The 115,357-nt window shown below is 46.8% G+C and overlaps 4 protein-coding genes and 1 long non-coding RNA gene across 15 annotated transcripts; 3 read left to right on the top strand and 2 right to left on the bottom strand.

Moving 5' to 3' along the window:
* The first annotated feature begins 4,688 nt into the window (after positions 1 to 4,688).
* Positions 4,689 to 12,496, top strand: ANKRD40CL (ANKRD40 C-terminal like). Of its 2 annotated transcripts, none has more exons than XM_055331542.1 (5): positions 4,689 to 4,768; positions 5,993 to 6,130; positions 9,363 to 9,437; positions 10,034 to 10,209; positions 11,055 to 12,496. In XM_055331542.1, the coding sequence occupies exons 2-5, from the start codon at positions 6,091 to 6,093 to the stop codon at positions 11,196 to 11,198; spliced, it is 435 nt and encodes a 144-aa protein (XP_055187517.1). In that variant the 5' UTR covers positions 4,689 to 4,768; positions 5,993 to 6,090; the 3' UTR covers positions 11,199 to 12,496. The 2 variants fall into 2 exon arrangements, with proteins under 2 accessions (XP_055187517.1, XP_055187526.1); XM_055331551.1 differs by lacking the exon at positions 4,689 to 4,768 and adding an exon at positions 5,625 to 5,720.
* A 6,055-nt stretch (positions 12,497 to 18,551) lies between these two features.
* Positions 18,552 to 45,760, bottom strand: LUC7L3 (LUC7 like 3 pre-mRNA splicing factor). Of its 9 annotated transcripts, XM_055322599.1 has the most exons (12): positions 45,491 to 45,740; positions 33,338 to 33,404; positions 30,255 to 30,294; positions 28,924 to 29,068; positions 28,421 to 28,495; positions 27,315 to 27,419; positions 25,800 to 25,961; positions 25,127 to 25,410; positions 24,130 to 24,290; positions 20,585 to 20,725; positions 20,374 to 20,479; positions 18,552 to 19,029 (listed from the first exon to the last, which is right to left on the bottom strand). In XM_055322599.1, the coding sequence occupies exons 1-12, from the start codon at positions 45,587 to 45,589 to the stop codon at positions 18,996 to 18,998; spliced, it is 1,419 nt and encodes a 472-aa protein (XP_055178574.1). In that variant the 5' UTR covers positions 45,590 to 45,740; the 3' UTR covers positions 18,552 to 18,995. The 9 variants fall into 9 exon arrangements, with proteins under 9 accessions (XP_055178574.1, XP_055178593.1, XP_055178566.1 ...); XM_055322618.1 differs by lacking the exon at positions 20,585 to 20,725 and having other exon boundaries at positions 45,491 to 45,742; XM_055322591.1 differs by having other exon boundaries at positions 18,552 to 20,479.
* Positions 45,761 to 45,885: 125 nt separating this feature from the next.
* LOC129516651 (uncharacterized) lies at positions 45,886 to 46,904 on the top strand. The gene is made up of 3 exons (XR_008665820.1): positions 45,886 to 46,017; positions 46,273 to 46,463; positions 46,675 to 46,904. It is a non-coding gene; the product is annotated as an uncharacterized LOC129516651 (long non-coding RNA).
* A 9,538-nt stretch (positions 46,905 to 56,442) lies between these two features.
* Positions 56,443 to 69,335, top strand: ANKRD40 (ankyrin repeat domain 40). Of its 2 annotated transcripts, none has more exons than XM_055332908.1 (5): positions 56,443 to 56,598; positions 61,526 to 61,674; positions 62,311 to 62,793; positions 65,542 to 65,714; positions 66,822 to 69,335. In XM_055332908.1, the coding sequence occupies exons 1-5, from the start codon at positions 56,465 to 56,467 to the stop codon at positions 66,966 to 66,968; spliced, it is 1,086 nt and encodes a 361-aa protein (XP_055188883.1). In that variant the 5' UTR covers positions 56,443 to 56,464; the 3' UTR covers positions 66,969 to 69,335. The 2 variants fall into 2 exon arrangements, with proteins under 2 accessions (XP_055188883.1, XP_055188873.1); XM_055332898.1 differs by having other exon boundaries at positions 65,542 to 65,723.
* A 1,025-nt stretch (positions 69,336 to 70,360) lies between these two features.
* On the bottom strand, positions 70,361 to 114,905 carry ABCC3 (ATP binding cassette subfamily C member 3). Its single transcript, XM_055336967.1, has 31 exons — positions 114,671 to 114,905; positions 102,615 to 102,791; positions 102,112 to 102,237; positions 101,756 to 101,893; positions 100,982 to 101,107; positions 100,712 to 100,773; positions 99,883 to 100,014; positions 98,475 to 98,666; positions 95,241 to 95,418; positions 94,948 to 95,109; positions 94,307 to 94,399; positions 92,655 to 92,858; positions 92,404 to 92,550; positions 91,946 to 92,033; positions 91,525 to 91,591; positions 91,144 to 91,270; positions 90,890 to 91,066; positions 87,570 to 87,737; positions 87,054 to 87,243; positions 85,907 to 86,021; positions 85,583 to 85,730; positions 85,287 to 85,494; positions 84,673 to 84,983; positions 82,706 to 82,905; positions 82,443 to 82,569; positions 81,148 to 81,249; positions 77,910 to 78,056; positions 77,589 to 77,747; positions 76,813 to 76,979; positions 73,931 to 74,125; positions 70,361 to 71,379 (listed from the first exon to the last, which is right to left on the bottom strand). The coding sequence occupies exons 1-31, from the start codon at positions 114,698 to 114,700 to the stop codon at positions 71,271 to 71,273; spliced, it is 4,572 nt and encodes a 1,523-aa protein (XP_055192942.1). The 5' UTR covers positions 114,701 to 114,905; the 3' UTR covers positions 70,361 to 71,270.
* Between the last annotated feature and the right edge of the window lie 452 nt (positions 114,906 to 115,357).

Below are 115,357 nucleotides of genomic sequence, written 5' to 3'. Positions count from 1 at the left end.
ACTCTTTGGCCTTCCAATCCTGCTTCTAGGAATCTACCCAGACAATATGCCTTCAACAGTAAAAAATACATAGGCAGATTACTAATTAAGGCATTGTCTGTAATTACAAAATATTGGAAATACACTCAACACCTGTATGTAGGCAATTCATTGAATAGACTACAAAATACCCACACAGGGAAAGGAGATCTTTATGAACTGATATAAAATGATTTCCAGGGGCATCCGGCCAGCTCAGTCAAAAGAGCATGCAACTCTTGATCTCGGGGTCATGAATCCAAGCCCCATGTTGGGTGTAGAGATTACTTAAGAATAAAATCTTTAAAAATAAGGGTGTGTGAGTGGCTCAGTGGTTGAGCATCTGCCTTTGGCTCGGGGCGTGATCCAGGGTCCTGGGATCGAGTCCTGCAACAGGTTCCCTGCAGGGAGCCTGCTTCTCCCTCTGCCTATATCTCTGTTGCTGTGTGTCTCATGAATAAATAAATAAAATTTTTTTAATCTTTAAAAATAAATAATTTCCAGATGGATTGTGAACAAAAAGCAAGGTAGAAAAGCATATATGTACTACCTTTTCTGTAAGAAAAAGAAATAGTAAGAAAATAGACATTCCTCTGGTTAATTCTGCCAAAAGAAACCTAGAAAGGATAGCTCAGAAACTAAGGAGATTAGTTTCCTACAGGAAATAGATGAGAGCAAAATGGAAGGGTTGGAAATGTGGGATGTCACTTCTATGAATATAAATATCTGAATAGTTTTAACTTTTTTTTAAGATGTGGGGTTGATCTCACGACACTGAGAGTCGTGAGATCAACCAAGAGTCGGTTATTTAACCGACTGCGCATCCTAGGTGCCCTGAACCATATTCATATTTTATATACTCAAAAAGTATCAGCGGGGATTGGGATGAACTCTAAAACACACACACGAACAATGAACCTAATTCAAATAAGTGGCACTGGGACTATTTCCCGTGTACTGTAGGATTAGCAGAGGAGTAAATATATTTAAGGAGTCAGGAGCCAGATTTCCCACTGTTGGGAAAAAGAGTTGTAATATGGAACTGAAGAAAGTAGGGGGAGGGAGCCCTGTGGGTGGGATGGAGTTGGAAATATCAGTCCTAAAACTTGTATTTTCAATTTATAAACACAGAAATGGATACAGATGTCTGTGTATATGTGTGCGTGAGTGGTTCCTGTTCTGTGCCCTCAAAGGCCCCCGAAGTATTCTTCTTGGCCTCCCTGCAGGAATGAGCACGTCTCTTCCTCCAACTAGAAGGAACCTGGCTCCTCGGAGAAGTGGTAGATTCCAGGCCTGGGGTGGGAACAGTACAAGTTGAACCCAGAATATCTTGGTGTGCCAGAAACAAAATAATGGAGTTATGTCACAGGATGTGGGAAACAGCTGGAGGCGCATACTGTATAAAGGTGGGATCATTTAAATATCAAAATAAATGACGAGAGGGACACCTGACCAGTTCAGTCAGCGGAGCGTGCAACTCTTGATCTCGGGGTTGTGAGTTTGAGCCCCATGTTCAGTCTAGAGATAACTTAAAAAAATAAAATCTTTTGGGGCACCTGGGTGGCTCAGTCAGTTAAGTGCCTGACTCTAGGTTTCAGCTCAGGTCATGATCTCAAGGTCGTGATATCAGCCCTGAGTCAGGCTCCACACCCAGCACTTAAGATTCTCTCTCTCTCCCTCTGTCCATCCTCCCTAAAAACAAACAAACAAACAAATAAAATCCTTTAAAACAAAAGCCATTAAAAAAATCACAGAAAAATTTAAAAATGATAGCAATGGATCATAACCCAATGAATAAAATAAGAATCCATGAGTCCATGCTGATGATGGGTGAATGAATGAGAATGAAAGCCCTTCCTTACAGTAAGAATACCAAATATATATGTAGAAAGAATAATGGGATTAGGGGCATCTGGGTAGCTCAGTTGGTTAAGTGTCCGACTCTTGATATCAGCTGGGGTTGTGATCTCAGGGTCCTGAGAAGGCTCCACGTTCAGTGGGGAGTCTGCCAGAGATTCTCTCCCCCTGTCCGTCTGTACCTCCTCCTGCTCACACGCACACATGCTCGTTCTCTCTCTCTCTCTCTCTCAAGATATATGAGTAAAATTAAAAAAAAAGAATAATGGAATTAGAGAATCACCATTGTGCAATCATTACAAGTCACTACTGATTCAAGCCAAAATCTTCAATGAATTTTAAATACTAAGGGGTGAAGATTTGAAAAATTTGGTTTCACAATATCTTCCCATAACATACATATGAATTGCAAAGAGAAAAAAACAAACCCTGCAATGGGAAAGCCTGGCAGATATCTCCTCTCACAAGTAGTTGAAGTCACCATCCCCTCAAATGGGACAAACGAACATGTGCCCCCATGTCATGCACTAAGAAAGACCTGCCGGCGTTTCTACAGTATTCCCACCAAAGGGCTTGATTTGAATCTATCATGAGGAGGCATCAGACAAAACCAGCTGAGGGACAAGTGACAAAATTACTGGCTTGGACTTTCAAAAACAAAGGCTGCAGAACTTTTCTGGATTAAAGAAATGTGTGAGATGTAAATGCAGGGCATGATCCTGAATTGAATCCTGGACCAGGACACATACACACAAATGCTAGAAAGGATGTTGTGAGTTAATTGATAAAATTTGAGTATGGGCTGCAGTCTAGGTAATGACATTATATCCATGCTAGATTTCCTGATTTTGATCCTTGTATTTTTCTAAAGATTTTATTTATTTATTTGAGAGAGAGAGCTTGAGAGCATGAGCAGGGGGAGGAGCAGAGAGAGAGGGAGAAGCAGACTCCCCACAGGGAGCCTGACTCGGGGCTTGAACCCAGGACCCTGAGATCATGACCTAAGCTGAAGGCAGATGCTTAACCAGCTAAGCCACCCAGGTACCCCTCATCCTTGTACCTTGATATGGAAGAGAATATCCTTGATATTAGGAAATATAGCCTCAAGTCTTTAGGGATAAAGGAGCATGATATCTGCAACTTACTCTCAAATGATTGGGGGGGAAGGTGTGTGTGTGTGTGTGTGTGTGTGTGTGTATTACATATACACATATACATGTCTTCACATACTTAGAGAATATTAAAGCAAATGTGGCAAAATGTGAACCATTGATAAAAAGAGTATAGATTCTCACAACTTTTTTTTTTAAAGATTTTATTTATTTATTCATGAGAGACACAGAGAGGCAGAGACATAGGCAGAGGGAGAAGCAGGCTCCCCATGGGGAACTCAGTGAGGGACTTGACCTCAGGACCTGGGGATCATGACCTGAGCCAAAGGCAGACACTCAACCACTGAGCCACCCAGGCGTCCCAATTCTTGCAATTCTTATGTCAGTTTGAAACTATGTAAAAATTACAAGTCACCCTCATACACAAAAAACCTAATACATAAATAAAAGGGCCCACTAAGTGCCTATCATGAGTGCTTTTTCATGAATGAAAAAGATCCACCCCAAGGCCTGTGTGGTTGCCTCCCCATCAAGCAGTTTGTCTTCTTAGCTAACTGACCCTGATGTTGAGTGCCATTAGACTGGATTTTGTTTTTTGGTTTTTTAAATTTAATTTAGGGCAGCCTGGGTGGCTCAGCGGTTTAGTGCCGCCTTCAGTCCAGAGCATGATCCTGAAGACCCAGGATTAAGTCCCGCGTCGGGTTCCCTGCATGGAGCCTGCTTCTCCCTCTGCCTGTGTCTCTGCCTCTCTATCTCTCTCTGTCTGTATTTCATGAATAAATAAATAAAATGTTTTAAAAATAAATAATTTAATTTAATTAATTTATTTGAAAGAGAGAGAGAGTAGGAAAAGGAGCAGAGGAAGAGGGACAAGCAGACTCCCCAATGAGAACGAACCCAACGTGGGGCTCGATCCAAAGATCCTGAGATCACGACCTGAGCCAAAACCGAGAGTCAGCTGCCCAACCGAATGAGCCACCCAGGTGCCCCACCATTAAACTGTTTAAACTAGAGCATGTAATATTTTGCTTGAAAACAGTTTTTTAAAAATTAATTGAAAGGGGAGTGCTTGGTTGCCTCAGTCAGTAGAGCATATGTAACTCTCAACACTAGGGTTGTAGATTCGAGTCCCATATTGAATGTAGAGATAACTTAAAAAATTAAAATCTTGGGACGCCTGGGTGGCTCAGTGGTTGAGCGTCTGCCTTCTGCTCAGGGCGTGATCCTGGAGTCCTGGGATCGAGTCCCGCATCCGGCTCCCTGCATGGAGCCTGCTTCTCCCTCTGCCTGTGTCTCTTGCCTCTCTGTGTCTCTCATGAATAAATAAATCTTTAAAAAAATTAAAATCTTTAAAAATGAATTAATTAGTTAAAATAATTTAGAAAGGGGAAAAAAAAAACCTCAAATGAGAAGAAAGTCAGTATCATTGAGTGATTCCATGAATGAATGAATCCATGAATGGGGAGTGAGTGAACGAGGGCAGAGCAGTAAGTGGGAACGGACGGAGCCTGCTGTCCAAGCCTGTTCATCTCCGGCCCCTCTGCCCCTCTAGGCCCTTTTTATGGCTGACCACACCCCGGCAGCCAGGCTGGCCAAAGTGCATGTTCCTCCCCTTCTCGGGAGGTGAGGCCGGGCAGGTCCCTACGGCTTCCTCCTCTGCTAGAGCCCCACCTTCCTCCATTCCCCACAGGAAGGGTGCACTGGGGAGGCAGCGTCAGGCTGGTGACCAGGTCGCCCAGAGCCAGCCCCGGGCCTGTGGCTGGGAGCCCGGGTGCCTGTCGGTGAGCATTTCCCTTTCTTGTATCTCTGCTCCCCCTCTATCCCCTTGAGCAGTTGGACCAGATCGGTGGTTCTCGACTTGGGCCACACATTAAAATCAGCTGGGGATCTTTTAAGAATTTCAGAGCCCAGAAGGCTCCCCAGACCCACGCTATGTTGGACTCTTCAGAGGGTGGAACCCAGGCCCCCCTGGTTTTTAGGGCTTCCCGGGTGACTCCAAGGCTCCTGTCACTGGAGGGTTAAATGAAATGCGAGAGTCATCACCAGACCCATGGGTTCCTCTCCTCAACACCCCCTGGAGGCAGCAGCTCTTTCTCGGACTTTGCCCAGCTCCACACACCCTTCACCAAACCTTCTGCTCTGGCCCCCAGCCTTCTCCACTTTTTTTTTTCTATGATTTTATTTATTCATGAGAGACACACAGAGAGGCAGAGACATAGGCAAAGAGAGAAGCAGACTCACGGGGGGGGGGGGGAGATCACGCCCTGAACCAAAGACAGACGCTGAGCCACCAGGTGCCCCCAAATTCACCATTTTTTTTTTAAATTTTTTTTAACTTTTATTTATTTATGATAGTCACAGAGAGAGAGAGAGAGAGAGAGAGAGAGAGAGAGAGAGAGGCAGAGACACAGGCAGAGGGAGAAGCAGGCTCCATGCACCGGGAGCCCGACGTGGGATTCGATCCCGGGTCTCCAGGATCGTGCCCTGGGCCAAAGGCAGGCGCCAAACCGCTGCGCCACCCAGGGATCCCAAATTCACCATTTTTATGTTTAAAATAAAAGGACCTGGGATCATGGCCAAGGCAGAGTCTCCCAGGTATGGGCTGGGGTCTTCCTGCTTTCTTGTCACTCACAGCTGCTGAGGACGGGGTTGAGAGAAAAGGGAGAGAATTGGGGAGGATGGAGAGCGTGTTGGAGCCAAGAACCTAAGCGTTTGGCTTTTCTTCTCCCTGAGGTAGGATCTTGCTAACCTTTTCCAAGGAGGGTGAACCCTGCCCGGGTCTAGCTGGGGGCCAGTGGCTGAGCTTCCTGGGGGGCACGTTCCCTTGGGTGAGCCCTATTAGCCTCCAGTGTCACCGGGTGGACACAGACCAAGGAGGGAGGAGGGAGCCATGAACTTCCCTTGCACCATCCCGTGCCCCTGAGTCTTACTTGGCCCATCTATGAAGTAGGCCCCCCCTGCCCCATCTCACCAGGCCAGTTACAGACCACATTGTTTCACTGCAGACTGATGCACTGAGTTTCTGAAGGTGCTTCCTACGTGGTTGGGAACTAGTGCATATATGTGAGAGGGGATACTGATCTGAGGGACAACAGAGCTGACCATGGCTGAACCCCAACAGGATGTGAGCGAGAAGCCAGCGGGTGAGTCTGGAAGTCCTGTCTCCCATGTGGTCCTCAAAGATTTGGGAGGGGCCTGAGGGAGGTACAGGGGGGATGCTGCAGCCTCTATGGCCAGTGGCCCTCCCCAGCTCTGCTACCGGTGAAGCCAGGAGCAGAGCAAGTGGACGGAGCATCCTTTAGGGGGAAGCACATATCAGTAGCTGTGATGAAGAGCGGTAGCAGCCCGTGGTTTCTGGCGCTCACTTCTCTGCTTCTTACAACCTCGCAAGGCAGAGGTTTATGAATCCCATTTTCCAGATCAGAGAACTGAAGCTCAGAGAGGTTAAGTAACCTAACGAGTCACTGCCACTGTGGCAGAGGAAAACTTCAAACCCCGCTCCGCCTGACTTCAAAGGGGGGGCGTGCTTTCTGACCTCCACGAGACCCTGGCCACACACAGAGGATCTAATCTGACAGGTTCATCAGAGAGGAACATGCTTTTACAGCAGGCCAGGCTGGGGGAGGTTCTGGTACTCTGTGTGGGGTGAGCGGTGGAGGGGCAGGAAACGCATCATTTCAGATCGGGTACCAGAGGGTCGCTCTTCCTTTCTTTTTTTGTGAGAGACACAGACAGAGAGGCAGAAACACAGGCAGAGGGAGAAGCAGGCTCCTCGAGGGGAGCCTGATGCAGGATTCAAACCCAGGACCCCAGGATCAAGACCTGAACGGAAGGCAGATGGTCAACCACTGAGCCTCTTAGAGCCCTGGGTGCCAGAGACTCTGAAAGGCTTCCCAGGAGAGGGGCTCACTCCGTGGCCCAGAGTGCAGAGCACAGAGGAGACTGCAGATCCTGCTGCCCTGGGAGAGGCTGGGGAGAGACTGGGCAGTGGAGAGAGTACTTTCTGAGCCTGGAGCAAGGCTGGCTTCTTGGGTCTGCAATCACAGTAGCTGTGCAGGGCCCCACATTTAGAAAAGGTCCCACATTTGGGATTAAAAGCTCTGTGGTCGCTGGCTTGACATTTTATTTATTTAAAAATATATTTTATTTAAATTCAATTTGCCAACATAGAGTATAACACTCACTGCTCAACCCTTCAAGTGCCCTCTGGCTTGACATTTTACATAATTTTATCTTGTCTATTTTGTAAGTGAAGCCAGCCAGGACGATGGAGCATGTGCTGGGGGAGTGGGAGCTGGGAGCCTTGACCCCTGCATGTGCACGCGCTCCCACTCCCCATCCCTACCAGAGTCCTCGTTCTGTTGTCCCCTTCAGCCCCTGGCAGGCACTCAAGTAAGGGTCCCAGCTGAGGCTGGAAAGGCAGGGCATGCTCCAAGGGTGACAGGCAGGATAAGAGGCAGGAACCTCTCCCCAACCCCCAGCCAGATACAGATGGGTGCAGGTGGGGAGGTGGTGATTCCTGGGGGAGTCGCCCATCTGCCATCGGTTAGGGATGTGGCTTTGGGGAAGCTGTTTTGCACACCTTCCTTTTGCTCTGGGCCCCACTGGTGTAGCGGGCCTTGGTCACATCCATGTCCTGCCATCTACTCATGGGATAGGCTCAAGCAAGTTACTTTACCTCCTTTCAGCCTTAATTTTCTTATCTGAAATGGGAATGTCAACACCCCAAAGGATTTTTTTTTTTTTTGAGGATAGTGAGGTTTCTATTTTTGCTTTTTTCCAAAATGCAAATATGATTATGACAGCCTCGGGCTGAGAACTATCTAAGGCTTGGTTGGTGTTTTAGTATAAAAACAGAAACCTCTCACCTGGTCTAGTGCTTTGCAATAACAGTATCACGTAAACCACGTAGATATTTAAAAATTTCCTCGTGACCACATTTTAAAAAGTCAAGACAGGTGAAAATAATTTTAATATAGCTACTTCCCTTAATACATCAAAATCATCATTTTCACATACAACCAGTATTAAAAAGTACACATTTGACTTCTTTTCCTGTCTTTAAAATTTTATTTAGGGACACCTGGGTGGCTCAGAGGTTAAGCATCTATCTGCCTTTAGCTCAGGGAGTGATTTGGAGTCCCAGAATGGAGTCCCACTTTGGGCTCCCTGCATGGAGCCTGCCTTCTCCCTCTGCCTGTGTCTCTGCCTCTCTCTCATGAATAAATAAATAAAATCTTAAAAAAAATAAAATTGTATTTAAAATTGTATTTTATGTATTTATCTCATTTCTTGTGGCTCGTGGCTACTCAGTTGGACCACCCAGGCCGCCCGGCCACAATCCCACAACCCTGCGGCCGCCTGCCCCACCTCACACCGGCCCTCCATGGTCTCTGCCCCACAGCCTTTCCTTCCTCAAAAGCTCCACTCCACCCACCCACAGGTTCCTGTTGCTGTTCTAGCCCCAGGAATCTCATCTCTTCTTCTCCCCCTGGATCTAGTGAAGCCCAGCCCTCAGGGTGCTCTTCCTTGACCCCTTTCCATGCCTTCATGCTATATTGTGTCTCTGGCCGCATCGTCCCCCGCAGTTGTAATGTCACGTTTACTTGAGGTCACTTGACCAGAATCTACCTCTCCTCTAGTTTTGCCAACTCTAGGATAGAGACCACTATGGGCTGTTGTAGTGGCAGCTTTAATCCTGTCCCCAGGACTTAGCACAGGGCCTGGTGCAGAGAGGGCTCCCTCATAGAGCAGGGCGGATGCAGTGAGAAGGGGAAAGGCCTGCCCCCCTGGAAAGCACTCTTCCCTTCCCTCTGGTTGAGAAGATGCCTTAGAAAGGGACTGCACCCGCTGGAGAATTGGGGACGCGAGGCACTCAGTGCCCAAAATATTTAAGTAGAAACTTGAGTTAAGCACACAGATTATAAATATTTCTTCCCCAGATTACATACCACTTAAAAATAGCATCTCAGCTCCTTTGCATGATTTGGGCCGTGATGAACGAAAATTACTCTTCAAGTCTGAACATAATTACTGCCCTTTTTGTGACTTGGCTTTTCCCTTGAGGAGGAGGGGAGCAGGAAGTGGAGAAGGGGCATCATCCCAGCTTAACTGGCAGAGCTGGAGGAGAGCCAAACGCTGAGGGGCTGAGGTTTCTCAACGCTTGCTTTTTTTTTTTTTTTTTTTTTAATTTTATTTACTTGAGAAAGCACAAGAGGCAGGAGGGGCAGAGAAAGAAGCAGACCCCCCCACTAAGCAGGGAACCCAGCGAGGAGCTTGATCCCAGGATGAGATCATGATTTGAGCTGAAAGCAGCAGGTGCTTAACCGACTGAACCACACAGGTGCCCCCAATGCTTTCTTTTTCTCTTTCCAGGTGAATATAAACAAGGTTTGGATCCACAGCTGCCTACCAACCCAGGGGATGGCAGACCTGAGAACACCTGCGTAGGTGAGGACTCAGCCCCAAGACTATGTGGCAAAGCCAAACACATTCCTTGGGTTCTTCTGCCTTCAAACAATGCTTCTCCTTCTTGGGACAGTGAGTGTGAAGATTCACTCAACACCACTGTCCCCCTCCCAACAAAAGATGGTGCAATTATCCTGTTTCTCAGGCCCTATCTGTCACCTTGAAGTCCCAGGAATGTGCGTGTGTGGGGGGTGCAATAGGAATCACACAGAATCATCTGCACCTCAACACAACTGCTTCTCTAGGATACAGAGCCCAAGGTCTCAACATTTCCTTGAAGCTTTCCAAATAACCGAGTTCAAACACCTACCATGTACATTATTGAATATTTTCAATACTATCCCGCCTTCAAACTGCAAGCTTTTTGGTGAGCATTAATGGACATCCACCCCAGAGCTTGCCCAACACCCCAAGAAAAGCCTCAGATAATTTGAAGTTTATATATACCAATCAAAGCTGCAGGTCTACTCATTATTCAGTTCTTGGGATGACTGATGCAGTAAGAATGGATGAGGTCAACTCAAAGGCTTTAAATTGGTATTTTGTTTCTTTTGCAAATGGATTTGCGGGTGATCTAGAGCTGGTGCTGAAAGTCAGAATTCAGAGTCCCAGAGAAAATGACTTCATTGAAGTTGAACTGAACAGAGAAGAGCTGAGTTACCAGAATCTACTAAAAGTCAGTTGCTGTGAACTGGGGATTGAACCAGAGCAAGTGAAGACCATCAGAAAGCTACCAAACACACTGCTCAGGAAGGTAGGGTTTGCAAGTCTCTCAATGCAGACTGGGTTCTAAATGGGCAAAATTAATGTTTTGTGAAGCTAATCATTTAGCCTTTGCATTTCTAATGCAAAAACAAATTCAAGACACTGGGAAACTCTGGCTGCAAGAGAGCCAAACACGGTAGCTAGGAAATTCTCAATCCGGTGCTTTTACCGATTTGCACACCTGAATTATAAGCCCTTTAAAAGGGTCTGAATTATAACCAATGCCCAAATTGAGGACTCAATTCAATGCATATGGCCCCTTCCACCTCTGCAAACCTGGCTGGTTGACAGTAAATGGCATGGTCCCCGGGAAGGAGAAAAGACTAACTTACTACCTTTATTTGCTTACAACAGTTCAGCCTTTGTAATCTCATGAAACAAAATTGTTTTGCATTTTTATCGATATTTCAGATTCAAAATATAGATCTCTATTTTCAATTTCAGAAGGAAAAAAAATCTCATTTCTCTGGACACTTTATTTAAAAAGCTTTCAGAATGCTTTTAACAATTCTCATTGATGCCATGGCTAATAGTATATTCATTGTAAAGGAACAGCAGGATGATTGTATTTTCCAGATTTTTTTTAATGCCCTTTTTCTTCAGCAGTATCAATCTGCTATATAGTCCCCTTAGAAACCTACAATACAGACCAAAAAAAGAAGAAACAAAAACAAAAACCTCTCAACTGCTACCTCAGTTTACCACAAATAGAGAAACCGATACAGTAATATCCCGAGTTTAGGCAAGAATCCCAAAATGCTGGCCATTATTTTTAACCTTAATAATTTCACATGCTACTTATAAACCACCATATAATTTCTTTTACATGTTAAGGACAAAGACATTCTAAGACTACGGGACTTTCAGGAAATAGAACTCATTTTAATGAAAAATGGAAGCTCTGAATTAGAAGAATACACACCATCCCTGATAGAGAAGCCCTGCTACAACAGCAATGCCGCAAAACTAACCTATTAGAAAAATTCTGGAAATGAAACACTGGAATCCGTATTTTGTAAATAACCAAGTGGGAATGCACGTACCGGTTTGCTAACTTCATCTGTATACTTTGGAAAATTGTTCCCTTGATTCAGACTTCTCTGGGCAGGGAGAAATTTCAAAGTGCTTTGACAGAGCTTTTTTTTTTTTTTTTAACTGTATAGTATGATACTTATCCCAAGTTTATTTTGTAGAGTTGTACCTCAATCCTGATCAGGCATAGGTATTTACTACTAAGGTTCAGTCAGGATGAATAGCTGAGGTCTGTTCGTGTGAACTGCCCCAGGGCAGGGTAAGCTGATAGAGCTGGGAAAGCCAAGACCCCCTCGTTCAATCGGTGCTCCACTTTAAAAAAGATTTTTAGTAATCTCTATACCCAATGTGGGGCTCAAACTCACAACCTTGAGATCGATTCACAGGATCCTCCCACCTTGAGCCAGCCAGGCAACACCCCTCCCAGCCCCCACTGGTGCTCCATTTTTAAAAGCATGTCACACCACCGGGGCACCTGGGTGCTACAGTCAGTTAAGTGTCCAACTCTTGGTTTTAGTTGAGGTCAGGTCAGGGTCCTGGGATTGAGCCCCATATTGGGCTCTAGGCTGTGTGGAGTCTTAAGATTCTCCTCTACGTCTGTCCCTCCCAAGCTCACTCTAAAATAAAAAATATCTTAAGGAAAAAATTTAAAAAGCATGTCCCACATACCACGTAATTTCCTTACACTTTTAAACTGGCCTATAAAATAGCAGGACTTAATATGACTTGAGTTACCACTGAGGCCATTTTTAACATACAACTTGTAGAACAGCCAAGATACAGCTCACAGCACTAAACTCTGCTAATCAGATAAAAGAAAACAAAGTTGGCACCCTTACCAACAACTACCTCAAAGCTAGACTCCTCCTACCATAATACCCAGAATCCTTCTGGGTCCACTAGCCCAAACTTCTAGTTAAGAACTGCTGGAATTGGGGCAGCCCAGGTGGCTCAGCGGTTTAGCGCCGCCTTCAGCCCAGGGTGTGATCCTAGAGACCTGGGATCGAGTCCTACATCGGCTCCCTGCATGGAGCTTGCTTCTTCCTCTGCCTCTCTCTCATGAATAAATACAAATCTTAAAAAAAAAAAAAAAAAAAAAAAACCTCTGGAATAGGGGGCACCTGGGTGGCTCAGTTGGTTAAGCATCTGATTTTAGCTCAGGTCATGATCTTGGTGCCCAGCGGTGGGCTCCCTGCTCAGCGGGGGTTCTGCTTGTCCCTCTCCCTGTGCCCCTTGCTGCTCATTCTCTCTCAAATAAAATATTAAAAGAAAAAAAAAACTGCTGGTACTTTGGAGGCACTCAGCTAGCTGCTTGACCCCATTTACCTACTTAACACAGACCATACAGTCACTTGTCTTATTATTCCTGGACTCTTAATTCTCATGGAACTGAGCAATAAAATACCAGCGCCCCTTCTGGGGAAGCAATGTCGTCTCCCTCAGCAAGCACATTAATAGGTCACCATGGCCTCCTCTCCAAATTCTCAATACCTCAGAGCTTTGATGAAGTGTGGGGGACACATCAACACTACACTAACACCCAACTAAGTAAGGCTTTAAAAAGCATGGGTACAGGGACGCTTGGGTGACTCAGCAATTGAGCATCTGTCTTTGGCCCAGGGCGTGATCCTGGAGTTCCAGGATTGAGTCCCACAATGGGCTCCCTGCATGGATCCTGCTTCTCCTTCTGCCTCTCATGAATAAACAGACTCTTTTTTTTTTTAATTTTATTTATTTATGATAGTCACACACAGAGAGAGGCAGAGACAGAGACATAGGCAGAGGGAGAAGCAGGCCCCATGCACCGGGAGCCCGACGTGGGATTCGATCCCGCGTCTCCAGGATCACGCCCTGGGCCAAAGGCAGGCGCTAAACCGCTGCGCCACCCAGGGATCCCCAGACTCATTAATATATATATATATACACACACACACACACAGAGAGAGAGAGAGAGAGAGACCTGAATGTGCAATTTGCTTAATACCCGTGGACCTCTTTGGGTGGGAGCACCTCAGCTTGAAATATAAGCTCATCACCAAAGGCACAGGTTTTCAAAAGACAATATATCCCCTAATGCAAGCCCATTTCACATAAGTGCCTTTCCACTGCCACAGGATGATGGACGGGATCAACCCCCAAGTGCCACTTTCCTAAGGTATCTCAACTTTGAGTAAGGAAAATTTGGGCAGGAGCTCAGGATTGACTGTTAGTGGCCCCAAATCACCCTTTGTGGGGAAGTGAGATGTTAGGTGGCGTTTTTAGGTGAACACGGTAGAATAAATTTGAAAAAAAAAAAAAAAAAAAGACTGTTGGGGGGAAGCCTACACTATGTGGATAGCAGAACCTAATGTTGCCTCATGGTTAATTACAGCAATTCAACAGGGGCAGCAATTTATCACCAGGCTGTTGAGCAAATTCAATATCCACTCAAACATAGTTTGCACAACAAAAATTATAAAAACTTATATCCTGTAACAAACATGAATGGTCTTAAGGCTGAAGATTAAAATTTGAGACTTCAAGAGTAACTTTCATTGTAATTTATACTTCATGCAGAGATTATGGAAACTAATTTCTGAAGGTACAATTCCACTGGACTTTCACAACAATGTCATTTTAAGATTTTTAAGTCATTGAAATCAGGTACTATAATGCTTATCCTAAAAGGTTCCAGAACACATGCAGGTTAAAACATGGAATGATCTAGAATTCTTCTGTCATTCACAACCTACATTCATTTACAATGAGGTGTCTGGTAGTGCCCCCTTCCATCCCTCAGAGCAGAAGTCTTTCCTGTACAGCTCACAGGCCTGACAGATGCCACCAGGAGAAGGTGGCAGTGTTCCTCTTTTGCTCACCAATCTAAGGTATCAGAATAGTACCTGGCACATCAGCACTTGGGGATACACAGAATGAACCAAGGGCTAGGCCCTAAACTCCCACCAGGGGATTAAAGGCTGGCTGGGAGGCCACAGTTGGGGGTAAGAGGTTCAATGCTGATGCAGGTGAATTTTATGCACCTGCAGATACATTTCTACTTTCAATGACTTCCCTTTTAAAGTGTGAACATCTAACACTTCACAGTACCCCTCATTAAGAGAACAAGGCCCAAATGGAACTGCCCCTATGATCTGACAATCTAATTTGAACAGGAGAAGGCTGTGATGACCATGGGCCAGGAGTACTGTTCTTCTCACTCAGTAGTTCCCTTTCTGGAAGGGTGTGAATTTGCAAGAAACGTACAGAACAAAAGCAGTAGCTCCCCCGCAGACACCCAAATGAAAATTATGTAAAGACAAAAATAACTGATGACAAAGAAAATACACTTAGGTTCAGCTTCTAGCTTTTAAAGAACTACAATTAAGGTCCTAAATCTGGTGCTCAAGAAGCCGAACCTTTTACACACCTGCCAGTCATTAAAAGAGGATAAATTTCATTAAATATGCTTACATATTTTATTAGTCACTACCTACTCCAAGACCTTTTCCCATTTTAATTTAAATTTTATTAAGAAATATCATACATATACAAAAGCACATAAACATACAGTTTAAAAAAGAAACCGCCCACCCAGCTTTAGCAACAAAGCATCATTAGCAGTTCCTCTGAAGGCTGTTGTTCCTTGCTCTCCACGGTCTCCTCTCCCTCCGATAGAACAGGTTAACACTGAATTTCATGTTAATCGTTTCCTTGCTTTGTTCTTATTTACCATAGATTTAACTTAACAGCTTGGTGTTGACTTTCTCAGAAACGGAACCATAGTGGATGTACTCTTCTGCACCTTGCTTTCCCGACCACGGAGATTCATCCGTGTTCACACGTGTAGCCATAGCTCAGTTCAACTTCTGTGCAATTCCACTGTAGGAACAAGCCACGGAATCTATCCAGTGGACTGAAGGACAGGTGGGGTCTTCCCAGTTTGTTTTTGTTTTCCTTTTCTTCCTATCACAAACAATGTTGTTATGACATTTTCACATCCATGTCCTGACACATATGTCTCAGAGTTTCTCTAGGGTATATATCTAGGAGTGGAATAGCCACAAGAGAAGTTAGGGCATAGCACTTATGCCAAACTACTTCCCAAAGCTGTTGTTCCTAAACATTCTTAACCTGTTGACAACTGGGCTACTTGGGAGGTCTAAAGGGAAGAAACAGATCAATTATGACTCTCAAACTGCATTTTTAAAGTAGGAAGTTTAAAAATCTGATACAACAATGAAAAACATTTATTTCTTTGCTTTGGTTTACTTGAAATGTACTTTAAAAAACTACATGTTAAAACTTAAAAGGGCAGTCTCAGAGATCTCAAATATCTTTAAATATACGGAGTGAAATATACAGCAAGATTTAAAACAGAAGGTGTACTTCATATATTAAAAAAAGGTCTATACATATATGTTTACATCCCCCACCACCCACCTCCCTCCAGAAAGAATAATTGTTAACAGCAGTAGCTCTTGGAGGAAGAACAGGGACAAGAAGACGGAGAGATCACTTAACACTTCTACTGTTTTTCTGAACCATGTGCAACCATGTACAAGCATTACAATACAAAATTCTTTAAAAGTAGTCACCTGGGGTTCTTTCATAACAACTAAAAATCAGTCTGAACTCACACTTGAAAACCAGCCCTGAACGAAGTCTCATCCCACAGAAAATATACACAATTCTGAAGTGTTTTCCTTTTGTTTCATGCACTTTAGAATGTTTAAAAATATTCACATAGCCCATCTAAAATGCATTTTTAAAAGCACAGAAAGGATGCAAATTCAAAACACTCCCACCCTAAATTGTTCCGTTGTAACAGCTCTAAAAACTTAAATCAGAAGGTGCCTAACAATCTGTATGTAGTAAAACAGTTTTCTCAGACCTTGAAAATAGCGTGGTTTGTCCTCTGTGACACTAACTATATACTGAAGAAACCAGACAGATAGCCTGCAGGTGTAATGCTATAAGGAGAGGAGATAAATATCTAAGTTGAAACATGACTAGTTTATTCTAACCTCAAGAAGGCAAGAAATGGGTTTTAACCCAGTATGAAAACTACAGCTGACCCTTGAACAACATGATTTTGAACTGCATGGGTCCACTCCTATGGGTCTCCCCCCACACACACACAGCCCAATACTGTAAATGTATTCTCTCTTCCTTATGATTTTCTTAACACTTTTTCTCTAGCTTACTTTACTGTAATCATACAATATGTAAACACCCCTAACCTCCCTGGACACTGTTCCAGGGTCAACTATAAATATACTGCCATCTGTTTCAAGAGAAAAGGTCTTAACAAAAAGGGAGTTGATGCGTAGAGTCTTCCTATATTGCAGAGGGGAGGATGCCAGAGCAGTAGACTCATTAATTGGTCCCCTTGAGATACACAATGGAAAAGAAGTACCAGTCCAGCACTACAGTTGAGGACTCTGGCCAATTAAAGTTCATCCCATTTATTTTCATTAATGAACTTGTTTAATTTCTTAACTTTTAGAAATACATGCTGAAATATTTACAAGTTAAATGATACATCTGAGGACTTGCTTGAAAATGATAGGAGGCAGGGGATACATATACACATGCATGTACATATATAAAATAAGACTAGCCACTGAGTCTAACTAGTGGTGAGTTTTAATAGAGGCTAATTATACTGTTCTACTTTTATGTAGGTCTTAAAACTTTCCAAAATAAAAAGTTAAAAAAATCTGATTGCTCTGATTCCATTCCAATCTTATCGAGTAATCTTCTGAGTAATAAAATCTGGCTCTCCTCACAGGCTTTTCACAGAGAAAATACACATGACAAACTGACAACTGTTTGGCCTTAAAGACACAAATGTGTATTTCTCTTTCAAATGGCACACAGCCTCTACATTGGGTTCTTATGAATTTGGTAAGAATCATTTCCTCTTGAGGCTGATTAAACTTTGGATATTGAGGGCAACCCGACGTCTGGATCTCCAACTAAAACCAGATCTTAGTTATGGCCACCCTAAGGGGACAGGCCTCTCCCTCAAATCCTAACCAGACTTCAATCATGATCAACACGTCTAAGGGTCCCAAGAATCATGAAGATGACGACTTTCTATGAACTCATTTACTGTACCTCTCTGAAGTAAGTTAGCTACTGATTCTAGATAAGGCAGAAAAAAATCTGGCATTTTAATTCCTTAATAACAATTTAGTACCTTAATACTATAATAAATTGTTTTGAATAATAGAATATGGCAAACTAGCACTTTAAGTCCTTTACTTTATAACCACAATCTTGTCAAACTACACAAAGCCATCCTTGGCTGACTTTATGTTAGATTGTTTCGTATCTCATCTTAATCCTGATGAAGAGAGAAGCCATTCACCACCTGCTACATCTCCCAGATCAGCCAGTAAGCCAGGAGTGCTTTGTGTTCCTAGCATGATCTCACACAAGCACCTCTGATGTGGTAGTTTCATTACTTTCCAAAGCTTGGCAGAGGGTATTTTAGTAAATTCTGTGATCGTTCACCATGTCTGTGAGAATGAATACAGTGCCCTAATAGGCACTGGACCAAGAGGAGCAGACACAGGTCCCATGTGCTAGCTCTCTCAACATGACCTTGCATGACCATATGACCTTGCATTAAGTCATTTAACCCAATTACTTGGTTTCACTACCTATAAAGGGACAGCAAGATTTGAAAATTATAAATCACAAAGAATTGCTATGATATATGTAGCTGAAGATAACACAGTTGACAAAGCTAGCTATAGAAAGATACATGCTGCCAAATTAGCTGTATGTGAAAAAAAATCACCTGCTTAAGCATCAGTTTTTAAAATAAATCCCTATTATGTGTACACACACAGAAACGAATACATTTGTAATCTGACAAGACCAAGTTAAAAGAAATCTTGATACAGGATTTGAAACAAAGACCAAAAGCTAATCAAAAGCTCCTGAATGCTCTTCTACATTATTTCATAGCTAGAGGACACTGTTCATCAGAAGGATATTTTGAATTTTCTACTACTAAAGGAATCTCTTAGGGATGTAAAAATATATTCTAGTTCACTGTACATCTTTGCTATTAAAAGCAGAATTCAAATTTATTCATAACCACCCAAAATTGAAGCACCATTATTTAAAACATTTAAACTGCGAAAATTCTATAAAATAGTCTTAAACAGAACAATCAGATAAAACTGTACACCAACACACCTCTAGTAACAGTGCACTTCATATTTAAAACAAGGGACTAGTTCAGAGTCAATAGCTTTATTAGAAAAAGATTAATACTAAAACTTTTCAATGACAGAGACAATCAAATTTGTAACAGAAAGTCAGAGATACTTTATTTTCACTTCTAAATCCAAAGGCTAGGTATAGCAGAGTTGTAAAAATGGAATCCCACTTAGTCTGATTTACACAAATACTAACGTTTAATCCTGTTTTCAAAGTCCAAGAATGAAAACTTGCAATTAAACACTGAGCAAGCCACATGTTTAGGTAATATTTCTTAAAAAGTCTTAAAGAAAAAAATATGATACAGGACCTAAGTTTTCAGTGGCATATATATGCTATCAACACATGTTCTGAAATCTGGTAAGGTCACATCAGTCCTGAATTAATTTTTAATTAAAAAACAAAACAAAACAAAACAAACAAAAAAAAAACAAAACAAAAAACAACTAACTGAGCTTTATACTTTTTCTATGCCACTATAGTTTTCTTTCACCTCATTTTAATGTCGATCTTCACTTTAAGCCGTTTTCAGTTTTCTTCCAAAAATCTTCGAACAGTAGTCCTACAATGCAAAATTTGGGGAAAAATGATAATTAGACGACATGTAAAAGGCAAATTTTTATGACTAAGTGTTGGCCCAGTCACTAACTGCTAATTAACATATGTATATGGAATGTTTGTATTCTTTTTAATTCTCAAGGCATCAGTGTGGACTTAAAGCCTTGTGCCTGTGTATGCTTGCCTATGTGTGAATGGCTCACACACGAACATTATAATATTGCTGTCCTAGAAGAAGAAAGCCATTGACAAACCAATTTGGTACTTCCTTTCATTTATTTTATCCCAAGCCACTAGCCCAAAGAATGAATAATTTATAGGTTTTAAGAACTCTTATAAAACCTAACTTTTCATAGTTCTTTAAAAATCCAAATTCATTCTATATGATCCATCAGATCTTTGTGTTTCACAGATTGGAGGTATCTGTCCTTGCTACTCACTGCCGCTTTAAACGTATCAGCCAGTTGACTACTTCCTATGTACCTATGGCTGACTGCAAATGCTCCTACACCGTAGGAAATATTAAACACATACCTCTTTAAAGACTTGAGAATTGCATTGAATGTAACAAGGCGAATAATATGAAGTGTTTATTGTATTTAAAATTCTTTAAAGATATCTAATTCTGGGCACCACTGCATCCCTACATATAGTTGAAAAAAAATTCCATTCTGTTAACATTTGATTTAAGTTTTCACGCAATACACAAAAAACCCCTCTGTGCTTCTTGTAAAGAACAAAAAAGATACACAACAGTTAAGCGTAAAGATCACAGGCAATAGCATTCAAACATGGATGTGGGTAGAGAAAGGAGTACCTGGCATGAGTACCTGCTTAGTTTGACTGAATCCTTGATTTTTAATTTGGCTTTTCATGGGCCGCTCACAACACCAACGCTGTGTGAGGTATGGTAGTCAGCTGCAATAATTCATAAACCCTACACTTCCATCAATCCAATGCTACTGGCTCTCGAGTTACAGAACAAACTGCATTAGAATGCAAGGCAATAAAGCAAAAAACTAGAAACATCCTTGACAAAGAAATACTAGCAGTTTAATTAAAACAAAGTAGTCCAACATGTGCCTCAGAAATATTTAAGTTTTTAAAGCATATGTCTCTGCCAATGTACCAACACAAGATGGACTTAATACCAAAAAGAAAAAAAAAAAACAGTTCAACCTTTTTATTAAAAAAAAGAAAAAAAAAGAAATGACAGCAAAATCCCTAAAAAAAAGGATAATTAACTTTTCAATGGCGACTATATTACAAACGTGGGCAATAATTTCCAAAGAGGCACACTAATGGGGGCACGAGTCTGCTACAAAATAGCTGAGACAAAACAATGTACCTCAAAATGTTTTGCAGGACTACACTGTCTTTTCCTTCAGAAGATGCTTTTGTATGTCTTCTTACTCGGCTTAGCTCCATCTTCATCTGTGCATACTTACGCTGCACTGTCAAACAGTAACAAAAAGCCCTAATCAAAGTGAGAAACAATACACTTACCTCTGTCTGATCTGAGGTCTTATCAGATCAGTTTTAATTGGACTGAGTGTCACCTTCAGATTTAATGTCTTCACTGGTCCCATTGACCTCATTCTTAGTATCACTTTCCTTTGATTCAGTGTTTGTGTCTTCACTCTGTTTTTCTCGACTACTGGACTTCACACTACTTTTTTTATCATCAGATCCCCTCTTTTCTGCCATAAAAGAAGACATTGATCGTGGATTTTAAAGTAAAATACAATACATACATGACATTTTGAAAAGTGAAACAATTGAGAGAGAAAAGACAATTATTTCCCACAGACTGCAAGTAACACAGTTTGGTCAATCTATTAAAGGGATAAAATTTGTAATTTATGAAAAGGGATAAAATTTGTAATTTATGAAACAGGGAGAGGGCTGAACTGGGAATTAAGAGAAAGCAAAAGGTAAACTGGAGTCAAATTCTGTCCAACTGGTGAAAAGCTATTAAGTACGGGCAACTCCAATGACTGCAGGATCTAAGATTTAAGTAAGTTTCAAATTGCGTAAGGAACATCAAAACGCAATGGGAAAGGTATGGAAGATAGTACACAAAAACTGTTCACATGAAATAAATTATGAAGGTAAAAAAGTAAAAACAGTAACTGCAAAAGGTGAAAAGCCGAACACTTAATGGGCATGTTTCTCCAACTATAAATTTTTTAATACAAAAGATTACTTACATATGTACATATTTGAATACCTAAAAGGAAAAAGCCCAATGAAAGAAAGTGGATCTCAGATCTCAATCCAAGTACTGAACTTTGGTGCTTTGCTAAGAAAAGTAATATATATGCCATCTCAGAGTTGTTTTTCCAAAAGAAGAAAAATAAAATTCAACTCAGCTGTGAATAAAGAATGGAAAAAGTAAATCTCAACTTTTTCTCCCACTGTTTTCCTTGGAATGGTAAACCTCAGACTAGGGGCAAAAAGTGGTACACAGAGCAAGTATATTCCAGCCTTTTCAGTTCCAAGTATTGCCTAACAAATGATTTCTACAGAAAATGTTAATGCAAACTACAAACTTTGTGGAAAAATTATTTTTCCCCTTAAAATTACGTTAAGAATAGCTGGTCTAGCAGAGTAGTTCATAGACAGAAAGACGTTTTAAGAGAAGCACAACCCTCTACAGATTCTAGACAAAGTTGTTAAGACACAACAGCATGTAACTGGGAGAGGGATGGTAATGAAAACAAAATATGGTGGTGGCAGGGGGCACTCATTCAAAGAATGGAAGAACTGAAGAACTTATGTGAAGGAGCATATTCAGTCCATAAGACTTGCAAAATGCACACGAAGCAAAGTCCAAGTGGCTGACTGCAGGACTTGCTCCATGTCTGTCCGTCGACTTATGAGAACTGTGCCAGTACAGTGTGCTCTAACTGACCTTGCGGGAAAGTCCTCCCTTTGTGCCTTATGGGCTTCTCCGGTGCACAGGTAGCTTCAATGAAGAAGAGTCGTCTTGTTGCCCCGTAGAGGACTAGTAGTCAGTCCAATAATCTTATCTTCTGCCCTATGTAGATATGGTAGATCTTAATAGTCCTAAGGACATCCACAAAGTACGGTGGATTTCAGGGCTATAGATTAAAAAAGGAAACTCTCTTGACAGAGAGAGAACTCTAAATTGGTTGGTGTTAAGAAATATAGGTCTGTGGAAGAAACCACTTTTCACTGTGGAGTTGAAGTGCTTCCATCACAGCACCTGGAATAGTGAACTCTGCCTCTTGTGCCATTATCAAATGCTGTTCCTGCAGAGTTCAGGCCTTCCGTCATTTATATACCTAGGAGAGCCTGAATGCCTACATGCATTTTCAAAAGTCAATAAATTGTATCATTTCTAAAAGAGATCCCCAAGTTTAAGACAAATCTATAATGCATTCCCAATCTTTCAAGGTGGACCTGATGCAGAGCTTTTCTCCAAATTAAATCTCTCCCTTCCTCTGTACCTCACCAGGAATAATCCTTGTTTCTCCATAAACCAAACACAGTGCAGCTTATTTACTTAAGCAAATGTTTTAGTAATTCTATGATGTCATTATTACCATTAGGATTTTATTATAGCTCAACAATTCAGGACATCTTTGTGCTCTATCCAGAAATGACACAAACATGTCTGTTTTTAGTCAGGCCAGAGCCATTTACTGCTCATCGGATCACAGACAGTTATGAAGGCTAGCTAGCTTTTGTTCCCGAGAACAAATCCAACTATTTTAAGTGACATGAAGTATGGTATAGCAAAGAGCTTTAGTTCTTCTCAAAGACAAATGATTAATTTGATCTCTGACATTCATTGTCTGGATCTTGAGATTAGACCCTTCACCCAAAAGATACATTATATTAAAAAAGTCTTTAAAAAAGGCTGGGTGAAACTTTCTTAGGACTAATGTCAAATCAGTTAATCGTTTGTAGCAATTGTGTGTTGAATCACAGAATTAAGTTCTAATCTTAAAGCTCATGACAGTAAGTTTAATTTGCTCCATGTTGCAGAAAAATCCAAATATATGTAAATATTTTTAAAAGAAAAGGTATACCTATTTGAGGAAGAATGAAAGTGTAAGACCAAAAGTGTCCAGTGTTTGTGCTGCTAGTTCTCTAAGTCTAACAAAAACCTATGTCTGCCCCCCAAAAAAAACCCACAAAAAAACAAAAACCATAGAATAGTTCCATAAAAGAAATTAAGAAATGGGTGTCACATAAAAGTCCAGTTTAATAAACTCAAAACACAGCAGCACATATGTTGGGTGATTGAACATGGACACAGAGAGCAGAACAGGATGGAACAAGGAGAGCCAAGAAAATTAGAAATAGGCCCTTGCTCTCATTCCTAAAAACCATGCAAAGCAGAACGGCCCAGTCAATACAAAATGAAAGATGCTCAAAGAATCTAAAGAAAATACAGAAAGGAGATCCTGATGACTAAAATAATTATCTTTCAGTAAAGACTAAGCTAAAAGATGAGAATATCCATGTGAAAACATGCCGAAGACAAAATGAAAAAGTCCATTAACAGTGCAGTGAATAGTGCATTCCAGCCATTGGAATGCCACAGAAAACCAAAGGGAAAAGTAGAAGGGAAAGAGCATGTTGTTTCAATAGAAAACACGGTTAAGACACAGGTAAGGTATTCAACTTCTGCAAACTCAGAAGTTAATTACAGAGTTAAATGAAGGCTGCACATGAGGACCAATGCAACACAGCACACTTACTCTGCAAGACATACTATGGAACACACAGCAGATAAAAAAAAGGTTGCCAATAAACAAGCTAATAATTTCTATAGCCTAATAACCCTGAAAGGTAATGCAATACTTGGAAAAGTAGGGATAATAAACCTTCAGGTTAACAAATGAAGGATGTGGTTTTAACGTGTTCTAAGGAAACACCAGGTCAACAATCATTCACACAAATCAGAGCAGAAAAGGGGAAAATAATGCCTGTTTCCTACTGAATGGTGTTTGTGGTAAGTATAAAGAATATAGTTTGAAATGGAACTCTGCCTGTGCCCAAAGAAATGTGAGTGGGGACAAGAGTGTGAAATAGTCTCTTATTAATGAATTAAATTTTTACATAAACTAACCTTTCTCCTTGGATTTTCTATCTTGTTCTCTGTCCCGACTTTTGCTCCTATGCTTATAGGACTTTCGATCCCGGCTTTTTGATCTTCTTCGATCCCGACTACGAGATCTATGCTTTCTTTCTGATCTATCATGGCTTCTGCTTCTTCGTCGATCTCTACTTCTTCACAATTGAAAACAAAAGAAAAACAACTTCAGCTGATGTTACAATGAGAAAAAAAAAATCTTTCGACAATTATACACCGTTCATTAACAAGATCAAGTATCCTTAAAAGGCAAACAGAGTCCACTAATACATATTTACAGTAGAAATCTTAAGAATTGAAAATTACTGAAAATCTAAGTTTAATTTCTCAAATAGTACTTAGTAATCATCTTTTTTTTTTTTTTTTTTTTTTTGAGAAAGAGAGGGCAAGCACACACACAGGTGGGGAGGAGAGAGGGAAAGAATCTTTAGCAGGCTCCATGCTGAACATGGAGGCCGATGTGGTGCTTTATCTCATGACCTGAGCTGAAATCAAGTCAGACGCTTAACTGACAGAGCCACCCAGGCACCCCTATCATTGTGCTTTTTAAAACTCTTCAATCCCAACTCTTAAACAGTAAAATGGATTTCATTTTCCATATTTTTAAAGAATTACAAAATATTTTAGTTAGGTTCTGCATGATGTCATCCAAAGCAAAAGTAGGTAACTTTACCAAAGTGACTTATAATAATTTAAATGTCTTCTTAGAATCAGTGAGAATAGAATCACTTAAAGAGTCCATCTGGTAACATGCACATCCTAGGAAGAGTGCATCAAACCTCTTCAGACTGGTGGGAAATAAAAAGAAGTTGCCTTGAAGATAGACTGGCTTACTGATTCTACTCTCATACTCCATCCTAATGCCTGACAATACTTAAGAACTTCCCAAGTACCACAAAGATAACACTGGTAATTGCTACTGTTCAGGGCATAGTCGTTACACACTAGGCACCGTCCTGCATGCTCTATATACCTGCTTCGCCTTCTTTCTCTACTTCGCGATCTCTTGTGGTCCCGAGACCTGCTGCACCTTCGGTCTGAAGTTCGGCTTGAATGCCGACTTCGTGAACGACTTCTCTTTCTTCTTTCTCTGTCTCTTGCCCTTTCTTTCTCTCTTTCCTCCTCTTCTCTCCGTCTTTTCCTTTCTCTCTCTTCTCTTTCTCTCTCCCGCTCTTTTTCTCTTTCTTCTCGTTCTTGTTTCTCCTTTTTTAAACGCTCATCACGATCAGGTTCTTCAGTTCTTTTTCTTAACTTTTCCTGAAAGAAATCAAGTTTGATTTTTATAGAATACCCTTAAAGACACTATCAAATAATGGTTACCTAATGTAAAGCATGTGTAGATCAACTTACGGAATTTCACACCCTAAAAGAAAAATGTAGAAATTCCAACACCATGTTTGTATGCAAGATGTTATTACTTGAAAGTCCTTAGGGATAGTCTCCCAAATTCCTGACACAAGAGAATGAAGAAAATAAAGTGCTCTGATAATTTGATGGACAGTAAAATTTTATAGGGATCATCAGTTTCAAATAAGACACAGAAGCAAAATATCAACAAGAGACCTATGTCTCTATGTGATCAATTTTTAGCCCTCCTAAAACAGAGAATTAGCTGTGGCTAAAGTGCATGCTTGAAAGAAACTTACTTTTAATTCTTCTACAGTAGCTTTAATTTTGGCATAGCCCATGTGCTGTTTTCCCATCAAATGGTCATCTACCCGGGACTGGGCATCTCCTACTATCAAAAAGGCTCCACATACTTCACAAACTTCCATTTGTTTTTCTTGGGCAGCAAAACTTTCAATCGTCTAAAATGATAAATCAGTTTATTAGAAGAGCATCTGAGGAAGAGAGAACAAAATCCAAAATAGTACTTAAAATCTAGAATAGATTTCTAATTCCATGTATTTCCCCAAAACACTAATATTGAGCAGCAACTAATCAACTTTTAGAGTAAGGAAGCAAGGCAACAGCAACCAACTTTCTATATTAAGAAGAAGTGTTGAGACCCCATCACTCAACTGTAATGAATGAATTGCTTACACCACCTTGAAAAAGGTTAACTGTCTTTCAGAAAGGTACCTATTCTAGTCCAAATTCATTTCTTAGGTTCAAAAAGGCTAAAGATGTGCTCTAAGTCAGTAGAGCATGTGGCTCTTGATCTCAGGGTTGTGAGTTCAAGCCTACAATGGGCATAGAGCTTACTTAAAAAAAAAAAAAATTGGGGCAGCCCAGGGGGCTCAGCGGTTTAGCACTGCCTTCAGCCCAGGGCCTGATCCTGGAGACCCGGGATCGAGTCCCATGTCAGGCTCCCTGCATGGAGCCTGCTTCTCCCTCTGCCTGTGTCTCTGCCTTTTTGCCTCATCTCTCTATATATACATATCTCTCTCATGAATAAATAAATAAAATCTTTAAAAAAAATTGTTTTCCCCTAAAATGCTTAGGAAACTGAATTCACTAAGCATAATCTGTACATATCCTATTCAATATCTAGGAACCAATGGCCAATTATATCCTACCATCAATATCCAAAACATACATATTACATTCTCTAATTAATACAAAAAAAGTAGAAAATACTTTGAGTATACCAATTTTGAGCTAAGGTAAATATGTACGGGGTAATTTATTTTAACAAGAAAATTAAGGGGCGCCTGGGTGGCTCAGTCTAGCAACCGACTCGATTTCAGCTTGGGTCATAATCTCAGGGTCATAGTGGGCTCCCCACTCAGTGAGGAGTCTGCTTCTTTTCCTTTCCTTCTTTCCCCACTTGCACGCTTACGCTCTAAAAATAAATATATCTTTAAAAAAAGAGAGAGAGAGAAAGACCAACCCAGGCCCCAATGAATAGTCATGATCTAAGCCATGGGTTGGCACGTAGCAGCTAGAAGCTTGCTTTTGTAAATAAAGTTTTATTGGAACACAGCCACATTCAAATGTTTATGCATTATTCAAAGCTACTTTCATAATATAAAGCCAGAGCTTGGTAGCTGGCAGGGACCCTGTGGACTGCAAACTTAAAAGTTATTTACTGTGTGGCCCTTCTCAAGATACAATTTGCAGCTCTTGATTTAGAACATTAGAAAACTGTTAAATAGGAAGAGGTCCTAGTAATTCACAGCTAAACAGCCGGGATAAATCAAAATGAGGTTGCTACTCACCGAGGTTGTGGACCTAAGCAATTCTCTCTCTTCTTTTAACTGTTCAACTAATTTCATCATTCCCTGGGCTTCTTCTACTTTTCCTTCAGATCCTAATTCTTCAATCTAAGGGAATTAAAAAAAAAAAAAAAAAAAGGCAAAGCAGTCAAGACTCCTTTCTAACCAACTATTCAAGTATTTTTCTGTTCTTCCCCAAACTTCGTTAGCCTTTCGAGTTGTTTTGGGTCTCTCGTTTGGTTTTGTTTATTGAAGTATCTTTGGGTTAAATCAACCCTTTTTATTACAGCATTAATAAAGTATATTTGACATGCAATAACTACATATTTTTAAGGTGCACAATCTGATAACTTTTGACAACCATGAAACTAACCCCTTCATCTAGATAATGAACAAATGCATCACCCCAAATCTTTGTAGTACACCTCTTCCTTGAGCAACTACTGATCTGCTGTCACTATAGATGTTTCCATTTTCTAGAATTTTATATAAATGGAATTATGGGGAAAAAATGGAATTATGTACTTATTCCTTTTTTTTTTTTAGTCTGGTTTCTTTTGCTCAGCCTAATTATCTTAAAATTTACCCTCAGTATTACATGTAGTTGATTCATTTTTATTAATGAGCACTATTCTACTATACATCATAGCATTTATCCATTCACCTACTGACAAACATTTGAGCTGGTTCCAGTTTAGGGATTTTGCCAATTATGAACAAAGATGCTATGAACATAGATATACAAGTCTGTAAACATATGCTTTTGTTTCTTTTGGATCAATATCTAGGACTGGAATGATTCATGGTGGATCTTTTTTAACTTTTTAAGAAACCTACTCTTTTTCCAAAGTGGTTATGCCATCTTACATCCCACCAGCAGTGTAGGACTGTTCCGGTTTGCCCACATCTTCATTAACACTTGGAATGGTCTTTTTAATTTTAGCCATTCTGACAGAGATACAATAAATATCTCATTGTGGCTTTAATTTATATTTTCCTAAAGACTAATGACTTTGAGCAACTTTACATATATGTATTTGACAGCCCTGTATCTTATTTGGTTAAGTGTCTATTCCAAATATTTTGTTGTTCATGTACACAATTCTTACCTGTTGCAGGAGTACATCAATTTTATCTGTTAGAACCTGAATTTTTTCTTCATTTTTGCCTGTTGGGCCAGCTGCCTATTGAAGAGATAATAAAACGTATTATCATAAATAAAAAACAAATACTGGGCTCCCTGCATGAAGTCTACTTCTCCCTCTGCTTATGTCTCTGCCTCTCTCTTTCTCTGTGTCTCTCAGGAATAAATAAATCTTTAAAAAAAAAAAAAGTTAAAATGTTGTGTCACAAGGATAGTAACCCAGTAACCTTCATTTTCTGGTACTCAATTACATATTTTATTAGTTGCTAATAATTAGGAGAAAAATCTAAATGAGTAGCAAAATGAGTATTACTAATAAAGACTGGAAAAAATGAGTTACTTTTAAGTTTATGTCATTCTAGAGCACAAATTATTGAACCTGACCACAAGTTTCAATACTAGGGAGGTCTCTGGGTCTCCAGAGAACAAAGACACTTTACAAAGACTACAAATTAATTTCATACTCACCCCAGAGGACTGCTGGTTTTGAGATAATGCCAAACGAGCATGGCCCCGTCTAATTCTACGTTCTACTTCTGCAAGTAAGCTTTGTAGGTATCGCAGAAAATCTCTCTCATAGCCAACCTTCATAAAACGAGAACTCTTCTCATACCTGGTTAAGAACAAACAAGAATTTCTTTCTTTCCAAATCTTTATCCATTATAACTCACATATTCTATCTTAACTAGTCTTATAATATAGACTGTTGCATTTACTCTGAAGAGTAAACCGGGTGCATAAGTCCATTTTTTTTTTAAGATTTTATTTATTCATGAGAGACAGAGAGAGAGAGGCAGAGACACAGGCAGAGGGGAGAAGCAGGGTCCATGCAGGAAGCTCTCTGTGGCACTTGATCCCAGGACTCTGGGATCACACCCTGAGCCAAAGGCAGATGCTCAACTGCTGAGCCACCCAGGCATCCCTAGAAATGGACTTCTTGGGCAGCCTGGGTGGCTTAGTGGTTTAGTGCTGCATTCAGCCCAGCGCGGAATCCTGGAGACCCAGGATCGAGTCCCGCGTTGGGCTCCCTGTGTCTCTCATGAATAAATAAATAAAATCTTAAAAAAAAAGTTCCATTTCTAGTCCCTTATCCAACCTCATAAAGGGAAGGCAGTACTTAGTATTATGTGTGGTTAAGAGCATGGATTTTATAATATGGAAAATCTAGGTGCTTGAACACCAGCTCTATCACAATACTGGATCTGTGACCCTAGCCCCAGGACAAGTTTTATTTCTAAAATCAGGACTGATAAAAAACAAATATAATACAGGAAAAAAGCTTAGCATTCAGCAGAACTTACACATATAATATGTACTCGTATGGTACATATTATTATGGTGCTCATATTCAAAAATGATTGTATCACTTTTGTAACTATGACTTTCTACCACCCCACCTAATGAATAATAACCTCAGCAAGACATTCATTTTATTTTTTTTATTTATTTTATTTTTTTTAAGACATTCATTTTATACTAATTCTAGTTATTTCTTCAATCCTTGTCCCCTTTAAACTAAAGAACAGGGGCACCTAGGTGGCTCAGTGGTTGAGAGTCTGCCTTTGGGGATGCCTGGGTGGCTCAGTGGTTTAGTGCCTCCCTTCGGCCCGGGGCATGATCCTGGAATCCCGGGATCAAGTCCTGCATCGGGCTCCCTGCATGGAGCCTGTTTCTCCCTCTGCCTGTGTTTCTGCCTCTCTCTGTGTCTCTCATGAATAAATAAATAAAACCTTTAAAAAACAAAACAAAAAAACAAAGAACTACTAAGTAAGGGGAAATGACCAAAAAAGATAACTTACTGTTTTCGAAGGTTTTCATCATGAATTTTTTCACATGGACCTGGGGGGGGGGGGGGGAAGAATGAGAAATATGGTTGTAGAAGTTATTGGTGATGTTAGCCTTTTCTCGCACCAAAACAAGAAGTTCTGAGAGAGAGAGAGAGAGAGAGAGAGAGAGAGAGACCCATTTTATCACAGAATGATCTGTATTACCTAAATTGAGCCACAAAATAATGTGCCCTAGTAAACACATGAAAATCGTTCTCCTCAATCTTTAAGATCAGTATAATGGAGAACAACTATATGGTAAGAAAAGAGAAGAAAAAGGAGGTAATGGGAGGAAAGAAATTGTACCCAATGTCACCTGAAAAAACCGTGATGAGGGTGAACCAATGGTCTACCACTCATCTTTTACTAATTTGGGGCATCCACAAATGAAGCCAAATAAGTACAAGGATGTTTGAGCCCTACTCCTTCCTATTTCCAGAAGGCAATTTCATTCATGTCACTTATGCCTTCTGGAATATACTTCCACATTTCTAAACTATTCAGTTTTTTTCTTGGTTTATCTTAGACATCGAAATTTTATGTCAAAAAAGTTTTTAGATTAAATAAACACTTTATATTTTGACTGTGCAAGAACTGTTATCCGCTGAGCCAAACAAAAGGGGCATTATGACGACTTAGGATATACTTCATTTTTCTGTTGGAATTTTCGTTTATTAGTTTTTTGTAATTCTGAACTCTTCTCAAACACTTTAAAGTCAGCTACAGAGATTCTCTCAAGATTCCAAATCTATCAGATAACCAGCTTCAGTTTTGCCCCTGAGCTTTCTATTCTGCTTTGATCTGGTCTCTGTATTTTCTAAACTCACTACTAGTAAGAGTTGTCATCTTGAGAGGTTCCTTTTCTGGTCTGTATTGGATGAAGTTTACTGGATCTCGTTTTTCTCCTTGGTTTTATACCCATGTGTTGGTGGAGTTTCCGGAGAAAAGAATCATGGGAGATTAATTTGTTGAGATCTTGCATGTCTGAAAATGTCTTTTTTCATTCTCATACTTTGAATGTTTGGCTATATAGCTAACCTAGGAATATTTTTTTGCTCAAAATCCTGAAGGTGATTCTCCAAAGTCTTCAAGCTTCCAGTGTTGTTACTGACAAATCTGAGGCCATGCTGATTTATAATCCTATGTGTCCCTGTCCCACCCCCACCACCCTGAAATTTCAGTGGTATGTCTTGGGATGGATCATTTTTCATCCTTTGCGCTGAGCATTTGAAGGACACATTCAATCTAATGTCCTTCAGTATTGCAAAATTTTTAATGTCCTTCCTTCTGCTTTCTCTAGAACTCCTAATTAGTGTTGTACTGATAGAATTTCTTCAAATTTTAGTTTTTTCTGTCGGATCACCCAATATTCCAGAAAATTTCTTTGATTTTATTCTCAAACTTTTACACTGACTTTATTTCAGACTCTTCAGTCCTATTTTCCAAGAGCTCTTTCTGGTTTTTCAAAAGTTCTCTTTTTATAATAACACCCTATTCCTGATATCCTCTCATATTTCTCCAAAGATACTAAATTTAGTTAAGACTTTTAGTATCTTAGGGCACCTGGCTGACTCAGTAGATAGAACATGCAACTCCTGATCTCAGGGTCAGGTGTTCCCATGTTGGGTATAGAGATTACTTTAAAAACAAAAAATTTCAGTATCTTTTCTTCTACTTTCCCTATCATCTCTAATTCCACTAACCCCCCCCTCCCCCTGTTGATTTTGGCTAATCTATTGTTTGAAGGTTTCCTTCAAATGTCTAAATGGTATTCCTTGGCTGGCAAATCACTTCCAAAATCTAACTGGAAGTTGGTATGCACAGGCAGGGTTTGTCAACTATAATGGGCTTTACCACAGGAAAATCAGCAGCAAAATTCTTTTAGATTCCCCAAGGGTCAGTACCTGTAGATCACTTCTCTGGAACTGTTCACTTTCTCTAAAGAATCCTCTTCTCTTCTGCCTGGGGAAAAACATCTGGCTGTATCCTTCTAGGAACAGGGCAGAGGAAGGGAATGGGAAAACCCCACTATTAAGAATATAGACTTAACTCTCTTAAGAAGTCTCATTTTACTCATTACTGCCCTGTGCTGTGTCTGGAATCCCAATATCTAAATTCGTCCAGCCCCAATGGGTTTCTGATGCTCTAGAGCAAGCATCATGCTTAATGAATTAACTTCTCTTTTATATTTCTAGAATGATACTAATTATATACCATCCTTGGGAAAAGAAAATTCACTCAATTTTTTTATCTTTCTGTGGTTCAGATGAACTACAGTCTCGGTCCAATTTCTATAGAAAAACACCCCCTAGTGTCTCCTCAGGGGCAAGGGTAGGAGAGGTAGAATCACGAGATGCACAGATATTAAGAGTCCCTTCAAGGACATCTGGCACTGCCTTTTTAGTTGGGAGAGGTTTTTGGTTCTCACAGTTGAGAGGTATTATTGGCATCTAGTGGGGCCAGAAATGCTACTAAACGTCCTACAATGCACAGGACAGCCCCCCTAAAACAAAATTATCCAGTTCAAAATATCAAATGTCAAGGTTGAGAGATCCTAAACTAGACTAATTTTTCATTTTCAGCCCCATGATTCAACTCTGACTGCTATGGTACCTGGTGCCTCCAAATGCTGAGCCTGTCCAGGGTTCTGCTGATCAAACACTCACTTCCTTTTATTATCCCCTTCTGCAGGCTTTTAGAGTACAGGTTTCTCTGCTCTGTTGAATCTGCTGCTACTCTTCCATCCGCTTGTCATCTTCCAAAAAATGTGTTGATATCTCTACTGTTATCTCCTCTTCTGATTATACCTTTTTCGTTTTTAAATTTTCATTTTAGTGGAGGGTTTTGGGAAGGAATGGAAATAGACACGTATGTTCACTTAAGCCACCATGTTTAACTAGACTGGCATTTATTAATACGTTCAAAAATCTAAGCCAGGAAGAAAATCATTTTATCAACAAACCTTATATATAAGAGAAAACTTTTCAAAATTTATAAAGTACTAGTTTTTATTTTACATCATACTTTGATAAAGGCTACACAGAAAATTCACTTACCAAGATCAGAACGAGTGTTTGTGAACAATTCCGCAGGACAAAAACCACAGAGATAATATTTACAAACCTAGTGAAGAAAAACAAAGGTACTTAACTTTTAAGAATTGTTCAGCTTTAGAAGTATATTGGAAAAGGGTGCCAAATTACTACTGTCTCATTTCTTAAGCTTTTATCTTTTAACCAAGTAAGAACGATTTCATTTGTTAAAAGACGTTAATTTAGGGACTTTCAAACTCCCAGATTTTAGTAAAAAATGTGCAGGATGGACAAAGAGTTACTAATATTTTCCACTATCTACTTTTAATCACTGCTCTCCCCACATAGCAACAACAAATATGGAAAAGATACCCAGAGACCAAATTTTATTAAAATAAAAACAAAAAACCTACACTGTTATTATTGTTCTAAATTTATTAAAGACCAGAACCAATTTACAGATTAGGATTTGGAAATCACTATCTAAATTACAAATAACAGGGCGATCCCTGGGTGGCTCAGCGGTTTAGTGCCTGCCTTTGGCCCGGGGTGTGATCCTGGAGTCCTGGGATCGAGTCCCACATCGGGCTCCCTGCATGGAGCCTGCTTCTCCCTCTGTGTCTCTGCATCTCTCTCTCTCTGTGTCTCAAATAAATAAATAAATAATAAATAAATAAATAGATTTATTTATTATTTATTTATTTATTTATTTATTAAAAACATTTATTTAGACCAATCTGGATCAATATAAGATCCAGACTTTTTTTTAAGTATTTTATTTATTTATTCATGAGACATACACACACACAGAGAGAGAGAGAGAGAGAGAGAGAGAGAGAGAGAGAGAGAGAGAGAGAGAGAGAGAAAGAGATACAGGCAGAGGGAGAAGCATGCTCCATGCAGGGAGGCTGACAGGGGACTCGATCCCTGGTCTCCAGGATCACGCCCTTGGCTGAAGGTGGCGCTAAACCACTGAGCCACCCAGGCTGCCCAAGATCCAGACTTCAACTAACTAACTACAATGTACTGGATATTGTCACATACACCAGCACTTTACTGAGCAACTCCTGATGGGCTCAGGCTCCTACAGTAGGAGCAGACTATAATCAGGAAACCAACTTCTAATTCTCTCCACTTTCGAAACTTCTTCAGATCCATCTCAAGACTGCTCTAGTTGATATTTAATTCTAAACTTTTATTTTTTTAATTTTTATTTATTTATGATAGGCACACAGTGAGAGAGAGAGAGGCAGAGACACAGGCAGAGGGAGAAGCAGGCTCCATGCCGAGAGCCCGACGTGGGACTCGATCCCGGGTCTCCAGGATCGCGCCCTGGGCCAAAGGCAGGCGCCAAACCACTGCGCCACCCAGGGATCCCCGATATTTAATTCTATATACTGGAAACCAAAAACTGTTAAGCACAATTCTAAAGTGTCTCTTTCGTATAATACTTCATTGTTGAGGATTGGATGTTAGGACTGGATGTTAAATTTGAAATTATATTCTTCCTTAAAGATCAACTCTTTTTTTTTTTCTTTTTTAAAGCAATCTCCATGGGGAACCTGGCTGACTCAGTAGAACATGCAACCCTTGATCTCAGGGTTCTGAGTCTGAGCCTCATGTTGGGCATAGAAATTACTTTTAAATCACTTGGAGCAGAGATTACAAATCATCTCTACGCCTATTGTGGAGATCAAACCCCACAACCTCAAGATCAAGAGTCGCATGCTCTACTGACTGAGCCAATCAAGCACCCCAAAGGTCAACTGTTTCACACTTGAATATGGTTCCATAAACTGTGTCAAGAATTAAGGTAAAGAGCAAAGATTCAAAAATCAGGGGTGCCCGGGTGGCTTATCGGCTCAGGTCATGATTTCAGGGTCTTAAAAAAAAAATTCAAAAATCATATCTAAACAACAGATTTAGTTTTATATTAATATTATCCTGTTATACATAGCCATGTCAAGAGTATCTTTGTATCATTTTCTTTTCTTTAGCAGTTCTTCTAAATACTGTTTTTTTAAAATTATTCTTTGCAACGTAAACAGTATTCTTATAAATTATTAAAAAGATTCCTAAATGTCTAAATAGTTAATGTTCTTTCAAATTATGTCCAAACTTTCAGTGCCCATGTAACATTTAAAAATGCTATATACTGGGATGCCTGGGTGGCTCAGTGGTCAAGCGTCTGCCTTCGGCCCAGGGCAGGATCCTAGAGTCCTGGGATCGAGTCCCACATTGGGCTCCCTGCATGGAGCCTGCTTCTTTCTCTGCCTATGTCTCTGCCCCCCCTCCCCCGTCTCTCATGAATAAATAAAATCTTTAAAAATAAATTAGTTAAAAAAATAAAAAAAAATAAAAATGCTATATACTTTCCCAATTATCAAAAAGTCTGATTTGTTACACTGGGCACCCACATTAAGTGTATCACAATAAAATACCAATGCCAATATTCAATTTAAAAAATATTTAGGCATCTCTTTTATTTGAGGGAGGAGGAAAGAGACAAGGTATGCCATTTATCTTTCAGACTATTAACCCTGGTTTCAAGGGCTCAAAAATTAACAAATTTCCAATAACTGTAATAATTACATATAAGAGCTTAGTAATAGCTACTGCCAGCATTTACCATTATTTACATCTAAAAATTGTATGGTAATATAATTTAAAATTAAATTTAGTATACAGCACTCATAGGTATGAAACTTTACTATTGTGCATCTTATTTTGATTTTATTGTTTTTTAATAGCGTTCCTATTTATCATAACTAATATAAGACTACTATTCCTTTGTTTAAACTGTGTCAATCTTGGGATCCCTGGGTGGCGCAGCGGTTTAGCGCCTGCCTTTGGCCCAGGGCGCGATCCTGGAGACTCGGGATCGAATCCCACGTCGGGCTCCCGGTGCATGGGCCTGCTTCTCCCTTTGCCTGTGTCTCTGCCTCTCTCTCTCTGTGACTATCATAAATAAATAAAAATTTAAAAAAAAAAAGTTAAACTGTGTCAATCTCTAGGATCCTCAAAAACGGCTCATCACGAAAACAAGAGGGGCACCCAGCTGACTCAGTCAGTGGAGCATGCAACTCTTGATCCTGGGGTTGTGAATTTGAGCCCCATGCTGGGTATAGAGATTACTTAAATAAATTTAAAAAATAATAATAAAGTGGCCTTTAAGTGACAGTTTAATTTTAACAAGTAAAAAATGGCACTTCAACAATCACTTAATACTATGTGCTAAAAACAATTCAGGAAATCCAAGAATGAGTAAGCCCCACTCCTCAAGATCAGTCTAATGAAGACAATCAAAAACAAAAAATACAATATACTAGAATATATATGCAACACCAGGTACAGAAGTGATTTTAGTCAGGAATGTCTGGTCATCAGGTGGTAAAGCCTGAACTGGTACTTAGATTCAGAAGTAAAAAGACTGCAAGACATTCCAGTCATAAGGAAAACAAAAACAATATGTGAAAAAAGTAACAGTATGAAATGGGCATGGGTAAACATATACATAGACAACAAAGTGCAGAGTTTCAATTGGGGCTGACACCCACTGTGAACTACAGACTTTAACTCTGCTTCGGTTTCCTAATATTTAAAAAAGGAGACTATTTCACAGGAGATTATAACACTTTAAATTATATGCTTGTTACACTGGGAGAGCCGGGCAATTTGTCTGATTTTTACAATACTACTTCAGTTACTTTTTAAAAAATGGTTTTAGGCACTATATACACCAGGTAAGACATGCCTGCCAGTGGGCTAACCAGGTGCTACTTACAACTTAGTCCGATCACCCCATGTGAGACCAGGGAGATCAACCATTTGACCTGCCCTAAAGCCATCTAGCTATTTACAGAATCCAGATTAGAACCCACTTTTCTAATCAGGTTCTATATGTTCTTTCCATTCTTCAACACTCCTTAAGATACTACTGTAAGCACATCAAAATGTTACTCTACTCATTAAACTCTAGTTAATTAGATTGCTTTTTTTATTTAAGATTTTATTTATTTATCTGACAGCACAACCAGGGGGAGCTGCAGAGGAAAAGGGAGAAGCAGGCTCTCAGCTGAGCAGGGAGCCCGATGTGGGGCTTGATCCCATGACCCTGGGATCATGATGACTTGAGCCAAAGGCAGACACTTAACCAACTGAACCACCCAGGCACCCCTAGACTGCCTCTTTTAACCCACCCCAGGGACTAAGGATCTCTCTCTCTCTCTCTCTTTTTTTTAAGATTTTTATTTATTTATTCATGAGAGACCGAGAGAGAGAGAGAGAGAGAGAGAGAGAGAGAGAGAGAGAGGCAGAGACATAAGCAGGTCTCCCTCCCATGCAGGGAGCCCGATATGCGACTGGATCCCGGGACCTCAGGACCACACCCTGGGCCAAAGGCAGGCATTTAACCACTGAGCCACCCAGACATCCCACTAAGATCTTTTTTTTTTAAGATTTTATTTATATACTAAATAAACTTATTTATTTTTTTATTAAATATATATTTATTTATTCATGAGACACACACACACACAGAGGCAGACACAGGCAGAGAGAGAAGCAGGCTCCATGCAGGGAGCCCCATGTGGGACTCAATCCCGGGTCCCCAGGATCACGCCCTGGGCCGAAGGTGGTGCTAAACCACTGAGCCACCCAGGGATCCCCCACTAAGATCTTTAACTAAAAATACTAACAATCTTTTAGTCAGCAAGCCTTCACTAAATATCCATCATGGAGCTAACAATCGGATAACCAAGGTGGAAGGGGTAATAGGTACCAAGGGAGTGGGATAGCCAAGATTCTTGTCATTCATCTCCTGATAAATCTAAGGTAGCATCACTGATGAGAAGAGTTCAATCTCAAAATCATCCTTTAGTGAATTTACTACCAGTGAAGAAAAAAAAAATTAAGGAAAGTTTTTTTTTTAAGTTTTTTTTTTTTTTAACGTAATCTCTACACCCGATGTGGGGCTCAAACTCACAACCCCGAGATCCCAAGATCAAGAGTCACACATTCTACAAACTAAACAAGTCAGGTACCCCAATTAAGGTAGATTTCTATGTACCAACAAGGAAAGATGCCACAATAAAAATGAAAATTGTTAAACGTTTATGTTTATGTATTACATAATATTATATTGAGCTACCTATAGCTTTCGCATATATATACATACATATATACCCCCACACACATATATACATGGGTATATGTCTGTTAAGTTATTAGGACAGGCTCAGACACATAACATTTTTTTAAGTTTTCCAAGGGAATTTGTCATTGGGAGGGGATTCTACTTTTTAAAATGTCACTTAAAAAAAAAGTCACTTAAAATAAATTCCACTTTATTTTTTTTAAGATTCTTTTTTAAAAAATTCATTTAAGTAATCTCTACACCCAGCATGGGGCAGTTTATTTCTAAGTTAAATTTTAATTTTTCACAGTAAGCATGTCTCCTCTGGTGAAAAATAATTTTAGCGGTGCCTGCTTCTCCCGCTCCTGCTGCCCCCCCCCCACTTGTGCTCTCTGGCTCTCACTATCAAACAAAATCTTTAAAAGTAATAATTTTAATGATGCTAAACTCAAAGGAAAACATAATAAAATCAATTCCCTCCCAATATATTAATGGAATCAATCTTTAACTATTATTTAATGTAAAGAGGACTTAACACACACTGGAAAACAAGCAAGCATAAGTAACTCAGAAAACTCAGAATATTGCTGAGACCTCCACCGTTAACAAACTTTTTTTTTTTTTTTTTTTTAAAGCATTTACTCTTCAATTCTTCAAGGCACAATCCATTCTGGTCATCGATTTAGACCACTTCTGATCACAAAAGTACCTTAAGAATACCTTATTGATCTTTTATATACATTTGTAACAGATGAAAAACAAATCAGACTGCAAATTCTTTTAAAGCCTAAGCCATGTACCAATTTTTGGTCCAAATTGTGTAGGATAAGTTAAACTTATATTGCATTCTATTAACCAATATAAGTATATTTCTGTAAGCACAGTTACGCTGAAATGTTTTAAAAATAAGAAAAACATTGATTTTTGTCTTTCTACACCCACCTGAATCAAACAGTTCTCCCTTGAGCTAATCAAATATTTTCAATGCCGCCTGCATTATTTTTGTTAAAGTGCTTTCCCAAGTCAGTTGAATTCCTAGTTGTTTCTCACCCAACAGTCAGGCCAGATAGTTATTTACAGATCGTAAAGCCTTCAAATCATTAAAGGACATATAAATGTCTTTACAACTGTAATACGCTCTAACAGAACTGTAATACAGGCCCCTAGCTAAAATACTGTCTGTGGATGTCTTTGAGAGTTTCTCTGGTATTCTAAGTTACTAACAACCGTGGATACATTTTTGGTTCCATGAGATAACAAGTTCCATTTTATAAACACATCATCAACAGAATATATCTATTCAATTTCTACTTCAGGTAATCTAAAAATTCATCATGTTGACAACAGTCAATCTGATATTCAACCTCCTGCTTAGAAGTCTTCAATTGTTTCCCAATGTAATTCAATCCCAACTTTGAACAAGGCTTATAAAAAGCACTCAAACACAGATTCCCGACCATCTATCCACACGTCCTCTGCCCCAACAAAAACAATGACTCTGTTGTAACACTATTCAATTTTTCAGGCCTAAGATTTTCTCCAGCCTCTAGTAACATCTGTCTTCTCTCCCATTCCCTGGGGTCATTCCTACCATCCTTCAGGTCCCAGTACTTAAGGGTCACTGTAAGAGGCCTTTCCCAAGTACATACGCCAGTCTAGATTATTAGATGCCCCTCTAATGTGTGCTTTTCTAGACCCTATACATGTTGTTTTACAAAAGCACGTTTACTCCTTTATAATATCTGCCACCAGATTGATGATGCTCTTAAGCCAAATGCCTATGTTGTTATAGTGCTACATTTTCGTTGAATAAATGAATACAATAAATTTCCCCAAGTTACAACTAAGAAATGATGAGAAAACTGGGGGGCACCTGGATGCTACAGTCAGTTAAGCAGCCGACTCTTGGTTTCTGCTCAGGTGGTGATCTCAGTGTCATGAGATGGAGCCCCGTGACCCCTGGTCACAGAGTCTACTTAAGAGTCTCCCTCCATCCCTCCCCTCCAAACAAAATTTTCTCTTTAAAAAAAGAGAAATGATGAAAAAATTAAACATATTTCATAAAACAATGAAGCACTATTATTACTAACTTAAGCTACTCTCTCTCTTTGTGAAGAAATCAACTCTAATGACACACATTTTTCTTAAAGGAATCAAATATTAAAGAAATACCTTAATATTTTCAATGTGATGATAGTATTGTGGTTACGCCTTCTTGAAATCCTTGTATTTTAGAGATGTATGATGATGTCTTTAAAGCTTAAATGATAGATTTGCTTCAAAAAAGGAAAGGATAAGGAATATAGAGACAATACTGGCAATGTGTTGATAATGTTGCATTGGGTATGGTTACATAGAGAATTCATTATAATATTCACTCTACTTTTGTATATGTTTTGGGAAGAAAAAGCAAACAATAGTTACATACATATACAACACATAGACTGCTGCCAATTTGAAGAAGCCCAACACTTAACATGTACTACAGAATACGACCAGAAATGCCTACATTTCTGACAGAATATTTTGGTGACTCTGAATTAAATCTAGTGAAATACTTAGATGTGATGCACTATAATTACCAATTTTTGTTTTCAAAGTTTACAAGTAAAAATGTGGACAGAGCTTTAGCTTTTCCTTTCCAAATAGTTTTCAGTGTCAATGAAAATATTTGTTAACATCCTGAAGATTTTAGAAAAGAACATTTAGTTCAATTACCTTCCTAAATTATTAAATCTTCACCAAACAGGGGGCATACTTGAATTTGATAAATTATAAAAGAAATCTCATTTTGGATATTATCAGAATCAGAGGTAAGTCAACAGTTAAATAATTTCATTTCTGGGTTGAGATTTACAATGTAAAAACCTCTTTTTGAAGTACAAAGTTCCTGTTATATTATACAAAAGATAATGAAGATTCTATACCAAACTTTAAAGTCCCCTGCAGGGCAGCCCTGCTGGCGGTTTAGCACCGCCTGCAGCCCGGGGTGTGATCCTGGAGACCCGGGATCGAGTCCCACATCGGGCTTCCTGCATAGAGCCTGCTTCTCCCTCTGCCTATGTCTCTGCCCCTCTCTCGCTCTCTCTGAATGAATAAATAAATAAATCTTTCAAATAAATAAATAAAGTCATAAACAAACAAACAAACAAAGTCCCATGCAAAGAATAAAAAATAGGGATCCCTGGGTGGTGCAGCGGTTTAGCGCCTGCTTTTAGCCCAGGGCGCAATCCTGGAGACCTGGGATCAAATCCCAGGTCAGGCTCCCGGTGCATGGAGCCTGCTTCTCCCTCTGCCTATGTCTCTGCCTCTCTCTCTGTGTGTGACTATCATAAGTAAATAAAAATAAAAATAAAAAAAATCTTTAAATAAAAAAAAAAGAATAAAAAATAGGGGGCACCTGGGTGGCTCAGTGGGTTAAGTGTCCAATTCTTGATTTTAGCTCAGGTCAAGATCTTAGGGTCGTGAGACAGAGTTCTGTGCTGCGCTCAGTGCTGGGCATGGAACCTGCTTAAGATTCTCTCTCCCCTCCTCTGCCTCTCCCTCCTCTCATAAATAATTTTTTGAGGGAGAAATTCCCTACAATCTATTCAGCTAATGTGAAAGCTATTTATTCATGCCTTCTCTGGCAAACACAGAAATATCCCCAAGTGGACACTAACTGAAAGGTACTCACAAGAAGTAGTTAAAAATCACATGCTTTCTTCTTTGCTGTGGACAGAGCAAATAAACTGCTTTATGCAAAAATATTAATCTCAAGGAAATGTAAAATATTAATAAACAAGGCAGTAAGATATATGAATGAATCCTTGCAATAGTATTAAAAGTAATTTGACTTTAAGGGCAGCCCGGGTGGCCCAGAGCGTGATCCTGGAGACCGGGGATCAAGTCCCACGTCGGGCTCCCTGCATGGAGCCTGCTTCTCCCTCTGCCTGTGTCTCTGCCTCTCTCCCTCCCTGTGTCTCATGAACAGATAAACAAAACCTTAAAAAATAAAATAAAAGTGATTTGACTTTAGCTGAAAACTTCCTCTCAAATCTGGCTGGAAAGGCCTGTAAAACCCCAGTAAAGCACTTTCCAAGATTCAACCAGGATAGTGGTTCCGTATATACACCATTACAAACAAAGGAAAAACCAATAATTAGCATCACCGAAGCATCCTTCACTTAAAATGAAGCCTCAAGTGCTACTAGCTCACAACTAAAAACCCAGGTGTGTCAGGAAACTGTAGTGCACAAGCTTTAGAATGCATAAGAGGCCATTTAAAGAAAATCCTGATTTCCGGAGCTTTCCCTCAGACCTACAGATCATAATCTCTTATGGATGAGGTACAGAAATCTGCATTTAAAACAAATTCCACAGGGATCCCTGGGTGGCGCAGCGGTTTGGCGCCTGCCTTTGGCCCAGGGCGCGATCCTGGAGACCCGGGATCAAATCCCACGTCAGGCTCCCGGTGCATGGAGCCTGCTTCTCCCTCTGCCTGTGTCTCTGCCTCTCTCTCTCTCTCTGTGACTATCATAAATAAATAAAAATTAAAAAAAAGGGATCCCTGGGTGGCGCAGTGGTTTAGCGCCTGCCTTTGGCCCAGGGCGTGATCCTGGAGATCCAGGATCGAGTCCCACGTCAGGCTCCCGGTGCACGGAGCCTGCTTCTCCCTCTGCCTATGTCTCTGCCTCTCTCCCTCTCTCTCTCTCTGTGACTATCATAAATAAATAAAAATTAAAAAAAAAATTAAAAAAAAAAAAATTAAAAAAAAAATAAAAAATAAAACAAATTCCACAAGTCAGTCACAGACTTCCAAGAAGTACCTTTACCACTAAGGTAAAGTTTCCGTTTCAATTGTTAAACAAAAGAACTTCACCCAGCCGAAATAGCTTTTCCCATCTAGTGCAAATGTAGCAAGGAAATTTTTCAAGATTAGAATAGGAATGTAAAAATATTTGGTAATATCAGGTTGCAGTGATCCTGAAACCTTTACGGTATATGCTAGGGTTGTCCATTCCTCCAAGATTTTACCACTAACAACCAACAGCATAAGACTATGCAAATAACCCGGAAATGATGCCCTGAGCTTCCACAGCTTTATTATACCCTGGAGTCATTCAGTCATAGTTAGACTAGGCCATGTGCTTTGTTCCAGGTCAATACCAACCTCCTCCTGCCACCCCACCCCCACCCCGAGACAGATGTGAATATGAAATCGGTAATTGACTTTTTCAAATACTTGAATAGAGAATGAAGTGCAACCTACCATTAAAGGCATAAGAGAAGGATTGTAGCTGAAATGATATAAGACCAAGTTGCTATTCCACAGCTCCACTGCTAACTGTAAACCCAGGTATAGAAAGCAATGTGGCAGTAAAATACAATCAGGAACACAAAGTTTCAAAACCAAGGAGGCATAGATGTTAGACTACTCCAATTGATGACCAGGCAATCAAAAGCAATTTTCTCTTTAATCCAAATGTCCTAAATTATAATGTTCTTTTTTTTGCAAGGCAAGATGGAAAGATTCCTAAGTAGTAAAAAAAAAAAAAAAAAAAAAAAAAAACAAAGCACCTGACTTCATTCTGACAAATGCCTAGAAAGAGGGTCAAAACAAGCAACAAAGTTACTCATCTTCCTATTTTAACAAGCAGGGAGAAAAACCCAATGTCAAAATACAAAAACAAACAAACAAAACCAACAGGAAAAGAAAGGCAGGCAGGCTTTCCAAAAGCTTCCCCTCTCTTGAGGTCAGTGACAGATGTGTGAATTTGACCGCACACAATAAATTCTACCATAATCCTTCACGCTATTTTGGAATCAAGCAACACTCCAATACAGCTTTAGCCACTATTTGTTAAGACATGGAAAGGACTCATGTAGCACCTGCTTATTTTCCTGCGTTGCAAAAGAGAAATTTTACTCTGACCAAAACCTACATCAAAAAAAAAAAAAAAAAAAAAAAAGAGTAAGCAACTAGCCTCTTAAAAAAGCCTATCTGTAGTATATACATTTTGATTAGTAACTGCCTTTAAATTACCATGTTGTTTGATTATAACCGCAAGCTAAACAAAATAAAAAATCTACGCCTGTTCTTCAAGTTGAGACTTAACATAACCATAACGCTCCGTATTCAAAACACTTGAAATGCACTGGCTTCCGCAGAGAGTCAGTTCGACAGAATTGTGGAAGGTGAACAAGACTACCAATATTGGGTTTAGTTCTGCCACTTAACTTGCCAAGAGACCTCGGGCAGCCTCTCAAGTCTCACCTGTGAAACCGGGTTTCTATTTACCCCTATTCAAAAGGTAAAGAAGGACCAAGTGAGTTTTGCTCTATCCAAGTATAACGAACACTTTTGTTAGTTTCAGGTGTACAATACAGTGATTCAACAATTCTTACGTTTCTCAGAGCTCATCAAGATACGTGTACTCTTATCGAAGGAGTGTTTTACGTGAAAGAAAAAGCCCTTGACAACCGCCTACATGAAGGGCTTCCTAAAACGTCCTGCACCCCCCCCCCCCCCGCCGACAGTATCTGTAAAATCATCACGGGAAACCTTACCTTCACGTTCCATGACCTCTTAAAAATCTAAATTTCCTCACGGAAGCGTCGAAATCGAACCATTACTGAAGGGATAAACAGGGTGCCGCGATTTTTACCAGCAACCCTGGCCAGGAATTTCGCTCTCAATACGACGCTCCACCCAAATAACGGAAGAATTTATCTTTTTTCCCCCCCGTTTCATAACGAGGCGAAAACTCCAGAGCCTCTGAAATGTAATAAATTCCTTTCCCGCGTTTCCCTGCCTCGTTAAGGTGCTCTTCGAGCGTGCCAAGGGCCCTCCTGGACTTCCCCAACACTAAAGCAACAACAACAACAACAAATCATCCTCATCCCCGGACCCGGGCGGGCTCCTCCCTCGCCGCCACAGGATCAGACAGTCGACCCCGCGCGGCCCGCGCCCCACACCGCGCCGCCGGCCGGCCGGGCCCCAGCCCGCGCCGCTCCCCTCCCCCACGGCGCCCGGGCACAGACCCAAGGCCCGCGGGACTTACACTCTCGTGGTCCCACCGCACGTTGCTGCGCTTCTCGTCCGGGGCGAGGTTTCGGTCCCGGCCCATTAACTCATCCAACAGTTGCGCGGCCGAAATCATGGTGCTTTCCTCGGGCGGCTGCTCCCACCAGCCCTGGCACCCGCCAAAGGAAACGCCGGCGACACGGTCGCCAACCCTTTCAGCCCGCTCGCAGGCCCAAAAGCCTCCTCTAAAGAGGAGCCGACAAGACAAAATGGCCGCCGCGCGGGCGCCTTCCCAGCATGCCGTGCGCGCGCGTGCGCCCGCGGGGACACGCCCAGGTCTGGGAGGTGAGCTCGAGCCCCGCTTCCGCCGGCCCGGGGGCGGGGCCTGTCGCCGCCGGGCTGGGATCCCGCCCCTGCCGGGTGGCACCGCCCTCCTCCGCGCTGGGCTGCGCCGAGGGCCGCGCGGTTCCGTGACGCTGCGCGCCTGCCTCGCCCGGCGCGCGCCGTCTCCGCGTTCTTTCACGCGGGGCGATGCGGGAGTCCGTGTAGAGATGAAGAAAGGGGGTAGGGTAGCCTTTGGTACCCCGCGGTGCGGTCGGTACCGTGGCCCGGGGGAGGAAGCTGAAGCTCGTGTGCACGCTCCTCCTGTGTCTGATCACGCCTCCTCTCCTGCCGGGCGCTCCTCCCCTCCCAGGTCCCCTGATTCACTGGGTGGGAGATGGAGCGGGAAGAGAGAGATCCTCTTTTTTTTCTTTTTTTTTTTTGTACTTATTCGAATTAATCGAGTTTTTTGTCTAACACTTTATTCATTAATGACAGACCCCGAGAGAGAGGCGGAGACACAGGCAGAGAGGGAGAAGCAGGCTCCCTCTGGGGAGCCCGATGCGGGACTCGATCCCAGGACCCCGGGACCACGACCTGCGCCAAACGCAGACGCTCAACCGCTGAGCCACCCAGTTTGTGTTTCAGCTGTTCATCTGTTGAACAATTGAGTATTTACCGTGTGCCAGGTAAGCCCTTGAAGGTTGAAGCTAAGTCCTTGCGCCCCAGACCTTGAGGATTCTTGACGGAGACAGTCGGTAAAGAAAATGAAATCTATCCATATAAATTGTGGTTAAGTTCTCCATCGCAGTGAAGGGTATGGACTCTAAAGCCAGATCAGCCTGCTTTGGTGATGATAATCCTGGCTCTGCCTCTCTGTGCCTTCTTTTTCCCATCTAGGAAATGGAACTTAGAATAGTGGCCCCGATAAAAAGAAATAACAGGGCCCAGATTGAAGTCACTGTTGAAAAAACCCCACTACAGGGACGCCTGGTGGCTCAGCGGTTGAGCGCCTGCCTTCAGCCCAGGGCGTGATCGTGGAGACCCGGGATCCAGTCCCACGTCGGGCTCCCTGCATGGAGCCTGCTTCTCCCCCTGCCTGTGTCTCTGCCTCTCTGTGTCTCTCATGAATAAATAAAATCTTAGAAGAAAAAAAAAGAACCCCCCCCCAATTACGACTTAATATGTAACCTAATTGCAGTTTTAGCCTCTCCCAGGAGAAGAATTTAAACCAGTAAATCGGGGATCCCTGGGTGGCGCAGCGGTTTGGCGCCTGCCTTTGGCCCAGGGCGAATCCCACGTCGGGCTCCCGGTGCATGGAGCCTGCTTCTCCCTCCGCCTGTGTCTCTGCCTCTCTCTCTCTCTCTCTCTCTCTCTCTCTGTGACTATCATAAATAAATAAAAATTAAATAAATAAAAAAAATAAATAAACCAGTAAATTTGGGAACACCTGGGTGGTTCATAGTTTAGCATCTGCCTTTGGCTCAGGTGGTGATCCTGAGTCCTGGGATCAGTCCCGCATCAGAGTCCCCACGGGGAGCCTGCTTCTCCCTCTATGTCTCTGCCTCTCTCTGTGTCTTTCATGAATAAATAAAATATTTTTTTTAATTTTTTTTATTTATTTATGATAGTCACACAGAGAGAGAGAGAGAGGCAGAGACACAGGCAGATGGAGAAGCAGGCTCCATGCACCGGGAGCCCGATGTGGGATTCGATCCCGGGCCTCCAGGATCGTGCCCCGGGCCAAAGGCAGGCGCTAAACCGCTGCGCCACCCAGGAATCCCTAAATAAAATATTTTTAAAAATAAACCAATAAATCTGGAATTTCCTGATTGGCACTAGTGAGGCAACCTTGCCTGAAACAGTCCAGTCTTTACTTCTTTGTCCCATTATTCTTCTACCTACAAAATCCTTTCATTTTGTATAGCACCTCAGAGTTGTCTACTTGCTGGATGGGAGTTTACTAGTTGAATTTTTTTTTTAACAGTCCCCTGCACAGGGTGGTATTGTGAAGATTAAATTAATTGATACAATGTATGGCATGTAGAACAGGCCCAACATATTTTAAGTTCATTTAATCATTTGTTATAATAAGGGGGGGAAAACAGGGTTCTGTTGAAGTGTAACAGAGAGGACTCTGGAAATTACTTTAGACCTAAAAGAAGGATTCAACCAAGCAAAGTGAAGAGAAAAGAATTCAAGGCAGGGAGAAGTAGCAAATATGAAGGCCATGTCATATGAAACAGTGTTCATCATTATTTCATATATACATAAGACTACAGGTCCTGGGTATGCAGGATGCCTGTTAGATGGCCTGAGGATGCCAAACATTCAAGAGACTCTGCTTTTGACTTAGGTAGAGAAGGAACCAGCAAAAGATACTGTGAAAGAGAAGCTGAAGAGGTAAAAGGAAAATCTGAAGACCATAGAGTCAGGGATGGCAAAACAAATAAACAACAAAAATAGAAATTGTTTTGGGGATCCCTGGGTGGCTCAGTGGTTTTGCACTGCCTTCAGCTCAGGGTGTGACCCTGGAGTCCCAGGATCGAGTCCCACATCAGGCTCTCTGCATGGAGCCTGCTTCTCCTTCTGCCTGTGTCTCTGACTCTCTCTGTCTTTCATGAATAAATAAATAAATAAAATCTTAAAAAAAAAAAAACTGTTTCAAGAAGATTGCAGAAAACTGTAGAAGGTCTAGTATGAAAAGACCCAAAGTATCCATTGGCTCTTAGAGTCAGAAGCCAGATTGGAGGGGCGCCTGGGTGACTAGTTCAGCTCAAGTCATGATCCCGGGGTCCTGGGATTGAGCCCTCCTTTTGGGCTCCCTGCACAGTGGGGAGTCTGTTTCTCCCTCTCCCTTTGCCCCTCCACCTCATTCATGCTCTATCACTCTCTCTCTCTCTCTCAAATAAAATCTAGAAAAAAAAGAAGCTAGATTGGAATGGATTGGAGAATGAAAGGGGAATTGGGAAATTAAATGGTGATTGGACAACTCATCTTAAGAAGGGAAGGAGTGTGGGGATCCCTGGGTGGCTCAGCGGTTTGGCACCTGCCTTCAGCCCAGGGTGTGGTCCTGGAGTCCCACACCAGGCTCCCTGCATGGAGCCTGCTTCTCCCTCTGCCTGTGTCTTTGTGTGTGTGTGTGTGTCTCTCTCTCTCTCTTTCTCTGTGTGTGTGTGTGTGTCTCTCATGAATAAATGAATAAAATCTTAAAAAAAAAAAAAAAAAGGAAAGGACTGAGGGGCACCTAGGTGGCTCCATCAGTTAAGTGCCTGACTATTTCAGCTCAGGTCATGATTTCAGGGCTTACCTGAGATTACGGTCATAAAATTGGAGCCCTGAGTTGCGCTCTGAGCTGAGCGGGGAGTTTGCTTGAGATTTCTCCTTTTTGATGTGCTCGTTCTCTCTCTCTCTCTCTCTAAAATAAATCATTAAAAAATATAAAAGAAGGGAAGGAATGAAATGGGATGAAAACTAAAATGAGGTATGGGCCAAAGGAAGCTTTTTCTTTTTAAGATATTATTTGTTTATTTGACACACAGACAGAGAGGGCACAAATAGGCAGACTGGCAGGCAGAGGGAGAGGGAGAAGCAGGCTCCTCACTAAGAAGAGAGCCTGATGCAGGTTAAAATCCCAGGAGCCTGGGATCATGACCTTAGGCAAAGGTAGACACTTAACCAACCGACAGAGCCACCCAGGTGCCTCAAGGGAGGCTTTTGTTTAATGGGAAATTAGGATATGTTTAATGTCAGAGGAAGAGGTGGAAGATGAAAGGTGTAAGGTGGTTATTTTTCAAGTTTTATTTTTATTTAAGTAATCTCTACATCCAGTGTGGGGCTTGAACTCTCAACCCTGAGTCAGCTGGGTGCCCCAAAAGTTGTAAGTTTTTAAGAAGGTGGTAGTAGAGCTCCTCTCTCTGCCTGATGGGATGCTGCCCGATTCATGAATCATTTAATAAAGCCGATTAGATCTTCAAATTTATTTTTTTTAAGATTTTATTTATTTATTAGAGCACGAACAAGGGGAGGAGCAAAGGGAAAGGGAGAAGCAGCCTTCTCTCTGAGCAGGATCCCAGAACCCTGAGATCACACACAACCTGAGCTGAAGGCAGATACTCAACTGACTGAGCCACCCAGGCGCCCCAGATCTTCAAACATAAAAAAAGAAGGATGGAAGGGTGATCTGGCTGCAACATCTGTCACCGCATTGATTGCCAGGGTTGATTGCCAGCTGATCTGGCCGGCTAGGTGGGTGTTACCTATCTGCCTCACCCTCACCACTCCTTGTGCATCTCCCCACCCTCAAAAGTTAAAAGCTTGGTCAAAGAGGACAGCCTTCCCCAATAGAGGAGGACCATGTTTCTGTCAAAGTTATATGAGTAGAGGGATGCCTGAGTGGCTCAGAGTTTGAGCATCTGCCTTTGGCTCAGGGCGTGATCCTGGGATCCAGAATCAAGTCCTACATCAGGGTCCCTGCATGGAGCCTGCTTCTCCCTCTGCCTGTGTCTCTGCCTCTCTCTCTCTCTGTGTCTCTCATGAATAAATAAATCTTTAAAAAAAAGATAAAGGTTATGTGAGTAGCTGTGCTCCCCTGTTGGAACCTCCCAAGCAAGTTCTCAAGGTCCATTTGTAGGAGAACATAGGGTAGTCAAGCTTTATTATTATTATTTTTTTATTATTATTTAAGATTTTAATTATTTGAGAGAGAGAGGGAAGGAGAGAGTACAAGCAGGAGGGGCAGAGGGAGAGGGAGAAGCAGAGCAGGGAGCCCGATGCAGGGCTTGATACCCAGACATCGAGATAATGACCTGAGCTGAAGGCAGACGCTTAACCGACTGAGCTACCCAGGTGCCCCAAGCTTTATTATTTTTTAAAAAGGAAAAATAAAAAAGAAGAGGAGGAAGAAGAAGATAATGGTTGTATAAGCTTCAGAGCATATTTGTAGCTATTGGCGTTTGCTACAAGAAAGGACCTTTCTCTTCTGAAACAAGAAAGACAAAAAGACACATCAGTTTGTAGATATAACAGTGAGATAAAAGTTTTCTCAGCTGATGGCTACTCTTTGCTCAATGAAGCACTTATTTTTCTTACAGATTTTATTTATTCATGAGACACACACACAGAGAGAGAGAGAGAGAGGCAGACACACGGGCAGAGGGAGAAGCAGAACCCTGGGATCACACTCTGAGTCGAAGGCAGACAGATGCTCAACCGCTGAGCCACCCAGGTGTCCCCTCAATGAAGCATTTTTTGAAGATTCACCAGTGCCACAACCACCAAAAAGGGGGAGAAAGTATACATCTCGAACCAGAGTTCTTATAAAACCTGAATGCAATGTTACAGCTTCTACTCACTAAAACTTTAAATCTAATTCCCTCATTCATTCCACAAACTTTACTGGTACATGTGCTCCATGCCAGGAACTGTACTCTGTGCCAGGAATTGGATTAGTGGCTGGGAATGCTAAGACAGTTGTATAAGACCCTTCTCCCAGGGAGCTCCTGATCAATGGAAGAAAAAAAGGAGCAATAACTTGAAATGAAGTGAAAATACTAAATGCTTTTGAATCTTATCCAGTCACACCCTCTACAAGTCTTACACTACAAGTCTCCTTTCCCTAGACTCAAGGGCAGACACAATTCCATGTGTATTACAACTACAGATAATGGATTCATTCATCTATCCTACATTAATTCAACCAGCACCAGTGTCATCTGTTTTCAGACTCTGCTGGGCATCAGGGACTGAGAAATGAAAATAGTCTTTATTAACATCACAATGCCTAGTTTACCATTAACTTCTACAGATTATATGAGTTGGTTGTTTCCTAATGATGAGAAGACAAGCAACTTAATCTTTTATCAGCCAGTGGTCTCCAGACCCCATTCCATACATGTTACTGATGGAAAGTACTAACTGACTGAATTGTGTCCCCTCCCCCCTCAAATTCATATGTTGAAATTCTAATCCTCAGTATCTCAGAATGTGACTATATTTGGAGATAGGCCCTTCATTTTTTTTTTTTAAGATTTTATTTATTTATGAAACACAGAGAGAGAGGCAAAGATACAGGCAGAGGAACAGGCAGGCTCCATGCAGGGAGCCCGATGTGGGACTCCCTCCGGAGACTCCAGGATCACACCCTGAGCCAAAGGCAGACGCTCAACCACTGAGCCACCCAGGCATCCCTGAGATAGGGCCTTTACAGTGGTGATGAATCAACTGGGTGGCTCAAATGGTTAAGCATCCAACTCTTGATCTCAGCTAGGGTCTTGATCTCATCTTAAGCTGGACGAGGAGCCTACTTAAAAAAAAAAGATGATTAAGTTAAAATGAGGCTACTGGGGAACAGAAGCATGGGCAAACTGATACAACTGGTGTCCTTATAAGAAAAGATTTGGACACACAAAGAGACACCAGGGAGGTATGCACACAGAGGGAGGACCATGCCAGGACATGGAGGGAAGAGGGCTACCTGCAAGCCAAGGATGGAGGCCTCAGGAGAAACCAAACCCATTGACACCTTGATCTGGGACTTTTCACTTCCAGAACTATAAGAAAATACATTTCTGTTGTTTAAACCACCCAGTCTGTGGTATTTCATTATGGCAGCTCTAGCAAGCTAACATAGAAAAAGAAATCATAGGGACACCTGGGTGGCTCAGTGGTTGAGCGTCTGCCTTTGGCTCAGGTCCTGATCCTGGGGTCCTGGGATGAAGTCTTACATGAGGTTCCCAAGAGGGAGCCTGCTTCTCCCTCTGCCTCTCTCTGTGTGTCTCGCATGAATAAATAAAAATCTTAAAAAAGAAAAAGAAAGAAAGAAAGAAATCACAATTACTATAGGTCTCCTAACTGCTTCCGGTTTCCATGACTCCATCCTCCATCTGCTTTGCTGCCTCAGTCATTTTGATAAATGTAAATCTGGTCATATCTCTTTCCTGCTCAAAACCCTTCAGTGGCTCCCCATTACCCCCAGTCTAAAATTCAAAAACCACAAGGTCACCCATGATCTGACCTGCCTCTAACTTCATCTGCTACTGGTTCCCCACACTGTGTAAGCCCCTGTTTCATACCACTGTACACTACGTCCTGCTGCTCCAGGCATGGGATGCTCTTCCCTCACTCCACCAACTACCACCCATATTTCTCAGCTCTATGAAGCCAACCTGGACCCTCCTTGTCCACCTGCCACACACAACCAAACACCCTCTTTTTGTGCCATGATTTTACCTTATACAGATTTGCACATTCTGGGGTCGACCACACTACATTGCAAATATGAGTCTTTCCCTTTATTTTTTTTAAAGATTTTATTTATTTTTTCATGACAGACACACACACACACACAGAGAGAGAGAGAGAGAGAGAGAGAGAGAGAGAGAGAGAGAGAAGCAGAGACACAGGCAGAGGGAGAAGCAGGCTCCATTTCATTCAGGGAGCCTGATGTGGGACCCGATCCCGGGTCCCCAGGATCACACCCAGGGCTGAAAGTGGTGCTAAACCGCTGGGCCACCAGGGCTGTCCGAGTCTTTCCCTTTAAAATGAGAGTTTTTTCGGTCATATGCCATGTCTTATTCATCCCTGTATTCCCAGATTCCTGCAGACTATATATGTAGGGAATAGCTCCTATTCACTCCTAACCACAGGAAAGACAGTCTGGCCGCCACCCCTACTGCTCCACGGCAGCTTCCTTCTCCAAGGTCACCAGCAGCACCACCTTGTGGCTAAATCCATTCTATACTTGTCAATCCTTTCTTGCTCTTTCTGCAGGATTTGACACTGTGGGTCATTCTCTTTGCTCCAAATGTTCCCCATTTCTTTCTTTTTCCTCCTATTTCAGCTGCTCCTTTTCAAGCTCATTTGTGGATTTTTTCTGTCCATCATTAAAACGTTGGTTGTTCTTTGGGGTTCTGTACTTGGCTGTCTTCTCTTGGTACTCAACACACTCTGGTGGCGCTGTCCCCTCTGTTCCCATGACTTCAGCTAGCACCTTTTACTGATGACTACCAAATTCAAATCACCCGTCCAGAACTACTTTCTAAATGCCATACCCATATACACAGCTCTTTATGGGCATCTCTACTTAACAGGAAAATCAGAAAAGAAGCATGGGCTATGGAATCAAACTGCTTGAGTTCAAAGCCTTGCTCTATTACTAACTAAGCTGTATGGTGTTGGGCAAGTTACCTCCCTGTGCCTCAGATAATAATGATGGTTCTAACTCATGGGGTCATTGGGAGAATTAAATGAGATAATCCAGGCACAACACTTAGCGTAGTACCTGGCAATGAGCCAATTAATTAATTAAAGGTCTTCAGAAGGCTCAGCTCAGCAGAATCAAAAGTGAATTCATCACCATACTTGAAACCTGTTCTTCCTTCTTTGACTCAAATCTCAGTAAATGGCACCATTATCTCCCCAGCCAGAGACCTGGGTGTTATCCTTCATGATCACACTGCCTTCCCAGTCTATCGGGGGCTCTTCCTTGACTGGACTTTGCCATCACATACCTACGATCTATTGAGCCTTTCCCATGTCCGGACCTTACACATTCGTTCAATCCGTAGAACAACCCAGCAAAGTAGGTGCTAATATTATCACCTCTATTTTGCAGATGCAGAATTTGAGGCACAGAAAGGTTAAGTAACTTACCTAAGAAGATATGAGTGCCAAAAGCTGGGATGCAAATCCATGCAGTCTGGTTTTAATCTTCATGCTCACAAATACTGTGCCATATGTCTGTACTACTTCTATTGTAATACTTATCACCTTCTATTGTTTGCCTCTCTCCCCTGCCAGACTGCATTCTTTGAAATTAGGGACTTCTGTTTGCAACAACACCTTCAGTGACTAGAATAGTGCCTAGAATAATATCCAGTGAGTTAGAGACCAAAGGAAGTATAAACAAATGAGGTAAAAGAATAGCCATCAGGTTGCATTCAGTTATGGCCAGGGTTAGAGGTTTTGTTTGCAGAGAAAACTTTTGTTGTTGTTGTTGTTTGTGTGTGTTTTAACGTGAGGATAACAAAAAGACTGGAGTCAAAGATAAGCAGAGGTCCAGTTTAAGAAGATATTAACATCCACTGATTTAACAGTTATTTTAGGGCACACGCTGTAATCCTTTTAAGGAAGGCTTCACAGACTTTGTCGTGCAGTCACTACCAATTTTTTAAAACTGCTTTTTTAAAAAAAGAGGCCACTACCTACTCCCGTGTCACTCAAATTATGTTAAAGGACCCAATTCCAGTGCGCAGCACGTCAGCCTCAGATGCAGTATCACGCTGGATCTGAGAATTAAAATTTAAATTGGGGGACATATAAAAATGTAAGCTCAAGCTGAGTTCCCATTTGCTTGGGGGTCAATGGAAGTGCGCAGTCGGTTTATAGTCGGCACCACCTGGTGTGCACTGAGTACTGTGCGAATGACTGTGTCAGAATAAACAGACATGGGTTTTTCTTAAACAGTAGCAAGAAAAATGCTTGTCATGCAGATCCTGGGCAGCCCCAAGAGAGGGAAATGAAAACTCCATGCCTACATTCGTCCCTTCCTAGTTCATCTCCTCCCTTTGTTCAGGCCTTTCTCCTATCCACCCCAGGGTGGTTTCCTTAGTCCTCCCGACTCCATCCGCAAGGTTCCATCCTGTGCAACACTGGAAGACCTCTCCGAGGCACCTGGGCTCAGCAAAACAATATTCTGTTTTCCTCCCACGGTGTGTGTGGGGGGGTGGGGGTGGGGGGCGCAAACCAGTGCCAACCCAGGCTCTGAGGTCGATCATGCAGGAGTCGGGCAAAATGCTGTGTATGTACAGCCTCCGTGGTGCTTTTCTTCACGCTCTTCTATCCTTACATGGCCTTCACGAAGAGTCCTTAATCATCACGTACAAGCAGTAGGAAATCACAGCCTATAGACTCCCAGGCACAATATACATATTCCCCTGAAAGCCAAAATCAGAAGACCTCTCTAAAATGAGCCGTAAAACAACAGCGATATTCGAACCGGACGGTCCCAGCACCGTCAAGAGAAGAAAGAGCAGTGTGATGTCTCCGCAACTGCGGGCGGAGACTAGGAGGATCGTTTTCAGCCCGTTTCCCCATCCTGCTGGGCAGGAGTCGGCTCAGATAAGGAAAAAGAGCCCAGCAGACGTGGGTGGTGAAAAACACCAGTTATCATTATTATTATTATTATTATTATTATTATCTTTGAGGCCTCGGCCCGCAGCCTGCGCTGGGATGAGGCTTCCCCGCGCGCGCCGCCCTCCTCCCCCGAGCCGCGGGGCGGGGAGCGCTAAGAATAGCGCATGAATCCCGGCGGGGCCGGTCGGTGCGGCGCTTACATAAGCAGCCGGCCGGGCGCCGCGGCCCAGGGTAGGAACGGAAACCATCCGGGTCGGGGTTGTCACTGCGAATAGGGTCCCCCGGAGGCGGCCGGCAGGAGGCGCGGCCGGGGCGGAGGCTGGGGCCCGCGGCCGGGAGCAGCCGGGGGGCGGCGGCGGCGGCGGCGGCGGCGGCGGCGGCGGCGGCGGCGGCGGCGGGCGGGAGCAGCAGCCCCGGGCCGGGCGCCAGCAGGGCGGGCGAGCCCCGCGCTCTCCGCATGGCGGGGAGCGGGCCGCGGCGGCGGCGGCGCTGACGGGCCCGGGGCGGGGCGGGGCGGGGCGGGGCGGCCGGGCGGGGGCCTGGGCCCGAGGGGAAGATGAGCGCGCTCCTAGAGCAGAAGGAGCAGCAGGAGAGGCTGCGGGAGGCCGCGGCCTTGGGGGACATTCGGGAGGTGCAGAAACTGGTGGAGAGCGGGGTGGATGTGAACTCCCAAAACGAGGTCAACGGCTGGTAAGTGGGGAGCGGGGGAGGCCCAGGTCAGAGCAGCGGGCCGGGGGGAGGGGCGCCCCTGCCGCCGAGGCCCGGCGCTGCCCGCGGACGCCCGCGGAGGCGTGGCCGGGCGCCGGGGCCTCGGAGGCCTGCGCTCGCGAGGCCAGCCCGGGCTCCCCCTCCCCGCCGCCCCCCTGCGCGGTGCCGCCGCCCGCGCGGCCCTCCCCAGCCCCCGCCCACGTGGTCCTCCCGGGCAGCGCCCCCCGCCGGGCCTGCCCCCCCCTCCCCTCCGCACCCCGCTGGCTCGCCGGGCCGGAGGGAGCCCTGCCGGCTGCGATTCGATTGATCCCGCACGCTCGTTCGTATGGCGCGCACCCCAGTTCCGGGGGTTGAATTATTTTGCCGCAGGAGCTTCTGGAGAACACACCTGTGCACAGCAGAAAAAAAAAAAAAAAAAAAAAAAGCATTTAAGCAACCGAGCAACTATGAATCCTATAAATTAGCACGGTTTCTTTTCCCAAGACCGGAGGAAAAAAAAAATCACTCGCATCACTCTTGTGTCTCTCTCTCTGTGGTCTCACTGCACCAGTGATTTGCAGCTGCCTGTGGAAGGCTGACTTACTCGGTCCCCCGGAGTGTTTTTGCTTTATTTCCTTATTACATTTTACGTATAGAATTTGAATCCAGACTCTCGATGTTTGCCTGCAGACTGAGTCCTTCCCGACTAAAGGAGTCCCCATCTTAGGATGTGCTGGTCAAATTTTTAGTGTTAAGTTACCGAATGTGGTGTTATTCTGTCCTCTTCACACTTCATTTTTGGAGTTCTATTTGAGCCAAGCCGTGCTTAACCTGAGGCCTCTTTTTGCTAGCTTAAAGTGAGTTTGGAAAGGTTTTATTTTTTAGAAGTGGAATCCTACATTTTGGAATGGAGAGGGACATTGGAGATGGCTCCAACTGCAGAGAATAATAACCAGCGCTAACTAAGGTCACACAGCTATTGACAGGCTAACCAGAACCACAACCGTGGTTTCCTGGCTCGCTTGTAGACTTACCTACCTCCTAAGGAAAACAGCCTAGATAGCTATCCAGAAGGCCAGGAAACAGTGGCCTGCTGCCTTTTGGTTTTGTTTTCCTTAAAAGTGTTTGCAAACAAGCTTGCTGCTCTGTGTGTACCTTTTCTGAGCATTGCTCTGTGGTTTACAAGCTGTGACTCACTGTTTTGGCAGTGGGAGGCAGTGTTGTGTAGAAGGAGTCCAGTCTTTCCAGCAGGTTCTTCACCCTTCCCTGCTTTAGCTAATACAAGCTTGCCTGGGTAACTTCATTTCCCAGTCATTTCCCAGTCACCCTTCCCTGCTTTAGCTAATACAAGCTTGCCTGGGTAACTTCATTTCCCAGTCACAAGAGTGTTGTGAGCAAGTTAGGAGAAGAAGCATAGTATGAATCGCTAACATGTATTGAGTTTGCTCTTGACGTAAACAAGGCTCTGAGAGCTGAGCCTTATTATCTCATTCACAACTACTCGAGAACAGAGATGTTACTCTCTCTGTTGTATGGATGGGGAAACCGAGGCCCGGCAAGATTAAGTAATTTCCCCAAGGTCATAGGATTTACTGAAAAGGAAGCCAGCATCTGACTCCAGACCCTACTTTCCTAACCACAGTGCCAGCCACGTTGCAATAGGTGTTTGGTATTTGTAAGTTGAATCTGAAGCAACCTGAAGAGGCTTCTCCTCAATCGGAGAAGATGTCTGTTAGGCACCTCATGTTGGAGGTTCAAGCTTGCATTCGTGATCTCCCCTCATCCCCCTAATTGCCCCAGGCCTGCTCCTCTGAGGCCTACTCAACTCGGGGTCTGGGGTGCTCAGACCAGAGACGATGGTGCCCTGATGGTGTCCTTGCCTCCTGTCTCCCTCATATTCCACATCCAGCCAGTCAGCTAATTCTGTCAGCCTCATTTACAACTGTAGTTAGAATCTTAACACTTCTCATTAGCTCTACCTCTACACCTATGGTACACAGCCACCATCGTCCTGTTGCTTGGATTCTCGCTGCAGCCCCCCGACTAGTCTCCTTGCTTCTACCCTTCCACCCTGCAATCTTCTCAGCACAGCAACCAGAGGGATCCCAACATAAAACATAAATCGTCAGTCGGATCCTTTCACTCTGCTCAGAACCCTCTAGTGGTCACCATCCCACTCTGAGGAAAAGCCTGCAGTACTGGAGTTTCTACTTCCTGTCCCTACTGCTCTCCCTCCTTACCTCTATGTCTCATCTCTGTGTTTGCCTCCTTGCTCCCCTGGCCTCCTGGCTTTTCCTGGAACACCAGGCTCCATCCTGATTCAAGGCCTCTGTGGTTTTTCTTCCCTCTTAAGTCTAAAATGCTTTTACTCCCTCACCTCCTTTAGGTCTTAGTGTAGATAGGTTGGTGAGCCTTTCCTGGACCCTTGATTTAAGATGGCACCATGCCCCTGCCCTGCCTCTAGCATTCCCAAGTCCCTTCCCTTTATTGTCTGTGTAATGCTTAATCACCACCTGGCATATTATTGGTTTGGCTTATTTATTTGCTGACTGTCTCTGTTTCCTCTTCCATAAAATGGGAGGAATATTGAAAATAACATTAACTCATGGGCTTTTCAGAGATTGAATGAGTTAATGTATGTGAAGCCTTTAGAACAGTGTCCCCCATGTAAAAAAGCATTATATCTGTGTTAATTATTATTTTCTTCTTATTAAGCAGTGCGCTAGCTAATGGGATACAAAGGTTACCCTCAAATTTAATCTCTAGCATAGATAAGCGGAATGGTTACTGCTTTCAATCTGTAGTTGCTCAATAACCACAATTTCAGCACTGATGAATGATACCCAGTGCCTCTGGTCTGAAATACTTCCCAGGGCTAACTGGATATACTGACTGCAAATTTAAAGCCTGAAGAGTTGAAGTTCAGAGATAGAATTCCCACATCAGTTGTAACTCAAGTGTGTGCAAACCCCTTGGCTTTAAGAAACAAGTAAAATGGCTGGTGAAGAAGTTGAAAATGCTTCCTGGCTGAGTTATGGCTGCCCAGAGCCACACAGGTCTGGGCTGTAAATGATGATCACTCAGGGCGTGGGGTTGTGGAGATCGTTCCGTGTTGACTTAACCCCACTTTACATGGTGATGCTTTAGCTAGTTGGTTTTCCCAGAGTGTCTCAGACCCGCTGGCAGTAAATTACCTTCTTCAGTCTCAAGCTTGTCATGAACAAGTGATTTACTATCAGCGAGTGAGTACTTTATTTCCAAAAGGGAACATACTTTTCTCATCATGATCCATTCATTTTTGAATGCTAGCTTATCATTATAATTACTCACTTTTCAAGCCTGTGCCACAGATACACACACGTACTCTTTCGCTCTGTCTCTCTCTCAGCTGCAGTTTGCCCACAATCAAGGATGTTTGGATCCTTCCACTCTGAGCAATGTCCACCTTGTTCTTGGTTCATTTGTTCAGCGATTAAGTACCTATATGTCCAAGCAGACACTTCCTTATCTTCATGAGCTTGTATTTCAGAAGTTGAGATCAAGCCTCTTCCCTTATTTCTCCCAAATTGGCAATCTTTTCTTCATACGGTTTACCTTAAAGGTACCCGGGTAACCTAATTCTAATGAATAATAGTGTGGAATATCACTCTGAAGTATCAGTGGAGTGGTTCCCAGCCAGCCAGACAGGCTCGCTTTCTGCAGTCAAATGCTCTGCCACTGAGCTATACCCCCTAGGCTCGCTTTCTGTAAGTCAGAAATGTTTAGGAGGCCAGGGCAAATCAACGTCTCCTTGGAACCAAATGAACTTTCTGGATAGTTAATACTTCCAGGTTGGTGACCTATCCCTCAGTACTGAACACATCATTCTGTTCTTTACTATATTGTATTTGGCCATAAACTGAAGATACTTACCTCCGTTAGAGAATTGATGAGTGAGGACATTTCAGAACAGAGGGGAAAAATATTTTCCTTCTACAATAATCGTTCAGCTTTGGCAACTGGGGATGAATTTAGTAACTTTGAATCCTTTCATTTCTGTTAAGATGGAGTTTTTAACCAGCATGCTAATTACATTGCTATGCAGTGTTAAAATAATAGCCCTTCAGAGTGTGCAGAATTCCTTCCTATGTATACAATAGTAAATAATTAGTTTTACTTAAATGAGTCTAATATGTTAGAACAGCTTCTTCTTGAAAATTTTGGTCATTGATGTACATTTTTCAAGTGCCTTAGGAATTAAAGTCTGTGTGCCGTGCCTTACACTTAAGCAGATGAGCCTTCTGGAGGGGACTAGAGGAGCCAACTTTTTCAAAAATGGAAATTTCAAAACCTTGTGTGTGTGTGTGTGTGTGTGTGTGTGTGAAGGAAAGAAAAGGCAAAGAGTGAGCAACTGAGATTCATCTGAGAATATCTACTATAGCAATAATAATTTCAGCAGCAGAGCAAGCTGTAGATGATTATTAGCCTGATGATATTTAATCTTCGTGTGTCATTTGATGCATATGGAGCAAGTTACTATTTTTCCTGAAAAGGAATGTGGCACTCTAAAAATAAAAACATTTTAAGGAGACTGGGACAATCTAATGAACATTACTGATGGAAAACCACTCAGCAGTACCAGTAGAGGTAGCTGGCCGGTGGAATCCCCTGGAAGCCATTGAAACGAAAGCACCTTGAATAAATTGGTTTTTCCCAAGGGCCTGGAATGAAATTTAGAAATAAATTTCAAGCATACTAAATATTTTGATCATCTGCTTTATGAAAAGAAAAGCTGAGGTTGCCAGCCTGGCTTCCTGGTTCTGGCTGAACTCTTAATGGGCTTGCATATATTTCTTGACTAGCATATGGAATTTGAAATCCCAAACCACCTCTCCTTGGTTAACTCTGTTTTTTTTTTTTTTTTTTTTTTTTTTTCCTTTTCTGCGGACAGGACCTGTTTACACTGGGCATGTAAACGCAATCATGGTCAGGTGGTCTCTTACTTATTACAATCAGGAGCTGACAAAGAGATTCTTACAACAAAAGGAGAAATGCCAGTCCAACTGACATCAAGGAGGGAAATTAGGAAGATCATGGGAGGTGAGTCTGTGTTTGGGGGCAACTTTTGATTTTGTCAAACTAATTTCAGACTTGCAGTATTATCGGCTGTGTTCTTTTTTTTTTTTTTAAGATTTTATTTATTTATTTGAGAGAGTGAGAGAGCATGATTAAGGGGAGGGCATAGGAAGGAGTAGACTCCCCACTGAGCAGGGAGCCCCATGTGGGACTCATTCTAGGACTCCGGGATTATGACCTCAGCCCAAGGCAGACGCTGAACCGACTGAGCCACCCAGGCCCCCTACTGGCTACACTCTTGATGGCAGTCAAACCACAAATAAATTTTTTAAAATTTATTTTTCTTTATTTTTTTCTTTATTTCTTTATGATATAAATACATTTTTAAAAGCAAAAGTAATATTACTGTGCCAAGACAGTAATTCCATGTGATTTCCAGGCAGGTAGGCATTTTCAGGTTTTATATTTTTTATCTGTGAAACTTAAGGTGGCAAAAATGGTAATCACAAACTTTGATGAAACAGTCCTTTCTCTTCTGATTCGAAGAGGCATATGAACAAAATATGTCATATACCAAAGAACACTAGCTTTCACAAGACACTCTTTTCTGGGTGATCTTTAAAGGGCCGTGTAAATGCTCTGTGTTCTCTTCTTTGTAAGTGGAAGAAGACGATGGTGCCGACAGCCTCCCCCAGCTAAAGAAGGAGTCAGAAATGCCCTTTGTTCCCAACTACTTGGCCAACCCAGCCTTCCCTTTTATCTACACCCCTGCGGCAGAGGATCCAGGCCAGCTACAGAATGGGGGCCCCTCCACACCACCGGCATCACCCCCTGCAGATGGCTCTCCTCCATTGCTCCCCACAGGGGAGGCTCCCCCGGCGGGGGCCTTTCCACGGGACCACACCTCTTTGGCTCTGGTTCAGAACCGGGATGTGTCTGCCCCCTCTGCCATACTCAGAACACCAGAAAGCACCAAACCGGGTCCTGTCTGTCAGCCACCAGTGAGTCAGAGCCGCTCGCTGTTCTCTTCTGTCCCGTCCAAGCCGCCAGTGTCTCTGGAGCCTCAAAATGGGACCTATACAGGCCCGACGCCAGCATTCCAGCCATTCTTCTTCACAGGGGCATTTCCATTTAACATGCAAGGTAAGCCTGCTGCAGTCTGCGGCTGTCCAGAGGTTTCCTGCTGTACCTCCTGGGTGGTGGAGGGGAGGAGGGTGTTGGGTAGTGTCAGTAGGGTGGGATTTATTTATGTACAGAAATCTATTCACAATCTTACAGAAATTTTGCAAGACTTGTATGAGGAGCTCTCTTTACTCTGATTCACAAATTGTTTACCTTTTGCCCTTTTGCCTTGAAATAGTTAAGTGTATATTTCCTAAGAACAAGGATGGTCTCTCTTACATAACCACAGTCCGATGATCAAATTTAGGAAATTTGCTATAATACCATTCTCCAATCCAGGCCATTTTTAGATATTGTCAGTTGTCTCCATGGTGCTCTCTGCACTGCCTCTACCCCTCCCTCCTGCCCCCAGCCCCCAGCCCCCAGCCCCTCCTGGGATTACCCGTTGCATTTAGCTATCCTGTTGTTCCCTTCTCCTTTCACCTGGAAGGTTTCTCAGCCTTTCTCTATCATTTTGGACCTCTAGTTTTGAAGAGTCCAGTCCAGGTATTGTGTAGAATATGATCCTCTATCACTTTTCTCTATGTACTAGTTGGTATTCTACTGTAAACAGGGGCCTCCCCTTCTCCTCCATGTATATCAGTATGAACTTGTAGATTCTTTTTTTTTTTTTTAAGATTTTATTTATTCATGAGAGACACACAGAGAGGTGCAGAGGTGCAGAGGGAGAAACAAGCTCCCTCTGAGGAGCCCAATGCGGGACTTGATCCCAGCCAACCACTGAGCCACTCAGGTGCCCCTCATAGATTCTTTACATTAGGTTATAATGCGTTATTATCATTATCTTTTTTTTTTAAGATTTTATTTATTTATCTGAAAGAGAGCATGAGTGAGAGAACACAGCAGGGGGAGAGGGAGAGGGAGAAGCAGACTCCCCTGCTGAGCAGAAAGCCTAATGCAAGGCTCGATTCCAAGACCCTGGGATCTTGACCTGAGCCGAAGACTTAACCAACTGAGCCCCCCAGGCACCCGCATTACTGTCATTATCTTGATGTTCAAATTATGCCAGATCTGTCCAGAGGGAACCCCTTCAAGCCAGTTCCCATGTCGCTTGGATGTGTCCCATCATTCTTGGAGCATTTCCTTACTTTCTAGTCCAGGAAGAGGGTCCAGGCTCCTACTGTTACCTCCCTCGCCCCAGCCCTGGAGTCAGCCATTTCTCTAAGAAGTCCTGTTCTTTCAGATGAGAGTGGTGTTCAGGTACTAGGATCTGGACACTGGGTACACGTATACTCCAGGTGTGTCATGTCTTCTAGGTCTACATGGAGGACAGAGCCAGGAAAGAAAGGAAGAAAAAAGCAAACAGACAAATATATGCACATTCATATATACACTTTTTCCTACATTTCTGTATCTATTTATCTTTTTTTTAAGATTTTATTTATTTATGTATTTATTCACGAGAGACACAGAAAGAGAGAGAGAGAGAGGCAGAGACATAGGCAGAGGGAGAAGCGGGCTCCATGCAGGGAGACCCATGTGAGACTCGATTCCAGCTCCCGGGCTCACTGAGCCAAAGGCAGATGCTCAACTGTTGAGTCATTCAAGCGTCCTGTATCTATCTTTCTTTTTTTTTTTTATTTTTTATTTTTTTACTTTTTTTTGTCCTGTATCTATCTTTATAAAAATATTAAAAAACATAAGTTCATCCAGATACCTCCAATTCTATCAGACACCACAAGGTACAGGCCAGTCTTACCTTCACTTTTTCCACATAAGTCACCCCGTCCTTTTCTGGTTTGGAGGACCTGCTACTCTAGGCGCTGGTGACAGTGGCCTAGGCATGCTATGAGGGACTCGTACATAAGGAGCAAAGCAGAACCACCAAACCCACCTAGGCACTTAACTTGGGCCATTTTGGCAGCCAGGCTCAGAATTTGGGGGCAGACTGCTTAGATCCCAGACCCTGAATGAAGTGCACAGATTGCTTCCGTGTGGAGGTATCCTGCATTCAGATCATAGATAGACTGTCTTTTTCTTTTTCTTTCTTTTTTTTTTTTTTTTTTAGATTTTATTTATTCATGAGAGACACACACACAGAGAGAGAGGCAGAGACACAGGCAGAGGGAGGAGAAGCAGGTTCCACACAGGGAGCCTGACATGGGACTCGATCCCGGGTCTCCAGGATCAGGCCCTGGGCTGAAGCAGCACTAAACCGCTGAGCCACCAGGGCTGCCCTAGACTGTCTTTTTCATACTAGTAAGTTACCTTTCTGCTCTCTCACTGTATTGACTGCCAGGAGGTTCATCTTTCATAAATACACTTAGAGTCACAGTCATTATGTTCTCATAGAGTCACTCCTCTCCCATATCTTATGTGTGCCTTTTCTTCAGCTCTCTTCCCATTCCCTGCTCATGTGTGGTTTGATTCTCAAATCCATTCGTGTGCCTTTATGTCACCTCCAGTAGCAGAAGCAAATTGTCCTTCTACACGCTGGATGATTGTCTCTCCCAGCCCCTGCCCTTACACAACCCCCTTTTATTCTGTGAACCCTGTCTTTGACATAGTGAAGACAGTGCAGGAAACCGCTGGCAGAGTCAGAAATGGGGTTGAGCTCACCCCACTGAAGGAGCTGGGTTTTCTCATTGAGAGGTACAGCCTTCGGCACAGGGCATGATTATGTATGATCATCTTCTGGAAAAGATATTAAATTACATTGGCTGACTGTGTAGGAACCATCCATTAGCATTTCTCTCTCCTTTTTTCTAGAGCTGGTACTCAAGGTGAGGATTCAGAACCCATCTCTTCGAGAAAATGATTTCATTGAAATTGAACTGGACCGGCAGGAGCTCACCTATCAAGAATTGCTCAGAGTGAGCTGCTGTGAGCTGGGGGTTAATCCAGACCAAGTGGAGAAGATCAGAAAGTTACCCAATACCCTGGTAAGAAAGGTAAGAACGGTCTGTTAAGCATGTGTGGTTGGTAGCTTTTTTGCATTTTGGAAAATAGCCAGTTTCCTCCTTGGCTGTATGAATCATAGTTGAGAACTGAAAAGAGACCAGAAAAGGAGCAAAGGGTGGTTTTCCAGACACTATCACTGAGCTTTTCTTTCCCTCTACTAGGTCTACTCGGACATGACATTTTTGAAAGTTGTAGGTGCCCGAGAGAATTTCCTGAGCTGCCACTCACATGTACCTATTTTTGGTTGTTTGTGTAGTGACATGTAAGGATTACTTAGTGTACCAGCAGATAAGCCCCATGTTAAGAACCAGGTTAAATTACAGGGCAAACCCACATGGATACATGTGTGGGCCTGCCAACATCTGTGGTTTTCAGGGCACCTGGGAAAACTGATCTAAATGGCCTCTCGCTTCGGGGGGTGCTTATCCTAGGGCAGCTGCTGTTAAGGGTTCCTGCGCCCTGCCGACCAACTCACACCCCTGGGGAACTTCCTGCACTGTCTACTCTCAGTGACATTGTGCCATAGGGGTCTTCTTCTCCTTCCTCTTCTTCCTCCTCTTCCCCCCACCCTCGTCCCCTACTTCCTTGCCTTCTTCCCCTCCTCCTTCCCCCATCTCCCTCTCCTCCCCTCTCCTCCCTCCTCCTTCCCCCATTTCTCCCCCTTCTCTTCCTCCTCCCCCACTTCTTCTTCCTTCCTCTCTGTCCTCCTACCTCCCCCTTTCCCCCTCCTCTTCCTACTCTTGCTCCTTTTTTTTTTTTAAATATTTTTTTTCTTTATTTATGATAGTCAGAGAGAGAGAGAGAGAGAGAGAGAGAGAGGGAGGCAGAGACACAGGCAGAGGGAGAAGCAGGCTCCATGCACCGGGAGCCCGACGTGGGATTCGATCCAGGGTCTCCAGGATCGCGCCCTGGGCCAAAGGCAGGCGCCAAACCACTGCGCCACCCAGGGATCCCCCTACTCTTGCTCCTTATACTAGTAAGCTGCCTTTGGGGCTTTAAAATGAGCTGAGATACTGGTATGGACACAACACACCAAACACATAGAAACAAGTGATGACTCCTAATCTGTTTAATCTATTTTGTTTTAGGACAAAGATGTCGCTCGACTCCAAGACTTTCAGGAGTTGGAATTGGTTCTAATGATAAGTGAAAACAATTTTCTGTTCAGAAATGCTGCATCCACACTGACTGAAAGACCTTGCTACAACAGGAGGGCTTCCAAACTGACTTATTGACACAGTGGGGACTTTTATCGCTGAGAGTACTGTGACAGTGTGCAGCACCTCTGGGCCAAGGCCAAGCCATGGATCTGAATGCCTTGGGCTCCCGGGAGGGCCCCGGTGCCACTGTGTAGTGTACACTAACATGGTTCTGCCAAGGTAGGAAGCCCCTGACACCCACCCCACCCCCCAGCAGCGGTGCCACTCCTCCAAGCCTCTTGGTGCACAATAAACCGATTGCTTGAAGCTGCAAAGAGCTGAGAAGTGGTCTGGAGAGGCAGAAGCTGGCAGTTCTGAATCCCCTGTCTCATGTGCCCCGAGTATGTGAGTGGCCCCAGCAGATGAGAGAGAGCAGAGCAGGCCTCTTACAGCCACGCCTGTAAGGTGCACCTGCAGGGCGGGCCTGGGCCTGCTCTATGGGTGGTGCACCCTTGTGCCTCTGCACCCTGGGCCAGCTGCAGAGGAAACTGGGGAAAGCACAGGTACCGGGCAGAGACTTTTCGTGTGACTAGTGGCTGTGAAGTTTCACATAACATATTTATACACGTTACTCAGGTTCAAAGTATTTAAGAATACAGTTACCTAGTTGTAAGTCCGCTGTTAACCAAAAGAGCTGCCCCTACCCCCGCTACCCCTTTAATCCTTTTTGAGTGCTCACCCGCTTCTCTGGTCCACTATTGCCTGGACAGTCATCGCTGCATTAACTATGTGGCCACTAGAGGGCTCTCTGATGCTTTCCAGAAGAACAACAGCTATTTTTTTTTTTTCCCCTTTTTTTTCTTTTTTTTCCTTTCAATCTCTGAAGCGGTTCCTGTCCTCTCCATGTTTTCATCGCACTGTCTGAGAAGAGCACAAACATCACCAGGTCCGTATTCTCCACTTTCATTTCCCACCAGAAATGAAGAGCATTTTTTGAAACCGAGCCTGTTGCTGTTTTTAAGGTTATTGTGGGAAACCTGACCTAAGGGAGTTAGCCTCTTTATTTTTGTATCAAAGATAAAGGTTATTTTGAAATTATCAGGATTTTTACACAACCCTGAAATCTGTTGCTTTTGTAAACAAAGTATTTCCCCCACCACCACCACGACAGGTCCACTTCACAAAGTCAGTTGTGAGCTTACCAGGCTTTGTTCAGGAAGACACCTGATGAAGACTCTTGAGCCTGGCCTACGAGTTTTGTTTTGTTTTGTTTTTTGTTTTTTTAAAGAGTGCATTCAAGAATTCTTCTCCTTTTCCTCGGTGTCATTAATGTTAGAGGAGCCACTGTCTTGTTGAAACAAACAGCTCAACTTTAGAAATAAGATCGAGCACACTTAGACGAACAGGAGGGCAGGGGTTCGAAGCCAGCTGTTGAAGAGCATCCCTGCTGTCTTAAGAAGCGTTTTCCCCATAGTGCCTATAGTTTCCAAAGAGACTTAACTTCCTAACTGTGTTAATTTTATTGGAACACTGCAACCGATGGAGCGAGAACACACAGAAGGCGTCAACGGAAGAGAATGTTGTGCTAAGCTAATGGCCTCCTGCGGTTGCCTCAGTGCTGAGCTGACGTGGAGGTGTTTTCAAGGCCAGCTTCCTGGAGTCACTCTGTTCTGTGACTTCACCGTCCTCCACCAATTACCCGATGGTGACTTACCCTTGCATGGTGTTGGCATCACCGAGGAAAGGTTACTTATCATCCCTTCTCTGAAAGGCTTTGAAGAGGAAACCTCCCTTGTGTTTCAAGCAACCAGAAGCTAGTTTACCTAAATACACTAACCTTTTTTCCTTCCCTTTGGAAAAAGTTAACAACGTACTGATAACATGAAGGCTAGTTCCATCCTGAAGGAAATAAGTCCAGTATTAATTTATGTGTAAATCACTGGGGTTAAACTCTTCTAGCCATCTAGATCAATTAGAGACTCAGAAGCAGTGGAGGTCCCTGCCCGGAGGTGGCCCTACGGGAGGAGTAGCTCCAGGGCATTTGCCGGGCTTAGAAACAGAGGTTAGCAAGGGAGACAGGGAGACCGTGGTGAAGGTGAGGGCAAGGGTGGGGCTTGGTGGCTCCGGTGGGGGCTGAGCCCTCTGCTGGCCTCTCTTCTCCTTTAAAAAGTCTTCTGTGGTCAACTGACTCCTGTGTCTGGCGGTGGGATGAGACTGCACAGTTGATGGTAGGTGAGTTTAAAGTCTTAATCTATGCATTCAGAGAAATATTTTTATATGCTTTGTGTAATTTATAACAAGGACTTTTTTTTTAGCTTTGTTAACTGTGAATTCACCCCTCCTCCACTGCATATTTAAAGCATGTGTTCACACTATGTGTAAACATTCACTGAAGACTTTATTCCTTGTGCATTGCCGACTGTTCATAACAAGTATCATTAAAATAAAATATTAACAGACTGAGCCCATATCCTTTAATTTTGGCTCCTAAGCAGTACTGCCCTTCTAACCTTGGTGGGGGGTACAGTTTTCAGATTCCTGGATAGCCCAAGGGACACAGTGCTCTGGAGGAACAAATAGAAGGGACCGTTGCCCCCACCTGAGGCACCTCTGTCCTGTGGCTGCTGGGTTCTCAGGCCCTGTCACTTGGCACCTGGAGACAGATATGTTGTGCAGTGCCTTTTCTCCTGGCTCACAGCAGTCAGCTTCATTTCCCCAGAGGAGCTGAGCCAGCTAGATGGAGGTCATCCTCTATTAACCACAGTTTTTGATTATCCTATTTACTTTATGCAACTGAGCCTTTCCTTTGGGCTGTCAGCACCTGTCAGGGCCTCCATGAGCTCAGAAGCAAACTCCCGAGGCAGAAGAGGAAATACATACAGCCTTGCACCTTCAGATCTTCAGCCGAGCACGATGCCGAATGAATCTGTGTTTCTGTTGGTTTAGGGCGGCCGGAGCCTCACAAAGCAGACGTCATGCCAAATTGGCCTAATAAATCAGGGAGCACAGCAGAGACCTTTTCTTAGCACCAAGGAGAAGCAGAATAATTTGGGCATTTGTGCTTTCATACTCGCTTTATCACAAGGATGGAAGTCTTCTTCCATACACTCATAAACATCCTGGGCAGAAACAGGCTGCCAAAAAAAAAAATGTGCTTAACCTTTAACAAATGGTCCTGCAGCACAGGCTGACCCAATACGTGGAGGAAAACCAGATCAAAGGAGCCATCTCTGCACCTACCACAAACCATTTAGGGAAGAAAGACAAATCATCCTCTCCCACTAGTCACATCACATGGAGCAGAAAGGTCAAGGAAGTGAGAGAGTCAGAGATCAGAAAACTTCTAAGGTAACAAAGAGGAGAGATCCATCCCAAATATAAGGCCTTGTGCCAGATGGACTCTGACCTGCAGAAAATGAGCATTGTTTTGGCTTGCTCAACAAGAAATTTAATTAACCCCCTCAAGATGTGTTTAACAGCCTGGACTTTCAGGGTGGGGGGTGGCCCCTGGGCCCCTCTTTGTTCCCACATAGAGCTTTGGCCAGACTGAGAAAGATGAATGGCTCAGAGGCCTCACTGGTGGTGGGGACCTGTCTGGAATAGACTTCTAAAGAAGCAAGGAAAGGAAGCTCATCTCAGCCACTGGAGAAGCAGGCGTGGAGGTCTGAGGGACGACATAAACTGTGAAGGTGCTCACAGCAGCCTTCCCAGGAGGCCTCGAATCAGATTTCAAGGGCTTTATTTCTCGCCTTTTTACAGTATCTGCACAGCAGAGCAGGAAGTACTGGCAATTACCCAGTGAATTTTGGCTGTGAAGACAATTTTTCTAGCCAAAAGCTCTCGAGTCTGAAGTTTTCAGATAATTCCAGCCATGTGGATGTGTATAAAGTCCCCTTCCACCCCTGCCTCCCCCAAAGGTCCTAACCCCAAACCTTGTGAACAGGCAGAGAGAGGCTACGTCGGGCTATATGTATTGTTGACCACATAGCTTGATTTCATCAGTGCCCCGTTTTTAAAGGATTCAGGCCAGCACCCCAGAGTACAGGACTCTGTTCCTGAGGACGGCCTGACCTGGCAGTCTGCTGTTCCAGGAGGAAAAAGCTTTATTTAAAAAAAAACAAAACCCCAACGACTTCAGAGTAGAAAATATGAAAAATCATACAGAGTAGAAAGGTCACTCCATGAAATGATTGAAAACAGCACAGTGTGGAAATAACACTAACTTGGGAATCAGGAGACCCAGGCAGCAGTCTGGGCTCTGCCTTAAACTAGCTGTGCCTGAAGGCAAAAATCCAACAAATGTCCCGGCATCTGTCATCAGGTCCATCCTGCAGATGTGCTTGGTGTCGTCCTCTTTCCTGAGGATGGGTGGCTAGGAGGAAGTCCCAAGAATGTATTTTAGGCAAGTCCAGCGTCTCTGGCCATCCCGTAGAAGATGCCTCTGGCTGCAATGAGGTTGGCTGGAGAATCAAATTCAGCTATCATCCCTTTGTCCAGGACAAGGACCCTAGCCAAAGAAAAGAAGTGGTCAGATTTCCATCAACCTAGACCTGGCCTTCTAGTCCACCCCTCCCTTCTGGGTACTGACTGCTCAGACCCAGCGGTGACATGCCAACCCTCCTACTTCAGGCGACCCACCCAATACAGCCGCTTTGCCACATGTGCACGCTTACAAGGCTGGTTATTTTAGCTGTTCCGTTTGCTCTCCTGGCAGATGAGGCGGTTTCTGGGATCAAACACAAGGTTCCTATTCATCTCTGCTAGTCGGGGCTCTGAAAACCTTTCCTAATGAGCCCTTCCCTCACCGGGGTCACAGGACTGTGCCCAGGGAGCCACGGTCCTGTGCGCTGGGCCCTGTGCGCTTCCATCTGCTTTGTGCCAACTCACAAAGGCACACGGCAGGAAAGCAGGCTGCTGGGAGGCCTGACACTGGAATCTGGGACTTTGGCTGCAAATCTGGTTGCTGCTGATGGGTGGATCTACACACACACACACACACACACACACACACACACACACACACACACACGGTCAGGCCCGGGCCTGGGATTCGAATCCCCTGCCAATTAAGCACAGAGTGCCCCTGGGGCAGAGTCACTAGCCTGGCTCCCAGGGTAAGGCAGGAGCGGAAAGGGCTCTCCCGTGCCAGGGGAGATGCCCTTTTGATGGGAGGAGGTGGCCGTACTCTGTTTCCTTACCTCCAGGGCTCCTGGGAACATGTCCTGGGGAGGTGTGTGTCTCTGCACATCTCTGCCTGGCCACTGCCCAAACTGGAGCCCAGAAGATGGCCTCTCCTCCCTTCAGTGGCTTCTCACTGTTCTTAGGGTAAGGACTGGCTGCTTTACCACAGTCCTCAAAGTGCAGCATAGTAGGGCCTGTCCCTCTCTCTCTCCTCATTTTGGTTCTACTGCCCCCTTCATCCTTTGCACTCCAGTCTCAAGTGCCCTCCTACCTCAGGGCCTTTGCATGTGTTGCATCCTTTGCCTGAAATTTGCATCTGTATCCCATTTCCTCACCCACTCGCCAGCTCTTATTCGTCCTTTAGGGCCTGGCTGGTACTTCCTTTTCTTAGGAGAGATAGTGTCCCGCTGCCCAGTGTGGACTGGCTTCCTCTGGTCTACACACATGGACCCCTGCTTCCTTCCTGCAGGCTCTACTAATACGTCCAATAGCATGATGATCTGATTAATTTCCACTGGTCCCACTAGAATGAACGAACTCCCAACCCCCAAGGTTGGTTTGAGCCTTCTACCCTCGGGGCTGCTGGTGGACATCATGTTCAGTCAGCCTGGGAAATGATCCTCTCAGCCCATCCTTGTCCCTTTTCTGGACACAGGGCCTAGCACCTCCTGTCCACCCTCTCTTGTCTAGTGGGGTGCTAGGGTAGAGCTGGAACAGACAGATGGCAGCATCGGGCATTCTCAGCGTGGTTCCCAAGTCCCTGGGGGCTGCATGGGGACACTTCTAAGACAGGGGCAAGGTCTCCCCCATTGCCCTGTCCATGGCATCCTCCCCATGTCCCCAGGCCTGTAGGTGTTTATTTTGTGAATGATGGCCTGATGAGATGTGCTCCTGCCACACTCCTTCAACAGATTGGCTGCAACTTCCTCCTCATCACTCCTTTGAGCTCCCACGTCCCTGAAGGGGCCAGTCTGCCAGGCCAGCACCAGGTCACTTCCTTGACGCTTTGGAGCCACCCAGGCCCTCACCTGTCCTCCGGCACCACACCTTAACATTGGACACAATGAGGGAATCGGTCCCAGATTTTCCTTTGGGCTGAGTGGCCGCCTCCCTAGGGAAGGCATAAGATCTCAAGGGCAAGGCCCCTTCCCTAATCCTTAGATGAAGAACTGGTGCCAGAGAGCATTACAGAAAGGGGCTGGGGAGCAAACAAACACTTCCCAGGATCACCTGCACTCGAAACACTTCATTTCATTGACTCTTTACAACCACCCCAAGAGAGGTTCGGCACATTGGCCGAGGTCACATGGCAGCCAGCGGCTGCGGGGCCTGGGACTCAGCCCTCTGCTCTCTCACCTCAGAGCACTGCTCCACATGGTGCGATCAGGGTCCAGCCCACCAAGGCAGGGACCTGAGCATCACACACTTCTTTCAGTGGCTTCCTCATCTATACACCCAGCCCAGACTGTGAGAGCGAGGTACAAACGAAGGGATGGCCGTGTGGGTGCTCTAAGCATCAGTGCTCAGGGAGTGAGTGTTTTGTCACAAAGGACCCAGTTCCACGTCTCAGCATTCACAGAAGGCTGGAGGGAGGTGGCCAGGGCACAATTCACAAGCCCCAGTGTGCCCCTTCCCTACATGCTGGTGACCTGCAAGTGTCACCTTGTGTCTCAGAAAATGTCACTGTGCCCCCCGTGTGCAAATGACTCCACTCTCTCCTACCCGTTAGCCATAACTTGGGAAGTCCTGCTCTGCCCCCCATGCCCTAGACAATCCCACGAGCTCTCCTGTGTCCGGATCACCTTAACCTGCCTGCCCCTTCCTGGTGGCCTAGATAGCCCCACCAGACCCCCCGCTGGTGGGGTCTGGTGCCCCACCTGGTGTAGTCCATGATGGTGTTGAGCCGGTGTGCGATGGTCAGCACCGTGCAGCTCTCGAACTGGGTGCGGATGGTGGCCTGGATGAAGTCGTCAGTCTCCAGGTCGATGGCTGCCGTGGCCTCGTCTAAAACCAGGATTCGGCTCTTGCGGAGCAGGGCTCGGGCCAGGCATACGAGCTGGCGCTGGCCCACGCTGGAAGGGGGAAGGCAGGCATCTCGAGCTGGGTACCCCCACTTGCCCCCACCCCCACCCCAGGCCTCGCTCCCTGGACTGCTTCTGTCTCCATGCCTTCCCAATGGCCCCAGACTGGCTCTCTAACTGCTCCCATTTCTGCCTCAACTCAGTCCTCCCAGAACATGGAGTCATCGATGTCTGGACCCCACCGGATGATGAGGGTCTTGGGTGGAGCCAGTGCTCAACAACACTGTGAAATCCAGTCTGTCTCTGGCACCCTAGGCCTCCTCTTTCTCCATTTTCCCTGTCCTCACTCCTCAACTAGTTCTGTGATGCTTCTCTGCTTTACCCTATCAGTCATGTACACTCTAGAAAGAACACACCTAAATGGCACTTGCTGGATATTTGCACTCATTAGGCCGTCTTGCTGAGTTTAATATGCTTAATATCACTACTTCAGACAGTCATTTCCCAGCCCCCATGGGGGAATGCAGGACAGGGCTCTGTGGTGGGAACAGGAAGGGCCAGGGCAGGGAGGACATGGGGATTCCAAGTCTGGTCAGTGGGGAAGTGGAGGGGAGGTGGGGTGCATATTGTCAACCCCTTGCCTTGGAAGCCAGAGCTAGTGAACCAAGCAAGGCTGTGTTCCCAACCACAGAGCTGTACCCCCACACCCAAGGACAAATACCTCAGCCTTTCCCAAAGGGGTGAGTCACCATAGCCCAAGTGAAGGCTCTCTCCCTGGCCCATTCCCGCAGCTAATGAAGGTTTTGGCAGCGAAGTGAGCCTCCAGCTAGAACTCGAGGCTGATTTATGGTAGGACTGGCACAGGATGCAGGTTATGCTTATTAAAGTGGCTACGAGCTTTGTGAGGGAGGAGGAGAGCTGCCCCACTTCAGACCCTGGCAGATGTGGGGATGGAGGGAATGTTTTAGGAGAGGTGCTGATAGCAAACGGGTAGGAAGATGGAGCAAAATCAGCTACGGGGTACAGGGTCAGGAACCACCCCAACATGGCTCTGTAAGTGAAATCCAGTTGATGGGCATACTCAGTCTCCCAGGACTGCCTTGGGGCCAGAGTAGGGGCAGGGGCGTCCACCCACCAGGCTGTGATGCAGTGAGGAAGGGTTGTAGGCAAAAGCCCCCACTCTCTGAACCCCTGCCCCTCCTCTTGCTAGTTGAGCAGCTTTGGGCAATAATTTTATACTTCAGAGCTTCATTTCTGGCCCACAGGACTGCAGCAAAGATTAAACAGGATAGTGGATGCCAAAGTGCTTTGAACACTATTAAGTGCTGAGCAAATGTAAAGGTTTTTGTTTTTTGCTTCTGAGGTCTGGAGAGAGTCCATGGGTGTGGACTGAGCAGAATAATACAAATAAGAATAGCTAAATACAACAGGAGTGTATCCAGGCTAAGTGCTTTCTATTTCATCATTATGACCTAAAGACTGCTCTGTCCAAACAATAGCCACTGGCCACATGTGGCTACTGAACACTTGAAATGCGGCTAGTCTAAATAAGGATGTACGGTAAATGTGAAAATACACACGAGAGTTCAAACTTAGTGTGAAAAAAAAGCAAAATATCCCTAATAATTTTATATCAATTACTTGTAGAGATGATAATATTTTAGATACGTTGGGATAAATAAAATAGGTACACTATTCAAATTTATTTCACCTGCTTTTTTTTTAAGATTTTATTTATTTATTCATGAGAGACACACACAGAGAGAGAGAGAGAGAGAGAGAGAGGCAGAGACATAGGCAGAGGGAGAAGCAGGCTTCATGCAGGGAGCCCAGTGTGGGACTCGATCCCGGATCTCCAGGATCACAACCCGGACTGAAGGCGGCGCTAAACCACTGAACCACCCGGGCTGCCCTCTTTTTCTTTTTTTAATATGGCTACTGGAAAAAAATTTAATGACATACGTGTAATTAAATAAAATATTTAATTACATATATATGGGCAGCACGGTGCAAAGAGGTATGGGGCTGTTGCTGTCCCCCTTTTAAAGTGAAGGGAGAGGCAGAACAGAGAGGTTAAGCAACTTGCCCCAAGTCACACAGCTAACACAGCCAGGGGAATCTCAAGCCTTTAGACTTAGTAAGATGTAACTTCTGGCCCTCCCTGTTGCACAGCCCAGGAACTGGGGATATAACACTGGGGCTATAAGAGAGTGAAGAAGGGCTTGGAGAGCTCACTTTGCTCACTCCTAAGCTACAGATGAGATTGCAGAGCCATCTTGGGAAATATCTGTGATCTCCCCAACGCATGAGACATTGCCTCTTACCTGATCCACAGCTTGAGTACAGACTCCCCTCACCCCAGGCCAAGCATAGCACTGACAACCTCACAGGACAGGACCGAATAGGGCTTTGGAATCTCCCAGACCTGATTCTAATCCCAGGCATACCTTCTCCCAGCTAGGTGACTTTGGTTCTGCCTCAGTTTCCTCATCTGCAAAATGGGACGATCACCAAATCTAGGGCTTGTGTGAGGAGTCACTGAGATAGTGCACGTGCACCATGCCTGGCACACAGAATATGTTCAATACGAAAGGACCCCCCTCAAGCACACCCAAGCTGAGATGGGAGTAGGGAGGGCCGGAGGGCGCTGGCCTCAAATGACTCTGTGTCATTTGATGCTAGATCCTCTAGCTCCTCAGGGTGCCTTTCCCAACACCCCCCAATCCCAGCTCCCTTACCTGAGATTCTCCCCTCCCTCGGAGCACTGGAAGTCCAGGCCGGCCGGCTGTGAGCTCACAAAGGTGTGCAGGTGGGATAGCTCCAGGGCTCGCCATAGATCTTCCTCTGAGTAATACCCAAAGGGGTCCAGGTTCATACGCAGGGACGCAGAGAACAGGATGGGGTCCTGGGGACATGACAAGGCCTCAGCAGAGGGCAGCTCAGGCCCCATGAGGAGCCATGGGCCCCAGGGCCAGGGAAAAAGCAAGGGATTAGGTGGCAGCACTCCCATTCTGTCCCCAGCCCTCCAGGAGGGAGGCAGCAGCCAGATAAATGCCTGTGGGAAGGTGATAAACCTCAGCTTTGCCAATCACAAAGTCCTCCGTCAAAGCAGAAAGCAGAGCCGCTAATCTGACTCCAGAGTGTCCAGTCAGCAAAAAAAAAAAAAAAAAAAAACAAAAAAAAACAAACCCAGAGGAACCAGAAAAAGTGATATGCAATTCTGAACTGTGGAGCAAGGAGTCCAGGACAGAGCATCCCAGAGGGTGGGGTGCTAGAAGGATCCTGTGATCTGGGTCTCAACCGGTGGCCCAGGTGGTTGGAGGGCAGAGGCTGATTGGGCCAGGACACGTCTGACCCTTTTGGATCCATGACAGGTGGCTGCTCTGTGGCTCTGCAGCTGTTGTGGGACTCTTCCGGTCACAAGTCCCAGGCCTGGACCCCCAGCAACAGAGCAGAGCCGGGCCTGCCCCCCAGGGCTGTTGGGCAGCGGGGCAGGTCCATGTCAGGCTCCTACCTGGGGAATGATGGTCAGCTGAGAACGCAGGTCGTGGAGGCCGATGTCTGCCACATTGAGGCCGTCGATGCGGATTTCACCCTCGGCCGCCTCCAGGATACGGAACAGGCAGAGGGTCATGGACGATTTGCCGGCCCCCGTGCGGCCCACGATCCCCACCTGGAGGGAGTGAGGGGGGCCATGGGGGGGCGGGGGTTGGGAGGAGTCACTGAGGGGGGTGGGGGGAGGATGGATCTCTAAGGCTCCCAGACCTCTGGGCTGCCGCACCTGCTCGTCCATAGCCTACGTCCACTCCCACCCACAAACCCACGTCTCACGCACCTTCTCACCCCCGTGCACGTGCAGACTCAGCTTCTTCAGCACGAGCTCCAGGCCAGGCCGGTAGCGCACGGAGTAGTTGCGGAACTCCACCTCACCCTGCAGGGGCCAGCCGGCCGGAGGGCGGCTGCCCTCCACCACCCAGGGGGCCTGGCCCGGAGGGGATGGATGGGTCTGCATCAGGGTGGCACCTCTTCCCCAGCCTTGCCCCTCCCCATTTCCTGTCTGCCTCTCTCCTGAGGCCCCCTCCATCCTCACCCATCAGGGGCCCTGGAGGAGAGTCCCTGTGGCCCACCCTTATGGCTAAAGAATCCTTTCTCTCTCTGGCTTTATTCCCTACAGAGCTCGGAAACCTTACCTATCCCGGCCTCTCCCACTCTCTCCTCGGAGCTCCTCCCTGCCCCTCCCTGCCCGCCCTAGCGCCCTCTTTCGCCATCCACTGAGTGGCTACTGTGACAGGTACTGAGATCATATCTGTGAACAAGACAAAGTATTTGCCCCCGTGAGGCTTACACTGAATGTGGGCAGAGGTAATGGTGGTACATACCATCAACCAATAAGTAAATCTACATCATATAAGCAAGTGATGAGTGCTGAGAAATGCTTAGTGTTGTAGAAGTACACGGTGACCAGGGAAGGCTTCCTGGAGGAGGTGATATTTAAATAAAGACCCAAAGGTAGTGAGGCAACAAGCCAAGTAAATATCTGGGGGGAAGGGCATGCCAGGCAGGGGGAACAGAAAGTACAAGTGCCTGCCCAGGTGTGTTCTGGAGCCCCAGGACAAAGCTGACTGGTAGGAGACAGACAGTGGATGGCCCCATCATGAAGGATTCTGCAGGCCATTTTAAGGACTATGTTTTTGTTTTTTGTTTTTTGTTTTTTTAATTAATGAGGGACACACAGAGACAGAGGCAGAGACACAGGCAGAGGGAGAAGCAGGCTCCATGCAGGGAGGCCGACATGGGACTCGATCCTGGGTCTCCAGGACCACGCCCTGAGCCGAAGGTGGTGCTAAACCGTGGAGCCACCAGGGCTGCCCATAAGATTTTTTTTATAGGTATTTTTATTCTAAGGTGCAGAGCCATCAGAGGGCTGTGCACAGAGCAATGACATGACTTGATGTGTTTTTAAAGGATCCCCCCGGCAGCTATGAGGAGAAGGGGGAGGGGATGATGAAAACCAGGGAAGTTAGTGAAGAGGCTCTTAAAATAAATTGGGCCTAAGATGATGGTGGCTTTGAGACAGGAACAGCTACACCTTGGGAGGCTTTGGGAGGCCCGGTGCAAAATGAAAATGTGGGGTCTCTTGTTCAATAATTAAGAATGTCCAAGTGGTGACGGCAGAATATTAAACCAAGTGTAAGGCCTTTCTAAGTGTGGGGACCTATGTGACTGTGCAGGTGGCATGAGGCCAGCCCTGCTTTGAGACAGGAGAAGCCAGACTGTCACAGGTCAAAAAGCAAAACAATCCATATAGACCATTCTCTCGAGCAGGTGTCAAAAGAATGGACAGTGGGGTTGGGGGCAGAACTTCTCAGGCTCTGGAGACAGGATCATGCGTATGGACAAAGGGAAATGGAAACTCTAGACACAAAGAGGGTGAGTTTGAAGATCCCAGACAGTGGGGGGTGAGGGAGGTGATAGGAGATGTCCTGGAAAAGCAGGGGGAAGTTGAGGAGTGGCGTGGGGGCAGGAGAGGCCAGACTGGGAGGAACAGGCAGGCTAGGGACTCAATGGAGACTGATCCTGGGTCACAGAAGTCAGGAGGGAGGCCCTTCCAAGAAGAAGGCAGTAGTCATTTTATCTGAATGTTGCTGAGAGATTGAATTAGATGAGAACAGAAAACTGTCCCCTGGGTTTGGAACCCGGCAGATCATCAGTAGAGTGACAGGGCCAGAAACCAGACTGCAGGAGGCAGATGTGATAAAGGGTGATAGGGAAGTGGGGAGAGTGTGTGGGTTTTAAAACAAGCTTTGTGACAAAGGAGAGCAGAGAACGGGGGCGGTAGGATGTAGGGGGAAGGGAGGTTGGTTTGTATGTCTAGAATGGAAGCTACGAGAGCTTAATGTTTGTCCATGGATGGAAATCATCCACCACATGGAGCAGACTGTAGGAGCGGAAGGTGTCCTTAGGGAGGTGAAGGCAGGGAGGTGAAGTCTGAAGGGGTGGGTTTTGATCGGAGGAGGGATGCTTCCTGCTAAAAGAGGAAGGAAGGAGGTGAATGGGCCACATGGGCGGTTGAAAGTCTGGAGGCAGGGAGATTGAGGGAGTTTATCACTGATACCCGGTTTTCTCACTGGCAAGTCAAGCAAGGTCCACGGCTGAGCAAAGGGGAGGGGATGTGAGGTTTGAGGAAAGAAGGTTCAAAACAGATCTTTCTGGAAGTGGCAAAGCAAAAGGAGAATACCCAGTGGTGGGGTATGGTCATAAACTTGAAGCAAAATCAGTGATTTTTCTCCAGCCGTGTCTTAGCTGCTGGGTGCTGGCATGCAGAAGGTAGACAGAGGGGCTCGCCAGGGAGGGGTTTTGACCAGTGAGAGAGGGGAGGGTAAGGAATCAGGAGCACTGACAAAAGTGAAGCACAGAATCCAGGCTGGATGAGCTAGTGGACAGAGGGACAAAGGTAGGTCAACGGGACTGGGGGCCCCAGGAGGACAAAGTTCTGGGATAGCAGATGGTTTGGGGCACATGAGCCAGGAGGCCTGGGAAGGGTGGTCTGAAAGCTTGACTTGCGACCTCAGAGATGGTGCAGCTTCTAGGCTTGAAGAGGTCTGGGTGTGACCACGGGAAGAAGTGCACAAAAGTCTACACCCCCTCCCTCACTGGGGGATACTCCCTTTCCCCAACTAAGAGCATGCTACCCCACCCCTGCTCCTTTGACCAGGCTGATCTTTGGCTGGAATTCTCACCCTCCTGATCACCCTAGCCGAATGATTCGCCCTCATTTGCTTTATTTGGATGCATCACCCCAGAGCTCTGGTGTTCCAGGGCACAGCCCTGTCTTACCTCACCCACGACATCAGAATCTGCTTGAGGATAGACCGTGCCTTGCTCAACTCTGGACCCTCTATGCCTCCTGGCACAGACCTCTCTGGCTAATGCTCACTAAGGGTTAAGTGGATGGATGGATGAATGAAGAGCCCCCCCAAATGAAGAGCTGGCCTTAAGGATGGATCACTAAGCACCCTTCCCCATCCAGCTATTCCAGAATCACCCTGCCCCAGGCTCATGCCAGCACTCACCTCGGTCTCCGTCTTGGAGTACTCCTTGACTCTCTCCACAGCCACAATATTAGACTCCAAGTCTGACATCATTCGGATCATCCAGTTCAGAGTCAATGTTATCTGGCCAAAGGGACTGGGTCATGGATATGGTGGTCTCCCCTCCCCGCCACAACAGCTGTGGGAGGAGTTCTGACTCCCTGATTATGCTCCTTGCCTCTACAACCCAGATGGGCCTGGGCAAGCCCATAGGTGTGCCACCTGGGGTTCTAATTATAACTATTTCCGGCAGTGACCTTGCAGAATGGACCAAGGGCCACCTAGCCCCGTGTCTCTCAAATTTTAATACACTTATGAAAGACTTCCCAGAAGGCACCTGAGTGGCCCAGTGGTTGAGCATCTGCCTTTGACCCTCGTGATCCCGGGGTCCTGGGATACAGTTCCGCCTTTCTCTTTGTATCTCTCGTGAATAAATAAATAAACTCTTAAAAAAATTCCTAGAGAATTTTGTTAAAATGTGGCTTCTGATTCAGTAGGTCTGTGATGGGACTCAAGAGTCTGCATTTTTAATAAGTTTCCAGGTGATATTGATGCAAATGGTCCCTGGACTACACTGTGCACCAAGGGGCCTTGATAAGACATGCAGAACCCTGAGCCCCATCCTAGCCCTGCCGTATCAGAATCCACATTTTAAGATCTCCAGTTGATTCGTAGCACAGGAAGGTTTGAGAACATTCATTGTCTTGATTATCCTTTGCATTTAAGGCTTGAGCCCTCTGTGGCATTGAAAATGTGATCTGAGTCATAAAAATGCCATGTGTAGTTATCTAAACCTTGACAATATAGGCTGATACCAGAGTGACTGGCCTGCCCTCCAGCCCAGGCTCCAGTCACCTTCTCTCTCTACTTTCTCTGCAGGCCTGTGGAATGAGGTGTATTCCAGCCCTATACTTCCCATCCCAGGACTGCTGTGAGAGTTGACCTTCTAAATCTTGTGCTCAGTCAAGGCAAGTTCCATTTGTCTTTTGAGGCCAAGCGCCAAGATAATTTCTCCAAAACTAGCACCCAAGGTAGAGGATCTCCTCTGGCTTCTTACCACATTTTGTTCCTTCCTCCACTAACACCTGTTCACCCTGCATTACGATCCTCTGTCGGTGGGACTGTCTCTCTGTGCTTGCCTGTGAGCTCACAGTCCTGCTATGAGCAGAACCTGTGGCTGGTTCCCAAACTGGGCAAATGCTCAGGAGATGCTTGTGACACCTGCATATCCTCTGCCCTAGCTGTGGCCCTGTCCTGGGGCCCAGACCCCTGTGTACCTGTAGTGCATAGGACACAGAAAGGCCCACCAGCCCTGGACTCAGGCTGTTTCTGCCAATCACAGCAAAGAGTGCAGCAAAGAGCACAACACAGTTCCCCACGAACTCCACTCGGATCCCCAGCCACCTGTGGGGACAAGACAAGGAGGAAGTAGGGCAGGTGTAGGAAGGAGGAACTAGGACCCAGAACTCCACGCTCTCTCCTGCAGAGAGCCTGGTGCTAACTCCTGGAGGAGCAGAGGGTGAGGGAGGAGGCTGCTGACCTGTTGGAGGCAATGTAGGGGTAACAGCTCCTCTGGTTGGCATCCACCTTAGCATCACTGATGGCCTTGAAGTCTTGGCTGCGGCCATAGGCCCGAATGACACTGGAGCCAGTCACTGTCTCCGAAAAGTGGGAGTAAATGGGGGAACGACTTATGGATTCCAGCCTCTTCAGTTGCCGTGATGTAGCCACATAGAAGCGCTGGCAGAGGATGGAGAAAGAGCTTGAGGGCAGCACCATGGGACCCCTAACTCCGTCTTGCATGCCTTCTGAACCTGTCTGGGCCTCCTCCCAGCCAACCCCACTCCCCCAGAAGACTTTGCTTCCTTTCCCTACCTGATGTGACTCCATGAACTCATATTGCCCTTCACCCCTGGCCAGCTCTGCTCCATCTTCCAGGCAGCTTCCTCCACGAAGCCTTTCCTGATTCCCTCTCAGCACCTGAACCCCTTACCCCCTGGATTACAGTACTGACTTTGCTTGGCCTCCTAAATCAGTAAATATGCCTGTCTCCTCTGAGGGGCCCCAGCAATGTGCTCACATAGTCAGAATATCACAAAATTTGCAAAAGATAAGATAATTTTGTCTTCTTCTTCTTAAAAAGCCTCTCCCTACCTCACTGCCAGTTTTTTAAACTTCAGCCCCACTAAAACACAGTTCTGCCTCCAGCTTCCATCCTCTAGCCTGTAGGCCCCAAGATGTCCAGGGCCTTACAGGATGGGTATCTGAGAGTCCAGTGTCCCTGCACAGAGCACAGCCCAGATCACCTGAGCTTCCAGCCACCTTGTGGATTACGTTTAGCAACTGATTAAACTCATGGCAGGACAGGGGCTCAGCAAGACAAATGCCCTTTACCATCAGCTGTGTCTGAATGTTACCAAGTCATCAGTGTTAAAAACATATATGTACATATATGTTTAGATATGTCTAAAAGAAGGGAAGGATAATATGTTTCACACACTGTTAACGACATTTTATTTAAAAATAGGTGGCGGGGCTGGGGGGGAGGGCACCTGGGTGGCTCAGTGGTTGAGCCATCTGCCTCTGGTTCAGGTCATGATCCCAGGGTCCTGGGATCAAGTCTTGCATCTGGCTCCACATGGGGAGCCCGCTTCTCCCTCTGCCTATGTCTCTGCCTCTCTGTCTCTCATGAATAAAAAAATAAAATCCATATATATATATGTAATCCATATATATATATATATACATATATATATATATATACACACACACACATATATGCACGGCAGGAAGGAGTTCCAGGGTCAGCCACATTTTACAAAGATTTCATTTTATCCTAGCAACAACCCTATGGGGTAGGGTCTATGATTCTATTTTACAGGTGAGGAAAATGAATTTCAAAGAAGTGAAGTAGGGGCACCTGGGTGGCTCAATCGGTTAAGTTTCTGCTTTTTGCTCTCGGGTCATGATTTCTGGGTCCTGGGAACCCAGCCCCACGTTCAGCTTTCTGCTCAGTGGGGAGTCTGCTTCTCCCTCTCCCCCTGCCCCTCCCCATGCTCGTGCTGTCTCCAGCTCTCTCTCTCTAACAAATAGGTAAAGTCTTTAAAAAAAAAACAAAAAAAAAAAATAAATAGGGGACCCTGGATGGCTCAGTCGTGCTTGCCTTTGGCCCAGGGTGTGATCTTGGAGACCTGGGATTGTGTCCCGCATCAGGCTCCCTGCATGAAGCCTGCTTCTCCCTCTACCTCTTTCTTTCTTCTGTCTCATGAATAAATAAATAAAATCTTAAAAAAAAAAAAAAACCAAATAAATGTAGTAACTACTGTCCCTAACCCAACCCAGCTGTGAACCACGGTCTGACCTCTTCAGGCCCCAAGAGCCCCGCCCACACCAGCGCCCCGCCCACGCGGGAGCCCCGCCCACGCTGGAAAGCCCCGCCCACCGGGAAGCCCCGCCCACACCAGCCCCAGGCCCGCAGAGAGCCCCGCCCACCCACTGGCTGCGGACCTGCACCAAGACATAGAAGACAGCCAGGGGCAGGGCGACCACTGTGAAGAGCGGCGTGCTGGCCACGATGACCACGAGGGTGGCGACGGAGTTGTAGAAGGAATTCAGCAGCATGAGGATAGTGGGGGCCAGAACCTCATCAATGACGTAGATGTCCTTGGAGAAACGGTTGAGGATCCGGCCTGAGGGCGTCGTATCGAAGAAGGACTGTGGCGAGCGCATCTTGTTGTGCAGCAGCGCCTGGTGAAGGAAGCGTGCAGCCTGGACGCTGCCCACCGTCAGCGTGATGGCTGACAGCATCACCAGAAGCCCTGTTGGAGGAGGCAGGGGGATGTTCGGTCCTGGGGGCTGCGTGGCAGGCAAGCGGGGTAGGTTAGGAGACAGGGGATGGCGGTGGTGGCTGGCAGCCTCAGAGGCAGAGCGCCGCGGGGATGAACTCGAGATGCCCGGAGGCAGGTGGGCTGCCGGGGGCGGGGGGGGGGGCGGGTTAGGGAGGCACCGGGGCAGGGCAATGGGTGTGATGGTGGAGGAAGACACAGGGGCAAGGGTGTGGTTTGGGAGATCCAGCAGCCCAGATGGGAGGAAAACACCTTCCAGAAATGTCTGCCGCTCACCTTGCAGAATTCCCAAGGCAGCGTAGACACCCAGCCTCATGGAGGTGTTATTCTGTTGGCTCTCCGTCATAGCCTCATTGGTCCAGGCACTGAGCCACACGTTGGCCCCAATGGAAGCCGCACTTTGACCCGGGTATAGAAGACAGATGGCCACTGTGCTATAGAGCCCCATGGCCTTGGCATAATCCCAGAATACACTCAGCTTCACCTGCATGCCATGGCGGTCAAGGACAGAGGACACTCATGAGCCCCAGGCCTGCCCACCCTGTCCACCCTTCCTTGTCCATCCTACTCACAGTGCCCATCTCTGCCTTTTCCTCCTGGATCAGCGCCCCGCTCGCCTTCGCCTCTGCTGTATGCACTTCCTTCCCTGCTGAACCCAGGCGTCTCCGGGGAACAGGCCAGCCCTGGCCCTCGCCTTCCGAGGACATGACACTCAGCTGTCTGTGGAGGTGGCTGGTCAGGCCCAGAGAGGTGGCCTCCAACAAACCCATAGGACAGAACCCCCAGGGGGTTCAGGTTGTAGCCCAAGGCTCAGGGTGTGAGTGGCAGGGAGATTGCCCACCCATGCCCCACCTGGCGGGGCTTAGGGAGGGTGCTGAGTAGTCTCAGGAGCTCACCTCATAAACTGCTTCTGGACCTCATACATGACTGGCTCGTTATCTGTCAGGTCTGTGTGATTGCTCAGCGTGTCTTCAATCAGCATCACCTCCTGATCCTCCACGTCCTCCAAGGCTGCAGCAGGGTGGGAGAAAGCAGAAACAGTGGGCTAACTCGCCCTGCAAGCTGCTGGTGTTCCCCAGGCCCCACACCAGGGAAGACTCCAGAATGGACACGCAGGGGAGAACATGAGAGGCATGAAAGAGCAGCGAGAACAAGAACAAAAATAAATTACCAGTTTTGTGCTGGGGGGTGGGGGGAAAGGCAGCAAGAAAGAGTTTAGACAAGGGGGAAAAACTTCCCAACAGGGACTATGGGGAGGGTCTCAAATATAAAGGTCAGGAGCTTGGGCTCTGGAGGCTGACTGGCTGAGCTCAGATGCCACTTCCTCACTGCATGGCTTTAGGCGGGCATGTACAATGAGGATAATAATAGTCCCCACTTCACGGTGTCATTGTCATTGAGGATTAAAGGAAAGAATGTGTGTCAGGTGCTTAGCAAAGGGCACAGCACTAGTACATGTTCAAGACATGATGGCCGTATAGACAGCGGTAGGCAAGAGGACTCAGGAAAAGGTCTGTGAGCCAGAGTTTGGGGTTGGGGAGCCAGGACTGAACAACAAGGGGGGATCTTAGGGGTCCAGAGACTTCCAAACGCTCCACGAGGACTGAGAATTTTCCATTCGTTCACTGCCATCTCTCAGTGCCAAGAGTAGTGCTAGAACATAGTAATGACTCAGTCAATCTTGGTTGCTAACAAAATGACTTTTCCAAGCACTTGCATTATTTACCAAATGACTTATCTGTCAAGCAGTCTCACCGTACAGGCAGGGCCTGGGCCCTTATGCCCTTTGGACACATGGGAAGAGTGGGGCCTTGACACCTGAGCTGCTGACAAGGTCACACAGTTAGGGAAGGGGAGGGAAGGCACTGGACTACATTCAGTGTGCTTTCCCTCTTGACAGTGTCTGATTGTCCCACACATGGTCCAGATTCCTCGGAACTCCCTTGTATGACACTGGGCCCATCCAGAGACACTCAGAGACCCCCAAGACAGGGGCAATGCTGGAAGGGCACAGGAATATGAAGGACCAAGGATGGTGGATACCAGTTCTGTTGTCCTTCATGTTCTCCTCGTCCTCATCAGGAGCATAGTTGGAGAGGAAGTTGGCAAAGGAGCCATTGCGCTTCAGCAGGGCTGGGTAGGAGCCCACCTCAGAAACCTGCCCGTCAGCCAGCACTATGATGAAGTCCATCTGGGGCAGGAAGCTGATGCTGTGTGTCACCAGCACCCGTGTCTAGGGAGAAGACAGCAGGCTACCATTTCCACCATCCTTAGCACATACCCCTGGCACAGGCACAGGGCCACAGGGTGAGTGTGAGGTGCCTGCATGCCAGGGAGCATGAACAACCACATCAGTGGCTCACCCCATGCTCACTACAGCTGGTTCAGCACCTCTAGGCTGGGACCTCTATGGGTTTCCCCTGCCACCCAGCCAAAATTCCTGCTTCTCAAGCCTCCCACCTCCTCCAGGTCTCCTCCAAACCCCTTGGTCTCCCACCAGTTCTCTCCTAGGGTCCTAGATCTCACCTTAGCCCCCCCCCAACCTCCTGGAGGCCTCACCTTTCCTGCCAGCACACCTTCTGGCCCAATGACTTGGTCAAAGATATGCTTGGCCACATGAGAGTCCACAGCTGACAGGGGGTCATCCAGCAAAAAAAGATCAGCTTCACTGTAAACAGCTCGGGCCAGACTGACCCGCTGTCGCTGGCCCCCAGACAGGTTAATGCCCTAGATGGAGGAGAGAGGTGGGGAGGTGTGTATTAGGTAGAAGGGAGTCAGACAGGCACAAGGGGACAAGGGCCCTGTCACTGTCATTCAACAAAGCAGACCTCTAAATTCTCACTTGATATGCCTGGTTTTGTCCCTGTAAAGCTCTGAGGCCACAGAGGAAGAGGTGGTGGCTCTCAAGAGTCCACCCAGGGCAGGCGAGGACAGCCTGCCCCCTTTGCTCCACTACCTTGCCCAGCTGGTTTCCCTGCCTGCTGCCTTTATACTCTGAAAGGCTGGAAATCCCCAGGGGATCCTTAATAGACCTTTTAATCTCCCATAACCCATACAATTTTCAGATGACTTTCATAACAGTGATCCCATTTGATCCTCCTGTCTGTCCTTTCAGGGAGGTATCGTCAGCCCCACTTTCTAGGTGAAGAAATTAGAGCCCAAGACATTAATGACTTTGTCCAAGGTCCTGAACTATTCAGGGCAGAAGCAAGAATGGAAACCCAGCACCAACCCCCCCCCCCCCAAATTTGTCAACTCTGCGATTGTTCAGGAGCGGAGCCACAGAAGAGGTAAGCTCTTTCCTTAAGCCCATGATAGGGAAACTAATGCACATAGCAGCAGGGATATGGCATTCCCTCTAGAACAGGGCCCAGATTTCTCAGGTACCCTGGTGTGGGGGTGGAGGGTAAGCAAGTGTGGGATGGGAGCTGGAACTTCTGGGGAGAAGCAGGGGATGGACGTGTAGCTGTAGTGACTAAGGCATGTGAAAATGTCTGCATTCAACCAACCAATCTTTCTTGAGTGCCTACTATGTGTTGGGCACTAAATTAGGTTTATTTGTGTTTGAGGTTAGTGTGTACCTCCAAAAGAGAAGAGAAATATGGGTTATGTCATAAATGGGGAGGTATTCTCTGGGTTCCTATAACCTCAGACTCCCATCCCCATTGCCAGGTTCAGATCCTCAACACTTCTCCAGACCACCATGAGAGCCTCCTCACTGGTTCCTGTGCCTTTGGGTCCCTTCACACTGCAGTCAGGGAAGCTTTTCAAAATGCAATTCATGTCCCTACTTAAAACCCTCCATGGACAAGTCACACACCAAGATAAATAATGATGATAGTAGAGTCTAATCCATTGAATCAAGTAAGAATCCTTGAGTCCATATTGATATAAAGAGATTAATAAGTAAAGAAGGGGAAGGAGAGGGAAGTTTTTTTTTTTTTTTTTTATAAGATTTTTTTTTTATTTATTTACGATAGTCATACAGAGAGAGAGAGAGAGAGAGAGAGGCAGAGACACAGGCAGAGGGAGAAGCAGGCTCCATGCACTGAGAGCCCGACATGGGATTCGATCCCGGGTCCTCAGGATCGCGCCCTGGGCCAAAGGCAGGCGCCAAACCGCTGCGCCACCCAGGGATCCCGAGGGAAGTTTTTTTTAAAGAGTAGAATGAGGGCAACCCCGGTGGCGCAGCAGTTTAGCGCCAACTGCAGCCCGGAGTGTGATCCTGGAGACCTGGGATCGAGTCCCATGTCAGGCTCCCTGCATGGAGCCTGCTTCTCCCTCTGCCTGTGTCTATGCATCTCTCTCTCTGTGTGTGTGTGTGTGTCTCTCATGAATAAATAAATAAAATATTAAAAAAAGAGTAGAATGATAGCTAATAACCACAGAAACAATGGGTTTAGGACATCACCATTTGGCATATATCACAGTAAACACTGACTCAGGCAAGCATTATCATTCGAAGTTATGAAATGAAATCACCAATGATAGACACCAAACTCAATCAAGTGATCAAAGTTAACATTGTCAATAAGGCATGAACTGACATGTGTCTCCTGGTACAATGTACCAAGAAGGACACAATGTTATTTCTTTGGTTCTTCCTGCCCCTCCAAAACATATAATCTAACCTAATTGTGTTCAAATGGAGAGACATTCTGCAAAATAGCTGGCCTGTACTCTTCAAAAGTGTCAAGGTCCTCCAAGACAAAGCCTGAGGAATTATCCAGATTGACAGAGAATAAAGAAATGTGACAACTAACTGCAACTCATGATCCTGGATTGGATCCTCGCCCAGAAAAGAAAATAGCTAAAAAAGACATTTACTGGAACAAACGATGACATGTGAATACAAACAGTGAATTAAATAATAATATTGTATCAATGTTAAATTTCTTGATTTTGATAATTTGGCTATAGTAATATAGAGAATGCCTGTTTTGAGGGAATATGCATCAAAGTCATTAGTGTAAAAAAAAAAAAAAGAACCCCAAAGAGCTAAAACAATAAAACTCTTAGAAGAAAACATAGGGGAAAGTTTCATCGTATTTGGCAAAGATTTTTTGGATATGACACTAAGTGCACAGGCAACAACAACAACAGCAAAAAGATATTGAATCACATCAAAACTGAAAGCTTTTTTTTTAAGATTTTATTTTTAAGTAGTCTCTACACCCAGTATGGGACTCAAACTCACACCCCAAGATCAAGAGTCACACGTTCTTCCATCTAAGCCAACCAGGCGCCCCAAATTTGAAAACTTTTGTACATAAAGGACAGTATCAACAGAGTGAAAAGGCAACTTTTAGAATAGGAGAAAATATTTGCAACTCGTATATCTGATAAGGGATAAATATCCAGTATATATAAGGAACTCCTACAAGTCAACAACAACAAAAAACAAACAACTGGATTACAAATGAGCAAAGGGGAGCACCTGGATGGCTCAGTGGTTGAGTGTCTGCCTTTGGCTCAGGTTGTGATCCTAGGGTCCTAAGATTGAGTCCCGCATCAGGTTCCCCATGGGGAGCCTACTTCTCCCTCTGCTCCTCTCTCTGTGTCTCTCATGAATAAGTAAATAAAACTTTAAAAAAAAGTGATGCCTTTCCTTATGCATCTCTGCCCTCACTGCCCTCCTTGTCCCCTGCACAGGCTTCTAGCCCAGACCCCATGGCATTCTACAACCCCCACCTGTTCATAAGTTGGCCTCTCCTAGTCATAGATCCATTTTCCTAGTGCTGAGCACAGAGCTGAGTGATTCACATGGAGGAAGGAAGGCAGGCAGGCAGGCAGACAGACAGGCATACATAGACCTGAGCTGGGTTTAGCTGGGCGGCTGTAGGTGCCAACCACCTAGAGAATGGGAGGGGGCCCAGTACCTTCTCTCCAATCTCTGTCTGGTCCCCGCCGGGCAGCATCTCCAGGTCAGCTAGCAAGGCACACGTTTTCAGAGTCTGTTGGTAGCGCTTCGGGTCCAGAGCTTGGCCAAACAGTATGTTCTCCTGAAGAGTACAGTTCTGGATCCATGCCCCTTGAGGCACATAGGCCACGGAGCCCTGGCCGGAGAGAAGTTACCTCGGGATCTGCCCAGGGCTAGGCCAAGCATCCCTTCCTAGGAGTTCTACCCTCTCACCTTCACACACACTGTGCCTTCCAGTTTCTCCATCTCTCCCAGCAGGGCAGACACCAGGGAGGACTTCCCACAGCCCACGGGTCCCACCACGGCCACCAGTGCCCCTTTTGGCACCTGGATGTCTAGGCTGAGGGCAAGGAGTCCAGAAGCCCAATCAGAGGTAGGGATCAGGATCTTGGTACCCCAACCTTCCACCTTGAGACCCAAGCCCTCCTCCCTTTCAGACACTACCCTGACAAGCTGAGCCTTTCTCAGCTTTCCAGGCCAAAGATGGGGGCCGGGACTGTGTGTGTGTGGTGGGGGGCGGGGAACTGGGTTCTGTTATGGATCTGAACTTTGGCCCACTTCAGGTAGCTGCGACGGGACAGGAGAAGCTGGTACCTGTGCAGGGTAGGGGGCAGGTCCGGGGCCCAGGTGAACGTGCCATTGTCTATGGTGACAGCATAGCCTGGGAGGACCAAGGTGTACAGGGTCAGGGTCAGGGGGTCCAGGGCAAGGTGGGGAGGGTGCCTGGGATGGGGGGCAAAGGGAGAAGGCAGGAAAGCTTGGGGGAGGAGAAGGGAGAAGGGAGAAGGGCAGGAAGTCCTGGGACAGGGAGCCCTATACAAGGAAGAAAAGTGGGGGAGGCCTGGGGGAGGGATGAAGTAGACTGCCAGAAGAGCCCAGAAGTGGGAGAAGGTGGCGCTGGTGGGAAAGAGGAAGAGGAAAAGACAGTCACAAGAGACAAGTTGGAAGCTTGGAACAGAAGATCTTTTGGAGCAGGGGCCGGGGCAAGGGCAGCCTGGCTAGAGGGTGTCTGGACCTGGGGTGATGGTCTTTCTTTCCACACACTGGGGATCAAGCTCATCTTGGCTCAGGAAATGCTGGATCCGTTTCAGAGACACGCTGGTCTGCAGGAGAGTGAGTCAGCCCTGGAAGCTGTGCTCCTCCTTCCCCCACCTCCTCCTCCAGCCTGCTCCCCCGCCCTCCTACTTCCTGGGAGAGGCAGGGAGTCCTAAGGGCCCAGATGGGGTGCTGGGGCTCCTCCCATGACTGAGTTTTCTCTGGTTCCCACTGCCAAAGTTAGGATCTAGGTTGGTAAGAGGAGGTGGTCTTCAGAGCTCAGGTTTCTAGGGACCTCACATGTCCTCCTCTGATGCCAAATCACACATGGTTCTAATAGTTTCATGCCAAATACCCACACCCTCAATTCCTTGATTATTCCCTGAACTAATGACTTCCCCTAACTCCAGCGGAATGCCCAGCCCTACCTGGCCTTACCTGGATCAGGTTGCTGATTAACTGGGGCAGCATGTTGAGGGGAATCTTTAAAAGATTGAACAGGGACACGGACACAAAGGCCTTCTCAGCATCTAGCACGTTGTTTTGGTCCACGGACACGTATACACCAAGGGTGGTCAGGGTCACCTGGGAAGGGGTGGAGGGTGGGTGTCAGATGGAGTCTGTGGGGGCCAGAGGCCTGGGCTGCCCAGGTGGGAGGTGGGAGACCAGCCCCAGGGGGAGACCCTCACCAGGAAGGGGGTGCAGACCCAGGTGAAGGTGGATATGGCTTGGAGGTAGGCAGACTTGCGCAGCAGTCGGAGCTCATCCTCCCGGATACCCTCCACCTTCTCCAAGAAACTGGGCTCCCAGGCATACAGCTTTAGCACTTTGATGCCACCCAGGATCTCACTCATCAGCTTGATGCGCGAGTCCTTGAACTTCATTTGTTCTACCTGTGGAGAGAGCGGAGTGGGGTGCCCTGCTCCCCTTCCCAGATCTCTACCCACAGGGGCTCATACTTTCCACGCACTTACAATGCACCGCAGCCCTTCAGACAGCGCCTGTTCCTCCTCCCTCCTCCTGCCGGGTCAGTGTTGCCCCTCAGCCCCGGGTGCCCCGCCCAGCCTCCCTTTCTCCTCTGCGCACAAAGTCCAGCTCCAACCTGAGCACCTCCATCACTGACCCTTCCAAGTGGCATCCTCTGCCACCTTCCCTGGGTTTCTTAACCATGTTGTTCTTTCCTATCGTTTCTGTGCAGACCCCTCCCTGTGCATGCATGACTCCACAATTAGACTGGGAGCCTCCTGAGGGGTGCAGATCACTTATTTCTGTTTCCTCAGACCCTAACCCAGGGCACAGCACACACATACTATGTGCCACGCCACATATTAGACATGAAGCAGATAATGATGAACAACTCAAACAAGGCCCAGCCATCATGAAGCTGATAGTCTGATGGGGGAGGCAGATAGGAAACAGTTACCTGAGTGAATGCTTAATAGATCAGTAGTCATATATTTTTTTAAGATTTATTTATTTGAGACAGAGAGAGAGAGAGAGAGAGGGCCCTGGATGGGTGAGACAAGAGGGAGAGGGAAAGAGAGTCTCCAGCAGATTCCCTGCTGAGTGAAGAGGAGCCCAACCTATGTGGCTCCAACCCAGGACCCTGAGATCATGACCTGAGCTGATATCAAGAGTTTACACTTAATCGAGTGAGCTGCTCAGGTGCCTCTGTATGGCTATTCTGAAGCAAAACACCAGGATTCTGTGAGAGAGTAATGAGGCGGGGACTGGGAAATCAGAGTTTATGCTGGGGGAGAGAGGGGACGAGTGAGCAAGCAAGGAAGGGATGAGGTGAGTTCCAGGGAACACTGTGTGTGGTGGCCCAGAAGCGCATAGCTTGGCGCTTTGGAAAAAAGAAAGAAGGCCAGAGTGGCTGCCACTTGGCCATACCCTATGGGGTGAGAGCTTGCGGGTGAGCAGGGGTCTGCTGGGTGGTCATAGGAAGTTTGTCATTTATTCTACATGCAGTGGGAAGATACTGAAGACTTCGATAAATATTTGCAAACAAAGGACTGGATGACTGGCTATTCACACTGGGCACAGTGTGGTGGGAGGAGACCCTCATTAGACCAGAAGACGCAGGTTTGAGTTCCAGCTCAGCCTGATTCTGGACTGCCCTCATCTCTCTGGGCTTTGGTTGCTCAGCTCCAAAATAAGAATGTTGCTAAAACCCTCTCAGGGTTGTTGTGAGGATAGAGTGAGCTAAGGTTTGTGGAAGTAGCCTACAGCCATCCTTAGTAAGCGAGGCAACAGGGGGGCCCCAGGTTAGTGGATACCCTCACCCTGGTACATGGCCAGGTGCTCCAGGCAGGGGCAACAGACCCATGATAGCACTCACCTGGAAAGCACGCATCTTCACGGCCACAGCTCCATTGAGTGGGATCAGCAAGACCATGAAAGCCACCCCAGCCAAGATGGAGGGACCCAGGTTCTGAGGAGGCATGTGGGTGGATTGATAAGACAGTTAACTAAAGTACCTGCACAGAATCCCACAGACAGACAGAAGCCTATTGATCGGAAACATGGAGCTGGGCAGGAAGCAAAGGATGGTAGTCAGCCAAACAGATAGCAAAAGGAAGACATACAGAAAAAGCCCAAATGCTGAAAACAAGTGCGGAAGCTGCCAGCCATCGGATAATGACAACAGGCAGGAACAAACAGGCAAACACAGAAGGGTGTCCAGACGCAACGCACAGGAAGGCAAATATGGACATACAGACAATGACAGCCAGACTCACATGCACCCTGCCTCCAAGTCCCTCTTTCCTCCCCTGGGATCTCTGAGAAAGCTAACTGCCCACTTGGAAAGATTCAGTTGCAGACACCAGCATCCTCATAGTCCTGTTCCTGACCCAAATATCTAGGGAGGCTCTGGGTCCATTATGTGGCCCTCCGCTGACCCAGGTTTGTCCTCTCTTGTCCTTTCTCAACAAAGTCAACGTCAGAGGAAGGAGGCAGAGGCCAGAGCTCAAGAGTCACCTGCCAGAGGAAGTAGATCGCCAGGATGATCTGCAGGGGTGCGGACCACACCAGGTTGAGGAAGGGAGCAAGGTCCATGAAGCGCTGGGCGTCCACAGACATGAGGTTAACAATTTCTCCCACGGTGGACTCACGTTTGGCTGAATTGGTGATAACCAGAGCCTGCAGGGGGACGACAGCGGGGTGATGGACTGGGCCTGCGAGCCTCTTCAGTGCTCTCCAGGCTGGCCTCTAGGGCCTCTCCCCCACCCCCACCCCTACCGCCACCCACAGCCCACCCTATTCCACCTGACCTTCCTATAGATGACACCTGTGATGGCTGTACGAAGTCTCAACGCCATCTCAAAGATGCAGTGGAAATACTGGTGTAAGACCAGAGTCTGCACCATGGAGCACAGAAACATCAGCCCAGCCACCAGGAAGCCCCACCAGGTGGGGGCCGTGGGGTTTGATATAAACCTGATCAGGATGCTGCAAGGAGAGGAGCGAGTCATGAGCGCGCGGAGAGGGATCCCCAGTCTGCTTCGTCTCCTGCCGCCCTCCCCTTCTGCCCTCAGCCTCCACTCTGGGCAGCCTCTGAAACCTCCCAGGCAGGTGCTGCTGGGCCTCCACACCCCCAGCCACACCACCCCCATGTCCAGACTAAGCCCAGTGCTGCCTCAAGACCGTGACCCTCCTATATTCTTCCCTTCTGTCCTCCCCTCTTTTCCTACCTGCCGTGGCCCCACTGTCCCCCCCTTCCATTGCTCACTGTCAGCCTACCTGGCTGTTTTTCTTGCCTTTGGACCACATGGCAGGAAGCAATGCCACATGTCCATAGATTAGTCTTTCCTGCACCTTCTCCTTGGCTACTGAGGGCCCTAGAGCCTATCACGTGACCCCACAGACTGTTCCCGTCAAATCCAAAATCCGCCCTCTCCAACATCAGCAGCCCCCAGTGTTGCCCGGGGAACTTCTCCAGACCTCTCCTCCCCAGCTCTCTTCACCTCTTTCCTCTTACCTTCTCACTGCCCCCACTCCCCACCCCGCTCAGGAGCTACCCACTTATGTCTTGCCACATAACCACCCAGTGAGAACTCCCTGCCAACCACAAACTTCCCTCCAAGCACTTGCTCTCTTTTTCCTCTGCCTCAGGAGAACAGGTGTCCGTCTGGCTTTCCAAGCCTGGTCCTGTCCCACTGCACCCTGACCCCCATCCACCTGCTTAGGAATGCACTCCATCAATGTTTGCTTCTTCCTGGTCGTCGATATAGTTATTTCTGCTGGCGGCTTTGTACCTTCACCCTATTGGCATGACCAGGTCTCTTCCGTGTTGGGACAAACCTCCCCTCGACCCCATGGAGCTACCCCCATAGTAGTAGCCAGGCCTCTCCTTCTGCTGTGTGTTGACTGCGTCTCCCAAAAAGATGTTCAAGTGCTAACCTCTGGTACCTGCGAGTGTGACCTTATTTGAAGATAGGGTCTTTGCAGGTATAATCAAGTTACAATGAGGTTGTACTGGAAGAGGGTGGGTTCTAATCCAGTGACCGGTGTCATTATAAAAGAAGAAGGGAGTTTGCACACAGAGACACGGATGTGTGTACATGCTCATGTACACACACACACACACACACACACACACACACACACACACAGGGGAACATGTGGAGGCAAAGATTGGAGTGACATGTCTCCAAGCCTAGGAATGCCAAGGACTGCCAGCAACCATCAGAAACTACGGGGCATGGTACAGATTCTCATTCAGAATGTCTAGGAGCCAACCCTGCCAACTTGATTTCAGACCTCTGGCCCCCAAAACTGTGAGAGAATACATCTCTGTTGTTTTAAGCCACCCAGTTTGTGGCGATTTGTTACAGCAGCTGTAGCAGGATGTTTCTAGACCTCCACGGCTCCTGCTCCAGGCCCTTCCCCTCTGTCTCAGCCTCCATTCTTAGCGCTCACTAACAAACTCCAAGTCGCCTTCTTCAGGCTCCATTTTACTGGGCAGCTTGTAGCACTGGAGGTGAGTCCTTGTCCCAGAAGCATTCGCTGTGCTCTGCTCCATGATTGGTTCTTTCCCTAGCTCTGGTCCTTTCAAGCCAGTCTTCTGCTCACTCCTTACCTGTCATAATTCCCTAGAGCTCTGTCTGGTATCCTGGACATGAGCTCTCTGGGTGAGCCCAGCCACAGATACTGGACCCTGGCCTTCCATCCGATGTCTCTGAAAATGTGGTCTCCAGCTAGCTGGGAATGTCTCCTTGGGGGCCTCCCCACAGCTTGGCCCCAATGTAGCCAAAATTCAGTTCACCACCTTGCCCAGTGCCCAGCCCCTCCCTCCCACTACATTCATCATCCCAGTGAAAGAGATCTGTCACCCTCCAATTATCCAGATCAGAGCCCAGGAGGCCATGACCCCCTCCTTCTCCCTGGCACACACTCATTCCCCAGAAGCTCCTGAATCCTATCTCATTCCTGGCCTGGACTCTCCTCTCACCTGGTGGGCCCCCTCCCAGCCAGCCATCCTGTCCTACATCCCCCACCCAACTGGCAGGGAGATCCTTCTGAAATGCAAACCAGAGGCCCCTCCTTGGCTTCAAATCTTTCAAGGACTTCCTTAGCTCCCCTTCTCTCCCCCTCCTTCTGATGGCCCTTTCCTCCAGAATTCAGAAATACTTGGAGTTCTTGAGTCATGCCCACTGAGGCCTTGATTTTGCATTCTCCCCTCCTTCCTCACCTAGCCAACTAACAACTGCCTATCCAGCAAACTTGATGACCCCCCTGGCTACCTGCTTCCGGTCCTTCCCAGGCTGGCTTCCCTGCTCCTCCCTGGGATTTCCAGACACCCGAGCACACCTCTGCCTCTAATGGGTTTACACGCTGGTTTCTCTTGCAAGACTTTGACACCTTGTCTTATGCGTCTTATGTGTCTGTATCCCTAGCATCTAGCACCATTCCAGTACACTGGAGGCCCAATCAGTGTTTTTTGAATGAGAATGGATGTGTGCGTGAATGCAGTGACAAGATGTGGGGGGGGGGGGTGCTAAGCTGCTAGGCAGCTCTCCTTCTTACCCTATCATCTGAGAGCTCCTTCCAGCCCAAGTCACTCATGCGGCAGATGACAGGGTCTACCAACTGGGAAGAGCACCGGAGCCGGAGCACAGAGCCCTGGACTCCCAACCATCTGGACCAGCTGTGCGCCCTGGGGCCAGTGTACCTCTCTGAATTTCTGCTTCCTGTTTGTTTGGTTTTCCTTTTAGTTTTCTTGCTTCCTCTCTTGTAAAATGGGAGTAGACACACCTCTCCATAGGATCATGGTGGAGGGGACGTGTAGGATTTAGGGACAGAGGGTTTGTTAATGTGAACCAGGAAACAGGTGCAAGGACATTGATGTTTGCCCAAGGTCACACAGCGAGCAGGGAGAGGCTCTTTGGTCCTGGCCTAGGATTCATTTCACTACATGTTGTTCCTCTGGACTGAGTCCTCAGGGACAACCAGCCAGCCAGCAACACCCCCCACCCAGGGGAGGGTGACGGAGCGAGTAGTCAGACCTGAGCAGTTGTGGATTGATGAAGGAGAGCAGATCCTGGACCACCTTGAAGCACATGCTGATGAGGATGCTGGGACCAAAGGTAGCCAGTAGGGCCCACAGGAAGGAGGGCTGCCGGGACCTGGGCTGGCCCCCCAGCAGCACCTCATCCTCACCGGACGCTTTCTTCCCAGTGGCCGCTGCCGCCTCATGCCTGGTCCAGGGAGGAAAGAGCCGTGGGTAGGAATGGACACATGTGCCCCAGAGCCAGGCACCAGCTGGGGCTGGCAAGGAGCAGGGGGCAGGAGGAGCCGCCTTCTTGGCCCTCGGGACTGGGAGAGGGATGGACAGCATGGCCTTCCAGGTGAGAATTCCCCAAGTGACTCTGTTTTCAGGTGCTTGAGGATAGTCACGGGCTGCCCTCACTGCTACCCCAAGGACTAGAACTCCAGCAATTGGCAGCCCTCTCTCCGCCTCCACAGGGCGGCTCCAGGGAGGATGCTGACAGGGAAGGGACACATGGGTGGGGATGGAGGGTGACCTAGTCCCCAGGTAGCTGAGCAGGGAGGGGGAAGACGTGTCATGGAGAGGATGAGAGGGGGTGCGGCATGCACACTGGGGGGCCGTGTCTGCCCCGAAGCTCCAAGCCAGGGAAGCCAAGACACTGAGGATCAAGCCCAAGTCCCTGGCTCCTCCACCAGCCAGTTGCCAATTAAGGGCTCTGGGCTGAGCAAGCGCTGAAGTCCTGGGCCCCCGGCTATGGGCAGGAGGGGAGAGGGTTCAGTCCTGGGGTCAGAAATGGGGAGGGAAGCTCTGAGCTCCAGCTCTCTCGGTTGAGCAGTAGCCAGACAGGTTCCTGTGTCCTCGGTGGGAAGCCCCTTCAGTCAGAGGGTCATTTCCTCCAGCCCCTGCCTCCAAACAGGAGGCAGGATTGAAAGGAGACACTGGCTTCAACCTTCTTCCCCTGGCCCCTTCCCTTTCTGGAAACTACCCTTCAAGATGGGCAGGGCAGTACAGCCGTTAAGAGCAGCAGGCCCAGGCATCTGGGTGTGGGTGCCAGGTCTGCCACTACCCGCTAGGGGACCTCGGGTGCATAGTTAAACCTTCCTTCCTCAGTGTCCCCGTTTGTAACATGTAGACAATAGAGCCTACCCTGCAAGGCTGTTAGAGATTGAGTTAATCTACATGTTTAGGACCATGCCTGGGACAGACTGGGTGCTACAAAAGTGTCAGCCATTCTCTGGAGTCAGTAGAGCTGAGGACAGCTGGCCCTACTCAGGCCTGAGTGTCCCACTTCAGGACCCACATGCACCTGCTCTTCCCCCCACCCCCACCCCTGTGATTGCCTTAGGTCTAGCAGCTTCCCCTGCAGGAGACTTGGGGTATCTGAAGTGGGGTGGAGTGGTGTGGGGACCCCGAGAGGGCCTCACCCCACTGCCTGCTTCTGAAGCTTCTTCCATGCTTCCAGTAGCCTGTTCACCACCTTCTGAGAGCAGTCGTCCTCTTTCAGAGACCAGAGGTCCTGCTCCTCCAGGGGACGCCGGTAGCCAAGGATGGCCATCCTGGGGATGAGCGGCAGCCCCACACAGGGGCAGTTAGCAGGCTGGAGCTGGGACCAGGGTCTCCGGAGCTCCTAGGGTCCCCAGAGGAGGGTCTCCCTAAGGTGCTGTGGCCAAGAGTGGTGTGTCCTCTGTTCCACCAGGGAACAGGTTGGAGGTCATTGCCTCCCATCTTAGGTTCTTACCTCAGCCCCTCCTCTCCTCCCCAGATGCCCCGGGTGACCCTTGGGCCCCGGTGATGAAATTCACACTGACTGGGCCCTCTGGGAGATGACAAGGCTGGGTGGATGGAGTCCCAGACTCAGGTGCCTCCTCATGTGGTGTGGATAATGAGCTGTCACCCGGGGTCACAGACACAATTATCCTGCTCAAGCCACTCTGAGGGGCGGCCAAGGAAATGACAAGCTGCAAGCTTATCCCAGATGGAAGGGCTCGGAACTAATTACGGTTCCCCCCTAGCCCCCTAGGCCTGTTCCTGTGATGTGCCAGATGCAGGGCTGGCATACGGCCTGAGATGGGAGCTGTGCCAGCCGGGCCTCTGCACTCAGCCCCCAGCCCCTAGGTTTCCCCACCCACCCCATGCCCTCTGGTCAGGGCTTGGGGTGGGGGAAAAGCCAGACTCCACTCTGGCCTGCTCCCCTTCCTCCTGCCTCCCATCTCCTCCTCCCTCTGGCCCAGGCTGGAGGAAGAGCCAACTCACTTTGTGAACCACCAGAAAGACAGGCGGGAGAGGAAGCCAGCGCTGACTTCTGGGCAGGGATTCTAGAAGATGAGAGGGTAGGATAGGAAGAATCATCTCAAAGCAGAGTAGAGGGAACAGGAGTCCTCGTTCTTTCCTGCCCCAAGCCCCAGTTGTGAAGAGGACTTGGGGATGGAAGGAACAAGAAGGGATGGGGGCTGCTGGTAAGGGCCAGGCTGAGGAGCGGGCCACGGAACCCCCACTACCACCCGGCCTCTGGGGAACACTCACAGGGTCGACATTCTGTGGGGAGAAAAATGGTGGCTTCTCCCGGAAGCAGGACAGGATGAGAGCAAAGAGCACCAGGGCGAAGTAGATGTAGAAGATGGTGAAGTGGAAGGGGTCTGAGATCTCGCCCTGGAGGGAGAGCGCGGAGGGACATCAGAGGCGTGGGGAAACCAGGACCCGCAGTCCTGCCCTGAGGGGTCCTCCGGGACATCAGGCGCCTCTGGGATAGGAGGCAGCCCCCAGGTCTCCCATCCAGAGGGTTTTGAGAGTTAGGGAAAGGCCACAGGGGGCCGCTGTTCAGTGAGGGCGTGCTAAGCACCCCACTTACCTCACCTGTCCAACCCTCCCTATGAGGAACGGAGAAGCACCCCACCCCATCATCTCAGCAAAGGTCAGGACAAAGCCCAGAGAACTGAGATCATGGGGCTTGCAGGCAGGACAGTGCGGTTCATGTGTGTCGCTCCCATGTTTCATTGCAAGATGCTGGCAGGCACCTGTCAGACACCCCACTTGGCGATGGTGGTGGTGGCTGCAGAATGGCCCCTTGCACTCCCACGAGCATCCCACAGTGGCTGTGTCCTGCCGCTTCCCCCCCGTGTTACACTGGTCCTCGCTCCCGGTAGATGTGGCAAGTAGGGGACAACACAGAGAGGACTGAATGCAAGCGGAGGTCCCAACAGCAGGGGAGGGGCAGCCTGAGACCCCGCAGGGACTTTGAACCCTGAGGCCATGCCCTGGACAGGGTTGCCCCTGGCAGGTTTCTCTCTCTCCCCTTACCTTTGCCGTGGCTGCAAGGATCTTGGAGCGGAAGGGGATGATGGCACAGACCACACACAGAAACCAGAAGATGATGAGGACCCCCGAGGACTGTACCCCCCGCAGCCGCTCATATTGGATCAGCAGGGTAGCCAATAGCTGTGCAGGGAGGGCAAGGAAGGCTGGGCCAGAGCACCCACATCTGGGCCTGCCTCTGTCCTCCCCACCCCACACGGCAGGATGTTTGGGGGGATCACCCCACCCTCTTCCCACTGCAAAGGCACCCAGCTCCCTCTCAAGAGCCCACTGGTCCCCCATCACAATCCCACAACCCACTGGAGACCTTCCCGCATTAGCTTCCAGGGTCCAACACTGACCATGGTGACCCCCACCAACAAGGGGGTGACAAAGGAGATGGGGGCAGGGGCCCAGCCGTGGACCAGGCCATGGAAGGAGTAGAAGAGTTCAGCCCAGGAGACACACCACAGCAGGACGCCCAAGGCCTACAAACAGGGGACATATTGGAGACTTCACCTTCAAAAGTAGGGGCAGTTCCCACTGGGAAAGGGCCTTTTATTCTGAAACCACCAGACCTACGCAGGGTCTGGCCTGGGAAGCTAGACTGGGCACAGGCCAGAAGCTTCCCAAGGGTGGGGAGAATATTGCCAAAGAACTTTGTTGAACTTCCACAAGCAGAGAATATCTCATCTGACTGTAGACCCAGTTGGCAGGCTGCCATGACCCTGAGCTGCCGGGCAGGTGTAACTAGGAAACCCTGTCCAACCATTGATGCTGACTTTGGTGGGGTGGGGAGGAGAACCATGAAAAGGAGAACCTTCCAGGTGCCAACCCCTCTGCAGGAGATCCCTGAGCCCCTGACCGTCTTGAGTCTGGAGAGGTGGGAGAGGACAATGTAGCCTCGGTTATGGCGCTGCAGGTAGAACAAGTAGCAGGGCAGGGTGGCCCACAGGTAGATGCAGGGAACCCAGGCCAGCAGGGAGTTCTGGAAGCAGGGAGTGAGGTCCGGGTTGTCGGTGTGCACAGACAGATTGGAGTCCTGGGGGATGGAGAGAACAACTCAGTACTGTGGCAGCCTGCTGCAGAATGGGCCCTCCCTTGAGAAAGGCGGGGGCCCCCCACCCCACCCTGCCAGAGTTACTCCATGAGCTCTGGGGGTCAGAGGTGCGTGAAGACACGACTGTCAATGTGCAAACGAGCAGGTGCTGGCAGCATGCACACTTCCTATGAGGCCCTGGTCGTCCCTGTTTCCTCATTTCCCTCTCTCTCTGATGGAGGTATAATTTAAATACAATAAACTGTGCCCACGTGAAGTGCACAATCCAAGGGGTTTGGCAGGTGTATGCACTGGCAAAGCCGCTGCCACGGTAAAGAGAGAGTATTTCCTCATCCGCGAGTTCCCTTGAACCTCTTTGCAGCCCATCCCTCCCAGGCAACTACTGCTCTGCTTTCTCATTCTAGATTTCCACTCTTTTTTTCAAATTGTTTTATTTTATTGATACAATCAGTACATGCAAATGGTTGAAGAGCCCACTTCTCTAAGCCTCTCCCAAGGAAGAGATAGGGAGCCTTTCTGAGCTTTATGTGATTCTCTTTTAAATTCGGGAAGACCATCCATCACCCCACCTACCTCCCTGCTAGCTGTGAGCTCAAAGGAGCAATGGGATAAAGAGAGTTTGTAAATCACAAAGCCTCAAGTAACCAAGCCACCATCCCAGTTTGGCACTGTCCTGGTTTGAGCACTCAAAATCTCGTGTCCTGGGGAACCACTGGTTCTAGACAAGACCCACCCCCGTCTTTGAATATAACTCCAGCCTTTCAGGAGGGCATACATTCAGACATACATTTTGGTGAGATTGTTTCTTCCAAGGCCACACATGAACTGATCTTTTATTCCCCTCTCAAAAGCATTAGCTGTGCTTTCCAGAAAGCTCAGAAAATATAAGCAAGTAACAAAAAAGAGCACCCACAATCTCATCAACACGAGACGATGGTTAACACAGGAGGGTATAAAACTCCCTACTTCCTAATTGCCAATTTAAATACTTGTCATTCTTATTTTTGTCCTCATTATACCTTCACACAACTTAAAAAGTCAAACCATTAAAAAAGAAAACAGTATCTTGCCTCATCACTCCCCACCCCAAGTTCATTTTTCAGGAGTAAATATGTCCAAATTTGTCCAAACTTTGTCCTGGCATCTACTTCCATAGTTTAAAGCAATTTGTTCTTGCTCTTATTGTTTGATTTACTAATTGTTTGATATTGAGGTTGCACCTGCCTTGTCCTTCCTGTTTGAGTGTCCTCATCCTTCCAGCGTAGCAACACCACAGGCTTTTGTTAAATAAATATTCAGAGCTAACACTTTTTTTTGACTCTCTCAATGTTCACTACAGCAGGCTCTACGACTTTCAAGCTATGTGACGTTGGGCAATATGCTTAAACTTGGCCTCTATGGGCCTTGGTTTCTTTGAGAGTAATGTTGGGATGATAACCATCTCTCCCTCTAGTTCCTTCCATCATGTCCCCTCAGGTGTCATAACAACCCAGGTCCTCACTTCTTTCTGAGCAATTTCCATGGGGTTCTGGTCTCTTCCCTTCCATGCCCTAGGGGCCCAGATCCCTGACCACACAAAGAATCTTTCCTTTCCTCCTGGTCTTTCCTTCCTGGTCTCCTGGCTGATACCCACTCTTGACGTAGGAGTACCCCAGGGCTATTCCTCCCTCTTCTCCACCTGCACATCCCCCTGCAATTCCCCTGCCCCCTGCCCTAGCCATCCCTTCTGGTCCCTTTTACATGCCAGTGACTCTCCTTACCTTCTCTGTTCTTTCTTTTCTCTATAGCACCTGTCACCTCTACATGTGACATAAGTCACTGGTCTATTATGTTTTCTCTCATCTCTTCCTGATGGCATGTAATCTTCACTTCATTTATTGATGTGTCCTAAGTACTTAGAACAATGCCAAGCACATAGCCGGTGCTCAGAACAAAACATGGTTAAGTAAATTAAATATTTGTTGAATAAATGCATGAATAAACAAAAGGATAATCTTCTATCTTCCCCCTTAAACTGTCAGCAGTGGCCTAAAGCCTAGAAGACAAAGTCCAAGCATGTTACTATGGCATTCTAGGCTCCCAGCTGGCCTTGAATCATCTGTCCATGTGAACTACTGAGCTATCTAGGTGCTTTGAGTTCTCCCGCCTTAAGAAAATATTCATGGAGTGGTCTGCACACGCTGTTTCCTCTTCCTCAGCTCCCCTTCTAGTCTTGAATTCCATCTAGGTCAACCCTCTGCCCTCTGATGTCCCTGCCCACAGCCATGAGAGGACTCTTCCTGAAAGGCATCTCTGTGCCCCTTGCTTCATACCCATGAACCTGCAGTGCTTCCTGCTGCTCAGGGAGCCAAATCCAAGCACCTCTTCCCCTGCTGCCAGATTACTTCACTCTAAATCTGCTCTGAGGATCTCACTCCTATACCTTTGCTCAACCTGCTTTCTCTCCCTTCCACCTGTCAAAATCCCAATAACTACAGGAGTAGTGAGCCAGGTTTAGGAGCCATGTTTCCCATCTTTTTTTTTTTTTTTTCATGTTTCCCATCTTGAACACCCTTCTTCCTCTGAAGTCAGCACCCAAGGAGGGACCCACCTTTCTGGAGCATCCGTTTTCCCCTCGATGAGTTGAGAGTATGCTATGAGTCAGACATGGGGCTAGGTGCACCCAAGGCAGACCCGTCCCTGCCTTTGGGGAGCATGAGGTCCAGGGACATGCTGCCTTGGGGTATGCTATCCAAGCATCGGTGGGGAAGTTCATACCATGTACCTCTTGTATTCTAGAGCCCTGCATCCAGTAGTGCCTCAAGCAATGTGAACTAAGGATCCACGAACTCTTGATGAGCAGCCGGCATGCTGGCCCAGGGCTGGGTATATGGGTCACAGACTGGGTACCCCCTAGACCTGGTCAGGCACCCCAGGGGGAGAGGAGGCAGACAGTAAATCCAGCCCTTTCCCCTTTTTAAAACACTTCTTGGGGCGCCTGGGTATCGCAGTCAGTTAAGGGTCCAATTCTTAGTTTCAGCTCAGGTCATGATCCAAGGGTCAGGAGATGGAGCCCCGCATTTGGGCTCCACGCTCAGCAGGGAGTCTGCTTCTCCCTCTCCCTCTGCCTCCCACCACTGCTTACATATGCACATACTCTCTCTGTCAAATAAATCTTTAAAACACTCAACTTACAGAATAGTCATTATAAACTTACAGAAAAGCGCACACATTTTAAGTATACACATCGATGGATATTCATACACTGAACACATCTGTGTAACCAGCACCCAAATCAAGAAAAGAGACATTTCTGGCACCTAGATGCCCCCTCCTCGTGTTCCCTCCCAGCCACTAGTCCCTGCAGAGGAATGCTGTCCAGGCTTCTAGCAACACAGACTACTTTTGCCCAATTGAGATCTTCCTATAAAGGAAATTATACAGTAGGGCTCTTTCATGCCTGGCCTCCTTCATACAACTCGGGGTTTGTGGGTGTCATCCTTGGGGTCGAGTGTGAGTGGGGATTGTTTCTCTTCCTTTCTGCATGGTGGTCCATTCGGATAGATATGATGTATTTATCCGTTCTGTGGCCAATGGGCAGCCCCACCCTGGTTTAAACCTAGCGAGTCTGTTAGATCCACCCACTTAGTCACCATCTGGATAGCCGGCCCAAGGCCACCCCTAATTCAGACCATCAGGTCTGTAGGCCTGGAGTGCATTTCCCACGTCGCTGGGTCCAGCCTGAACTTCCCCTCCTCCAGGAAGCCTTTCTGGGGCAACTTCTACCTCTGAAGGATTTGCCCTTGCTTTATTCTGCATGGTCCTAGCAGCCAGGTAAGTGACTGTTCCCTGAGAGGGATAAAGGCTCCCTATGTGCCAGTGGCCTTTTATTACAGCACTTACATGGTCACTATCTGATCATTGTTTCAGAACAACTTCCAGAAGCAGAGAGGAGAAACAGTATCAGGCCTGGCTCATGAAAGAGAAAGCAGGTTTCACCTGCTCTGGAGACAGGTCCAAGGACTGGGCAGTAGAGAGCCAGGACACCCAGGCCTCATGACACCCGACCTGGGTTTCCCCCTACCTCTGCTACATGCACCTGCACCTGTGAACATTTCTCATCTCCTACAGCAACGTGAACCCCAGACGACAGACACTCAGCCCTGCTTCTATTCTTTTCCTTTCTGGCCCCAGCCGCCAACCCTGATCCCCAAGTCCCCAGCACAGAGCTGGGTGCACAGGAGCAGCCCAGATATGGGCTGGGTGGTGACTGGCAAAGGAGCGAGTATGTAGCCCAGATGGAACCTGAGTTCGAGATCATGACAGGGAATTACCATATGAATGTGCAAGTGGGTGGCATGGCTTTTTGAGGCAGGTGGGAAGTGGCTACAAACCCTGATGCAGAGGACCCGGTATGAGCTACCACTCCTGAGCCATGGAAGTGGGGACAGGCTCCTTCATCTCTCTGAAGTTCGGCCTCCAGCGTGAGTACTAGGAGTGATGACAACATCTCAGCCAGCTCCCCACGGGGAGTGAATGAGTAGATGACCCTGGGTTTCACGGGGCAGCACTTGGAGAGACAGGTGCTGGAGCAAGAGGCTGTTGGGACCTTATTTGGTTTCACAGACAAGCTGCACTGCAGCAAACATCAAGAGATCTTGGAAGTGTGAAGCCCCAGAGGGTGGCTTTGACCCACTGGGAGATCCAGCCTGGGCTCCTTTCCCTTTCCCCACCTTGGCAGAGCCCTCTCCAGGGGCAGCGGGCACCCTCCATGCCTGTGCTCCTACACTATTTATCCCAGAGCCGTTGCTAGGCCATCCATGGGACAGGTCATAGACGACACGTCTAGAACTGAACTCCTGCCCTTCTGCTCCTCAGAAGCCTGCCCACCCTGATGGGTGGCCACTGCTTCCCCCTCCCAGGTCAAAATCCTTGGGGTCTTCCTTGATTCTTCTCTTCCTCTCATACCTCACAACCAACCTTCGAGTAAATTCTGTCCACTTCACTTCAAATCACTAGGCTGAACTAGATGGAAATGCTCTATTTGGCTACAGACAGAGACAGCCAGAGAGCACAAGCAGGGGAGGGGCAGGGGCAGAGGCAGAGGGAGAAGCAGGCTCCCAGCCAAGCAGGAAGCCTGACACAGGATTCCATCCCAGGACCCTGGGATCATGAGCTGAGCCAAAGGAGCCCAACCAACTGAGCCACCCAGGCACCCCTATTTGAATACCTCTATCAACAAAATGGCAACTTCTTCTGGCTCTTCCTGATGTGTCCAGAACCCAACCACTTGTCTACACCCCTCTTCCTCACCTGGATTATTGCCCTAGCCCACTCTCTGGTCTTCCTTCTCCCGTCGCTGCTGCTAGTCCTGGCAGACTTTTCCAGCATGGTAGCCAGAGGCAGATGTTTATAATATCCAAGTCAGACCACGTTACCATGTCACTCTGGTGGTGAAGGCTCTCCATGTCACTCAGTGTGAAAGCCAAAGTCCTATGTGGCCCTCACGACCCTCTGGCCTGCCTCCCCATTTCTGGTTTCATGTCCTCCACTGCCCTCTCACTCTGCCCTCAAGCTGGCAACACTATGCCTCATGCCCTCAACACCTGTGAGTGCTCCTTCCCATCGGGGTCCACCCTGACCTTCCTTTTAAAAAAAAAATTATGTATTTATTCATGAGAGACAGAGAGAGAGAGAGAGGCAGAGACACAGGCAGAGGGAGAAGCAGGCTCCATGCGGGGAGCACGATGTGAGACTCGATCCCTGGACTCCAGGATCATGCCCTGGGCCAAAGGCAGGCGCTAAACCACTGAGCCCAAGGAGAGGAGGGGCCCGACCCTGACCTTCCTGATTAAAGTTGTAACTCCCCCCCACCCCGGCACTGTCCTGCACCCCATCCTTCTTAGCCTGTCCCATTTTCCCTGCAGCCCTGATCCCCTTCCAGCATACTATAGAATCGAGTGATTTATTGTGTTTATTGCTTTTCCGTCTGCTCCCCCTGGAACATATGCTCCATGAGGACCGGGGTTTTCCCCACCGCCCAGAACAGTGCTTGGCACAGAGAAGGCCCTCCTATGCATTTGGTGAACAAAAGAATGAGTGAGTGGACAAAGGAATGAGGGCGCCCTCTGAAGCTCTGTCTGCAGCTGAGCCCCAGGAGTACAGTATGCTTCCTCTCTGACACCAAGGCCACAGCTCCTGGTACCCAACCGAGTCTCTGACCCAAAGTCAAAGGACAGGGTTGGTGGAGGTCATTCCTAGATCCTATGAAGCCCCCTGCAGTCCCGCTGGGCAGGATGGATGATCCCCTCTCAAGCTACTACCACTCAGCCATTCTCATTGGGAAGATGAGCTCTGGCTGAGCTGGGCTGGGCTGGGAACACGGGGCCCACAGCCCCTCCCTCGCTGTCACCACAGTTTCCACGGTGACAATAGCTTCCTTAATAATGTGATTCAACAGCTGGACAGGTCTGATAAGGTCTGACACCCAGAATGGACCACATGGGGGGAAAGGCCCCTCCCTAGGCATAGGCGCTGAAATCCCTGGAGACCCAAGCAGGGGACAGGTGGGCGGGGGCATGGCCCCAGATGAGTCACAGCTCTGTCAGGGACAATCCAGCACCCTCCCCCACTACTGCCAACCCCCTCCCCCTCGAGGCCCCAGGCTTGTTGACAGCCTCCGTGGTGGGAAGAGTAATTACTTCCTTAATCCTGTGGGGGGGGGGGAGGGGGAGGGGGAGAGGGGATCAACTGACAAGTTCATTTATCTCCGCAGAAATGGAGGTGCAGAAGGGGCAAGGGTCAGCTCCGATCCCAGTTCTCAGTCACTGCCCTACTGTGGCTGCAAGAGCAGCCTTCACCAGGGCCTCAGGGTGGGGGTGAAGCCGACCTGCGGGGGGGTGGGGGGAGCATCCTCTGCCACTGCTGAAGGGGGCCCTGGCTTCCACCAGTCACTTTGGTTATTTGAGCACCTGGTGCCCCAGGATTATCACCTCCTATTCACAACAGCTGAGGCCCATGGCTGGCGGGGAATGACTGCCCTGGTTCCCATGGGCTGGCACTGGGACTTGGACTCTCCCAGGCCCAGCCCTACGGCTCCTCCTCTACACCCTATGGGCTCTGACATGACATCCCACAGGTGTCCAGATCACCTGAAATGTTAAAAATCTCCTTTCCTCGAATGTAGCCCACCTCCGAATCCACTCCCTTGCTGCGGTTCTTCTCACAGAGCTGAGGGGAAGGAGCTGCCATCATAGGGCAACAGGCTAGCTGTGGCTCTGGGAGCCACTGGACTAGAAGCCTGAACACCCAGCGAGAAGGAGAGATCCTATCCGAGGGTTAGGCCCTTCTGAACAATACCCAGTTTCAGGAAACAGGAACAACTCCAAGATGGGGGGTGAGGGGGCAGGGAGAGGCCCAGTCCCCCAGCAGTGGCACACCTAAGTGTCACCCCCCGTCTCAGGGAGCCTGTCCACCTGTTGCCCGGGACAACCCCACCAAGGAGACAAGACCCGGGTGCTCTGATCCTGTCTCCTGTGTGAGTCAGCTGGCAGGCCCTGCTGGGCGCTCTCTCCCTGGGGAAGCCAGCCCTGTGCTCAGTCTGGGGGCCAGCAGACAGCGCGTGCCAAAGTTCCCTCCCAAATGCTACTTCTGACTCACTTCCTTCCCTAAATCTCTGGCCTTCAAGACTTAGGTCCAGGGGCTGTCTGGGGAATAACAGGGCTGGGGAGGAGCCAGCCTAGGGCCACAAGGGAGCGCAGATCCTCCCACAGGAGCCAGGAGCTTAGGGAGCTCCAAGTGGTCTAGCCCCAGCAGCTGGGATGGAGGGAGGGGATGCTAGAGGCCCTCATGGGGCAGGGAGGACTGGGTTCTCAAGGGGAAATGCTGGTGCTCACTAGGCTGAGGGGTACCCACATCCCATCCACCTGCCTACCTCACAGCCTTGCTTTTGCCAGTCTCCCCACACTTTTGCAAGTCATTATCTTTATTTGAGAGTCAAAGTACATTGAAATCAGAGTCCATTACTCCTATGTCCCAGTAGCCACCTACTGGGTTGGGCAAAGACCCAGAAGCAAGCCAGAGACTCTAATACCCTAATATTTGGAGGGCTCTCATCATGGCCCGGGCTGTGAGGCTAAAGATCAGCCTCACAGAATCAGCACTGGGAAACTGGACTTGAAGGGGACCCCCGGAGCCCACCTAAGTTCAGCTGGAGCCCAGAGAGGGTGAGCGATTTGCCATAAGTCACAGAGCTAGTGAGTGACAGGATAGAACTAGCTGAACTGGAGCGGCAGACACAGGATGCTGAGCCTCCACAGGATGAGGGCTTTGCCGGGTGGACAGGCAGCTGTGGGTGGGCAGATGGCCAAGGGAACAGTGAAGGTGCTGGTGCCTGACCAGGGCAGACCCATAGGTCTCTACCAAGAGGTGCTGTTGCGCAAACTCTACGTCCAAAGTAGAGTGCGAGCCAGGGGAAGAAAGGTCAGGAAAGTTCAGAGAAAGAACCTGTGAATCTGCCCGTGGTCACAACTTCCCTCATCCTAGTTGGTCACAGAATTTCAGGGTAGGACCCCAACTCCTTCCTTGGCTTGAATCCTCTCTCCAGCATCCCTACCAAGTGGTCACTTGCCATATGCTTGCATACCCTCAGTGTTGGGGAGCTCACTACTTTTCAAGCACTCTGTGCCATCTTTGGACTGTTCTCACGGTCAGAATGTGAGCCAACATCAGCCTCCCAAGAGCTTCCTGGGACATCACATCAAGGCTAATTCTGCAAATAGGTCAAGACCTCCTGAAAGCACTTGTATTATCTTTACCACATGAGTGCTTCCCTGTTTCTAGTGCTCATAACAGAAGGTAATTCTCCATGTAGGAGGCAACCGGCCAACAAAGGAACACTACCACCTCTTCAATCGAGAGGCATCTTTGCTTTGGCCTCATTAGCCCTGGGCACTTGTTACAGTTCAGTCATTTGGGATTTATTTCGCAAAAAATCCCAAGGCGCACTCAGAGATGCTGGTGATCTACCCCAAAGTGGCAGACGTGAGAGTTGAAGGGGATCCTTGGGTGGCTCAGCGGTTTAGCACCTGCCTTTGGCCCAGGGCGTGATCCTGGAGTCCCAGGATCGAGTCCCGCATCAGGTTCCCTGCGTGGAGCCTGCTTCTCCTTCTGTGTGTATCTCTGCTTCTCTCTCTCTCTCTCTCTCTCTGTGTGTGTGTCTCATGAATAAATAAAATTTTTAAAAAGAGAGAGAGAGAAAAAAAAGAGAGAGAGAGAGAGAGTTGAAGACAGAGACAGATGTTTCACCCAGGGCATTCTGTGTGAGAGTACCCAGGTGTGTGTGTGTGCACATGTCCAGGGGCTCACAGACCCCCCTCGAATCTCCTGCCCTCTGACTCAGCTGGGGCTGAGGCTGATGGATTGAACCACACAATCCCCAGCCAAGAGCTGAAATAGGAGCCCCTGGCCCAGGAGCCCTGTCAGTCCCTTTCTTCTAGGCCTTTCCAGACCAAACTCTGGCTTCCAACTTCATTATTCTTTCACTTCCCATATTTCCAGGAACATCAGGACCTGTCAGTCACCCACAGAAAGTTTTGTAGTTCTCAAAACTTTCACATCCCCTACTCATGTGATCCCCACGGCAATCTTGTGAGGTGGTTAGGAGATGGATTATTCCCCCATTTCACAGGTGGAGTAATTGAGGCTGTGCAGGGAAGCTAGCCAAGGTTTGGAAAGTAAGCAGCCCAACAGTCCTGAACCATGTTGGGGGCCCCCACCCCTGCCTCTTTACTCCTGGCTCAGGTACTGCCCTGCTGCCCTGAACTACTTCCCACAAGATGGGTCACCTGCAGGCCTCTGAGATCAAAGATTCAGGGGTAAGTATGCCTGAATAATATTTAGTCCAAATGAGATGCAAACTAGCCCACCATGAATGTCACCCAGAACTCAGGGCCTCAGGCCCTCCCTTGTCGCAGCTCTGCAAACTCCAGAGGAGTAGCTGGGAGCCTTCTCACTTTCTCCCCACCCTGCCTCTTGACTCCCACCATGCTGGGTGCAGCCTGGCATGACTTTCAGGAGCCAGGAGGTCATGTGGAAGATGGAAGGTGTTTAGACTGGGATGGGGAAGAGGAGTGATTTCCTGTCCTTTGAGATATCCAAGCAGACAGCACCACAAGGGATTCATCTGACTCCCACAGACGTTGAGGTCCTCACTAGCAGCAAGAAGTGTAGGGACAAGGGTTCCAGAAGCCCAAGGATGCACCATCAGGCAGTGGCCAAGTTGGAACCATATCTTAGGGGTCCTGCATCCCATTCCAGAGCTTGGCAACTTACTGATGTATGACCTTGGCCAGTGCGTTCCCTCCCTGGCTGTCAGTTTCCCGAACCTGGCAGTAAGGGGCTGCGCCAGCTGCTTCAAGCCCCAAGTTCTGTGGGTTCTCTTGGATTCTGCAATATCTTGGAATGATAGAGTCAAAGGATATCTAAGCTTGGAACAATAAGGGAGTCAGGTGATCTTTACCTCCACTTCCTCAAAGCCTGTCTCTGGGCAGTCCTAAGCTCTCGAGGTTAACTGTCCGGCCAGCCACAAAAAGCCTTTGTACTTGAGGTCCAGGCGCATGTGCCCCTTTGATTTGCATGTCCTCTACCTGGCTACTGGAGACATCGTGACCATGCCATGGCCATGCTGGCCACACTCCAGTGAGCTAAGAAGCAAAGTTTACTCATGGGCCACAGGTACAACCTCTGGATTTGTGGATCAGTGATTAGTTCAAGTTGGATGATGGATGGGGGTTTCTGTGTCGATGGGCAAGATGGTTGCACCATCTTTGATTAGTGACCCAGAGGGAAAAAGAGATGCTCAAAGATACGATTTTATAGGTACTCTATTTTATAGGTCCCAAGTTTCAAAAAGCCATGTACCACTCCCTTCCGCCCATGCCAAATACAGCCCACGAACAGGGTTTCTGATTGGATACACACACTATGTACACAAACATGCACACACATGCATGCATACCTGCACAGGACACACCCATGGATCACACACACCAGGCACACACACATCGAGCATATAGGTACGGATACTTGAAATGGGAAAAAAAGACTCAAGAAATTAAAAATCAGAGGTCCTGGGTTTGAGTCCAGCCTAGGCTGGGCATCCCCTCCACGACCATGGACAAGCCCCTTGAATCTGAGACCACCTGTAGAATGGAGACACACCGCCACCTGCCTCCCAGAGCTGCAGTGAAGACCAAGGGAGCTGCTGTCCATAGGTTTTGGAGGCTATAAAAAGCTCTTGGGCTGCCTACATTTAATGCACGTGAACTGTGCAAGGGATCTGGAATCAGCAGCCCGATAAAGTAGCCTGACAGCTTAGAAATGGATTTGACATGAGTCAAGGCTTGCTTTTCATCCCAGCTCTGTTTTCTTCTAAGCAGGTGACTTTGAGCAAGTCCTTTTCTCTTCCTGGGCCTCCCTTTCTCCATCTATAAAAGGAGAGGGTTGGAGGGGGACTTCCTGTTCCCTAGGGGCTCCTAACACCAGACAGAAGACGGTGGCAGGAATGCTTTCCAAGAAGGAAAGCAGAGCCAGCTTCCCAAACTACCTAGCTGAGTAGGCAGGCACTCTGGATGCAGGACAGGGGAAGGCGCCAGGTGTAAAAGTGGACAACGAGCTCCAGTCCACGTGGGGGCACCTTCAGATTCGTGTGCCTCGCTTTCCCAGGCTCTTTCTGCAGCAGGGAGGGCAGGTCCAGGAGGCCCTGGGCCCCCGGCTCAGGGCAGCACGGCCAGAACTCCTCCCGGGATCACATTGTCCCCCCGCCCCAGGGCCCTCGCAGGGGCTGTCAGGTGCGCGCCCTCGGTCCGGGGATGCCTCCTTACCCAGAACTTGGAGCCGCACAGGGCGTCCATGGGGCCGAGCCGCTGCGGCCAGGAAGGCGAGTTCGGCAGCCTGGCCAGGCGAGGACCCAGCAAGCACCCTGAGCCTCCTCTTCCTCCGCTGCCACCCACCCTCCCCGGGCTCCGCCCCGCCCACCCCGCTAGGCCCTGCCTTCGGCTCTTTGGGTCAAATCTCCAGTCCCGGCCAATTGCAACAGAGCCTCCCTGAGACTGCCAGACTGCGGGTCCCGGAAGGACTTTGGGTCAGGGGTGGGGAGGCACTGACATGGTGACAACCCAGTCGATTGGCCAGTGGGCGGTGCCGGAGAGATGCCCCTCCTAACACTGAGGCTGATGGGGCTGGGGCAGGATCTGTGCCCAAGGCGCACACACCTGCTCCCACTCCACCAACTCCGCGGGGCCGGTGAGTCATGGAGCTGTGGAAGGTGACTTAGCAAGACGCCCTCCGTGAATAAATCCTTGATGAGGTCTCGGTCATCTCTGGACCACAGTCTTCTCATCTGTGAAATGGGACTGCTTACATGTGCAGACGCCTGGGGAGTCTACCTCTCTGCTCATGAGTTACCTGGGGACTAGCAGGAACAGCACATGAGGAGCTCGGGGTCCTGTGTGCCTGAGGACAGGGGGTGTGGGGGGCGCCTAGCATCAAAGAGATGGTGCCTTCCCGTG

Source organism: Nyctereutes procyonoides, unplaced genomic scaffold, assembly GCF_905146905.1.
Source record: "Nyctereutes procyonoides isolate TBG_1078 unplaced genomic scaffold, NYPRO_anot_genome, whole genome shotgun sequence".
Taxonomy (NCBI): Eukaryota; Metazoa; Chordata; class Mammalia; order Carnivora; family Canidae; genus Nyctereutes; species Nyctereutes procyonoides.
This window is presented reverse-complemented; position numbering and strand designations above follow the sequence as displayed.

Excerpts from the sequence above, each read along its gene's own strand:
- ANKRD40CL (XM_055331542.1), top strand. The coding sequence starts at position 6,091 with ATGGCTGAACCCCAACAGGATGTGAGCGAGAAGCCAGCGG. Across the intron at positions 9,438-10,033 it reads ACCTGAGAACACCTGCGTAG|AGCTGGTGCTGAAAGTCAGA; the intron begins GTGAGGACTCAG and ends CGGGTGATCTAG. Across the intron at positions 10,210-11,054 it reads CAAACACACTGCTCAGGAAG|GACAAAGACATTCTAAGACT; the intron begins GTAGGGTTTGCA and ends TTACATGTTAAG.
- LUC7L3 (XM_055322591.1), bottom strand. The coding sequence starts at position 45,589 with ATGATTTCGGCCGCGCAACTGTTGGATGAGTTAATGGGCCGGGACCGA. Across the intron at positions 30,295-33,337 it reads AAACACTCGTTCTGATCTTG|GTCCATGTGAAAAAATTCAT; the intron begins GTAAGTGAATTT and ends CCCCCCCCCCAG. Across the intron at positions 28,496-28,923 it reads AAAACCAGCAGTCCTCTGGG|GCAGCTGGCCCAACAGGCAA; the intron begins GTGAGTATGAAA and ends TCTCTTCAATAG.
- ANKRD40 (XM_055332898.1), top strand. The coding sequence starts at position 56,465 with ATGAGCGCGCTCCTAGAGCAGAAGGAGCAGCAGGAGAGGCTGCGGGAG. Across the intron at positions 56,599-61,525 it reads CAAAACGAGGTCAACGGCTG|GACCTGTTTACACTGGGCAT; the intron begins GTAAGTGGGGAG and ends TTCTGCGGACAG. Across the intron at positions 65,724-66,821 it reads CCAATACCCTGGTAAGAAAG|GACAAAGATGTCGCTCGACT; the intron begins GTAAGAACGGTC and ends ATTTTGTTTTAG.
- ABCC3 (XM_055336967.1), bottom strand. The coding sequence starts at position 114,700 with ATGGACGCCCTGTGCGGCTCCAAGTTCTGG. Across the intron at positions 102,238-102,614 it reads ACCTCTCCAGACTCAAGACG|GCCTTGGGCGTCCTGCTGTG; the intron begins GTCAGGGGCTCA and ends CCCTGTTTGTAG. Across the intron at positions 101,894-102,111 it reads TGTTGGTGGGGGTCACCATG|CTATTGGCTACCCTGCTGAT; the intron begins GTCAGTGTTGGA and ends CTCCCTGCACAG.